At 40.3% G+C, this 144,179-nt stretch overlaps 4 protein-coding genes across 5 annotated transcripts in view; 3 read left to right on the top strand and 1 right to left on the bottom strand.

Moving 5' to 3' along the window:
• LOC311048356 (receptor-type tyrosine-protein phosphatase gamma-like) overlaps nucleotides 1-7,910 on the bottom strand; it is a 141,152-nt gene extending 133,242 nt beyond the window's left edge. For both annotated transcript variants that reach the window (XM_084061603.1, XM_084061604.1), the window contains exon 1: nucleotides 7,225-7,910. In XM_084061603.1, coding sequence (XP_083917729.1) covers nucleotides 7,225-7,315 — 91 coding nt within the window. In that variant the 5' untranslated portion in view covers nucleotides 7,316-7,910. The remainder of the gene's footprint in view (nucleotides 1-7,224) is intronic.
• Nucleotides 7,911-67,460: 59,550 nt separating this feature from the next.
• cfap20dc (CFAP20 domain containing) lies at nucleotides 67,461-100,429 on the top strand (the record flags this gene model as incomplete). The annotated part of the gene is made up of 16 exons (XM_084061831.1): nucleotides 67,461-67,481; nucleotides 67,643-67,732; nucleotides 68,845-68,938; nucleotides 69,041-69,113; nucleotides 70,556-70,670; nucleotides 71,282-71,435; nucleotides 72,333-72,476; nucleotides 79,689-79,775; nucleotides 79,879-80,013; nucleotides 82,050-82,402; nucleotides 88,321-88,609; nucleotides 89,611-89,903; nucleotides 91,250-91,501; nucleotides 93,524-93,585; nucleotides 99,206-99,300; nucleotides 100,311-100,429. The coding sequence occupies 16 exons, from the start codon at nucleotides 67,461-67,463 to the stop codon at nucleotides 100,427-100,429; spliced, it is 2,376 nt and encodes a 791-aa protein (XP_083917957.1).
• A 6,139-nt stretch (nucleotides 100,430-106,568) lies between these two features.
• asb14a (ankyrin repeat and SOCS box containing 14a) lies at nucleotides 106,569-118,677 on the top strand. Its single transcript, XM_084062579.1, has 12 exons — nucleotides 106,569-106,702; nucleotides 107,313-107,362; nucleotides 107,489-107,623; nucleotides 108,671-108,835; nucleotides 110,831-111,076; nucleotides 111,681-111,852; nucleotides 112,073-112,178; nucleotides 113,981-114,160; nucleotides 114,774-114,902; nucleotides 117,273-117,401; nucleotides 117,619-117,775; nucleotides 118,383-118,677. Exons 1-12 carry the CDS (start codon nucleotides 106,578-106,580, stop codon nucleotides 118,565-118,567), a joined length of 1,779 nt encoding a protein of 592 aa, XP_083918705.1. The 5' UTR covers nucleotides 106,569-106,577; the 3' UTR covers nucleotides 118,568-118,677.
• Nucleotides 118,678-119,991: 1,314 nt separating this feature from the next.
• On the top strand, nucleotides 119,992-141,010 carry appl1 (adaptor protein, phosphotyrosine interaction, PH domain and leucine zipper containing 1). The gene is made up of 22 exons (XM_084062363.1): nucleotides 119,992-120,170; nucleotides 124,981-125,079; nucleotides 125,695-125,754; nucleotides 126,410-126,481; nucleotides 126,615-126,702; nucleotides 129,150-129,191; nucleotides 129,483-129,541; nucleotides 129,865-130,011; nucleotides 130,283-130,365; nucleotides 130,993-131,154; nucleotides 131,512-131,700; nucleotides 132,164-132,206; nucleotides 132,407-132,463; nucleotides 133,158-133,249; nucleotides 133,418-133,588; nucleotides 134,623-134,675; nucleotides 134,946-135,132; nucleotides 135,227-135,263; nucleotides 135,624-135,764; nucleotides 136,175-136,225; nucleotides 136,462-136,551; nucleotides 136,931-141,010. The coding sequence occupies exons 1-22, from the start codon at nucleotides 120,117-120,119 to the stop codon at nucleotides 137,090-137,092; spliced, it is 2,139 nt and encodes a 712-aa protein (XP_083918489.1). The 5' UTR covers nucleotides 119,992-120,116; the 3' UTR covers nucleotides 137,093-141,010.
• Nucleotides 141,011-144,179: the final 3,169 nt, after the last annotated feature.

Here is a 144,179-nt window from a genome sequence, read left to right as displayed (position 1 = left end):
CTTTAGGCTGATGAGGAAGAGAGTTTCAAACCTCTGTCTTGAGATGGCTGTTTACTGCACGAACAGATGAGCTCTAGAAGCCCTAGATGATTAGTGGTTACCTGGGGAGAAGTGCTCTCAGCTGTGATAAACACTGGTGCTGTGAGGTTTAGACTCGCCATGACAACAACATACATCCTTTGCTGAAAGACATCAAGTCTAAACTAAAATCAGTACCAGGAAAATGCTTGGTGTTTACTGTATTTTGTATTCATCAGAGGCAACTTTTGATGTTACCGCCAGGCCATCCTTCTTTTTTTCCTCCGTTAAATACAATAGTTGTCTTTGTTGAGAATGCCTGAAACCATGTCATTCTGAAATATGAAAATGTCAAAAAGGAAAAGGCCATGGTATTCAGATCCCTAGTTAATTACGGTTCCACTAACAGGGGGGTTTGAATGTTTGCCTTGAAGAATGGAAACATTTGCATTACCCAAAGGGAAGCATGTCAACAGGATCGATAGGGCAGTCTGTAAGCCCCTGTGTTGCCTCCGAAACTATCTAACTCAGCACATCCCCCCCTTTGGATTTCTCAGAAATTAGCTGGGACAAATATGTTCACACAGTAGGAACTATTGCCATTTGTTATAAAGCCATAGATACGGTTGATTTAGTTTGGTCAAATGATTAAAATAAGGAAAAGTACGCTTTTTGATATACACAGAGCAAATGAAAGACCAGAGCCATAACGTTCCTAGTGTAGGCTATTCTTTATTCTATTTTTATGACAAAACATGCTCTGTGTATGTGTCTGCTGAATGCCTAAAATTCTAATGCTCTTCTATTGTTATGAGGAACAAGGTGTTCAAAATAATTCCACCATGTTTCAAGGCACACATTTATACAGGGGAATCAGTCAAAGGGTGTGAAAGTGACAGCGTCTCAAACTGGTTCTTCTAACTCCACAGAGGAAAGAGCTAAGGGACTGATCTCTCAGTGTTAACTTAGAAAAAAACAAACATCATCTCCGCAAGGGTTTAATGAGGAGTGTCTCCACTCGTGTTCAGACACCGGTGGACTGTTAGAATCACCTCACTGCTCTGTGCCAGGGAGAAGAGCGAACATCCACTCGGTGTTACTGCTTGCGGAGAATAATCCATTATCTAGGAAAGTTTATGAAGCTTCAAATCAGAGTTGGAAGTTTATTTCATTACAAACAGCTATCCTCGTTTAATTGAGCAAAAAGAACATTTTAATGCTAATAAGGCAATATCAAGACTGAAATGTTGAGGTTGGGTGCTCTCTTACAGTCTGCCATGATTAATTAGCGTTCTAAAAATAAGGACAATGATAGGACAAATTAAACCACTTCCTTCTTATTTAAATGAAAATTCTGCCATAATCTACTCATCCTCATGTAAACCGAAAGTTCTTTGTCCACGTGACAGACGGGGAGACTGCCAGGACAATTTGGTACTGTCACAGCCTTCACCAAAACAACTTGACCAGTAAATACGTTTCTTTTTAAAAGGCACATAATGCATTATAATGCTAATATAAGGCTTCATAACACTGGTTGTAAATGTTTATAATTATGCATAACAATTAGGGATGTTAACAATTAATCTATAATCGATTAATTACCATTAAGAATTTACTCAATTAAATGTATCGAGTTTCAATTAATTGGAAAGAAAATTGAATTGTAATGTTTTCTGGATTATTTCATTTTTTTAACTCTTTTTTTTTCCCCGACTAGTGAAGGTTACAGGTATGGGGGTGTGTGTGATATCAAATGTGAGCTTACCATAATCACGGTAATCCTTAAATCATATTCAAGGGCTTTTGGAGAGAAATGAGACAGACTCCATAGAGCACTGCAGAGGGGAGGCGTGTGTGTGTGTCTGTGTCCAGCTGATGCTCGTTGCCGCTCGTTATAAAGGCAATTATGTTAAGGCACTCATTTTCAGTTTCGGACACGATTTTTTTCTTTTGGTCCTAAAAAAACGCTGCTTATCAATTGATCGATCGATAAGGTTATCAACAATCAATTAATTAATTAATCGGTCATTTAATCTCTAATAACAACGTATGACAAATATACTTTATAACTGACTAAGTTATGGTAGTTATAATGTGCTGTTCCACAGCATTATGACAGCACTTATAATACGTTATAAACATTGTTATAAGTTGTCATACATGATTATAAACATTTTAATGAGTGTTACAATGGGTTATTATAAGCACATTATAATGTATGATGACGAGTGTGCTTATAATGCATTATAGACCCAACCTTAATGTAGTGTTACCAAAAATTCTAATTAGATTCTTTATAGTGGACTAAATTGATTCGTCTGATAAGCCACTCAACCCTGTACTATACTTTGTCACCTCATGGCACGTTATGAGCTTGTGGATCAGCTATAAAAGTTAAAAAAAAATGTTATTCTAATCGTTCATTATTCGAAATCGAGGCAAACGGTTCAAGTAATGGTGATATTGATTTGAAGCCATATTGCCTGGTAGTCTACATGAGTTATTTCATGTCTAAAAACATTCAAATAGAACTATGGGAAGTTGTACCCAAGGAAAAATAATGCGTCACCCTATAGTTTAACTATAATCTTCCATGTGTCTAATGTAGTTAAACTCTGAGAAATGGACTTGTTTAATTTATTGAATTTGTTTGTCTGCTTCTTGTGTTTGTATTTTCTGTTTATCTCCTACGTTTTTTATTTTTTTATTTTTTAGAACTTAATAAACATCGAGTCATAAATAAAAAGAATTTGGGCGTGGTGACTGATTGACCTCAAACTTGCCGTGTATCTCAGATGACCCGGGGGTGTGCAGTGCCGAGAGGCAATTCAGTCGGACCAATGATTTCTGTGAATCGAAAAAACACAATACCGCAATATCTGCTTTTTTTATTTCTTTACATTTTTATCCCACGATTTTGCAACCCCATTTTTTTCACCCAGTGCCAATTGTCTATGTAATCCTGGGCGCTACACTCCCTCTGCCAGCCTAGGGAAAGCCCAGAGCCGAGCTCATGCCTCCTTCAATGCATGAGCGCTAACAAGCCTTCTTATCACCTGACGGGGGGGTTTCACCGGTTGGACGTAACACGTTATTCCAACCAGTTCCTTTCCCCTCCATCAGGCGCCCCGGCTGACCAGGGGGAGGCAGTATAGAGACCAGGATTACTACATGTTTTTGTGAGGGTACCTACCCTAGAGGACACGGGAAGAACACACTCCACACAGAGAGGCCCTTTCACCAACCCCACCTAGGGTGCAATATCTGCTTCTGATCGACTGCGGAGGACGCAGAAAATCTCTGTGTGTCTGGGTGGGCACCAGCTCCCCTGATTGGCCAACCCGACCGCTTCATTGATTGCATGCATTCCCAACTTGCACTGTCCCCGATTTACATTGTTCCCGACTTGTGTGGTCCCCGAGTAGGCCGGTGCCACCAGTGTAGTTACATTAACATGCATAATTTTCTATGCAAATAATGATAATAATAAATGCATTATTATTAGCAGCAGCAGCAATGGGAGATGTAAAGAATGGGGGGGTGATTTAGAATCACAATTTATAAAATGTGCTGATGGCATACACCATACATAAATACTCATACATTACACTTACCTATGTACATTTGTGCAAGTAACATTCACTAATTCACTAAGGATTTGTGAAGAAAGGATTTGAAGTTAGAGAGACTACCCTGTCAGAGACATTTAAACCAATACTGAACCAGCAACAATAACATACAATATGCCATACAGTATGTAGGTAGCTTTATAAATGGCCATAAATATTTGAGTATTACAGTCCATGCCTTTTCAAGAAGGCTTAAAGCCTTAAGCCAGCACAAGCACAACAATAGGGACACAAAAATTCTGCCAGACAATTGTGTAGTCTGGGCTGGCCTGGGAATTCCAGACCAGCCCTTCCTTAACAGAATGGAGCATATGACCAACTAAACATTTTGTGAACGTAGCTGAAATAATAAGTGGAAAAGAGAACAATTAAGAAAGCAACACGTTGTAATGAATGTGCAATTGAAGTGAGAGACAATGTCACTGTCACTCACATATACAATACAGTCTGATCATTTGTAATGTCACCTACAGTACCACTTAAAAACCATGGCTATAATGTACCCCTTGAACTGTATATATTATCTACCTACAGCCAATGATGCATCTTGTTTGTGTTCAACATATGCCAAACAGAGAACCCCGTCTCTCTCAAGGTGATCTAACCACTCTTTTGAGCTTGCATGGTACTAAAGAGGACGTGTATGAATATCATGCTCCGTTTAATGTTTTCAATTCAAAATAAATAAACCAAACCATCTGCAAAATATACCAGATATACAACAAAAACAAAGTTACCAAGGAGTAACTTATATATACGAGCACTTCAATGTGTTTGCATTCTTCTTGAACTGCAGCCATTACAGTATTCAAATGGTGGTCATAAAGATTGCATACTTTACATCAGCATGGTGAGAAAGGCACACTTTCTGTAAATGCTGTATTCCCTAGATGGTGAATGACGGCATTTAGCAATCCTGACATAGCATCACACTTCAGAGCAAGCTTGTTTAAGGGAAAGGGGGGTGAGGTGATTGGAGGACAAGGACATATTGATATGGCCAAGTCCTTCAGTGCAGCAGTGTACGTCCTTCAGTGATAGTGCCTTATTTCCAGGACATAAATCACTATTGTCATGAAACACAGGAAAGTACAGCCATTTGTCCAGCAGCATTTCTCGTTTCCCTCTTTCTCTCCCTCCCTCCCTCTCTCTCTTTCTCTCTCTGAAAACAGGTCTGCCGGAAGCAAGCGTGTCTTTTTTTGGTTTGGATGCTGAGCTAGACAGAAGAAATGATGGTGTGGACTGAAGTTGCTGTGGGTAATTTTAAGCAATTATCATGCTACTGAGACCAGCTCAGAGTATCTTGGACCAAAAGGCAAATGATCCAAACCAAACAAAAACAGTAATGGTAATGTTATGATGAATGGACTTTAAGTAACACATCAATCACAATTCTTTGATTTGAACATGCATCATTGTTCTACAATCACTCCTGTTACAACAGTACACCACACACATGTAAACTAAAAAGATTTAACTAATGTTCATCTCTGCATTCCTGGGAGGACAAGATCAGTAGATCACCAATGCCAATTTTAGCTGATATATTAGGCCTACAGTTACAGGTGTAACACGCACGTGCCTGCCCGCCCGCCCACTCAAAAGACTAATTTGAGTATGTCGTATGGACCACATTAGTGGGTATACATTTTTGATTTTAAGATGTTACACCATATTTCTTATATTAGTGTGACCTCTTAAGTATGTTGCAAAGTTACAGGTGGAAATATCTACCACAATCTGTCTACAACCTGTATCTGCTCAACTTCATTTGAAGAATGACAAAACACCATATGGATACATGTATCAACAACAACACCAACAAAAGAAAAGGAAAAGCATCAACAGAGGGATCCCAACATCAAACACATATAATTGATTACCAGTGAGGGGGCCTCAAGAATATTCCAGGAAAAAAGTCCCACTCTCAATATCAATTGAAAACCAACATCAAAAAGGTGGGTTTTATTTTTCTTTACTGAAATGGATATGGAATGACAACACACAATATCAACTGTATATTATGCACCATAATGGGTTAAGGGGGGAAAAGATATTTGTGATGTTGCTCTTCAATAAGAGTTTGTAAAATGTGTGAAATCTTCTATAAAACAAAACAAGAAAATTGATCAGTAATTACAGCGTGCCAGCGTAAAAGGTCTAAAGCTCCTGCCTACAAATGTCACTGGGTCTGGTGAGACATGCCAGGAATAAACTGTATGCAGTCAGTAGCCTGGAGAGGAAGGGTCGGAAACGGGGGATTGAGGAGAATGTGACAATAATAGTCAGGGTATGTATGTGTGTGTGTGTGTGTGTGTGTGTGTGGGGTGGGGGGGGGCTTCTGTTCTTCCATCACGTCCACTGACTGTACATCAACGAACCAACAGCACTGACTATACCATAACCCAGTGGTTCTCAAACCTTTTTTTTTAACTTCAAGGACCCCCCAGTTTGATTGATATGCATCAGGCCACAGACCCCCATTTCATAACACGCGAACCAAATGGACCCATTAGGGTCCATTTGGTTCGCCCCCAAAAGACCCCAAAAGACCCCTGGGGGTCCACGGACCACACTTTGAGAACCACTGCCAATAACATACCTATACGGCCTTATGAATGTCATCCTCGATGTCAACCATGTGCACATGATGACTTGAAGACAATAAATTGCATTGTGCATTTAATGTGCAAATATGGTGAGTCATTTCTGAATTCTAACCAATACATTAAGTCTTAAGATGAAGTTTAAATTGGTGGTTTCAGTGGAAACCGCTGTGTGTACACTCTATGAATAATAACTGATCACAATAACGTTGACAATGTTAATACTTTAAAAGCCAGGACTATATAATAGGACTTGCCAGTGTCAGTCTTAATGTTAAAACACAATATTAATTGTGCCCTGTAGCACATTCATCTGGGGACAACAACACCCTACAACCAAACTCGTCTGTGTTGAAAGGGTCGCTGACTATGTTATTATGAGTATATAGCAGGCAGCACAGTTTAGAAATCAGGTCATAATGTCACACTGCAGCCCAGTGGTGGAAGAAGAAGTACTCAAGATATTTTACTTAAGTACAAGTAGCAATACCACAGTAATAAATAAAATACTCTGTTGCAAGTAAAAGGCCTGTGTTCAAAATGTTACTCGAGTAAAAGTACAAAAGCATTTGGCATCAAAATATACTTAAAGTACCAAAAGTAAAAGTACTAAAATGTTTGAAAATAGCCTATGTATAAAATAAGGCTATAGTGGTTATGTATGTTTTATAATGTATAATATATTAATGTATATCTGCAAAGTAACTAAAGTTTTCAAATAATTGTGTTGTAAAAAAATACCTCAAAATTGTACTTAAGTATAGTACATGAGTAAATGTACTTGGTTACCAGCACTGTCATAATGTCACACTGCAGCTGACATTACTCTTCATTTTAATTTGGATATAATCAACCCTCGGCTCGCCCTTATTATTTATGGATCAAAATCAAATGGCATATGATCGCTAAAATGTTGCATAGATAGATGTAAACAAAAATGCACATCAATGTATCATGAAACTACTCACCCGGGTGACAGTCTGTGTGTTGTTTGGGCAGCAAGGTTAAAAACATTAAGGATAAGATCCACCAGTAACTCGGTTCCCGTATTCTCCGCATGTTAGAACACTCATCGAGAGCAACAAGATTCAAAGAAGGCAAACGGGTGACAAAGTTTTGAGGTTTTAAAAAGAAAATCACATGCACTTTTAACGGCAGCTGAGGGTCAAGTTGACTTGACACAAAACGCTCGAATGCGAGGTAAAAAAAATAAAAATAAAAGGTGTTGTTAGTAGCGTTAAAAGCTACGACGACAGTCTCCGTTTGAATCCCAAATCAGTCGCCTCCTCCAACCCCGGCTGAGGAGGCTTCATCTAGACCCGTGCGAAAAGAGTTCACAGTCAGTTTGCTGCCTCGACCTTGCATCGGAGCGAAGCTTCTCTTACATAGCGAAATTCCTCCACAAAGTCAGTCAGTAAGTAGAGTCCATCGGCGATCGATCGCCCCTCTTTAACTGCGGGAAAAAAGTGGTCAAATAATATCGATTATTAGACGCGCGGAACGGGTCGTTATTCAGTGATTATCTCTGTCGTTCCCCCAGCAAGAAGAAGAAGGACAACGTGGAGTACACGAAGAAAGCTGTGTGGGAAACGTCCCATTCTTCCATCCAGGAAGTAGTCTCGCGGTCAGGCATGACAAGATTCCTGGCCACGGATGCTTTCTCTCCCTCTCTCTCTCTCTCTCTCTCTCTCTCTCTCTCTCTCTATCGGACAGAATGCATTGCAACGCAGGGACCCTGCATGGGGCGGGAGGGAGGAGCAGGAACGGGAGGGGGACCGGGCTCTTGATTTGCTGTATGCCCAGACCATGTGTTAGTTGGGACTGGGAGTGAGATGACTCTCAATGGATTAGCCCAGGGGTCTCTAACGTTTTTTAGAACAAGCCAAGGACCCCTTAGCCTGAGAGAGATGAAGCAGGGACCCCCACACCACACTACATAGCCTATTCATGTATAAAATTGTGTTTTTAAACTTATTCATAGATTTCATAGACTTGTTCGACATACATTATCTTCTCTATTAATATGTTGGGTTCACGTTAATGTGTATATTCAGACAGTTAACCTTTTAAACCCTCTATATTTAGTCAACTTGACCGTTGGCTCTGTACTTGGTCTGCTCTTTTTACCTCTACATACCAACTCAATTAGCTGATCTACAAGCAGGGCAAGGCCTTGTGACCCCCTGTAGTAACTCTGTGTAGTAACTCTAAGGACCCCCTGTTGAAGACCACTGGATTAGCCCATTTAGACCAGAGGCCAATTCCTTCTAACTATTAGTTGTTCTCACACTTTCAATATATGTTTTTTGAATGTTCAAAAATAGCAGATGTACAAGCTTGCAGCGTGGCACGAAGTGACGCGCTGTGAGCTTGTAGATCTGCTATTTTTGAATAGCCAACGGTTGAACGCAAACATCTAAAATGACAGATGCTTTTAATGGGTTAGACTATAGAGGCTGATATGGTACACCATTGTAGTCTGCAGTTATACGCACTCCTTAAATTCACGTCGGATCACAAATTGACCTGAGGGCTACGTATCAGAACATCTGTCAGCAAAATGTAGCATTCATTAGACATCATGAAACACAATTTGAATGACTACAGTGACACTTGCAGGTGAAATATGTGCAGACTAAACAAAATTTAATCCTATATATGCGGCTTTATTGCACACAAATCCAATAGCGATTCCTCCTGTGACTGTCGTCGGCATTGTTTTGCTGACTATCTTCCTTCCCAGTCTATCCTATCCTCTGTGGCCACCCAGTGTGGTGGTCCCCATGCCTCCAGCCAGCAGAGCTGTGAATGGAATAATTTAGCAGTAATCATCACCTTGAACATAATCACATGAGTGCGCTGAGAATTCCATGGTCACCAGTGACACAAACGTAATGAAGAGAAGTTGGGGATACGGGTTTTGGTCTGGGTTCTTGCATAACTATCCAGCTGGACATTTAATTTGAGGAATCTGATTAAATTTTCATCTAATTACCCTGTTCTCTGTGGGGCTGTTGAGGGCCATCACAAGGGCCCTCTCCTTTTAATGCGGGCCATCTGCTTCCTCTCAAAGCCTCCCTAGACCCTTGGGCATCCTGTCACGATCCTCAGGTTGTACTTCTTTCAATCATGCCACACCTTTCTACACTGGACCAGATTGTACCACGCCACACCAGAACAAAATGCTCAGTTATTATAGCCAATATTAGAGACTGCATAACAGTGTTGATTTTGACAGCAAATTTTGATTTAGTTTTAGTCATAGTCTTTTGAATAAAATTCCATTTAGTTTTAGTCATCTGAAATGTTTTACTTTTTGTCTAGTTTTAGTCGACTAAATATCATAAAGTTGTAGTCGACTGAATCCACAGTTGATTTAGTCGACTAAAATGTATTTTGGCGGACCTTGATGGCGTCGTAATGGCTGATTTTACACTTGGTTGCGTGCTGAAAATAGCCGATCTGCAAGCTCACAACGTTGTGAGCTTGTAGATCTGCTATTTTCAGAGCACAGCACCCGAGCGCAACCAAACATAAAATGACATGTCTTCTACTGGATCTCTTCTCCACTAGTCACTCCATAACACTTTTGTCTAGTTTTTATTTGTTGATGAAATTGACAATATATTTAGTCTTAGTTTTAGTCACCATAGCTTAGTTTTTATTTAGTTTTCATCAGTGAAAAAAGTTAATCGACGAACATTTTTCGTCATAGTTTTAGTCGACGAAATCAACACTGCTTCATAATAAGAAGAATCTCGCCCAAAATGTCATCCTAGCATTGCATTGTGTCCGACAGCTCACATAGTAACTGTAGTAGGCTACCTCAGACAGAAGAGCGTTTACAAATATATGATTCTGGTCCAGTGCTCTTCATTCCCCCTCTTTACCTTTAACCATTTCGAGAGTCATATTTTGTATTATTTAAGTGCATTTCTGTTGACAGTCAGTACATAATGTACGACTGAGTGCATCAATTATGTAATATAATTCAAGGGTGACCATATCTAATTTATTTGATTCTCTCAATAGCCTATCTTACATTATTTACTTGAAGGCTATTTTCTTACCATTATCACACTTTCCCCAAATAGTTTTATCTCTTGTCGGCCATGTCGTCTAGTCCCCCCGACTTAAGTGGCATGCTACTATACTGTGTGCATAGCCAAGGGCAGAGGCATGCAGAGTCTCTCAGGGACGGGGGCAAAAACCTACGAAGGGCACTTCACCATAACTGGTGAGGGGAATTGATAAAAAAAAGGGGGGAGGGGGGGTCCACAGGGCATACACTAGGACGATTTTTTTTTCTTCCCCCCTGCTTAACTGCTTTAAAAAAGCAATTTCCAAGAAGTACATTCCACTGCTTAAGGGTAGGGATTAACCTTTGGCTTCCGGGGTACTCACAGCCAGCTTCTTAATATTCAACACCAAATATAATTCAAATATAACATAAATCTATGTGCTTACAACTTTTAATATAAAAAAAAAATCATTTGAACCATATACAATTATAATATTTCATTTTGTTATGACCCTGAATCTCAGGACTTATAGTTGCTCTGGAAATAGACTTAGCAATGAACAATCAGGATACAAATTGTGCAGCCTTGGTTAAGATAGGTATAGGACCAGGCCACACTGTTGATGAATCTAACTAATTGCTGCTTACCGAAGTTCTGTTAATACAACACAGTATTGATATCATTATCTCCGCCAGGCCGGGAGGCTGAGACGTCCCTGTTTTTGTGTGTGCACGCGTGCGTGCATGTGCGCATGCAAGCGTTCATGTGTGTGCGCATGTGTGTGAGTCTGTCTGTGTTAGTGGGAGGGGCCTATTTCTTACCAAAAAAAAACGTGAACCGTGAACGCAGCATTCAATCAATGACAAATTGGATTTGCATGATGCTTCTACAGAATGCACCTCCAAAAGCACTTTCACTTCTGTGCCAAAAAGCGAAAAGTTGCTCTGTATGTCCTAGAAATGCTATTTCCCCCTGCAGCTTCCTCAAGTCCTGATGGCTGCAACCAATGACTTACACTGCCCTGGCTAGGCAACACAGCCTGGCGGAGATATGCACTCTGCTGAGCTCCCCTTTCTAGTTATAGCTTTATTAATAATACTGTCTGGAACCTAAGACATTTGTCTTGATAACAGTCAGTAATTTTATAAATCAAAAGTGGCCGTCTCTAGAGATGGTGTAGTTAGTAACACCCTCCATTTCTCACCCAGGATCCAGCTATCCAGAACCACATCTCTTCCTTCTCCCCTATACTCTGTATATTTTTCATCCTTATTATTGTTTCATAAACTAAATAATACTTACTCAGCAGAGTGCGCTGTGCTGCCTCTTTCCTCAGAAGATGCTAACAAAGAACAGCTATCTTAAGGTGTCTAGTGGGCATTATGCACAATTCCCATTCAATAAGAGACAAGATGATCTTGTGTGAATGTCTGTAATGCTGAATGTCAAGTGTCCAATCCTTCATGAGCCTGAGTGTATGATTTTTCTGATGGGTAAAACAACCAATGGCCATGAGACCTTTTTCCTCTCATGACTCTGGTTGGTCTTGTAACTGTATCTCCATGTAATTAAATATCACCCTGGTTGTGCATGCCATACCTCTAATCAAATAAGAATTGCATTGGCAATGAAACAGCTGAACAGTCAAAACAGCATTATTGAATAAATGTAGCGATATGGATTTTTATATGCATAATGACAAGTCCCTTGCACCACCCCTATTGATCACGTACACTGGCCTGTCATTGAAAGGTTTCTCTCACATCAAGAACACAAAATATTGCCCCTCTTCCAAGTCATCCATTGTGCTTTTAAATCAGACTCTGAAGGTTATCAGTAAAGTTTGGACGTTATTATAATACAGTAGTACACATGTGTGAACTGAAACAGTGCATTGTCACAGGTACAGACCATGACCAAGGTACATAAGCAATGCAATGCATTATGCCAACTCTCAGAAGCATTCTGGGAGTAGGGCGCTATGCTGAGATGTGCTGCAGTGCTCTTTCAGAACATGCCTTAGCACACTTAGGTCTGTTAGATTTTTGAGGATGATGATTAATCTTCTGTGATAATATAGGGATGTTATAGGACACATGTGTAGACATTATAGGACAAACATGATTATTATAGAAGAATCAGGTTGAAGGGGGGGGGGGGGGGCAAAGAGAGGACGTGAGACTGTACTACAGTACTATCTGAAGCCAGTAGAGGGTGTCCGGAAAAAAACACGTTACCATAAATCACTACAGTGGTTCCAGTCACCAAGGACCATCACTGAAGTACCTGGGGAGATTGTAAATTCATTAGTTGAAGAAAGGAACTGGACAGAGTCATTTCATAAAACAACAGGAGGAAATGTATTCTGAGGATGTAGCAACGTATAGCCTTGTTTGAAGCCCAGAATCCAAATATCTCCTTTGGCTGGGGGGGGGGGGGCAGAATTCCCTTTTGGATGAGCAGTAGGTGTATGTTTTCCCATGCGGGAATGTGAAACCAGGTGGTTATGCACAAATTGAATATTGTTCAAGGAAAAATAACTTTAGCTCACATAGGAGTTGGTGTCTATGTAGAGAAAGACAAAACTTCTCTTAATTAATATCCCTGCCAAATTATTGACTCACAGGGGAGCAGATCAGCTTCTGGATCAATTTTCATTTCACACAAAGCAGCTCATGTGTTGATTTGCAAGTCACCATGGACTGCTGCAAGATATCACAATTTAGCTACATTGGCATCCCTATTTTGGGCAAGTCCAAAAGTTTCAAAAATAGTGAAAATACCAGATCTACAAGCTCACAACACGTCACAATGCGATGCTTTGTGTGCCTGTAGATAGGCAATTTGTGCTGTGCATCACCATTGTATGACAAAGTATAAAACTAAAGTGGTTAACAATTGATTGATGCAAGCTTGCTGGAGCAAAACTAAGGAAATAAGTATTCCTTGAAGCTCTTTGGAAATGTTCACTGGACAGAGGGCTGCTTTTGGCATTTGGCATCTACATTTGATTTAATTGGGAATGCTTACTTGGAAATATACAGTAATACACTAAATGGTGACCACAAAATGCCTGCAGAGAAGCAGCATAATTTGAAGTCATCATCATGAATCTATACACTCACAAATAACAGAACCACTGTTTCAACTCAAACGTATTTGGTGTCCATATGCATAATTGTCCATATGTAATTCATCACTGTGGTCAGAAAGTAAGTATACATTAAAATACGTATAGCCCCTGGCACCCACATTATATTCAGCCCAGTATCCCTAATTTAAATGTTTACATCAAAAAGTGTCATCAGGCCTAGTAATAACATTTGATCTATTCCCTTGTCAAAAAGCCATTAAAACTGAGAAGAAACACATTTTCTTCAGTCATTTTGAAATGACTCCCTCTTGTTATCACACAGTAAAATGCTGTTCATTTGAAACTCTGAGACTGTACAAGTGTAACCAAATTGACCCTTACGGGTCCTTTGTTTACACTTGTACACTGTCAGAGTTAAATTAACATTGAGAATTTTACAGTGTTGTTGGTGTCGTTTTTGTCACTAGCTAGGGCTGGCAGATGTTGGGACACATGGACACCACAGCTGTGCACAATATGCTGTCAGACTAAGAAAGCTTGTTATAGGGGTGTCATCATTAATGATGCAACTATTTTGCATCAACCTATTTGTTCGCTTCGGTCCATATACAGATTATTTATGTTTTACCACCATAGTTTGTGGATTGTACTTCATGTTTAAACAGAGGTGAACTTGAGTTACTCCACAATGCTCAACATACTGCAGAAAGTGAAGTATAGAAACTGAAGTGAATATCAAGGTGTCACTTTTGTCATCATTTGTGTAAAACAAGAGTCCAAAACTGAGGTAAGTTATTACCAAATACCAATATATTTACAAGTATTTACAACATGGACCACCTACACACTTACAAAAATAAGCATTTCTGTCAGAAGTTCCATCCTAAACACGATTCACAGTACATAATGCAGCACAGCATTCTCTGTCACAAGATAGCAACCTAAAGGTGGAGTTATGGGGATATTTAGAGCAGCACTTGAGAAAGTGTCTTTCACCTTTCTTCACTATCAGAAAAATCTAATATATGAATATAGAGTTTATTTTGGGAAGAATTATGTCTGCACTTGAAGTCAAATTCCAGTTCTGACAGGACAACTCATGAATGTATAAAATATTTTCATTGAAGATAAAATGAGCAATATATTAATTTTGGTCTGGCGATGAATTGGATCTTCTTTTAGGTCCTCTGAGAAAGCACATTACATCTCCCTACCAATACGTACTCCGAATCGCCCGTACTTGAAAGTAGATCCAAAACGACAGGTGGTAGCTGGGGTGGTGGAGGGTGAGCAGCAAGTTTTAAAGCAGCAGCACAGATAGCAGTAAGCAGCAGCAAAAGGCAAGCAAGGAATGAGCAATGCAACTTCCCCATTTAAATAGGCTGCTCTAGAGCCGTATAAGAGAGTTATGACACTAGCGTTGACTCCCACTGTAAGAATGGAATGCAGAAGTGCACTGTCTATATCAATGAGATAGTTCCAATGTTTGGAACTATAGCCCATAGCAGCCCGCTTTGCGGCGAGATCAAAGTGTGACGTTACTCCCTCTTCTACACTCTGGGGTGCTCTATGAAGGGAGTATATGTGATTGGTTGAGAACAGAAGCATGGAGCTGAGACCGACCAATGGTCGGGCAGTAGCAGCTGCACTGAGTTCCCTGACAGAACTTGGTCTGCGCATGTTTGTTTTTATCCAAAGACACACTGAAAACCGATGTTAATGACACACCTACTGTACTGCAGCCTTTTGACCCTTCTGCTTAATGTACTGTAGCACTGTAGTAACATAACATGGATAGACGTGTCATACCATGTTTCTTTGAATTCTTTCACGCTTTGCTTTGACAATGTGAACTTATAAGCACCCTTGTGGAAGAATTTCCTAAATAAATTATGTCTTCGCAGTTTTGTAGATAATATCAGCTGATCCTGTCAAAGCTGTCAGCATCTGTGCACTGTAGTACAGTTAATCAGGCGGAACTAGCTAGTTCAGGCATTTACTCGAGTGGGTCATATGCACGCACACCATTATGTGGGGTTACAATATGTAACTGTGACATGTCGAGCAACTGACCAATTTGGCAACTTATTTAATCTCGCCTCATTTCACGGTTGCTCCTCTTGCCATCATCGTGACCGCATGTCGGTGCTTCTTTGCACCCACCGCCACCCCAACTCGGCTCTGTTTACTCTGTGGGTTTAGTTTTCCCCTGGGGATTTTGTTATCTCCCTCCCTGTTCTTAAATGGTTGTCTCAATTGTTGTACATATTGGAGGCTGAAGATCAAATATAATATTTAGACCTGTATTTACATATAAATAAATAAACCCGAGCATCCATTTTATAACAATTTCCACTTGCTCCAACTTAGTAGTCAAACTACACATGCATGCATGCATGCACATACACACTATTTAACTCCACTAATCCCACGGGATGAAGAACAAAGGACATGGTTTCCACTTACTTGCTTGCAAGTATAGTATTGAAAATGATGATAGAACATTTAGTCAATCAAAGAATGCAAATATATGCAAAACTATAGAGATAATGAGAAGAGATGGTACGAACTAAGAGATGAATATTTTACTAGCTCATATTTCTCTGGGCAACTGTAAAATTGCCAACACTAGCCATAATCCGAATACAGTCTGATAGAGATAATACAGAAAATGGGCTGCTGGGCAAGTGCCCAGTGTTCTATCCCCTGTGGTTTAGTAATGCAGTTATTAAATTGAAATTATGCAGAAGAACAAAAGGATAGTTATTGTGAAATATGTCATTGTCATCTCTCCTTGCCATGCAGAGTAAAAAGGAAATAAATAAATCAGTATAGTCTCCAGATGGATAAACACAGGATAATGGCGAATCCTTCAGCTCCACAGCTGTGTGCCATAGGCTTCACTCTGAGGTCTTTCATATCCCCCACATAATGTACTTGCAATCATTTAGAGCCAATGCATTTTCTGTGTCTAAAAATGGCTAGTAATGTTCATTGAGCAGGGGGTTCTGACGCAACTTCACCCACTAGCAAGGACCATGAAAAATGTCAGGGAAAACTGGCAGAATATATTTTCAGCAACACTGTAGTGTAGCAAACAACTTAATCTTTTATTAAACTGATGTGTTTCGGCACATGGCCTTCGTCTGGGTTATTAAAAGGACTTACATGTAAAACAAGTCTAAAGGCCCATCTGGTCGATGACTATGGCCGTTTCTAACAGCCCAGCTAATGAATGGAAAGTCATCCCCTGTGCTTCCAACAGGTGTGCTAAAACAACACTACTCTACGAAGAAACAAGTCAAGCAAAGGAGAACTAACCCCAGCTCTTTAAGATAGCTAGTTTTCCAGATTAGACCACACTAATATGCACACTAAATACATAATTACAAATTACGTTGACCTGCACAGTACCAAAATCAACAAATTACACCGATGAGCATTAGTTGTTGCTACATTACCGTATAACCAGACATCCCTTAGGAATAATAATCCCATCTAGATAGGGCTTTATACAATGACGTTAATTAGAATTGTAACATTAACTGAGACTGTTTGAAAATATCCATGAGAGAGAGAGAGAGAGAGAGAGAGAGAGAGAGAGAGAGATTAGTTTCAGCCCATACACAGTGGTTCCCATGTGTTTTTAAATCTTTTAACAAGAAAAGTGTGCTCCTCGACTGCAGATCCCCGCCAGGCCAGGTTGCCTATACCCAGGGCTGTGTTGTGACCTGTTTATAGCGCCACTGTGAGGCAGTGGCGCAGCCAGAACACTAGTATAGGCTGGGCCTAGATGGGAGCGAGTGGGCACGTATGCACGCGCGCACAGCACGCATGCACACGCGCGCAGGGTATCAAGAAGACTCACCCCAAAACCAACTCACCCCAGAGGTAGGAAAACTCACCCCGGAAGACTCACCCCAGAGGTAGGAAAACTCACCCCCAAGATTTTCGGGGGTAGGAACACTCACCCCAGGACCTGAGAAAACTCACCCCGGAAGCCTCACCCCAACTTTGTGGAAAACTCACCCCAATGGTTTTTAACTTTGAAAAATGGTTTAAAAAAAGGTAGATCTACCGGCTTGTGAGCTTTCCATTTTCACAGAATGCTTTCATAATGTGAGCTTTCCATTTTCACAGAATGCTTTCATAATGATGTTTAATCCATATCTGGATTAAATTCTTTCTTTGAAGGTATAGAATTACCAAATTATGTTGTTCAATTACATTTAGCTAATTAAAGTTCTTTAAATACAAGGTAGATTTCATCAGAAAAGTGAACAAGGAATGCAAATAGCAAATAGCATGGTCACCTTGCCCCATCCACCTATTAGATTTCAAACAATGAATCATTAAGTGGAATGGGATATTAGTGTTAAGTGGTCAACCCCCCTCCTCCCCTTCACTCCTGTGCCCCCCATCAAACAAATTTCAGTGCGTGTATGGCCAGGTAGGAACCCAGAGAAGTGAACATTCCAATGTCAAATTATGTTGTTAAATTACATTTAGCTAATTAAAGTGCTTTAAATACAAGGTAGATTTCATCAGAAAAGTGAACATTCCAAATGTGTATAATGCAAACAAATACTTACTTAACAAAGAAAAATGAAGAAAAACTCCAGTGAAGGTAAAACACAGGTATAATGTTTTGTTTTCTGTGTGAACACATTTGTGAGAAAAGCTTTTGGTAAGCATTATTGAACTTTAGTTACTATTAGATATACATTTCACTATTGTAAGCATTATTGAACTTTAGTTACTATTAGATATACATTTCACTATTGTAAAACATGCATTAAACACTTTTCCCTATTTTTACCTAGGACATTTAGTTACCTACTACTTTGCTGGTATAAATGATAACATTATAGAACATTGCATTGCACACATGCATTGTTTGAGAACTTTAGTTTTTAGAAATTGTAAAACATGCATTAAACACTTTTCCCTATTTTTACCTAGGATATTTAGTTACCTACTACTTTGCTGGTATAAATGATAACAGTATAACATTATGAAAGCATTCTGTGAAAAAGGAAAGCTCACAAGCCGGTAGATGTGCCTTTTTTAAACATACAGACTTGGTGTAGAGGGGAAAAGTTAAACCCACCCACAAAACAAAAACTCAATGTACTTTACACCATTGAGTTTTTCTGGGGTGAGTTTTCCTACCCCCGGGGTGAGTTTTCCTACCCCCGGGGTGAGTGTTCCGGGGTGAGTTTTCTCAGGTCCTGGGGTGAGTTTACCCACCCCCCGGGGTGAGTGTTCCTACCCCCGGGGTGAGTTTTCCTTTTTCAGTTGGGGTGAGTTCGTCTTGTGGTGAGTCTTCTTGTATTCGCGCGCAGTGTCCCCAGCCCGTGCGCGCGGGCTTTCGGTTTTAGGGTTAGGGTTAGGTTAGGGTTATGTTATTTAGTTCTTATTTTTGCCTGATGTTACCGATTTATTATCAAAAAATATATATACAAAAAAAAAAATATATATATCAATTTTTTTTTCGCAAAATCAATTGGGTGGGCCAGCTTTCTACCTTGGTGGGCCACAGCCCACCCAGGCTCACCCATAGCTGCGCCCCTGCCGTGAGGCCGATTTTAAATATTTGAGGTGGTAGATCTTCCCTGGCCTACTGGGAGTGTGCCTGCAAAGTTTCACGCCAATCGGACACTGCGTTCACGATTATTGTCATGTTGTGCAAAAGTTTGAAAGGCAATCGTAGCCAATGGGAATGGAATAAAACAAAAAACCTTGAGCTCGCCAATACTTTCTGCATCTGCAAGATTCTTTCCCTCGTACGTCCACATACGTAGGTTGGTGTGGGATGCCCCTCATGATCAATGTCAGTGCGTTGGCATCCACAGCACAAGTTTGCTGGCTGGGAGCTCCCGGTGTCTATGGCAATGACCTGCCAGCCGCTATCATCCTGGTTGATGTTTAGCATTCTAGTGCAGCAGCCATCCAGGGACGAACTGTAGTTCAGAGTGCTTGCTATCCAAACAATAGAAGATATAAGAACGGCTTTTTGTGACCTTTTGCACAAAACATCCACCCCAAAGTCCCCTTTGGTGGAGGAAAGGCAGATTGTACACACTAAAATCAATAAAAAGTCTTAATTTATCCATTTGTAACTCAGAAGGTGTACACTTGTAACCAAATGGACCAGTAATTTGTACACTCTCAGAATTGCAATTATTAAATGAAATCCCTCTGACATTGCATATCTGCTTTTCATTTCTTGTGATCCTTCATCTAATATTTACATAAGCCACAATGACAAGATTATGGTATTGATGGGAAATATTCTTGCTTGCTGATGGTAAATCAGGCTTACGTAACAGGGATCTGTTTTCCTCCGTTAAAAACTATTCAGACGCATATCTCTGCTTGTTTTGCAATGAGACCTCAGGGGACAATCCGTTCTCAGACGACCCTCAGTTGAATGATTGCTGGGTTAATTCTTGCAGGAGATGTTCTGAGCTGGATGCCTGCATAGTGGCAGGTGTCCAGCGCAGGCTTTGTTTTAAGGCCCAGCGGGAAGACGGTCCAAATCAAATTCAGAACAGAGGGATAGAAACATCCCTTACCTGGGTGCCAGGATTCTGATTTAAATCAGATTACGGTACATCATCATAATATGCATGGAGCATCTTCAAATAGATGTGTGTGTGTGTGTGTGTGTGTGTGTGTGTGTGTGTGTGTGTGTGTTACTAGCTCACAACTGATACCACATGCTGTTTAGTTATCCCCTTTTTACATTTAGTTCTTGCTCAGAGACATGGCTGGGGCGGGGTGTGTGCGTGTGCGCGTGTGTGTGTGTGTGTGTGTGTGTGTGTGTGTGTGTGTGTGTGTGTGTGTGTGTGTGTGTGTGTGTGTGTGTGTGTGTGTGCGTGCGCATGCGTGCGTGTTAGAGAGCATGGGATCTTCTGCTTCCTAGGCAGGTTCTCTACCATTCAACTATGGCCACCTTAAACATCTTAGCATTGTGTGTGTGTGTGTGTGTGTGTGTGTGTGTGTGTGTGTGTGTGTGTGTGTGTGTGTGTGTGTGTGTGTGTGTGTGTGTGTGTGTGTGTGTGTGTGTGTGTGTGTGTGTGTGTGTGTGCGTGCGTGCGTGCGTGCCTGCCTGCCTGCCTGCCTGCCTGCCTGCCTGCCTGCCTGCCTGCCTGCCTGCCTGCCTGCCTGCCTGCCTGCCTGCGTGCGTGCGTGCGTGCGTGCGTGCGTGCGTGCGTGCGTGTGAGAGAGAGAGAGCGTGGGCTATCCCATGGGACAACTGTCAGCCAAAAAGGAAACCCAAACTAAGGGAAACAAACTCAGGTGCTGTTGTCTTTAATAAATAAACCACATTTCTCATGTCTGTAGTCCCTGTAGGATATATGTTTTCCTGATGTCTTTGTTTTCAGGACGCAACACGATAACTTTAGTCAACTCAAGGGTTAGTAATGTGTATTTTACTAGACTGGCGACCTTCTGAAATGTTTAATCTTAGAGTTCTGGAAGCAGCAAGACTGAAATATTGATTTTAAGAACATCCTCATCCGAACCAAGGTTGCTTTCAAGTACACCCAGAAACATAGAAATACTAATAATAATATTAAATATCTCCAAAAATATTAGTGATGTGGAAAACAAACATGTTCAGATCAACCAAGCACATTGAAAGTATGTATGTATGTATGTACATTCATTCATTCATAGTTATGCTGTTCTTTAATTAAATGGCAGCACATACAGTATAATTCAAGACAAAACTCACAGTCCTCATAGTCCTCAAGCTGTGCGTTACATGTTTGTGACCTCAGTGTAGGATTCATCCTAGACTAAAAATGCATCAAATGCATTCCCATGTCCTCAGCAGAACAGCACTCAGGGGACAGCATTGTAGACCTTTATGAGAGCTAACGACCCGTGGCTTTTAGTGTCCCACAACCATCAGCATAATTAGGTTCAACGGCTGTGCCCAACCTTTCATTTATGTGTCCTTGAAACAAAACAAAAAAAGATTGATATTGACAAATGGAGTGGGTGGGTCATGCTAACACCTTTTGCAATACATTTTGAAACCACCGGCTTTGAAACAGGTGAAACCAGTCTAGGTATTATAGCACAACTTAGCTTGGGAGCTTCTTTTTTTGTAAAAGGAAAGGTTGCAGTATTAGTTGTTATATTACATCATTTTCCAAAAAATAAAATGAATGAAAATTAAATTAAAACAAATTGTTAGTTTCATCAACGGTTGTTGTATTATTGTGGTCAAACCTATTCACACTGTATTCACCTATATTTTATGTTAATGCACCGTTTGTTATTTGAATAAAGCCATGAAGGTATACAGTATTTATGCTGCACTTTCTCAACTAAAATTATAAATTAGGTGGAATGATGAATAATGGATGTTCTCCTGTGTGACTGGTTTTATCCCCACAAGAAGAAGCAAAAGATAACAACAATTAGCACCTTGCACTAATCTGGGAGGTACAACGCTGTGGGAGATGCAACAATTTACCCAATGCATATTTTCCAGTTTGTTTGACAAACTGAGATAAAATGCTCTTTGAATTTATTTAAGCCTTTGTCTTTTCCTAGACAACCATGAATTAGTGAAACAAAAGGTAGAGCAACATTTGAATAAGAAGGTAAAACAGAGGGCTGGTTAGTATTCATGCCTTTTGAGACTGTATAGCGGAGAGTTATGCCTAATTTATGCTCCATCCATTGTACAACGGTGTCATGCCGTGAAAATAGCAGATCTACAAGAGTATAGCTTGTAGATCAGTTATTTGCAGCACACGACACTGTCGTACAACAAAGTATAGTATACAATAAATTATGTTTTCTGTGAAGATGGTAAAGATAAAGGAGCTGACCTGCAATGTGCTACATTTAAACATACATATGATATCTCACAGTGGATGGAATTGATACCCCTGAAATATGGTGTTTCTGTATTACTCCAACTTCATACAATCTGTACTGTGACAATGTGACGTTATCCCTAAGATAATTATAATATGCTGTTGACTAAGAACATTATTTTTATGTACATTTATATATTAATAATGTATTCATTTATTGAGAAAATACAAAGAAAGATTGCTTGAATTAATAATTTGCGTGCATATGCATAATTCCTTAATGTATTGTGTTCCAAACTTCTCCTTGTTAGTGTATCCTGAGGCTGAATATCTGTTTGTATTGGTGTTTATGCTCAGCTCCCCTCCATTCAATGCTGTCAAATTAATTCACTCCAATTGTGGGTCGAAATAACATTTCCAGTTAGTGGTTGGTGAGCTCAAAGCTGCAATTCATGCTGACAGGCCGTCACTGTAATGGCATTCTTAATGAAAAGACATCAAACTATAATGAAACTGTAAAAGACATCAAACTGTAATGAGAAAAATGTTCAATTTCCCTTGAGTTAAAAACATGAAAAAATATGATTACCCAGTTTCTACGTAGAGCCAAAACCACACTTACATTCTAATATTTTTTAAGATTTGTTTTCTGTCTCGCAGGAGGATCTGCTAAGATTTGTGATGGCCTTCTGATATTGATGGTGACTGTGACATCACTATCAGAGATCATTCTGTCATGGGAACAGATATTGTTGAATTGAATACAATTTGCTGGAGGTTGGACAGAAATGATGAGATCTTGTCTGTCTATCAATGGGGGTCAACAGTTGCCTGAGTAACCGGGGCACTTTGAAATTACAAAAAAAAAAATCACACACAAATCTTTCTTCTTCTGTAGGTGTGGCGCTATACAGTAGGAACATGGGGGTCATGGGGTCACCAAAATAAGTAGGGGTCCTCCTGCAATCTGCCCATTAGGTTATGGGATATATCCTGTGTGAAAGGTTGACATTTTGGCCTGAGAATGCATGGTGTGAAAGGGTTCATGCTCCAGTTAGTATTAATGCGCGCAACATGTTTCTGGGCAATCCGGCCATTCTCTTTTTGATATTGTAGTAGGATTCATCCTCCGGGGAGGAGGAAGGCAAATTCCATGGCAATTCAGCTACAGTAGTAACCTTTGAAATATCTGGTTTGCAACCAAAAGGTTAGATGGACAAACACACCAACTGACCAGCTAGCTGGGGTGATAACACAATCACAAGAAATCTTCAATAAAAGCAACAAATTAAAAAAGTATGAGACTTTTATTTTGGACAGTATAAACAGAAAATATTTGGATGCAAATATAGCCTAGATTCATTTACAAAGTGAGAAAAAGTGACAGTCGGCATAATAAACTTTTGTCTTGAAAACACTTCATAGCTATAAATGCAGTATTTATGAGTTAACATTGATTTGTTCTGGACCTGGGGGACCAGTCAGAATCAGCTGTTTCTGCGTGAAACTTTACGCAGAAACTTTTCTTACTTTACAAATCCTGTTTGATTAGTGGCTTTTTCGAGTCTATCATGATGTCTCTCTGAAGCTGTGTGCGATCCTGATACAAAAGCTGTTCATTTACTTTACTTTCATCTTTCATGATATGATATGATATGATATGATATGATATGATATGATATGATCACACCATGCCATACGGTGAGGTAATATAAGTAGTTTCATAGGTTTCTGTGTAATTAGCATGGCCTATTAGAACTAAAAAGCTTATTTTTTTATTTAGCTACTTTCTAATGTTTGCTGTTACTGATTGAGGGGCTGGAGGATGAAGCTTATATATGTTTGTGGGAAAGCTTTTACAAATGGACAAGCCCTCAAAAGGAGCACAGCTGTGATTTATTCTGTTCCCCACCACTGGATCCAATGATTATGTCACTTTGCTGGCACTAGGCCTTGTAGCACCTGATCCAACAGCACCATTTTGATCCTGGAACTCAGACTAGCTTGCCATAAACGTATCACCCTTTCCGCGTATTTATGTCAAGATTATGAACACTTTGAAAACTTTTCGGAAAACTTTTCCATTAAATCGTAAGCCTGCAGCATCTGATGTTCTCTGTCCGTGGTAAGTGAAGTTGCTAAGCCAAGGAGATGGCGAGATGATGGGGAGATGGGGATTGTGAACATCTTTAAATTTGAAAACCAAAACCCCCCCAAAACTAAAGCCTTGATATATGGCTTCATTCTGTATGCTCTTCCACTTTATAAACTGTCTATGTACTCCATATCCTATATTAAAATTGGCTTAAGGCCGGCGGACCACATCCACGTCACTCTAACTCAGACATAACCATAAACAAACCCCATACGGCCATATAAAGGCATGTCACTATGACTCAGACATAACCATAAACAAACCCGATATGCCCATATAGGCATATATGGAGATCCAGTTCTCCAGAGCCACAGACCCGACTGCTATGCACATATATGATGTGCTCTTACTCATATCTATGAGTAAATGTCTTCATGTTAAAGCCTCAGTGTCCCATCTATATTACAGTACGTATCTAACTGCAAGGTGTAACAGATTATTTTAAATAGGTGCATGTAAACCTTTTGAATTGACATATTCTATTAAATGACACCGCTGTGGTCCTCTTATCCACAGCAGGAGCTCACAGCAGTCAGACACAGTAAATCATCAATGAGCTTCATTGATCATGTGTAGTGTACTGAATCCCCTCTGAAGGTGAACCTCAGTGTTCTGAGCCAGTGGTTCTCAAACGTTTTCATGTCAAGGACCCCCAAAATTATATGTATTTGGCCACGGACCCCCATCTAAAAATGTTGTTCCAGGGACCCCCAGAAGCAAAAATTTGAGTTAGAAATGTTTGCTTAAAATATATATATTCAAAGGTTTGCACAAATCTTCCATGATTTTTCAAAAATAGCAGATCTACAAGCTCATAGCGCGAATCGTGGAAGATTTGTGCAAACAAATGTGCAAATGTGCAAACAAAAACAAGCTCATAGCGCTATGAGCTTGTATATTTGCTATTTTTGAATAACCAAAGTATAAAAGGTCATAATTATTCTGATGCTATATTTACACATTTTGCTGGGTACCCCCTGGAACCCCCTCAAGTACCCCTGGGGATCCCCAGACCCCACTTTGAGAACCAATGTTCTAAGCTGTTATTCTCACGAATACAAGAACACTTGCCCTAAAACACAAAATGTGAACAAATGTGGAGCAAATTTACTCAAAACTATAGCTCTAAATCCAATTTAAGAGAGCTGCAGTGCTGTGACATTTAGTGTTGACTATCCTCCAGCGAGAGCTACTGTACTGTAGAGCAGCAGTGAAATGGGCAGAGATCACAGCACAGTTCCATTAGATTGATGATTGTTGTGCCGTACATCTTTCATCTCCCTGTTGTTCACTGCCTGACAGCCACGCTACACTTCTCAATGTAATTTCCCCATGTATGAGTAAAGTTTTGCAAGTCTAATGTATGCCCTTCCAATGAATTACACACCATGGATATATAACCATACTGTACAGTATATCTGCATCTGGAGCATTTAATATTTCACCGCCAAGGGTTGTTAATCATGTATCCGTTTAATAGGAAACGTGGCGCGGGGAAGCTGTGGGAGGGCTTCAATAGGGAGATATAAATCACTAGGGTAATATCTTTGCATTAATTACAGTACAGTATCCCATTTTTTATATAATCAACAAAACAAAACAAATGCAAAACTGCTATTTGATACATCTGCAAATTCTGCACTTTGCAGTGCAAAAGTATAAAAGAAAAGGCACAAGATGAATAAGAACATTTTTAATTTGCCATCTTGTTCATCTCTCCGAGCTCTTCTCTCACATAATGCTGGGAAGACAACAAAAACAGCATCTTTGCTACGGGCCACTTTAGCCAGCTTATTTAGCACCATAGCACCCGCAGCTTAATTAGCTCTGTCAGCACCATCTCTGACTCAGAATGTTTTCACAGCTTCTCTCTGATGCTTGTGTAAAACACACATTTTCCTCATAATTTACTTGGCTACTTGTCTAACGATTGTCGGATCTGTTCTTTCACGTCAGATGCCAGTGAACTCAACTGATTACTGACATTAGCGCCTGTGCCATGATGACACAAACTGCAAAAGACTTTCCGTGGCAAAGATTGTGACAATGATTTACGGGCACAATCTAATTGTTTCTTTCTCATTTAGCCTTATCAAGTGTCTGGTCGTCTAAGGATGGCCCTAATTCTTTCTGTCGTCGTGCTGCCAGCTGATGAAGAAATTGTATTAATGCCCTGCTCTCCCAGTCCCTAATCATTATATTTATTTTTAGTTCAATGCTGTTGATGCTGATGATGACTCAATGTTTTCTCGTGACAGCATCTATAATTGTTTATTTTTGTTGTAGTATTGGAATATATTAACTTGTTTGTTTTTGATGAGACTCATCGACTATACTGTATGTTGCATGTAGGGTAAATGCTTTGCGCATGGGAAGTGAAATGGCTCATGAATATTTAAAGTGGGCCTATAGCTGTTCTAATTATATTCTAAGAAAAAAAAACATTGAAACAAAAGAAAAACGGTACATGACATCCAGCCATGCTATTGTATTATTATTTTTTAGTTTAACCACTTCACCACTGAGCCACTTAACTACTAACCACAAAAATAAAATAGAAATTATTTAAAGATTTGCTGATCTACAAGCTCACAACACATTGCATCACGTTGTGAGCTCAAAAATGAGCTTGAAAAATGATCAAAATTGTTCAATTATGTATTTTCTTTTGTGTGCCTATGACACTCCCAAAATTGGGATGCCAGGGTTAAAGTGCTAAAGTATTTTATGTATTTATCATTAAAGTTGTTTAATTGTTTGGCAGACAGTCTTTTATTTGCATTAATTGTATTTTTTTCAGGACATGATTTAAAGTCAACTCTACCAACCATAAAATTACGGAGTTAATTACAACAGAAGGTCACTGGCTCCCTCTGCTCAGCAGCCACTACACTGTCAAATCCTGAGTGTTACAGGTCAATTTATATGCTCACAGACTTAAATTAACACTCCAGATTTGACTGTGTAATACAGTATGTCCATCTCTATTGAGGTGTCTTTAAATTGAGCCACAACTCCTGGGAGAACAACCACTAATGGATGACTCTGTACACCTGCCCTTTCAGTGAAAGGCGTACATGTGAACATGCAAAGAAACCAATTCCTAATCACACAAAACCCACATTCTCTAAGAAGAGAATTCCAAGCTTGTCTTGCCGTATAAGCTGTCCCTTTTGTTTAATTAGGAAAGCTATGGTAATGCCCGAGAAGCACATGTGCCTATCTTTCGAGTTGATGTGCCTAAGGTAAATCCTTGATAATCTTTCCAGTTCTGTCACTGCCTCATTGTTCCTTTGTAACTGCATTGAGGGATTTGTATGAGTATTTATTTGTTATATGCTAATATTGTCTTATATTGTCTCTGCATTTGATTATACAAACATGAAATGTCCCCAGGCTCATTAGCTAGTGGAGATAAATCTTCCAGACCATATTATGGTATTACTAATGCTATGTCCAAATGCTTTATCTCACTACATCAAAGCCAAGGGATTGGCACAATAATAAAGGTTTCTTCAAAGAAACATTGTCTTTCTTTGACTTTCAAAGATGTATCTCTCTGGAAATTTTAATATAAGGAGGGGGCTTGGTTTGGGGCTTGGGCTAAGGATTTGAATGCAACAAATATGTGTGTAAAGCAGTCTTGACATACTGTAAGTAAGTTGAGGGCAAAATTATTTTAGATCACAATCAAAATTTAACTTACTGTAAGTAGTGTTGTTGTTGTTCTTAGTTTGTCATGTGTCTCATTCCAAAAACAAGCCCCATAAGAATACGTTAGCTGACTTTGCTCTGCTACACCGTCAGTATAGACATACACCGACAAATACGCTTTAGATCAAGATTCTATCCTTGGCCCCCTTATTCTTTTCCCTCTACACCAAATCTCTTTGCTAAAAAATAGCCAATCTACACGCTCACAACACATTCCAATGTGACATGTTGTGAGCTTGTAGATCTATTTTCACCAAATATTCACCCAATGCCCAGAATAGGGACGCTAGGGTTCAAGTCGTTAAATCCCTTTGAAAATAATCACTGTCCTGCTCTGAAAACGAAGGCGGTATGATTTGGTTGGATGTGGTATGGTTTAGTGTAGAGCGTTTTTAGTGTGGTGAGATGTCTCTGTCAGGGTTTGTGCCAGCAGGTTTGCAAGGACACAGGGGGAAGGACCCAAATACAGACGCTGGAGGCAGCGCAGGTACAATTCAATAAGATTTTATAAATTACACAAAGGGTACAAGGCTTATGGATTGGATAGTGAGGCAGTCAGAGGTCAGACATACAAGAACAGTCCAACTCAGGCAAAGCATGCAAGCAGCTAGCAGCCAGAAAGTCCAGTCTGTTTCGTAAGTCCAGTACAAAAGCGATGGTCAACAAGCCAGAGTCTAATAACGGATGGAATGGCTTCTGTGTGCAATTGAAAAGGCTTTCAGACACTTTTCATGCCCTATTGAGAAGCCTGATGTACAAATATCGACTGAATGCGTCTCAGAATTCAATTATTATGCTGCTGTCTAACCCCAGCCTCAGTGTTACAAGATGTCGGTCTACTTGGTCTAACTGATGTTTTTTATGGGGTGTTCGTTCTGTATGTATAGTGTTTTAATGGACCCCTGAGTCTACACAAATAAAGTTGATAGATTAATTGATTAGCAGGTATCTGGCTATCTGCTGGCTTGACCCGTCTGGAGCTCCCGCCAGATCACAGCTCTGCTACAGTATTAACTAGAAAAAGTGCTCCTCGGAGCACAGGTCTCCGCCAGGTCAGGTACGTTATTGTGGCCTCCTAGTGGCGCTATAATAGGCCAATAGGAAAAGGGTGTCATTTCTTCTTAGGCCTTTCACGGCAATCGGACACTGCATTCATGATTTGAGGCATTTTGTTCCAAAAATGTGTTTTGCTAAATTTGACCTGCTGGTGGCGCTATAACAGGCCAATGTGAAAAGGGTGCCATTTCTTCCTCGGCCTAGTGGGAATGTGCGTGTGACATTTCACGGAAATCGCAAGCTGCGTTCATGATTTGAGGCATTTTGTTCAAAACTGACCAATCCTGCAAACTTTGGAAGCCAACCTTAGCCAATGAGGATGGAATATGGAAAATCGGACAGATCCGTGTTGATCACATGACTATAAGAGATACTGTGTACCGATTTGCATGACGTTTGGATAAAATCTGTAGGAGTAAATGGGTTTTGCACAAATCGGCCTCCTGGTGGCCCATGTGAATAAATTGGGGCAGAGGTTCTGAATTGGCACCCAGGGAGTGTGTGTGCACAGTTTCGGAGCGACCGGGCCAACGGTGCCGGAGATTAGCTGCTCTCAGACAGATGGACACACGGAAGGACGGACGGACAGGGGGTAAAACATACTCTCGCCATGCCTTTCGGCCTGGCGGTGACAATGAATATACCTACAGTGTATACATAATAGGTCTGCCTAAGAAAATACAAACATAATATGTGAATATCGCAAAGATGATGTAATTATAAGATATAGAGAGAGGTTACAGTTGGTCATTGTATGTCAAATGCACAAGGGGGTGAAAACATGACAGGAAAAGTCACTAAATCCACAATATAGTTTGTCAGCGCAAATCGTCGGTTTTGTTTATTCATACTGTGGGTGCATTGCAACCTTAGGGAAATGTGTATGAGAGTCCTTTGTCTTCTGTACACTGTCAATTCCTGCTTATATTAAAGGGTGTAGGATAATAGGAAAATGTTTGTGATTAGAATGTTTGTGGAGTGATGGAAAGATAGATAGATACAGTAAAAGATAGACAGACAGACAGACAGACAGACAGACAGACAGACAGACAGACAGACAGACAGACAGACAGACAGACAGACAGAGCTGTGTAAATTTCATAATTGAGGGTGCCAGTGAAGCAAACCTGTATGCTCTTTGTAGATTGTTGCTGCACATGGTAATGATGTTAAATAAGTTCTTGAGCTGTGCAATCTATCCTCATTAACTAGGCTATCACTCTATGATAATGGCTTAAATGTTCCTTTTTTTCATGCCATGGGAATAAGAAGAAAGTAGAAAGTTTGTAATGAACCATAAAAGCCTTGTAAGGACAATATTCTTTGTAAAGATCACTTAAAAGCCATGCTTTCACTGTCACTGTCACACGATCAGAAGAGCAGTGCAGCAAACGTCCTTGGTGAATCTAAGCCCATAACATTAAGTAGAAGCAGTCGTTAGATATTATAGAATTGTGATAGGTGCCAAGATGAGGCTAAGTCTATCGAACAGCACCAGATGCATGACTGAGATGTGTTGAGCTGAGAACAGCTTGCGTTTGACCATCCCCACTGAAGCAGATGGGAAGCAGCCCTCCCTCACGGTGCTGGGTTACATATGAGCATGGTTATGCTTACACACGAGTGTAGCAGAGGTACAACAAATTACTGTCTCCTGAAAATACATCGTTTTTAACCCCATTTATATAACAAAGGCAGGATTTCTCTGGTGGTTTGAACATTATAAAATGGTCGCACATAGAATGAGTCACAGAGGAAATGCGGTGCAGGTATCTGGGCTGCTTTAAATTATTATTATTTAAGTTATGGCATCATGCAATAAAGCTAATGGCATCATTATGGGCTATTAGTGTAAATGCAGATTTTGCCTATGTAACATTACGTAACCTACTCGTAAATTGCAACGCAAGAAAGTAGTTAATTTTCTTCCACATTCTTTCGCATATAAAGTTTATTCAACCGCATCCTTATTGAATATTTTCTGCGAAAGTGACATGGTACCTGAGCTCTGTGACCACTCGTCCGTTAAATATCCCTGCTCCCAATTTTCTAGTGGATGACTTGCTGCAGCTTTGTAAGTTATTAATAATTACTATAATTGTTCAGATTAAGCCTACTGATTGTGTCAACTAGATGAGGAGTCCAGGTTAGACAAACTTAATGAGCTTGAGAAATCACATTTACTGCCTTGACTTGGTTCAAAGCCTCATGTTTCGTTTTTTTGCACCGTGGGATTCATTAGGACAAGTCATGCTTTCCACTGCAACCTAATCACCGGGAAAACAAGCTGGGTGACACTACATGTCTCAACTAAAGGACCACACAGCAGGGCATTTATATTAGCAAAACCACAACCAATATGAGAAGTGACCTACCTCTAAAGTAGTGTTCTGCTTGACTGATTGGATAGTCCAGGCCCACATAACTATCTGATTTAAATGCAAACTAGTATCCTCATCTTCACATTAGCTGTAATTAATCGCAACAGTAATGACTCTGACCTTCACCGTTTCCACTTATCAGCAGTGAGCTTTTCTTTAAGTGCTGTGTACCTTCCCTGTCATGAGACTGACTGACAGAATCAGGACCCCCCCAGGGTTTGTACATTAGATTCTGTGGGGTCACTGTGTGTGTGTGTGTGTGTGTGTGTGTGTGTGTGTGTGTGTGTGTGTGTGTGTGTGTGTGTGTGTGTGTGTGTGTGTGTGTGTGTGTGTGTGTGCATGCGTGCGCACACGCACGTGTTTGTGTGTGTGTAATTGTGTGTATGTGGATTTTTGTTTTGTTTTTGTTGCATAGTCACAATGGTGAGTAGTGATTGCAATGTTTCAAAGGACATACCTTAGCATTGATTCACAATGTATGCTTGTTACAGTGGGAGAGTATACTACTGCATAACGCCCTTACAATCATTTGGTTAATTGGTTTGTTGTATAGTTGGCTCTGAATAAAATTTAAAAAGTCTAAAAGCCTTGCTAGCACCAACTAGAGGCAATGTTACTCCTCACATTCAACCAGACCAATCAAGCCAGTGGCTCAAACCAATCAACGTTGGCATCCTTGCAATAAAATAATGGTGTCGCTTGAATCACAGGAGCATGCAGCTGTTGCTTGTCCTTTTGTGAATTGGGTCGTGGCAGCATCAGCATGTGTACAGTATGTTGTACGTTTGTTTGTTAAGCATGGTAAAACAAAGCGAGCACAACGTAGCCAATGGTTACCAGAGACAGACAATTCTCTCTCGCTCTCAATAGTCCATTGTTGTACCGTCGTTATATCTCATGAAATCCACACAGCAACAAACTACTTCTCCAACTGGATCCTGCATCGGCTGCTTCTCTGTTTGTTTCAGCAAAAATAGCTTGAGCTTAACAGTCACTGGATATTTTTTTGTCACAGAAGCATGATCTAGTGGAGCTAAAAAGGGGGGAACTAGGTCATTAAAATGACTATTAGTGGGGTACTGTGGCAGAATTGTGTGCATGTGTGTGTGTGTGCAAGTGGGGGGGGGGGGGGTGTACATGCGGTCACCAAAATCAGTAGGGCTCATCGTTGGGACCCATAAATGGGCTCAGCAACATTCATGGCAATCCGCTCATTAGATTTTGAGACCTTTAATGGGCAAGTGAACATTTTTCAGCTAAGGGTCCCTCTGGAGGAAAGGCCATGAGCTTACCAAAGTATATTTACTGAAGGAGGCACTATAGCAAAGCCACAGAGTCACCAAAATCATTAGGTTTCCGGGGAGCATGAAGGTGCACATCAAATGCCAGTCCAACCAATCATTGTTAAGATATGTTGTTTGGTACAAAATGTTGGCGGGTCTAAGAACGGCCATCCTTAGAGCCCTGCTGATAGCACAGCTTTTAAAAGTGGAGCACATAATTTCAAGCATAACTGAACAGAATCGTGTGCTTCATGTGGGCTGTATGGAAGCTCATATGTATATTGTATGAGGCTTTATACACAGATGACTCTTTCATGAATAATATGAAATTTCTGTGAAAAATTGCTTATTCACCAAATCATCACATAAAATGCTCTGCCTTATACAGTTTGCATGTACATGTGGCAATACCAGCTTGCTACTCATCTTTGCAGCTTTGGCTGAATTAGAAATCCTCTTACAGCTAGGCATGTGAAACTGAACATAACTATGTCACGGAGCATAGAGACGAGATGCCATCAGTGTTTGTAGGGGCGTGCATGGTGACTGGAATAGTGTGTCTGTGTGTCTCCTTCAGGAGACAACAATCATTAGCCGTCACATCCGAAGCGTATCCCTGCCTCCGCCAACATCTGTCAGAAAAGCAGCCTTTTCAAGATGTTAGTGATCAGCATTGTGTGGCTTCCTCTCTAAGGACTACTCACGCAGAGCCTACAGTAAAGCCAACGGCACCACTCATCTTCAGTGGTGGAAAAAGTACTCAAATGTTTTACTGTAAAAAGTATCAATACTCCAATGTAGAAGTACTCTATACAAGTAAAAGTCCGGAATTCAAAATATACTTGAGTAAAAGTACAAAAGTATTGGTATCAAAATGTACTTAAAGTACCAAAAGTAAAAGTAATAAAATGTTTGTAAATAGCCGATCTACAAGCTCACAACGCGTGGCGATGCGACGCGTTGTGAGCTTGTAGATCGGCTATTTTCAAATAGCCTAGGTATAAAACAGGGATACAGTGGTACATGTATGTTTTATAAAGTAATAATTTATATCTGCAAAGTAACTAGTAACTAAAGTTTTCAAATAATTGCAGTGGAGTAAAAAGTACAATATTTGCCTCTGAGATATAGTGGAGTAGAAGTAAAAGTATAGACAATTGGAAATACTCCAGGAAAGTACCTCAAAATTGAACTTAAGTACAGTACTTGAGTAAATAGCCTTAGTTACTTTACACTGCTCATCTTACACTAATTAGCATTCTAACCACACACGGCCAGGTCAGAGGTGGCAGGCGGCGAGGCAGGCAGTGAAGCAGGCAGGCTGGCTGACAGCAGCCAACGCACACCAATGGCCGCACAGATGTCCCACTTTTCTGATGATGACCACACACATGCCCCTTCACCCATCCTCAGAGTGGTAGCGTAGTCTCAGCCACGGATGCCCATAGCCTGCTGCTGACTCACCCGCTGGCTATACAATGCACGCAAACAGCCTGTGATAAACGATGTGCATGCGGGCTGTTAGGATTCTTTCTATCTTTTCCATTTGAGTTATTTCCTCTGCAGATCTCACGGAACGGGAGAGATACAGCTAGAGAGGGAGGGAGACAGATTAGTCTAATACAAAGTCTAAAAAAAGTTACGTTCCATTACTGCAACCGCCCTCTGAGACGGCAGTAAATGAATACATTTGTTTTGGAGAAAAGAAAAATAATGGACCCTATAATAATAATAATAATAATACAGAATTTCAATTAGTTATGGTCAAGACGTATGCGAAGTATAATTTGAGCTTAACAATCAGAGGCTTCAAGGTCGTCTCTTCGATTATCTGATTTAGAGGCTATCTGCCAGAGGCCACCTCTTCTCAGCAGACCAGGGAGCAGCTGTTTGGTGTGCACAGCAGTGCGATTGGGTATTTTCACATCCCAAAATGAACCGACCTATAGGTGAAAGCACCAACATTTGAGTCAACCACATCAAACAAGGCAGGTGTGAAAGCACCTTGAGATGTCTGAACTCTGAGGATATTCCTTTGAAGCAATGACCGGCATCCATGTTCTAGCATTTAACTACATAAACCCGCTATACTTGTAGCCTACTATACACCAAATCTCTTTGACAAAAATGCCCGAACTACAAGCTCAACAAGCTTGTTGATCTGCTATTTTTGGTGAATGTTCCCTCAGAATAGGGGGTGCTGGGGTTCAAGTGGTTGCGGGTGCTTCTTCACATTCTCTCATACAGGATGTCTCGAAATAGCAGTTTCACTTTTTCATTTCAGTTTGTTGTTGTAATGGCATTCAAATAATGAAAACAACAACATGTAAACGATAAATTAGAGACAGCAAATTAGACTACAAATGGCAAGATTGTTTGAACAGTATGTATGTTGGGATTCAAACATTATGCATTTCATAACCATTTGTATGGTCCATGCACATACTGTATATTGTCCAATCAATTTACAATAGGAAAACTGCATCAAGTAATTGTTTTAACTAAAGACCACAATCGTATTATTGATTCCCATTATGTTGATCAGAATAAGACCTACAGTAGGATACAGAATAAGACCTATCTGTACAGTAAAACCAAACTGAGCTGAAGTTAAAGCTACAATCCATGAGTTGTATGTGGGTTGTCTCACACTTCTGACAAAGAGTGGTAAGCACAACGATATCCAAACTACAAAATAGATGGTGGCTCTAGTGTCCAATCCAGAGCGTCATCTGCTTCAAATAATTCTGATTTAAACATTGTCAACCATACAGTATAGGTGTCCTACGTGACACCAGGGTCTAAATCTTTCAATAGAAGAGTATGGAGACCAACTCCAACCACTGCACGTGTTAGTTATATTGTATTAAAATAACACCATACAGATTGATTAGAAAGTATTCTATCAAACAAGTCCTGGATAGTAGCTTTAACAAGAAAAAAGTAACGTTGGTCATGATCCAACAACAATCCTTTTTGTCCTATTTTTTCCCCCCTTTATGGGTTCGTGGGAACATTTCACCCCATAACTCTGTCATCGTACATGGAGCTCATGCTGGTGAGATATGCTATTCAACAGGGGAATTCAGCCTTAATCTTCCTCCTCTTTTGCCTTTGGGCTGTGAAAGAAAAAGTTGCAAAGTCTCAGGGGAAATGCATAAGGAGCTGAGAGTGTAATATAGTGTATGTAATTCATTAAATTCCAAACTGAATGCTGATTATCAGATAAATTATGAGGTGGTGGGCGTAACACAGCTCTAAATGAAAATGTGTGTGTTCTACTTCAGCGTTAACTTTGATCTTTAATTGCAAAGTACTTTTAAACAATTAATTCATTTCTTAAGGGACAATATCTACCCATTTGATATGCAATGTTTTCTTTGTTTGTCAAATGCTCATTAAAACCTGGCCTCCAGGAATAGATATACAGGTACATACAGTAGAACAACAGATCTAGTGCTCTCTGTCTCTGTGTAAAGAATCAACACGGAGTAATTCACAACGTTTCCGTGAATCCCTATCAATTAAAAGAAAATAATAAATTTGTTTTGCAAAGCTCTTCAGGAAGGTGAGTCACGTCTCAGGGTTCTTATTACAAAAGCATGATCAACCCTGGATTTTACCTTTACTTTGTAATGTCCGACAAAACCATGACTGAGGATCTCAGATTTTATTGCAGCATAGTTTGGATTAAAAAACGACTAATGTAGTCAGGACAGGAGGTAGATCCAGCCATGCTTTAAAAGTAATCAGTAAAATCCCCAAGAGACTGAATGGTTAGCCCATTACACTCAGTAATGAAAAGGATCTGCTATAGAAACCAGTGCTGGCGCGAGCATCACAGTGTCTCAGATGATAAAGATACCCGGCTCCGCTATTCATTTGAAGGACACAATCGTGTTTTGGGGCTCTGGGAGTTGTCAGAGCTTTGTTTAAATCCCTTCTTTAATCGTTTTTCCCGCATGGAACTGGCAATGGTTCCATGAGCGATCACACCAGGGTCATGAACAGACCTGTTTTAATGAGACATGTTGTCTACAACTCCACAGGGGTCCGACAAGTGACTTTCTTTTCGTGGCAAATACCCTCTGAGAAACTTCAGCAAACGAAAGCATAGTAAGATATCATAACTCAGTTCTATGACTAACTTTACCTGATTTGCAAATGTATTCTGCCTCATGCAAGAATAATGAAGATAATATTTCTATTTCCAAGCTGCCAAAATAGGGACTTCAAAAACGGCCAAAAACACTTTCACGCCACACATAATTATATCTCATACAGAAAATCTAAAAGTATATTTAAGTTCATGAATTGCATCCACTAATTGCTAGGCTTTGTTCATACTTACATGGAGACTGTAGAAGCCTCGTGGCACTGCAGACTATACTGTAGTTACACACTGATCATCTTACAAATCAGCTTTTTTCTTTTTTTTCCTTTAAAAAAAAAACTTTTTTGAGTTTCTAACTGATAGCACACCATTGCATTGTTTGATATTTGAATGTCAAATAAATATCTATGTATTTTTTCATCATTATTTCATCACTATTTGCAAATGCTTTCATTATTGCGCTATGCACTCTCTAATGCAACAATGAATAACAAACATATTTTGTCCACTTAGATGTGCCTTGTTTCATCCCCGATTCCCTACTTCCAGTTTCTAGCATCAGTTTTTGCAATTTGACCTAAGCCCTTTAAGTGACAATCTGAGAAAGTTGTATCTCTTGTGAGGCCTTAGAGCATTATAAACTTTGAAGATAAGATGACCTAAACAAATTAAGGGAGAGTGGGGACATGATATGCTGACAGCTTGGGGGAAAAAAAGATTCAAAATGCTAATTTCCTTATAATTGTGTGTGTGTGTGTGTGTGTGTGTGTGTGTGTGTGTGTGTGTGTGTGTGTGTGTGTGTGTGTGTGTGTGTGTGTGTGTGTGTGTGTGTGTGTGTGTGTGTGTGTGTGTGTGTGTGTGTGTGTGTGTGTGTGTGTGTGTGTGTGTGTGTGTGTGTGTGTGTGTGTGCAGGTCTACATACCCATCCCTCACTCCTTGTTTTTACATGATTTAATGTAAAACCACTTGTGACAAAACTGGTCTTCACAAATATATGACTTTATATAACTTTTTTTTAATTTTTTATATATATATAAGTTCTTCATCAATGCCATGCTGTCTTCTTAAGATGTCTCCTGCTGTTGTCAAAATATTGGTGCCTTATAATCAGTCTGGTGTGCGATACTGTATTATGATAGTATTAGTACTACTGTATATGCAGATTTATTCGAGTGAATGTGTAAAATAGACCACTGTATGTATTACTTTTAAGTTGACTACCAAAATGTCATTTGAAGCTCAAGGTTGAACTGAAAGTTTCAATAAGTTGCTTTGCTCCTGACGAAATCCAAGGACAAAGCACACCATGGGAAATTCTTTATGTACTGTACATGCGTATATGTGTAAAAGAGTGTCTCACAACCTCAGCCTGAAAGTCTAATATCTCCCCCAAGTTATAGGGAATTCCCTTTGCATAGTGGTTAAGATGTTGGCTTTCCATGAGGGAGACCCAGGTTCGAATCCCGGGCGCTATGGGTATATTGTGTATGTATGTATATATATATGTATATATGTATATGTATATTCAAATCTTGACTGAATAAGAAGTTAAAAGACTTAGTAAAAGCTATTGTGCTGTCATCTGTTTGTTGTTAAAGAAGCCAGCATAACTCATCGTGTTCAGGGAAATACCATTTTTAAGTGTGAAACAATGCATTTCAAGACCTCAGAGGTGGATACAGCTGTTCAATACATTTGACATCCACCATGTAATTTCCATCATCTTTCTTTGTAATTGGAAGTCCCTGTTTCTCATCTATGTATCTGCACCCGCGAGGCAGCAGCAGCAGGGTGAGGCTAATTTGTTCGATGCTAATGTGATGGAAAAAAGATGAGGTCAGCAAGGTATGGGATTCACTAGGGTGGGATTGATTCCAGATCAGATCTCACTTACGTGAGAAACATGGGTTTAAACGTATTGATTGTGAGTGCTCAGAGAGAAGTCCTCAATCCCTTTCGCTAGATTAAAAGCAGAATGCAGTAAGCAGCCTATACCAGTCTCCTCTGGCCTTGTCCTTCTCGGGGCGACATCACCACTTCAGTAGATGTGCTGCTGTCAGCTCTCCCCAGCGCTGGCATCGCACAATTGGCCATGGCTCAGGTCAGCTTTGTTTGAAATCAGGGGAATCTCAACGTGTTTAATTAATAGCTGCATGCTTTATCTGCAGACCCATTCACCTTGGCATCAAAATATCAAAGCTGTGCGATAAAAAATAAAAACAAACACAGCACACATTACTGTTGACACTGCACTGCGCTGAAATCACTTGATCTCTTAAACTTGAAATGATCACTTGAATTGCTTTTTCTTAAAAATATAAACAAATTGCCATAACTTGCCCTCAGGTCTTTCTCATCTTGCTGATCTTCACACGTATTACCTTTGCATGGAAGGCAGACATTACTGTGTGTCTGTCCGCAGCTAATCTCGCACACTACTGGGCTGATCAGCGTGATATTTCCTGACCTCAAGACCTCAAATATTTTCATAATCGTCGACAACTGTCATTTATGGGCATAATAGGGAGACAGGCAGACAGACAGACAGATACAGAGATATACCATACATGGGCATAAAAGGGACACAGACAGACAGACAGACGGGTACAACCATAGACATATAAAGGTAGACTCCTCTGGCTATGAGGCGTCTGTATCTCGGGTGCCATTTTGGAGAAGGCAAGCTTCAAATGCAAAAGTTGAACTGTACAGTATGTTGTAGAAACGCCATTTCCCTCTGCAGCTTCCTCGGAGATACAGTATGCACTCCACGAATTTCGAGTTTGTATTACTTTCATACTGACTGATCAGCTGGTTGACACGCTTTGGCTGCATGCTCATTTTGGATAGATATGGGGGCCGTCATTTAAATTCCCAGCCTGATTTGTTTTCCCAGTCCACCCCCGTACAGGCATAAGTGACACAAGTCATTTCCAAACCGCTTCTTTTATCATAGCGCTCCCCCGCATTGCCCTGTGATTTTCATACACACGCACAACCCCAAAACACTGTCTTCACATGCACCACACACTCTGAAAGATGGAGGGAGGTAGGGTATGACTCCTGGCGGAGATGTGTGCACTACTAAGCGCACTTTTCTAGTGTTCTTTATTCATTCGATTGAATGGAACTAGTACAGAGCAGGAGCGCTGGAATGGAAAATGAGGTGGGGGGACACATCGGGGGACGCATGCACGCGCGCGCACATTTTTTTCCGGGTGGTTTTGTTATTTTTTGGGGGGTTTTGTTACTTTATTTCGGTTAATTCGGTTAAAATGTACTCCATGAAGTGTAGATGTCAGAGATTTTTTCTTTTTTCTTCATCCCAAAAGTCAGCTGTAACCAAATGGACTCCTCTGTTTAATTAACTATACAATATTATAGTCTCCCCCCCACGGGGGACTGGACTGATTTTTTATTTTTTTTCCAAAAATGTTTTTGTTTAAAAAAATGTTTTGACTGGACTGAATTGTGGGGGGACACAGTGTCTTTTAATTAAACAGGCGCCGGTGCCACTGCTACAGAGTATAGGCAATAAGAGACGGAATAGCTGTTGATGGACAGAGCATCTTCTTACAATCAGGGGAAACCAATCTAAAACTCACCATCAAAAGTCTATATAATAATCCACACTTACATACATCACTGATTATGCCCGCTGAAGGAAAAGCCCACAGGGAAACCTATCACGCCACTGAATGAAGAGAGAGGAACACGAAACAAACAAGATTAATAATAGCCTGTGGAACTCATCCCTGGGGCCACGCAGCTAACAACTCTTGACAAAACACGGTTTTGAACAGCAGATGAATTGTCTGCAGAAATGAAGGGATTGTGGGATGTAATGAAGAGAGAGAGAGTGCTGGGTGCAGACCTGTCCCACCGTTCCCTTGAGGGATGTTTGAGCAATTAAAGCAAACTGTGACAGTTCTTCTCATCCATGGCTTTCACCTGGGGAAGCCGACACACAGTGACCATGGCTTCTTTGAGTAGGACGTGATAATCCTTTAGTTTGTTTTCTTTGAAAAGGACATTCAAAGCACTGCTGGCTGAAGAGTGATGGTAGGAAGACAGATAAGGAAGGTAGGGTTCAGCAACCTGTTCATGTGATTATGTGATTATTATTGACTGATGCTGCAGTCTTCAGTGCTCATCACAGAAGCTGTTCGAGACCTTTAAATCTAAACTTTTAAAATCAAATCCTTAGGATTTGCATTCTGGCACAATTCTGGATTTCTCTTTGTACATTTTTTATGACAACGATAGTTTGAGGCATAAACATTTTTACCCAAGCATGCTGGCTGGGTCCCCAGTGCTGGGAGTAAGGGCAGAGTAGGCGCAGATCCACACATGTGCATCTTACGTAAACTAGGAACTATTTAATAGGTAACTCAGTTTAGTACAGTTACTTTTTGAGAAATGTAATTACTAATTTTAACGCTTTGTGATATAATAATTGTCAAAACTGGGTCTCCCAAAGACAATTACGTGACGTTAATCTAAAGGCATATTAATGCTGATAATCTGGCCATGTTCAAGGGAGCACGAACTAGAGATCAAATTCACTGGCTTTCAAGAGCCTACATCCACCCAAACTCACTGGGGAGCTGGCATCACTGTGAGATGCCGACTACAACCTGACACATTTAATCAAGTGAGTGGGTCTACATTTACACAGCCATGGTCCACGTGGAACTGTTCCCAAGAGAAGAAGGTCATCACATCAGAAAGAAGATAAGCAAAGGAGAAATACGCACAGATCCACAGCACGTGTGGCGAAAATGGTGCATAATGAAGTTATGGCTTTTGTTTGTTTGTTTGTTTTTTCATGTAACAGGTTTAAGGTTGGTCATAAGAAGTAGGTGGTATTGGTATTGTCACATAGCCTATGTGTACACTATATATACTGTATGCCCACGTACAGCATTTGGCTATTTTTGGCAAAGAGGGTAGACGGAAAAAAGCGGTCCAATACAGTTGCACTTCAAGTCTGTTGCACTGAGGCTAGAGCGTTTAAGTGGATATTGGTTCAATTTCCTGCCAGATGCGACATGGTGGCTAACATTATCTGCCGTTAGTTTGCAAGGCAGTGCGATACCAGATATTCATATACAGCAGCACAAAGTCTGCACAGACAGGAGGTGACACAGCTGTTGTCCTGGTGCAGTCACAACAACCCGGAGAGATTGACATTCTCAAGGCGGTGGAGATTATTGTGACTCGCTGTATATCATTTTTCAACGTGCCTGAGAGCAATAAATCAGGTCAAATTTCTTATGTGTGACCGTACTTGGCAAATGATTCTGATTCTGAGTAGCAAGATGATCCCTGCAAATTGATGACCTATTTTGATGTTGTATGATTTTTTTTCAACATTATGTTATTCAAAAGCCTTCATGCAACACTTTAATAATTGATAAAACAGGGACAACATATGGATGGCCCTATATGCAGAAATTCAGTAAGAAAACATAAACAGCCTGTGCAGTTCAATAGGCCTATGAACAGATTCTCCTGGTTAAACAGTGAAACCTGCCGTGTGTACACAGTCTATAATTGCATGCAGACATACTTTCAAACTCCATTGATTTACAAATTGTTAAACAAACATCCACGCCTGCCTGCCTGCCTGCTCGACCTGAATTTGCCATCTCAATGACTCTGGCTGTGCCTTGGAATAAAGGGACCAAACACCCTGTATTTGGATTGATTCTTTCAATGAACGTTTTCCTAATATGGTGTAAGGGAGTATGAATGCACACAGCAAGTATCATGTCAATGTGCCAATTCGATTTTGAGATCATTTGTATGCAACTGGAAGGTTTGGCCTGAGGGTGGTGCTATAGAGGAAAGGCCATTGGGTCACCAAAATCAGTAGGGTACATCCTCTGGGGAACACGCTCAGCAAATTTCCAGGCAATCTGCCTGTAGATTTTGCATAAAAAATATATTTTGTGCATTGGGAAATATTGGCCCAATGGTGGCACAAACGGAATGTACTGAACGGATTGACCATCGGACGGCCATTTCGCTGGCTAAAATAACAACTAAGACTGCTTGAATGTTCCTTTAACTATCTCCATAGTAGTGTTAACTGCATGCAGCCATCGTATTCATTTCGGGATTGCAGAACGATTTATATATGTTTCATTTTTATGCAATAAGACAATATAGTGAATCTTTTGTAGCCCTGAAAGAAATGTAAAAGGTAAGTATCTAAATCATTCCATTCTCTATGTGTCAGCCTCAGCAGATTTTAATACAAAAAAATGTCTTTCTCTTTTTTGCCCTCCTCCGTAATGCAGGTATACAGTATGTTTTGTGGGGGCATCAGTACTCCTCTAATGGCACTGCGGCTGTTGTAATGAAGCATTGACAACATTCACCAGTGACGGGGTGTTTCATCACTCAAGTGAGTGCGTAATGTTTGAACTCATTTAGCTGAACATATGGAGAGTGCTATATCCAGGTCCCCTCTGTGCTTCAGATAGACACACATCTCATCCACCAATCTGAATTTAAGCTCAAGAGGAGAATCAAGCCATGGGAGTCAGCAATAAAAGTTTTACCTTCCTTTTAACACACTGCACACTGCACTGACAAGTCGCTCATGTTGTCACGTTGTGATTGCCGTTTGATGTTTGCATTGCAATGAGACAAAAGGATGGATTCAGCAAAGAAAACGTGTGTCTGTTGTTGTGTCTGATGTTCATCTTAATTGCAAAAGAGTGCTTGCGAACCAAGGAAAGGTTTATTCTCATTGAAACACAAATCTATCATATATAATTATTACTTCAATGCCAATTCTGCAGCCAGTCTAGGATGATAACTTCAACAGTATATTCAAAGGTCCACAAGGAGGGAGGCAACTTAATGCCTAATACATATATACTGGGTTGCGTGAGGTGTCACACACCCAAAATTGCAGATCTACAAGCGCACAACATGTAACACCGCAAAGTATAGTATAAATCATGCACATTGGGTCACATTGACACTTCCAGAGTCACCATCATAAATTCCTGCAGAGACGAATGACCCTGGTTCACTCTGATAATGACAAAACTTCAAACGTCAGCCTCCTGACAGTCTCCTAAATGAAGCTTGACAATCATCATATGAAGCTTGATTCAGCCTTTTGATCCTGTCAAATACAGCCTTATCACTTGTTGTTGCATGGGTTTTCACATACCGTATACTGCAAACATCTGAGTGACATGTTTGTTTGTAACCTTCTGGAATGAACTTTGGAAAGATTGTGGCATTCATACAGTATAGTACAGTACCTGTAATTAACTCCTTTATACGATCCCTATGGTTTGCGTATTTATCTCCACCAGGCCAAAGAATCCGGAGCTAATCTTGCAAATCGCTGGACCGATTGGTGTCAAACTATTATTTTTCAAATTGTTTTTTTGCACGTAGCCAGTAGGTCAAGGAAGACACTCAAACTAAATTTTGCAAACCAGCCTCATGGTGGTGCATTACCAGCCCGATTTTCGTTTTGGCCGTACCTCTTGAACCATAGGTCACATAATCAAATGTATTTTCTCTAGATTCCTCGGATCATAACGCAATTCCTCATGTAGGCTATGATTTCCGCCTATATTTTCGTCCATTTAGCATTTTATTCAAAACATACATTTTGCCAATATTCCTACACATTTTGTCAAAAACTCCCTCCCTACACAAATCGGTACACATCTTCTCTATAGTTATGTGATGCCTCTCTAGAGACTAGACAACACAGAGCTAAAAGAAATGTATCTTCCACCACAAATGTCATTGTTTGTTGTAGATACATGATTGATCTTGTGAGTCATGTGACACTGACCATCAAACAGGGTTTTGATATTCTATACTGTTTGATCCTCTAATTCATTGCACTCAAACTGAATATAGCACTCTCAAACACATACTGACATCATTGGCAGCTACAGGATGTGCCAAATGTAAATGTGTAATAAATATTACACTGCAGTTTGTGTTTCGGCACGTGCCACATTACTGGGAGAGAAATGTGCTCATGTATCTTACTCTACTCTTGTATAAGAGACAGTGGGATCACTTAAAATAGGGTGTGAGTGCACAGTAAATCGATTGTCTGTAGGAAGGAGGTAAACCACTGACCTTAACTTCCTTTACAAAAGATCCCTGGGGTATAATAATATGGGGGCTCATGAGCCCCCATTGGCTCATGAGCCAGCTCCATCCCCAAGGCAGATGTTGGCACAGCCTTGGAAGTAGGAGTGTCAGAGTCTCTGCAAGCTTATGAGTCTATCTCAGTGGTTCTCAACCTTTTCTGGATCATAGCCCACTTGAAAATTTCAAAAGCTTTTGTGGCCCACCCATCTGATTACCTAACACGGCTGCCGTGTTAAGTGTTAACTTCAGATGTGTGGGCTGCGTGCATTTTCAGATCAATCAATCGATTGTGTTCTGGCTTGGACCAATGGAACTAATGTAGTATACTTTAAGCTCCTATATTGTTATCACAATGAAAATAAAAATGTCAAGGTTTTAAAGGAACAAATACCATGATTCTTTTTTTGTCTCCGCCAGGCCGTAAGGCCTGGCGAGAGAGTATGTTTTGCACCCTGTCCGTACGTCCGTCCGTCCGTCCGTCCGTCCGTCTGTCAGTCCGTCTGTCCGTCCGTCTGTGACCAGCTAATCTCTGGCTCCGTTAGCTTGATCGCAGTGAAACTGTGCACACACACTCCCTGGATGCCAATTCAGAACCTCTGCCCCAAATTTTTCACATGGGCCTATTATAGCGCCACCAGGAGGCCGCTTTGTGCAAAACACTTTTTTTTTTATACCACTCCTACAGATTTTATCCAAACCTCACGCAAATCGATACACAGTATCTCTATGTGATCAACACGGATCTGTCCGATTTCCCATATTCCATTGTTGGCTTCCAAAGTTTGCAGGATTGGTCCGTTTTGAACAAAATGCCTAAACTATGCACGCAACTTGCGATTTCCGTGAAATTTCACACGCACAGTCCCATTTGGCCGAGGAAGAAATGCCACCCTTTTCACAGTGGTCTGTTATAGCGCCACCAGCATGTCTAATTTAGCAAAACACATTTTTGGAACAAAATGCCTCAAATCATGAATTCAGTGTCCGATTGCCGTGAAAGGCCTAAGAATAAATGGCACCCTCTTCACATTGGCCTACTATAGCGCCACAAGGAGGCCACAATAACGTACCTGACCTGGCGGAGACCTGTGCTCCGAGGAGCACTTTTTCTAGTTTGTAGTGTTTCTTTCTTTCTTTTCTGTTGTGCCTGTAATTGTTGGATATTGGATTGTGCCTGCCCCTTTGGACTGTTTGTTCATTTAACTGATTAAATTCAGATATGCTCTGCCTCCAGGTGTTTGCATTTTGTCTCTCAACAGTTAAGTTACAATGACTTGATAGATATGTTTAATAAAAATCTATTTTATATATGACAAACAATAGTGTTTCACTCTTGAGGATGCATGCTCAGTGTCATTACTTCTAGAAGGAATCGGATCTTTTACAATACAAAATCCCCATGGCTAATCCTTCAGTATTATGTCTTACAGCATGAGCTGTCATTTTCAAATTCCTACTTATTAAATAAGACATTTCCATTGTTGTGCCCAAAATTACCAGTATGTAGGAATAATTACCTTAAAATCCAATTAAACGTATCATATGGCTGTTATGATAGATGATAGATTTGATAGACAGACAGACAGACAGAGTCAGTGATATCTGAATTAACACTTTCCACTGTCATCTGAGCAATGCTTCTATGTACAGTAAAACTTCCAACTATAAGACCTTGGCATATATATTATATATATATATATATATATATATATATATATATATATATATATATATATATATATATATATATATATATATATATGCAAGATAGGCATGAGACACATTTATATGATTCTGGAATTTTAATTATATACAACTAACTATAAAATGTAAAACGTGGCCTGAGGTGAATTATAGCCTGGATAAGCCTTGCTGTAGTGTAAATGAGAGAATGTTTGTGTTCACTGTGACTACTCTCCATTGCAAATTCAAGCTATTAAGTTATTTATATTTGCATCTAATTCTCCCACTCTGAAACAATTTGCATAGCATAACCTATGTATGGCCCGTACTGCACAGGCACATACTGGATGTACATAAAGTTATTTTATTTTTTCATTTACTGTGCAACATTATTTTTCTCCTTACTCTGAAGGAGTACATGATCATGATCAAGCTTTTAGTGGATTGAGGCTTTTGGGGTTCTCTATATTGCAGTACTCAATTTGGTCTCTTCAACCTTGATAGGCAGCAAGTGCACTCTCTATACTCACAGGGATTACTATCACGGATACAGCTGTATATTCTGCCTTAGTTTTTGTTAAAAATGCCATCTACTATAGTAGAAAGACTATTACTTCAGCTTGTACGGTTTAGGAAATACAGACTCAGAGCTCTATACATTAAGATCATCTGAGAATAACATATTCAGTGATTTTCCGCCTTCTGTCTGTTACTACTTTATCTTGAGAAGTCTGCACAGAGGAAACCTTTATTAGTTCAAATAATACAACGCACTACACCTCATCTGAGCAGAGGATATGCACTTGTGAAAACAAAGTTCACTTTTATTGCTACTAAACTAATGACTATGAAATGCTATTGTCCTTAGAGTAGCTTTGTCATTGAAGAGTGCTTGCTGCATTTATTTGTGATTTACTTATATTCTCCCAAAGGACCGGGTATAATGTAAGCATGTCTTAAGGGTACAACTTCAGAAAGCCACCTTCACACTGAAGTAAATCAAATTTATATGACCTTTAGGGATTGCAGAGAGTAGCACAAGCCAAATTAAGTCATTTGTGTTTCTGGTACTCCAAGGACACGGTATGTGTCGCTTTTTGATTAATTATTTTTTTACACTCTGTAAGGCAGATATTATAGATAAATAATTGCAATTGTTTTACAGATAAACTGACTATATTTTATCAAGCATGGGTTAATATCTTATTCAAGAACTACTGTAGGCATGGGTGTGTCATTAAAGGGGTATACTGTTGCAATGGTTGCATGAATTATTAAAAATGACTGGTTCTGCAACTCTGCCAGATGAGGATGGATGGAAACGGTGGTCCTTTTAACCATGACTCTAAAAAATTACAAATATTGAGGGGGAAAAATTTAACACTTTCTAAAGTGCAGTAATACTGAAACCTTAACGACAATGAATATCAGAAATAGCAATTTAAATGTGAATCTGTAATCCTGTTACATTTTATATCAGTTTTTTTCTTTTTTATTCAAAAGTATGGCCTGAGGATAGAAACTGTCCCTGAGCATGATGGATCGAGACTCGTCGCTATGGTGTCATTTCCCAGACGGTGGCAGAGTGAAAAGTCCATTGTTGCAGTGACTAGTGTCATTGATGATCCTCTCACAGGAACTCCTGTGGGTGTAGCGGCCCTGCATGCCTGATCTGTTGAGGTACAATCACAGCTGAACTCACCTGGGTGTCATCTCCCCTCTCTGCACTTAGTTTCCTGTCTCTCCATGTTCTCTTGACTAAAAACCATGACCATGAACATTATGCCAAAATGTGAATGCCTGTAATTATAGGACCACCTGCCAACATAATGTTCTACGCAGTGGTGGTAAGTACGGTACTTAAGTACAATTTTGAGGTATTTGTACTTTACTTGAGTATTTCCAATTTGCAATACTTTTACTTCTACTCCACTACATCTCAGAGGCAAACATTGTACTTTTACTCCACTACAATTATTTGAAAACTTTAGTTACTAGTTACTTTTCAGATATAAATTACATTATGAAACATACATTAACCACTTTAGCCCTATTTTATAAGGCTATTTGAAAATAGCCGATCTACAAGCTCACAACGCGTCGCATCGCGACGCGTTGTGATATTGTAGATCTGCTATTTTCAAATATTTTAGTCATTTTACTTTTGGTACTTTAAGTACATTTTGATGCCAATACTTCTGTACTTTTACTCAAGTAAATTTTGAATTATGGACTTTTACTTGTAACATAGTATTTTTATATTGCAGTATTGATACTTTTACTTAAGTAAAGAAGTTGAGTACTTTTTCCACCACTGGTTCTACGACAAACATTTTCTACTCAGTCCACTAAGAATTGAATGAATTCACTGCATTCTGAATACAGTTGCAACTCTAGCTGACTGTCCATATAACGCTAAATTCATGTCCTACTTACTCTAATTAGACCTTGAAATTACGCTGTATGTCGAGGGGAACAGTTTAGAATTTTATTTTAAGAATTCATTGACACAACTGTCAACATGCACAAAACACAGTTGTTTGATGCAGTGTTGCCACAGCGTGGAAAAGGAAGAGGAATCAATGGGGTAATAATGCAGGGAGTGGAATTAGTTTTGTGAAATAATCTTTAAGGAGTGACCAGTGGATTATTAGGTCACACAAATGGCTGACATTCAAGACATTTTGTTTTCATGTAGGAGTAAGTTTGGAATTGCAAATTTACCAAAACAAAGATTGGATTTTGGACCTGCAGCCCTTGAAATTGAAGGACCTCTCTGCAGGATAACTTGAGTGCTTGAGTGACTATAATGCTACATGTGTTCCTTTTTCTTGTTGAAATATAGTGTAGTGTTAAAACAAAGTATTAAACTGGGGGATTGGGTGGATGATTTAGGGTTGCAAAGTAGTCATCGTTCCGTTCTGCCGCTGGGCTGCATTGACCTGCAGCAGGGCGTTTCAGTTATCTTCACAGAGATGAGAAAGGCAATATATTTTCATCATGCACTTTGTGGTCTTAGCCAATTCAAAGATTACCACCTTAGCCTCTAATCACCCTGCTTACTTCTCACAGACAAACTCATCAATCTCCTCTCCTTGCCCCTGATCCTTGTCTCAGAGTAAACATGCCGACAGGCCACATAAAATTATTTCTATAAAAGGCATAAACAATGTCACAGCATCAACCCCTGACATGCCCCGATGCTCTTAGAAATTTGAATTTAGTGCTGAGAATTTTGTGATGTTACAGATTGTTTCCAAGGTCATAATGAACATGTCACCCTTCTCTTTACAGTGGGACTGATGGGAATATTGGAGTCGTGATTGTTGAGGTGCTTCTACTGCTGGAGTTTTTCTGTCTTTTGAAATGCACTCTGATTGAACTGCTCCCCGAGTCCCTGTACCTGCAGAGAGGGCCCTCAAAATGATGGCAAATTCCATTCTCAGATGACACATTCCACAAGAAATGAAATCACAATCTGTCTGTTCAGTTTAAGTCAAGACAATTGAAGCAGTTAGAATTATCTGAGCGGTAGTTTATTTTTGTATCCACATTGCAGGGAACAAATCTTAATTTGGAGGCATCAATAATTTGCCTTCCTCCAACAAATTTTACTCACAAGCTATCTTCATTCTCCAGTTTCATCCTCAAGTAAGTAGTTTGACTGCATCATCACAGCAGTATATGTAATACAAAAATAGTTCTAAAATAGCAGCAGACGGGCCCAGTGGATCACTGAGTTTCTCACAGATGACCAGTGATGGAAGAAGTACTCTGCAATGTAGATATACTCACTTACAAGTAGAAGTATTCAAAATGTACTTGAGTAAAAGTACAAAAGTATCGGTGTCAAAATATACATTTTGACACTCATTGTGCAGAATGTCCCATTTCACAAGTTCAACGTATAAAAGTCTGTTGAAAATAGCCGATCTACAAGTTCACAATGTGTCGCATCGCGACCATAGACTGTATAAAAGAGATGGACAAAGTCAGTCACACCCCCAGACTCTACAATGAAATAAATGAAGCCTATTTTTCAACTATTTAAAATCCACCATCTTTAGTATATACAAAAAAGAAACCGGAAATCAATTGCTAAATGAATGCTATTGGTTAGCTGTCAATCAAGAGCAGGGGCGGGGAATGAATGCTATTGGTTGCGTAGCTTGTCAATCAAATCATCCCGCCCCTCCTAGAGCATAACCTACTTTGTCGTCAATTTTAAAATAAATGGGACCATAATTTACCAAAACGCATATCATGATGATTGATTTTCAAATGGCCGAAATAATAATCCAAATCTACAAAGTAACTAGGAACTTAAGTTTTCATATAATTGTAGTGGAGTAAAAGTACAATATTTTCCTCTGTGATGTAGTGTGGTAGAAGTAAAAGTATTAAAAATTGACAATACTGAAGAAAGTGAAAAATACCTCAAAATTGTACTTCAGTAGGCTACAGTACTTGAGTAACTAAGTACATGCATGTACTTAGTTACTTTACACCACTGCAGCTGACCTCAGTTTGAATCCGACCAGAGGCACTTTGCTCCTTGTCAGCCCCCTCTCTCTCAGGGAGGATGACGCAGATGAAAGGAGAAATTATTTCTAGGCTGGCTCATTTAAATTTAAACCACAAAGCCTACATTTTGCTGTGGCTCATTTTTATCAATCAAGTTGATTAAGTACCATACTTGGGTGTAAGAGAGATCGAGGATCGCAGCCACCGAAAAAAAAAAAAAAATCACTATGGGGCTATTCTGGTGAAAGCTGTGTTATTTCACCGGGTGAAAGAAGGAAGGAAGTTATAAAAACTATTTGAGAAAAAAATAGAAAAAGTGCTCCTCGGAGCACAAGTCTCCACCAGGTCAGGTAGGTTATTATGGCCTCTTGGTGGCGCTATAATAGGCCAATGTGAAAAGGGTGCCATTTCTTCTTAGGCCTTGCACGGCAATCGGACACTGCATTCATGATTTGAGGCATTTTGTTCCAAAAATGTGGTTTTCTAAATCAGACCAGCTGGTGGCGCTATAACAGGCCAATGTGAAAAGGGTGGCATTTCTTCCTCGGCCTAGTGGGAATGTGTGTTAAAAATTTCACGGAAATCGCACACTGCGTTCATGATTTGAGGATTTTTGTTCAAAACGGACCTATCCTGCAAACTTTAGAAGCCAATGTTAGCCAAGTAGGATAGAATCTGAAATATCGGACACATCCATTTTGATCACATGACTATAGAGATACTGTGTACCGATTTGCGTGTTTTTTGGAGAAAATTTGTAGGAGTAATATCAAAAAATGTGTTTTGCAAAAGTCGGCCTCATGGTGGCGCTATGACAGGCTGATCTGAAAAATGTGGGTCAGAGGTTCTGCTGTGGCATCCAGAGAGTGTGTGTGCGCAGTTTCACAGTGACCGGGCCAACGGTGGTGGAGATTAGCTGCTCGCAGACAGAAGGACGGACAGACGGACGGACGGACGGATGGACACACAGAAGGAAGGACGGACGGACGGACGGACAGGGGGCAAAACATACTCTCTCGCCATGCCTTTCGGCCTGACGGAGACAATAAAAAATGTGGTGCATGCATGGTAAAGATACAGGTATGTGGCTTTTTTCAAAGTGCTTTAATGCAGAGGAGAACTTTAGCCAAAAATAGCAGATCTACAAGCTTACGATGCCTCACGCTGCGAGGCGTTGTGAGCTTGTAGATCAGCTATTTTCGGCAAAGAGGTTTGGTGTAGAGGGAGAAAAAATAGCAGACCAAGTATACTAAGTATATTGATTACGGTTTAAGTGGTTAAATGTCAGAAAATCCACGCTACACAAGTCTATGAAGCTATCTATGAAATCTATGATTTCTTCATCTGCAACATGATTTTATAATATATGTAGTGGGGGTCCCTGCTTCATCTCTCTCTCAGCTATGGGGTCCTTGGGCTGAAAAACGTTGAAGACCCCTGCTTTAATGTATGAGTTCCTTTTATCTGTTATGCTGCGTTCACACTAGCAGCTACAAAGATACAGACTACCATTCATTTTCAACAGAAGCGAGTGACATGAAGGTACAACGATACATCCAACGTTTGTAGCTGCTACAAAAGCTACAACAGCTACAAAGCTACAAAAAAAGGTTGAGCTGGGTGTTCAGTGTCTTTGCACAAGGACACTTTGAAATGATGCCAGGAGAAGTAAAGATCGAATCATCTGATTTCCGGACTTTCACAGGCTTTAACTCCTGAGCCATTGCCGCCTTAGAAATGATATGAGAACATGTGATGAATCAACTCTTTTTAACCCATTCGATCCGGGAATACACACACACACACACACACACACACACACACACACACACACACACACACACACACACACACACACACACACACACACACACACACACACACACACACACACACACACACATGGTTTTTCAAAATAGCAGATATACAAGCTCATAGCGAATCTATATATTTTTTATCTTTAAGCGAATATTTTTAACTCAAATCTTTGCATCCGAGGGGTCCCTGTAAGAAAATGTTTGGAGATGGGGCTCCGTGGCCAAATACATATAATTTTGGGGGTCCTTGACATGGAAAAGTTTGAGAACTGATATACACTGATATAGCAACAATTCAGAAGTTCAGAAAACTGTCATAGGATTTAGAAGGCCTTGGGCCTTAATGGGTTAAGCAACTGTTAATGGTTTCCTTAGCTTGAGAGACACAGAAATAATAATTCATGATATATCCACGTCGAATATTCCCTCGAGTGTTACAGCAGTGACCCAGATGTGTCTTCAGATATAAAAGAAGAATCCGGCTTCAAGGTGATAGCTTATTAGTCCAGAGGCTGAGCCTTTTCATTCATGCTTGGAAAGCAATGCTAAATCACTCGCTAAAGAATCTGACTGTGCAGTCATTTTGATTAAATGTAATGCATTATACAGTTTGTAAAATGAAGAGAAATGTGAATCACAAACACGTTTTTTAAAGCAAAAAGGGCGAATAATTTATTTGAGACATAAAACTGGTGCTGGTAGAAGGTCAGGGACTTTGCACTGTATTCAAATATTAAATACGTTAGGGCATGTGGGCGTTAACACTTTGTACAGTGGTGGGCTGCAATGAGATGCATGTTTTATGCTTAATGCAAACAGGTTTTTTTATTTATTTGAAGTCAGTGGGATATTAGAAAGAGGTCATAATGTTTTGACGCCCATCTAACTCACCAGTTGCTAAATGAGGATGAAGCGCAGCTTTCTAAACACTTTTATTGCAATGTGTGGGCATGACCCTCTCAACCTGCACCTCACCATGGCAACTTTTCCTTTCTGAACTCATGAAAAATGATGACTGCAACCCAAATTGAACCCTTGTAAGTGTTGTTTTTCTCAGCATGATTGAGCCCTTTTTCGTTTCTATAATGTACAATTAATTCACAACATTACCTCTCGTCGCCTTGAAATGAAAAGAAAAAATGTATTTGACATTTTATTGCAAAACCTGTTTGTGTCCCATGTTATTTATCTTTAGCTATACAGTATGCCGGTGCATACTTTTCAGCTTTGCTTTTTCTTGGTTTCCCCAAACCAACACAACTTTGAACAGGTTTATAGAAAACAATAATTAACAGATGTTACCAGATATGATTTTGAAAGTCACATTTGTTTAATATTTAATAATTAATGGACATGTAGATGATGTAATGTGTTTTATGGCTTCTCCATCTTTAGAACCCACTCAACCACCAGGATGAAAAATAGTGACTGCAACTATGATACTGTAGGTTACCATGATATCTACGGGATTAATTCTGGTTGACACTGAGTGAAACAACAATGTTCTTGATGTCTTCATTTCATTTTAAACTGTTTCTCAGATTATAATAAAATAATAATAAACTGTATTTATATAGCACCTTTCAAAACTGTGCAACAAAGAATTAATAAAAAACACAAATTAATTAATAAGAACAATGCAGATGAATAAAAACAATGCAGATGAGTAAACTGCAGCATAATACACAAGTAGAAAACCATGCAGTGCAAATAGCCTGGATTAAAATCAGGTGAGTTTTAAGGAGGGATTTAAAACAAGGGACAAACTCAGCGAGCCTGATCTCCAAGGGCAGAGCTCTCCAAAGAGTTGCGGCTCTGATTGCAAAAGCCTGGTGTCCTTTTGTTTTTAACCTACACTTTGGCGTGTCCAGCAATGCTTTGTCCGAGGATGTCTACGTGTTGGCACATAGGGGGTCAGTAGGTCCGAGATATACGATGGAGATTCTAGTACTGGTCCCTAGCTAACCATAAGTTATTTTACGTGTCCTACTTTGCAGACAGAGATATGGATGCAAGACAGAATCATAGTCCCAATAATTAATTCTGAAAAAAGCTTCCACTCCTGTCAAATGACAATGCAAATCTTAACTTCTGCAGCAGTTACTCAATAGGATATGTGGTGGAATCTCGCAAGGCACCCCAAGCAAGGATAACAGACCAGTCTGCATGTTCACGATTTATTCAGCACAAAGTATACATGACAACATCTGAGGTTTAATCTAGCACGAGCAGGCAGCAGGAAGGACTTAAGCAGGAATCATCCTGCAGCAGAAGAAGCAGGCAGCATCAGCCGAAGCCGCGGCAGAAGAAGCACAATCAGCTCCCATGAGTTCCTGGGTGCTGGCTTATATACCAGCTCTTATCACTCCCTTTCCCTATCAGGCAGACAGAATCAAGCTATTCTTACCTACCGCTCACAAGGTGTTTCAATATTAGCTTCCTGCATCCATCCTCACAATTCCTGTTACAGTCCTAAAACAGTATGTCCAGTCTGTTCTCTCATCTCTATTTGAATGACAGACCTTTAGACACAAGGGTCATTGGCTGGTCATTGTGACATGTCCAGATATCCTATGTGTCATCATGTTTCATTACTCTTAATATAGTTCAGGCAAGCAGACATGAAGCAATCTCCTAGTCTGTGTCCAGCTGTCTACTAAACATGCGTATTTACTCAAATACATACACACTGTACAATATGTATATATATCTTGCATATCACCATATAGCATAGAAATTCCATAACAGATACTTCTTTCCAATGAAATGGTGCAAAAATCCAAGAAATATGAACTATTCAACGCAATTTATTAGGGATACACAATATTTCGGTGATGATATCGGTATTGGAAGAGAATGACTTAAAAACGTGTTAACATACGATATAAAAAGTATGTGTCACGCTGATATGATGATGCGTTAATTATTATGTGCTAACCTGATGCACTGATGTGTTGGTGCAAAAACAGCTCATGTAAACCCATGTCTGCAGTGTGGAATTAGAATGTTTTTTAACATTATTAACAACTTAATAACCTGAAGATCCGACATAAAATATAGCGTACAGAGAGAATTATTGCAAATTATTGCAAAAGCATATATTGCGTTATCATTATTCATTATATTATATTATATTATATCATTATATTATCATTATCTGAGATAGCAGACTTCTATATCACAGCTCCTTTAAATCTGGCCCTTGGAAACAGAATAGGCCAGCATACAGTTACAGTACATCATGGTTTACAGTAAACCCTACTGGTAGAATTCTGTTTTTATCGACCATTGAAATAACCAGTTATTGGATATTGGTCAAAATTCTGACAACAAAATGGTAAAGATGTCTGTGATCTATCATAATAGTACACCAGAATAATCATATCTCAGAGCAATAGCACGATGAGTAATGCTATCACTGAATGGCCACTGAAAATATGTAATCATAAATTAAATAAAAGGTGCATACATACCAGTTACAGTAGCAAGCATTGACAAATACCATTGACTGTTGTCAAAGCATGCTCTTTGGTACAGGCAAATCAAACATACCTAATATAAATGTTAATTGCTTGCAGACTATCTTTAGCCTGTTATGACGCATCTGTGAAGAGGGTGAATTGATCCCGTTCACACAGTGGCAGTCTTCCTCTTATGTCATTCTTTGGTCAGTAAAGGAAGGTACTGAAGCTTTATTGCAGTGGGCCTCTTTACTGAGAACATCTTTTTCCTCTCAGAAAATGTGAGGGCAATCAGAGCAATGCCAAGTACTGAAACTCTCTGAACACACTGAAAGAAAATGACCTCCCTAGCTGTTAAAGCCTCATATACTGTAATATGTTTTTTACTAGGTAGGCTGTATGTATAATTTCAGTATTTGTAAAATGAATGCTGTACTATAGACTTTATATAGCACTGATATACTTGTATCTAGTCTACTACTTTGTTATTATACATCAAATCGCAAAAATAGCCGATCTACAAGCTCACAACGCATGCATCAGTGCAATGTATGTCTGCTATTTTCACAAAATGTTGCCTATTTTTTTTTATATAGGAAACCATACCTATGGCCTGTATAGACTATGATGTCGAGGATGTACAGATATGGTTTAGAACTGAATGTGGTGATCAATGTGATTGCAACTTTGTGTAAGTAACTAATAGGAAAAGTGATTAGGATCATTAATACAGTGCTTTGATTCATGCAGATGATTAAGATCATTCGCAGTAAGAGATGACACATGTCAAGACAAGTTGAAATAATATAAGATGAAGACCAAACTTCATCCTACAGCACTGTTATATCTGATGAGCGGATTAATACGCTCAAACCCTGAGTGTTAATTTAACTCTGAGAGTTAATACGCTCAAATCCTGAGTGTTCCTTTAACTCTGAGAGTTAAATGCACAATGTATTTGTACAATTGAGTTAAATGAACTGAGGATTTTAACACGTATGTTCAGAACTCATCATCAGCTCTGCAGCATCTTGGGTCCTAACAAGATGCCTTCAAAAATAATGAGTGAATAACTGATGATTATGAAGTGTGTGATCAAGCCGTGGTTTATTAACTGAACTCTCCATACAGGTTTGCTCAGTGTCAAATGCATGCCAGGCTTTATTTTAATGATGCTGCCTGTCCCAATCAGTGTCAATTCCCTTGCAATAGAGAAGAAAGTCAATTATGAGCCTTTCACTTCACCATGCTCTGCTGACTCTGTTTCCGTCTAGTGCAAATCCTCTTTCTTAGCACCATAAAATATAACAAATCTGCCCCTGCGGTTCTTAAAAATACAATTTAATAAATTCACTATTCCACAGCGCTTTATACTGTAAAAAAAAGAAAATCACTGAACTGAGCCTAGCTTTGGGGACAAAGGGTTTTATCAATTGTCAGGCACCTATCCATATCCATGAATGTTCCCTGGCAAGGGAGTTATTCTAATGTCCAGGAATTTACAAAAGGCTGAGTCTGCCAGTTATCACTGACTTATTCAAAGACATGAGTGAATTCAGAGAAAAAAGAAACACGTGCATCAAGATTTATGGAATGCAAGAATGTACAAAGCGTATTCCTTGCACTGCAGAGACTTAAAACGAGTAGATTTTGTGAATTTGTCATGAGCCCTCAGCCTATTCTTAGCCATGACCACGTCCTAGTGATAGATTCTATTTTTATGAAGAAGAAAAAATAATCAACAAAACTCCAACCCAGTCCTAGTTTGTTTGGGAGGCATGTTTCCTGTTGGTGAATGTATTTTCTAACAAGAGAGAAGTACTAAAATATGGAAACTAAATATCTATATGATGATGAATAGCAACAATGACTTTACTCTTGAACGGGCAGATTCCTGACTTCCATGTGGTCGGTTTTATTCCATATCCTCAAATAACTGAGACCACCTCATGTTTTAATCAAATGCTTGTAAACATGTTAATAAGCAGTAAGCCGCACAGTCCTACTTCCGGATGTGTTCTCCCTTAGTAGCTAATTAGGAAGACATCTTTTTGATCTCATAATAGACCTGCTGCCAGGGTAAACAAACGGCGTGACAATGACACAATAATGCATTTTTGCATTTCAAAAGAAGATAAAACTTTAATGTCACTATTTTTAACTGTTTTGTTCAGTAGCTTGGGTGGAATGTGTGCAATCTTAGTTGCCTTTGGTAGAATGAGAAACTAAACAAAAACAACTTCATGCATTTAACATTTAAACAAATGCACTTGGGGGTGCAAACACTACACCAACCCCTCTTGTTGGTCATATTTCAGTCATATTTTGATTGTGACCATTTACATTTGACCTTTTCTCCCCCAAGCTTAATTATCTCTCTTAATTATCTCTTCAGTACAGAACTTCCTCCAAGATTCATGAAAATCTGCCCATCCGTTCTCATGTTATCTTGTTAACAGAGAGACAAAAACAAACAAACAGATCATTACTGCTAGCAGGGTAGAAAAAAAGTAAATAAAAATTAATCAAGCCAAACAATTCCACACAGGACTGTTTGTAAAATAGCTAATGCAAACAGGGATTTGTTGCTGTCCGGCAGAAACCAGCTAAGTCCATTTTTCCGCTTTTGCATTTTTTCCCCCCATAAATCAGTGCTATTGAACCCCCTTTATGTCTGTGTGTTGATTAAAAAAATATTGAACCAATGAAAAGTATTAAAAAGCGCTTCTGACAAAACCAGCTAACTCCATAGAGACACACGGGCGGAAACGGAAGGCCTACAAATTCACGCCCACTTTTGAGACAGTGCCGCTACTCGGGGTCCGTTAGAAGGATGAACTGCAGCTCTCAATGCATTCCCTATGAGAGGACATGAGAGTTAGCCTACTTTTTAAATATTCCTAAATTAACTGGAGACGATATTGATTTAAATAAAAATATGTTTCCAAATGTATGGAGTGTCTTTGTCAACATATCTTCTTGTTTTCTCAATAGATGGTGTGTTTCACATTTAATTTGCCAGTCGGATGGGTTACCCATAATGTTAACAGAGTGGAGAGGAGCTGACAGACAGATAACCTGTCGCTCTTCCGTGACGTGTCTGTCGTTAATCATTACAAGCGGCGCCGGTTTTGAATAGACGATTCTCCGTGTATGTGGTGAATGATGTGAACATGGCTTGTTATATGAATGCTCTACCTGCCGCAGAGCTCCGACGGTGCAAAGAGAAATTACAACTAGTAGGTTTAGCGTGTTGCCTAAAAGTAGCTGGGGAAATCGGCGAAAACTTCTGGGAACTCAGATTACTGGGGAAATGACCCAACTAAATGGCCAGACGTGACATATCCCGACATCGTCAATTATCTAGTGGATTCTCCAGGTTTGTATTAATAGCCTATTGGAAGACTGCCATAGATAAAATATAAAGCGCTCACCTTGCCACGGATGTTCACTCACCATTCGGAACATGTGTGCACTGTATTGGTCCGTATTTCTCAACGAATAAGTGTTTTAATCCAGTCTGTGCCTGAACCCCGTTCAATTTCCTCTTATGCATTGAGTGTAATACCAGCTTTCACCTGATGCGCTCCGCCAGTACACTCATTACGGAATACAGGGAACTTCCGACACAGACGGGATTAAAACACATATTTATTGAGAAATACTGATTAATGCAGTGCACACAGGTTCCGAATGGTGAGTGAACATCCGTGGCTACAAGGTTGGAACTTTATATTTTGCATTTGTCCATGTGCGGAGAAGTACAGGCTTTAGAGGAGGATTTTCAGTGACTATAACGACATTGCGATCAAGACTGTCATGTGAAGAATGTATTTTAGAAAAAAGATACATACTAGGCACTGTGCGTGTATATTCACATATCATGCCTAGGAATTCATCTATTTTATTGCAGTTTTCATACAATGTATTTATTTCAATTTAGGGAGCTGCATCAATAGGAATAATATAATAAATGACTGATTGCAGTGTAATCCTATGTAATCCTGTGCTCCTCAGATGATTGTGTCTGACTTCTTGATATTGTAAATCTAAACTGCCATAAATCCAGTTGTAGTGTTTCCTTTAACATTTGAATACTTTTTCCACTTGTGGAGTTCCCAAACCTCTTCTGAATGGTTTCAGGGGTCTATACAACCCACACAATGAAGAACCATCGATCCCTGGATGCTCATATCTTCTTCACAAGTGGATGGGTGCAGCCAATACTTCATTTGGAACCAGAGGGATTGAATCACATCATTCTTAAAGGCATTGTAGGGAACATTAAGCCTAAATTTAAAAAATATGTATATATATTTTTTTTTGCATTTTCTCCCCTCTATCAGCCACTATATAATGATGCTGGGGTGTTTTCCTTCATTGAAACACAGTCCTCTGTCTGAAATCCGTATTTTCCCTTCTGTTTATGTTCATGTTGTTTATGTCCGGGTCGTAAATTAACGCACGCATGTGCGTGTCCGTGCGCGTCCGTGCCCGTATCAACTTTTTACTTTCGGTTTTAAAACGCTCTCAAACTTCTTTTTTGAGGCACATAATTTACTTTTAAAAAATCGTTTGGATAGAATTTAGTTGTTTAGCTTCATATATGTGGTCAATTTATCATGAAAGAGCCTATTTAAAAATATAAATTCAGAGAACCGTAGGGTCGGGCATTTCCGCGAATTGTATCCGCATAAGGCAACCTATTTTGGGCATGACTCATTTAAAAAGTCCCCCCTGCGTCACCCCCTGGTGGTCGGGGAAAAGAACTGCTGGAGGGGCGGTGTTTGACAACAGTTTTTTTCTTTGATTATGTCTGAACTCCCTACAATGCCTTTAAGGCCAAGGTTAAGCCTTCCTGGAAGGTAACCGAGGCATATCATAATGCCTGGGTTGCTGTCAGCATGGATGGGAGCATAATTGTTGCTCATTGCATCACAGCATGACCGTTGTCAGCTTGTAGATCGGCTATTTTCAGTGAATGTTCTCCCCGGATGGTGGCTAAAGACGTGGCTAGCCTGCGGACTGAGACCGGCTAATTTGCATATCCTCGTGAATATAAATTGGCCATGCGGTCTTCTGCGGACGGACAATGGGGGTATTTTGTTATACTTTATTGGAGTATTTTCAGTACTTTTACTTCTACTCCACTACATCTCAGAGGCAAATATTATACTTTTACTCCACTACAATTATTTGAAAACTTTAGTTAAAATGACAAGTTACTTTATAGATTTGGATTATTATTATAGAACACACATTAACCACTTCAGCAGTAGTAGATGAATGGAGCAGTAAAGGAGAAAGGTGCCAGTCTGTGTTACTCAGTTCACACCATACACTGTTATTACACTGGGCGCTCGTCCTAGTCGCTCAAGCCGTCGCTGCGAATGTCGCATCTTTCGGAATATATTGGGATGAATGTGTGACGTATTATAATGCGACAGAAAAAAATCAAGATCTCTGATGCTAGCGGTTTTGATACACTGATGGAGTATATTATAGTATATTGTGGGTAGTATATCGAGATGACAGATATGGGACATTAAAAAGGACAAATTAAACAAATGGGACAGTTTATTAGAACACAAAAAAAATCGCTACAGCTTCAGTAGTTAACCAGTGAAATGACGGTATTTTACAATGCCTCTCATAGAGATTGCATTGAGAGCTGCAGTTCATTGTTCTAACGGACCCCGAGTAGCGGCACTGTCTCAAAAGTGGGTGTGAATTTGTAGGCCTTCCGTTTCCGCCCGTGTGTCTCTATTGGATCCTCAAACTTTCTGCTAAACCTGCTAAGTCCACCAGAGGGGGGTGGAGTTAGCAGGTTTTGCTGACTCCAGGCTCCACCCCCTTTTGACCCCCAACCTCATTGTGACTGCTTGGAGGTCCATTTAGTTGTTCTTATCAATGATGAACAAAACCGCCTAACTCCACTTTTTGTTTTGTTTTTGTCATGTCCTGAAAAATTAACATTTTGGAGTTAGCTGGTTTCTGCCGGACAACTGAGCGTCACAAGTGTGAAACTAGAAGTCTCAGTTAAGCGCAGACCTCCGCCAAGGAGGCAACTCGTCCATAAAGCGGTGCTATACACAGTGCCACATCCCCTTGGGAAAAGCTTCAATTTAAAAATGTTACATTAAAACATGATTTGTGTGTGTTTTACCCTAAACCCAGACTGGAACTCTTCCCATAGATTATTGATGGACAAATCACCTGGAGCTGTCTGGCTATGGTTCACTCAAGGAGTTTGGCAAGAAATGGGAGATATGAGACCAGACCGGCCAGTAGTTCTTACAGTCTACTCTATAGTCTAGTGAGACTGTATATATATATATGTTTTTGTAGAACTGGGGTAAAGGCAGCCCTTTTAAAACTGGTGTGAATAAAGCCAGACAGAAGAGATGCATTCATCATTTATGTCAGCCGGAGGTATAGAGCATGGGCACACATGGCTTTGAATCAGAGGAGTGGGCATGGGGTCAAGAAGCCACTTGGTAGTCCTTGAGATTGTGACAACATCAGTTACAAACTGCTCATCAACAGGAGAGAAATCTGAAAAGCTGAACACAACAGCCGAAGGACACATTGAGGGATTTTAGAGGGGCAAGATGATTCATTAGCTGAGGAGCACATTACACATAGAGACCAGATCATCTGTTGATGAGTTGTTGTACTCATAAGTGAGCTCAGTCTCCATCCAATATGTCTTTAGAGAAGGTATACTAATGCTCTTGAGGTTCCTGTACAGTATGTGATAGTGTGAGAGGGACAAGGTCAACGTAAGGGGTCAGGGATTCTAACATTGAAAGCCATATGATCTGATACTGTTAAATCCATGTCATATAGGTTGGAGGGAGAAATACCAGAGGAGCAGACAAGGTCCCGTATACTGTATGACCTTAGTGGGAAGATAACATGCTGAGAAAAGTGAGCGGAGCAGGTTTATGAACTCATTAGATAATGAACATTGTTTAGAGCCCACATCAATGTTCAGGTCACCAGCTAACAAGATGGAAACAGAGGATCTTCTGGGAAGACGATAAATAATCAAAAGTAACCCAGGCTGTGAAACAGTAAATATCAGAGCATGACATAGAGATGTAGCTTGTTGTACAGGCACAGTTATGACATTCTATACTGAGCGATGGAGCACTGCAAGTCTGCGACCACCCCCCACCCAGATGTGTGTGGGTGGGAGGCTGTTAGAAACAGGTGCTCTTGTTCACATGTGAGCTTGTTGATCTTCCACAAGGGTGAGATAGTGACAGCAGAGGGTGCATGGTGGTTTAATTGGACAGAGAAGAGAGAGAAGAGATCGAGGGTGTGATGTAAGTAGTCAATCACATGTGGGACGACACTACAGTATGTTCGCTGCAAGCATGTGACTCAAAATCACATGCTTGACAGACTGAAACCAGGTGTGAAGTCTGAGGATTAAATCATACAACTCCACGGCCAGGGACGGATTCAATTCCCCAGGAGCCCTTGTCAGGGCCTCAAACAGAGCAAGAATCACTGCTGTAAATACAGAGGAGGGGCCCACACATTTGATATTTGATTAACCTATACATTTCATTTTAGAAAATTGTCGATGGCTGCGCGGCCCAGTTCCCCCGATGGGCCCCTGGGCCACGGCCCTGGCAGCCCAATGGCTAATAAAGCCCTGTCCACGGCCCAGCGTTGGGTTCAGGCTGGAGAGGAAAGCATATACTTTACCACTACTTTACACACTGTTGAGCTGGACAAAGATGCAGATAAAAGTTGGATTTCTTCTGCTCGGATTGCTGATAATAAGTGATGTAATTGGTGCCAATTAGTTGTCACGAGTGAAACTATAGTTTGTAGATTTTCAAGTATGTCGAGGATAATGGGAATGGCAACAGTCCATGTTGCACATCACCCTTGGCGCCCCAGCCCTCGGCGCTGTTAAACGACAGAAGGGTGGCACAGAGAGGGAACTGCTGTTCAAACGGTCTTCCCCTTCAATTGAACACTGGCTGCAGTTGGATAGGCCTAGGGCTATACTTAAACTGTGACCTGAATGAATGGCGTTCGGTGCCATGGTTCAACCAGGAAACCAGGCCAGCACCGACCACTCCCTGTCCTCATTTAGGTCACCAACAATTAAACAAATTTGAACTGTGACCAGGGAACGGGCCGCAATGAGAGGAAAGGATAGTAGTGGCCGGTAGGGGCCTGCACCATGAGTTCTGGCTGACTAACATCCAAGATGCATGCATCATAGACCTGCTAGCTAGATCACTGGGGACTCAGTGGGGAGCCATTGTGCCGTGATGTACCCAGGCAGGGACCACCTCCATCTAGGCTCTGAGACCATAGCCCTCCAGCTTTGCTGGGGATAAGAGCTAACCGTGCCAGCAGCCCAGAACGCTACAACAGGGGGTGTCTGGACAGCCGGGCTCCACTCCACTGAGGACCATCCAGCCACCAGTACCCATGCCATCAGCTCAGAGCCCATCAGAGGAGACCCAAACCAGATTCCTACATCAAGTAGTTGTCATGTCGCTTCCTGAGAATCTTCCCACCAGTCATTACAAAATGAATCAGATACAGTACATAGTATGTAATATCCTGTACTATGACGGACATCATGTTAATGTACAAGTTTTGCGATTACATTAATCACAGGACACATTAGAAAATGAGATATTAGATATTTGTTAAATACAAAGAATAAAAAATATGTTAGATCCAATATACAGTTATGGTAAGCTGCCATGAATGTTGCGCCACACCACCACGTTTGCACTTTGTATGATGCCATGTAGCACAGAATGTGTTGACAGCTGAAGGTAAAAGTGTGCCTTTTGCTTTGAATTCTTGTGAAGAAGCACTCAACCTCATTAATTCAGCCACTCCACCCACAATGACCCATATTAACTCCCAGTATTTTGTCCCAAAACTGACACTTCAAGACACAATGCATACTTAAAAACTAGGTCACATTTTCTCATTAGTAGCAGTGGTGGAAAAAGTACTCACATTTTTCACTTGAGTAAAAGTATCAATACCACAATGTAGAAATACTCTGTTACAAGTAAAAGTCTGGGTTTTTACTTTGGTAAAAGCACAAAAGTATATACAAAAAGTAGGATACTCATTTAGTCCTAGGATGGCTGTGATCTTACATACATTTCATGTATTCCAAATACACAGCCATAGATCGGTCCTATCCCCCCACCTGGTTAGCAGACTGATCTCCGCGGCATAAATCTTCTTCGCGCTGAGTGTGTACTACTCTCACCTAATTATTAATTACTATGTCTTGGAGTCAGATATTATCTTCTGGTTTCATATCCATTTGAACGTTCTGGCAGAAAACATGTGTTTAGTTAGATATCTCCAGTTTTCCACGAGCTACACGCGGACAACATTCTCTCCGGGGCGAGGGGCCCAGAATGAGTGCAGGACTGAACATGAGAGCCTGAATGTTTGGGGCACACAATTGGCAGGTGGTGTGATTAATTACCCCACACCAATCGCAATGCACCTGTCAATTGTGTGGCCCATACATTTGTGCTTCCCAAACATCTATTTTCCCAAAGGAAGTTTTCATATGTTCACTTCCAGCACTAATTTCGTGTCCGGCCCCGTCGCTGACAGAAAATGTTGTCTGTGTGAAATCACGTGGAAAAGTGGAGATATTTTACTATTAAAACACACGTTTTCTGCCAGAACTTTCAAATGGATATGAAACTAGAGGACAATATCTGACTCCAAGTCTTAGGAATTAATTATTAGGCGAGTACACAGCGTGGAGAAGATTTATGCAGCGGAGATCAGTCTGCTAACCGGGCGGGGATAGGACCGAGCTATGGCTGTGTATTTGGAATACATGAAATGTATATGTAAGATCACAGCCATTCTAGGGCTATAGCTACTCATTATGCAGAATGTCCCATTTCAAGTTTTCAAGATGTATTCAAATCTTTTGAAAATAGCAGATCTACAAGCTCGCAACATGTTGTGAGCTTGCTATTTTCAAAAAGCCAAATATAGAGCTTAAGTGGTACTGGTTAATAAATGTACGCTTTGTAATAATCGAAATCTAAAAAGTAACTGAAGTTTTCAAATAATTGTAGTGGAGCAATAGTACAACATTTTTCCCAGAAATGTAGTGGAGTAGAAGTAAAAGTATTGTAAATTGGAAATACTCCACTAAAGTAAAAACCTCAAAATTGTAGCCTACTTAAGTAGCCTACAGTACTTCATTACATGTACTTAGTTACTTATTTACACTGTAAGTTATATATAAATATTTACACTGTAAGTGTAATATATATATACACATATACACACACACACACATATATATATATATATATATATATATATATATATATATATATATATATATATATATATATATATATATATATATATATATACACACACACACACACACACACACACACACACACACACACACACACACACACACACACAATGATAAAAATATGCAATAATGTGTAAATGTTTACTGTACTGTTCCAAAGTCAGTCTATCAACAAAGCACTGCAAAATGCAACAGACAGACAGACACCTCCTCACCTCGCGTCACCAGGCGTTCTGTAGAACTGAAGAACTGAAGAGAAAGAGTGCTGGCTGATGTGTAGCGTCCCGTAACCATGGAGACGCCTCTGGGCTCTGGCTTGAGTTATAATATATCGGTTCAGTAGGCTCACGTCCCGGATCTCAGTCGTGCAATGTCGTCTTTGGGATTCTTCTTCAAGTCAGATTGCTAGTGATCTACTGAAAGTCATTGGGGGAATGACTGAACGCAAAACAGCCAGTTAAAGTAAACGTTTGTGTAGGGGTTGTTAGAATGGCGGAAGCCAGGTGAATTTGACCTGTGACTGATCAGCTGACTACTGTAACGTTAGCTAACATGTTCAAGAACATTTATCAGGTAAGATAAGGCTTCCACTACGTTTAAGTAGCCTAGAGTCTTCAGTATAGGCCCTAGACTGAACACATTTGTAAAGATTGACGAGTTTGCTAATGTCAACACTGGCCATGAAAACAAACGTCACCTGCAAGTACTTGACATAATTATGTTTACCCCCACAGGGTGGCGCTGTCGTTGAGATCTTCAGTGCTCAAGGAAATCACCCTGTTGCAAAATGGAAACTTTATGGAGGCCCTTCATCCATATGTAAAGTTGAGTATTTCTGTTGCTTAAACATAGCATAGGCAGACAGTGGTGGAAGGTAACTAAATACATTTACTCAAGTACTGTACTTAAGTACAATTTTGAGGTAGCTTACTTTTACTGTACTGGAGTATTTCCAATTGTCAATGCTTTTACTCCACTACAATTATTTGAAAACTTTAGTTTCTAGTTACTTTGTAGATTTGAATTATTACAAAGCATACATTAACCATTTCAGCCCTATTTAAAGTCTGGCTATTTGAAAATAGCCGATCTACAAGCTCACAATACTTGAATACTCATGATACTTTTACTTCAGTAAAGCAATTTAGTACTTTTTCCACCACTGAGCATAGGATATGCTAAATGTGGAAACTTCCACCTTTTAGATTTTGATTCTCGAAGGCATTGTATTTGTTCTTTAAAACCTTGAAAATTTTGTTTTCATTGTGATAGCCTACATATAAATATGAACTAAGTAATCAAGTATAGCCAGTTCTATGTTAGTTCCATTGATTGAATGATCATTAAAATATACATGCTCTGACATGCTTAACAAAGTGGCCGTTAGGCTGCCGTGTTAAGTGGCGGTCAGATACAGTAGGTGGGCCGCAAACGCTCTTGAAATTTTCAAGTAGGCCCTGATCCAGAAAATGTTGGGAACCGCTGCACTGATGTCTACCTGCACACAGATCAGCAGCAAAGATCATCATCTTTGCGCTATGAGCTTGTGGATCTGCTATTTTTGAAAAATCTTGAACATTTGTGCAAATCTTTGAATATTTATTTTTTAAAGCGAACTTTTCCAGGGACATCCAGAAGCAAAGATTTGAGTTCAAATGTTCGCTTTTAAAATATATATATATTCAAAGATTTGCACAAAATGTTTAAGATTTTTCAAAAATAGGCACTCTCTGTGCTATTGTAGATCTGCTATTTTTGAATAGCCAAAGTATTACATAATGGTTACAGTGGTTAAAATCTAAAATGACAGATGCTTCTCCCGGTCTTAATGGGTTAAACAACTGAATGGGGACATACAGTATCTTGAGGTCAGTCACATACTGTACTCCCATGACATACTTAGCAAAATGTTGCCTATTTTTTTTTATTTCTTCAGGTGTTTGATAAAGAAGTCAAAGGATATGTGTACTGTCTAGAGGGTAGCTGCCCCAATGTGAAAATGCAAATGCCAGATGATAGTAAAATGTCTCGTAAGTTTGGACCGTGCAATTTGTAGATTATATTATTCAATTTATTGTATTTAATGTGCTGGCTGTTGCAGTAAATTACATTTTTATATTTCCTTTTCTCAGTTGGGCTTATTCAAAGATTCTTGGTCCTTCAGGTGAATGTCACTCAATGCAAGGACTTTTCCATAGAGCTTGTGTAAGTACTCTTTAGAAGTCGTACAGGTAGAATGTGCAAATCTCCTCAAAGTTCTTGTGATATAGTCAAGTGAACAACTCAGTTGAAAACGCAGTTTACCCTGAATCAAGGCTCTTAGGAATAGCAAGGAATCTTAATTGTGTCCTGGTCAGTGCTTGCCCTGAAGAAAATTCTATTTGTTATAGGCAGCAACCGTCACATCAATTATGGTAGATAGATGCTGTCGATAATGAATTAAGATACTGATACGGTAAGGGATGAGGTGCGGCTAGGGAAAAGTAGCCTGACATTCATACTACAGTACATGCTTTTTCTAATCAGTAATAACTCATTTCTCATTGGTTTCTCATTAATTCAATTGTAGTATTTTGATAGGCCAGTGCTTGTGCTGGGATAACAAAAGGTGCCGACACTTTAGCCCAGTAGTTCTCAACCAGTGGTCCGGGGACCACCAGTGGTCCTTGAGGGGGTTTCAGGTGGTCCCCAGCTAAATTATGAAGAGCTGGTAACCAAATGAGAAATTAGATCTTTAACTCTTGAGAGCGTAAAATGAAACCAAATGGCATTTGGTTTCATTTTACGCTCTCAAGAATTGAATTATTGTTAAACATCTGCATTACTTAATTTACAAGAAGTCTACTCAATTAGAGAATGTAGAATAGTCGTTATTTTGATCAACGTTTGCCTGTTATCTCTCCTATGGTACCAACATCAATACAGCATGGAATTGTGGACAAAATCTTATACAACGATAACAAAATATTCTTAAGTTTTGGGTCTGAGAGGCTAAAACTCATCAAATGGTGGTCCGTGGCTCAAATGCCGAATAAATAATGGACCTTGATATGAAGACGGTTGAAAACCAATGCTTTAGCCCATGTGACTGTAAACTGTATACATATACATGCTGGTGCTGCTGTTCCTTCTCACCATCTCTCACTGCACCCACATATTTGCCAGATTGTCAGTGTCTCTTGGTCATTGAATATATTTTCTTGCTATTTTGCTCAGGAACGATGACTGATGATGACTGTCTTTTGCATGATATTAGTCCCTGGCTTGGGTGGGCTGGGGGGGGGGGGATGAATGGCATTACCAAAGCTATCATAGTGAGGATAGTGAGAGACTGGCTTCCTAGCATCACAAGCCACAGCGGGAAAGCCATTTTTTTTTTTATTATTATAATTATTTTTGTTATGACAGAGGGAATTATCACAGCACATCTCATCTGTAAAAGTCTAATTTTCCTGTACAGTACTTGGGGATGTGAGGTGCTAGACTCTGATGTTGTGAAAGTACACAGGCATGTGCTGACTCAACTGCATCAGTGATAATTATGCTGATCATTCTTCTGTAAAAATGCAGTATAATATATCTTGGCCTTGACAAGTTTGTGCAACATTTCCACCACTTTTTCCTCCGTTCCTTTTGTTTGTTAACAGAATAACGGATGCTGGGCATCTGAAAAGAAGATTATACCTATCAACAGTACATAAAGAATTCTCTGCAACACCGCTGCATGCAAGGATACCTTTTGTTGGATTGAAACGAAATGTTGTGAGTATTTGACTCAACCGTGACAGGTTCATTGGCTGTTTCCTTTTAGCTCTACCCGCTATCTGACTAATGCCTCTAACTGTTAAAAGTATTGCACATTCTATTTCTGTTCAACATTCCTAAGAGCAAGCTAATTGTCACCTTGCTAAACTAATGGCCTAAGTCATTTTTTGAGGAAAATTATATTTTTGCCTAAGTCAGCTCCTCATGACACTGGCCACCTCTGGTAAAATCGCCCATCTCCTAATTGAAAAGGATCATGCTGTTCCCTCCCCTTTTAGTATAATGGCCTAACCCTAACTCCTTTGGCCTAAGTCACATGGTTTTGTGACTTACGCCAAATTATTTACTGATTTAGGCCATTTAAAAAAAAATGTTTTGGCCTAAGTCAGATTTATTTAAACCTATTTAAATCTCTTATGTTACATAACTGACAGACAGTGTTATTTCTATTTAAATAGTCATAATTTGTTATAAACATTTTGGGTGAAATGATTAAGAAATATCATATAGTTTTGTTTTGGATCAGTTTTTTATTTTTCCTGAAAAAAAAAAGTGACATAGGCCATTAGTTTAGCAAGGCGACGTAATATTTCCTTCCATTTTGTCAGTGGTCGAGCCTGTGCATCGACCTTGTTTCATTTATTGGAGGTCTGTTCACGAGCACTGCCTTCCTGACACTGGACGGCATCACGGTTTCTGCCGGCTGCAAACTTCGAAGAATCTTCACCATGAAGACGGGGCCTGAAGGAGCATCAGATGCCGGTAACACAATTGGCCACGGTCACACAAACAATATTAAAGCACAGCTTTGTCTGCACTTTGTTAGAGTTGGTTGTTGACATCTTTGTGAACACTGCATGCAACAACATACACACTCATACTGTACATCAAAAAGATAAAACACAAAAAAGCCTGAACTCTATTTCCATCGAGGTCCTTCGATGTGTGTGCGTGTGTGCGCGTGTGTGTGCATTGTGCGTGAGTGTGTGTGCAAAGGGAATTAATTACAGGCAGGCAGGTAATTTGCATATAACAAAAATAAAAGAGGACCTAGAATGCTCCCTTGAGGGACCCCACATGTTAGTGTTTGTGGTGAGGAGGACATGGACATGAGCACCATGTTGTCCCAAGGGCCACTCACGCAAAGCAAAGTCTGCTTGTTTGGATTAATGTATTTATTAATGCCTTTTGCCGCTGTGCCCTTCAAGATCTTGATTTGTCTTTGAGTTTAGAGACAGAGACAGATGCAGTACTGATGCTGTAGAGACCACACAGGCTTTCTATAGGCTACTCTTCACGTCCAGAAATTAAGTTGTCTGTTGTGATTCTTGGTTTGATTGAATTTAGAAATCAGTTTGAAATAAATTATCTGTAGGCACATGTTTTTTTGTGTGTGCGATGTGAAGATGGGCAGCGGGATAGGGTTGAGTGTGTGGGGGTTTTAGGTTGAAAACACTGTTTTTCCTGAGAGTATTATGGTGATTTTGCCTAGCTGTGCTATTTAGCAGTCTAACTGCTGCAGATTGCTGGTCACCTTTCTGTTCGTCTCTTACCTTCTCTCCTCTTAAAAACTCGATTAGTCACAGTAATAGTTTTGTGAGAAAGTTTAGTTTTGTTCAATATAAGGATTCAATATTTGTGTCTCTTCTTTTCACCCAGACCTGTTTTTCACTGGAACAGGTATCGTAGACTTAATCCCTCGTAGCTGCCAGTTCCTACCTGGTGTCCAACATGTAATCCTGGTATTGAACATGCAGAGGGCACAGCAGGCTGATGTGAAGACTGGCCTTGTAGACTCTTCTGGTGAGTATGAACAAATCAAACAGGAGCACAGAATGTATCTCGAGACTCGTCCGACCGACCGACTTCAAACTCGGCACGTGTCACAGACGACCCGAGGGAGTGCCGTGACGGTCGGTTACAACAGGTATTGCATAACCGGAGGCGCATGCATTCCCAACTTACTTACTTACTTCTAGTAATAATAATAATAATAATAATAATAATAATCATTTCTTCTATAGAATGTCTCATGGTATAAAAGATACTTGACATCAGGCCACACAGCATGAAATAAAAAATAACCTAAAAATCACAGCAGCCTTTTGTCTGCTTCTGCTGACTTCAGCTGGTTTTATTTTCTAAGTTAGATATGATTATCGATTATGCATTATACATTTGACACAATCCATACCCATGAATCAGGGGGTGTACAAATCTAAGCAGCAAAGCATCCTGATACAGTGCGTGGAACGTAGAACATTTTTTCAATGAAGAGATTGTGCTGCGTATGGATTTGTACTTCTGGCATGAAATTCATGTAGCTCTTTTTATTTTTTTAATTTGCACCTTACCCCGCACCCAGAGAAATGCAATTATCTCCTTGTATAAAAAGAGATATGCACCAGTAATTTGGTTTCGCTGTTCCCCACCGCCTCTGTGGCCTTTTTATCAGCACAAATTTATTTGTTCTGACAGCTGTCTAAGTCATGTTGAGTCACCCTGCAGTGCCCATAGAAATGAACGGTAATCACGCACGAGGAATGAGCTCTCATAATTAGTGGTTCTTATTAGCATAACATGCCTAATAATAATTAAATGGATTGGTACTGTATGAAAGTGGCCATCCAATCTAATTGTGTAAAAACCATGCTTGTTGATTACTGATGCTTCAGTACATTTTCAAAGGTGTGAAAAAAACAAAAAACAAAACACTTTACCTCCATGTGGAGAACAAATTAACCCCTTTTCCACCGCTGAGATTCACATGGAACCATCACAAAGCACTGCAGTAGAAAATCACTTCTGCTGTGACATCAGTCAAACTTCAAGCCCCGTACTGTTTGCTGTTTACGGTTTTATACCAAAGAGAAGAGACTCATGCTTGTCTGATTATAAGTGGCTGAGTGGGAGTTTAACTTGAAAAATACATGGTTTATGCCTTGCCTATCATGTTTCTTGACAATGTCTCCTTACAATACAACTGTACCGTCAATAATAATATTTTCTATAATATTAATATTGTTTATATAGCAGCTTTCATACATAAAATGCATCTCAATGTGCTTTAGACCCCAAAAAAACACAATTAAAATATAGTGTATATTGTCTATCCTGTGTATCCTGAATGAAAGTGTCTGCTCTGATGAAGATCAGATCGAAAGTGTCAATCCCTGTTAGTGTCAGAGGCGATGGCCTAACGAGGTCTGGCACAGATGAAAAGCAGTAGAGCCAGCATGTAGCCCTACCAGTAGACACCCTGTGCTGTCTGATAGCAGACATTCTGCAGTTAAAGAAAACATCAACAAAAAAATGACAGAAAGCTAAAAACATTTCTTTTTTCTTTTTCTTTTTATTATCATTATAATTCTCTCTTTTTTATTATAATTTCTCTACCTTTTCTCTAGATTTGTATTAGCTTTTCTGCAGAGAAATCTTTACAGTCATCTTTTTTATCAAATCAAAACAAACAACAAAGGAGAAAAAACTAAGAAAATAATAATAATAATAAAAAACAGGACAATTCGGCAGACATATTAAACAACGGATTAAAATAATTTCTGTACTTTTTCAATCCCATCAAGAGTCATGCATGTACAATTCAAAGTTGTGCTTACCGTCCTACAGCTCAAAGGATTCTTTCAGTTTGTAACTGCCAATGTGAAGCCAAAATATGTGAGCATTGGTGAATAGCTTTAAAGCAGGGATCTTCAACGTTTTTCATCCAAAGGAGAAACGACCCCATAGCTGAGAGAGAGATGAAGCAGGAACCCCCACTAGGCCACTACATGTTGTAAAACATTGTGTTGCAGAACCTTTTCACAGATTTCATAGATAGCTTCATAGACTTGTTTGACAGCACTGTCATCAGTGTATGTTGGACTCATTTTAATGTGTATTTTCAGACATTTAACCACTTAACCCTCAGCAGTAAACTTAACCTTTCACTCTGTGTACTTGGTCTTCTCTTTTTTCCCTCTACACCAAACCTCTTTGCCGAAAATAGAAGCTCACAACGCCTCGCAGTGTGAACTTGTAGATATGATATTGTTGGCTAAAGTTCTCCTCAGAATAGGGATTCTAGGGTTCAATTGGTTTATGTAAAATAATATATCCTATCACACAAAGATTTGGCGCCCCCCCCTGTAGTAACTGTGAGGACCCCCTAGGGCTCCCGGACCCCCTGTTGAAGACCCCTGCTTTAGAGAGTAGCTAACGGACTGACCTTTTGATACTTTTGTGTGACGCTGTAGGATGATCATGTAGGGCATTAATTCACAAAAAAACACAAATATGGAGATAAGAGGATTTTGCCCTACAGCAACTATATATCTACAGGGGTTGCGGGTGGTCTCCCTACTCTTCCATTGAGACATTTATAGACCCTGGTGTCAGTTACTGTAGGACACCTGCGCAATATCTCCCCTGGCCCAGCAGAGATTGCCTCATGGATGAGTGGGAGATGGTTTGAAACCTGGGTAGGACATAAAAGTTACCAGTTGCAGCTTTAATGTATCCCTTGACATGGACATATACAGTATATGGAGTTATTCCAAACGGACAGAACAGCCCCTCAGCTAAATCTGAACCTTAAGTGGGTTACTGTACCCACTTAAGGGTTACTCTAAAACTAAGCATTTAACATCCACAATTTAAATAATCTAAAACATCTGTGGTATACAAAATATCTACCTGGTCGCATGTGCTGTTCTCCAAAACTCTCCATCTTTTGTTTCCCCTCGATACCCAATGTTATTTCCTAATAAGGAGACACGGGAAAAACATAGCAACTCCACGTCACCATTGTGCTTTCAAAAGAACAAATTAAGAACACTAGAAAATAAAGGAAAATTTAAATTTCAGCTGTCCCAATAAGTTAAAATGTGTTCTAATCTAAAGCTTCCTCACTGAGTACAGGTTCAGTTGGCTGTATGTAATCTGCGAATAATGAGTAATTGGTTACAGAATCTTGTAATGCTTGAATGAGTCCAGTGGGTTTATTTAAACTGCACAAAAGTCTGTTTCAAAGCTGTTAAAGATATCTTTCCCAGTGGGCTATCCAGTAGCATTCTAAAAGATCCTTATTCTGATTGGTTTAGGTTAACCGGTCTTTGGTGCAATTGAATTATATTCCCAATTTTCAAATGACTTTTGGCCGTAGCTTTCATTCCACAGGTGTGAACAGTTGAGTAGGAACTTTACACAAAAAAAATGTGTTTCCGCTATCCTGTGATATGTAGTGTAGGATTTGTTCAAAATGAGGTTTCCTTTTATAAGCATTGGTAGGTGTTTTCTTTTTCTTTTTTTACAGCTGCTTCTTTGTGTTGTTGTATTTCCCATATGAACCCAGCACCAGATCAGACAGCCAGTGGCAGGTCAGCTCGTTCACGCAGACTCAAGATCCAGGATTCCTCCCACATAGCCTTTGGCTCCAGAGTTTCAGGACCTCCTCCGCAAACCGGGAGGAAGAATGGTGGACCATCAGATGGAGTGGATGAAGGGACGACAGGCCATTCCCAATGCACAGTAAATATTTGCCGAGTAACACTTGGGTGTTTATTTTATTTTATTTATAAGATGCTATGTTGTTGGTTCTATTATCTTCTGCAGAAACATGAGTTGGAAACAGACTTAGAAATATACTGAAAAGTCATTGGCTCTGATTGGTTCTTCCATTTTTGGTAAATAATCCAAACCTTTTTCATACTAAAATTCCAAAATAACTTTTTTTTATCCTAGTGTCTTGCACTGTTGTGGCACTGTAACAGAAAAGAGGAAGAAATTATCTAAATTAAATTTATAGCAGGTACTCACACAGCTGTCTATAAAGGTGAACCCATTGCTCATTATCTGGTCCCCAAGTTGGGCTGGCTTGAAATGGACATCATTTTTCTCCTTTTTCAAAAGTAAACCATGTAACTAACCCCATCCCTTTCCTGGGCTAACAATGGATAGAGGCGCATGTGCGTGTGTGCGAGACACACACACACACACACACACACACACACACACACACACACACACACACACACACACACACACACACACACACACACACACAGGTTTCCGAAGGCGTCCTCGTTTTCAGTTAAAATGACAATTGCCACAGGGACTTTTAGTTTTACCTAGTTACTTCTCAGACTGAAATGAAATGGATATTACATAAATGCAAACTATGACAAAAAGGCCTGGAATCAGGTACATGTGCCAAATGTCTATTAGGAAGCTGTTCAGGTGTTTAATTTATTATGAACTGAATTTCATATCAGGGACTATTTTCTACACTAAATGAATTAAGAATTTCATCTCTAGATTCATTGTAGTAGTCTATATTTGTACCTCTGTGAAATATCACTGCTTAATACTCACTACCAGTTATCGTCAAGAAGAAAGTAGAAAATTATTCTTTACAAGTCTCCTATAAATATTTAAGGATCACTCCGGCTTGGCTGGGGAGCTCCAGCAATTGGCCGTGTTCGCGGGTGGGAAGCTGGTCGGGGAGAGCGATCTCTGGAAGGGATCGTTTTTCCACACACATTATGCACTCCTGGTGAAACTCCTCTCCATCAGGAGAAAAGAAGCACGTGTATCTGAGGAGACTAGTGTTTGTCTCACTATAGGGCTGCAACAGTTAATCAAACTAATCGATTAGAAAACATAGTCGATAATTTTATAAAATAATTGATTAATAATATATCCCTGTTTTGGACGTGTCTTGATATGGAATAATTTTCAAAAAATATTAGAAAAATATTAAGATTGCTGATCTACAAGAGAGAAAATGCCTTTATCAAAAGCGATTTACAATGTGCATTACATTCACAGCGGAGGAAACCATGCAAGCAGCGCCGTAGGAAGCCATTCCCAGTTGGGGGGGGTATATTTGTACCGGCCCACATGCACGAACGCCACACATGCATGTGTGACCAGTGCGCGCCGCGCGCATTTTTTGTTGCGTTTTTTCGCGGTTATTCCCCTTTTATTTCGCGGTTATTCCCCTTTTATTTCCGTTTTCTATTACTTTAATTCGGTTAATTCGGTACCAAAAAATGTAGAGGGGGGGGTGGGGCCGCTCTTCCATCTTCAAGCAGCTCACACAGCTCATTTGAGGCTTTTTTTTCCTCCTCTTTTTCCCCGTGGCCTCGCGGCCCAAATACCGGTTCGCGGCCCACGGGGGACGAATCCCCCCCGTCCCCTCCCCGTTCCTACGGCCCTGCATGCAAGGCACCAACCTGCTCATTGGGAGCATCTCGGGCGCATTGCGTTCTCTATCGTATCGAGACTATCTCTCCACCCAACATATTAATTACATATGTATGGGGAATGACCCCACACATATGAAATATGTTGGGTGGAGAGATAGTCTCTTCAATTAGAGAACAAAGGTTACAGCGTAACCGAACGTTATGAGCTTGTAGATCAGCTATTTTCACCAGTTTTGTAATTGCAATCGATTTGTTGATATATCATTTTTTTGTATTAAAAAACACGCTTGAAAAGTAACTGATAGATAGGAGCTCGGCCCTGGCCTCCCTAGGTTGGCAGAGGGAAGGTAGTGCCCAGGATTACATAGACAATTGGCACTGGGCGTTAAAAATAGGGTTACAAAATCGTGGGATAAAAATTTAAGTAAAAAAAGCAACAACAAAAAAGAAAAGTAACTGATAGAATAATCACTAAGAAAATAATTGAAAGTTGCAGGGCAGGCCTAACTCTCACCAGACCAAGCTGTAGGGGCTGGCAGAATGTGTGTGCAAAAGAATAAGAATAAGAGCCAACTTAAGCCGCTCTCCTTCTTTTGCTATGCCTCACACACAGTGCCCCACCTCTAGCGCTGGAACAGACTCAACATGCTCTACAGACACACCGAGTGGAAACCGGAGTGAGAAATGTTCTCTTGGAGAGCCTTGTCAAGCTCTCCATGGGAATGGAACTGAATTTGAACATATAGGTAAGAATATTCCTGCTTTAGTTTTAGATCCGCTCTGAGCATTGCTGTTCGTTCCTCCCAACACTTTCCATTGTACAGTAGCTCCCAAACAAGATACCTTGAAAACGGGTCGTCTCTGATAGTGATCCTATGGCCCTTTGTCTAGTAGTGCCACTATTAAGCCAGTTTTTACTCTTGCACACAAAATACCTAAAAATCTACTGGTCGGATATTCATGAAACATGGCTTTTCCTCTCAGGACACCCTTAAGCCAGAAAGCACTTTCTAGCTTATTTTTCTTAATTATGGTACTTATTGCATTTCATTTCAGAAAGCCTCCGATGTTGTTTACAATAATATTGTATGTGTTGATCCTTCAGTGAATATACAATACCCCAACTCTACAAAAAAAAGTGTTTTTTTCTTTTTTTTGTTATCCCACTAGTGAGAGTGCGAGGCTGTAATGATGGCAATGTTGTTCGCTTTCGAAACACTTTGGTCCAGTTGGGTGTAGCTAGTAGGGCTGTTAGACTCTAATTGTCTTGTTAAATAGAAGAAGCATGCCCTCCTAGTGCCACCAAACATGCCCTCATCATCCAATAGTCACAAGCTCAGAGGTTTAGACACTGATACCTCAGGGTTGTATTTGTTTATGTACTTGTATAAGTATTGAATTCATTGTACATATAGTATGATATTGCAAATCATGTATTTGAATTTCATATACTATAGTCGATCCAACTAAACCAAAAGAACTTTGGGGGCTTGTTCATGTCATTATAACCAAGTTAGTAATATAATATACACATTTATACTAGACTTTGTAACAGAGTCAAATAGAATTTGAGCATGATGGAATGGCCAAAAGGATGATTAAAATGTCTTAACACCGGTAACAAGGTTTGCTCTGTTCTGCACTGATGGGCAGTGAAGAGCTTGGTGACTGAAATGATGGGAGTTTTCATTAATGGGAATTTCCATGTTACTTAATGAGACCACTGATGCTCTTCTGGCAAGAATTCAAAACCTTGTCATTTGACCGTTTTTGGTTTTGAAAGCTTTCTAATGTTGAATGCTGTTTATAGTAAGACTACAGCCCCACCCCCCAAAAGACAGACAGGGATCTAAGAAGAAGATCCACACTGCAGGCCGAGAGAGGCTTGCATCCTCAGGTGGGTCATATGCTTAAAATTAAAATGTCTCCATCTCTGTTTGGTTGTGTTGTATAGCGCACTGAATTGATGGTTATGTTCATAATGTATTCTGGTGCAACAGCGCCACGTTCTCCAGATGCTGTGGCTGGTGGCCATAGAGACCGGAGTGAGGCCAGGGAGACAACACCACTGTGCAGAGGAGAGAGCAGCCGACGACCTTTGACCCTGACAGAGATGGCAGGAGCTCAAACATCAGGTCAGGCTCGTCTGCCATAAATAGAGATATGCCGGCGAGAGACGGTGGCAAGAACACAAGCACATGCTCAGACTCTGATAGCAATGATTAGGAAAGAGAAAGCGACAGACAGTCGAGGGCATGCATGCTGAATGATATTCTTTTTGTTATTGATATTCTTTACTGTTAATGTATGGCCTGTATCACTTGCACAACATGCAACGTTAGCCTAATTTTATACACTATACACAGTTCAGTTTTATATATAAGACATCAGGTGGGATTTACATTTTGAGCACCCCCCCACTGCCCTCACAAAATGAGCCCGACACGAGCGCTGAAGCTCGTTTATATGCAGTTCCCCATGGCAATGACGACCCCTTTGCAGTGGCCCTGCCCACTGACTGAAAGCGGTAAGTTCATTAATGGTAATGTGGCAGATTAAATAAAAGTCAGAGGGACATCTCCCGGGCCCACGGTTCAAACAGTGGGCAATTAAAGAAAGTGATTACACTGTCCAGATCTTCAAAGGTGCGCTGTGTTTTCACTCATTGAGATGGAGAGATGTGTCCATGTTTGATCTCAGGCCTGTTATCGAATATAAGGGTTGAATATTGAGCTGTGCACTTTAAATTCCAGTTTGACACTCTGGAGGGGATTATTTGTTAAGTTGCAAACTTTTAAATGCTTTTCACTGAGGAAATACACAGTAGTACTGCTTTTATTAAAATGACTATTAGCCATTTGTGCTACAAGTTTGCTACAGACTTGGTGGTCAAGCTGCCATGAGGCAGTTCATACCTGTGGTTTATTTTGTCAACTTGGAAGCAGCACTGATGAAAACTAAATAAAAACTGAATAAAAACCAAACCAAAGACAATTTTGTCAACAAGTAAAACTAGACTAAAATGTTAGAGAGGGACTAGTGGAGAAGAGATTCAGTAGAACTAAAAGACAAGTCATTTTATGTTTGGTTGTGCTCGGGTGTTGCGCTCTGAAAATAGCAGATCTACAAGATCTCACAACGCGTCGCGCTGCTATTTTCAGCATGCAACCAAGTGTAAAATCAGCCATTACGACGCCATCAAGGCACCCCCAAAATACATTTTAGTCGACTGAATCAACTGTAGATTTAGTCGCGTATAATTTTATGATATTTAGTCGACTAAAACTAGACTAACAGCAAAACATTTCAGATGACAAAAATATAAAAAACTGAATCAAAATTTGCTGTCAAAATCAACACTACTTGGAAGGACATGAAAGTGTGTCTGTGAACTGTGATGCATAGTCAGAGTGAGCCCAGCTTTGCCAAGGGAACAGCTCTCTCTGTACACTGGAGTTGGTGCATTACTATTGTTTTCAGCACTCTAGCTCCTCTTATGCATATTTCAAATTTTCATTAAGGCATTAGCATTGCACTGCCATTAACAAAGCAGCCAAAAATACATCTCTGCAGTAGAAATTAATGCGCTGGCTCTTGTAGCCCTCATGGAATTCATTTCAAGTCCTCCATATTGTGATTAGGAAATTATTTGCATATATTGAAAATGAACTGAGAGTAACAAGAGCCCTGTGATGAAGAAATGAATAAGGATTTATTACTTGCTGTAATTAGATTTCTATCATTATTCTCTATTCCGTCCCTTTGTCACAGGAGGAGCACAAGAGGCGTGTTGCTCGTGCATTTTGATTTGGAGTGCTTGCTTACTAATTCATTTCATTGTGTGTAGACTTCAAACCACTAATTCTTTGTTTTCTGTTTCAAAGTAATACTTTATTAATGCTTAGGTCAAACCCATTAACCCATTAAAACCGGGAAAGCTCCTGTGTCATTTTAGACTTTTTTTGCATTGGATATTAAAAAATAGCAGATATACAAGCTCGTAGCACGTCACTTCGTGCCGTGCTGCGAGCTTGTACATCTGCTATTTTTTGAAAAATCTTCAAAGTGTGTCTGCTGATTCAGAAGGCATTTGTAGAATCGGCCTCAGGTCTTAATGGGTTAAGAATGATAAATGAACAAATTAATTTGTTATTTTCCACATTTTACTTAGATGAGTTGCTGAACCACACGTATGATACTGAACACGCCAGATCCTGGACCAACCTTGTGGAATCCTTATCCTCCCGCCGGTCCAGTCCAGCATTCTATTCAGGCACACGAGTCCAGACCAGCGTTTGTGAAAGTGATGAGTCGACACCTGAGCCTGAACTCACACTGGAGGAGGAGGAGGATGAGGAAGTTTTCACTTTCTCTTCACAGCCTCACTCAGCCAGGCGGGTGCAGGGGCATGGTGGTGATGAGCAAGAGAGGATAGAGACCAGTCATTATGACGTTCAGATGAAAACAAGGAGGTGCAATGGAGCCCAGCCTGAAGACGACTTTGTGGCTAGTGAAAGTGATGAGGTATGTCTGCTGTGAACAAAACACTGGCGCTCAAGCGCACACGCACGCGCACGCGCACGCGCACACGCACACGCACACGCACACACACACACACACACACACACACACACACACACACACACACACACACACACACACACACACACACACACACACACACACACACACACACACACACACTCTCTCTCTTTCTCGAGCTTAATACACTGTCTGGGATATGACCATAAGATATGCTGCTCAGGCATTGAGAGTAATGAGCTTACTATAACTACACCTCATGTCTCCCTGGGGGCACAATACATGTGTACATAATCACATTTATCATCCTTGGCAAATAACAAAATCCAAAGATGTATGATCCCACAATGCAGTATATGATTTTTTTCCCACAAAATGTGTTACATCTAATGATGGATTCAATTATTCAGAATTAGGATCTTATAAAGAGTCAAATTGATCATTATAAATCTATTCTAAATTTAGCAAACGTTTATGCGTCTTGTCTTGGTGTTAATGCCATGCATAGCATGCTGTGCAAAGGCCAATCTCGCTTACCAACGTTTTCGTGAGGTTTGTAAATCATTGCATGTAAGCACTGTATGACTTTTTCTCTCTCTCTCTCTCTCTCTCTCTCTCTCTCTCTCTCTCTCTCTCTCTCTCTCTCTCTCTCTCTCTCTCTCTCTCTCTCTCTCTCTCTTGCCTTTCTGTCAACAGCCTTGAGGCAGTCTCTTTTTCTGTCTCTCGCTCTCTGCCATATTCTCTGTCATGGATAAATAATGTGTAAAATGGTCGTATATGAGATTACTGTTTCTGTTTTTACTACAGCCACCTGTGAAAGACCCCAATTGTTGTCAGCAACATTTGATTACAGTTATTCTATTCCCACTGTGAAATAGCACTGCTTCATGCTGTAAATACGCTTTTCATGGTCCATCTAGGCCAGTATTTCATTGGTTTTTAGGGCCATTTTCAGTGGCTGCAAATGTTGTTTAGTAGCCTACACTGTGAGGGGGACAGCATAGAGGTCATTCCGTTTATATTAATACTGAAGTGAAGACACATTCCATGTGTAGAATATAAAATAAAAAACAGAGTTTGTGCTTGAATTATCCTTTGGTCATATCCTAGATAATAGACGTATTAATTATATCTAAGCCATTAATTATCAGTGGCACTGATTAATTAATATTAGTACTGTATATTAGTGTTACGTTATTGTGGCTATTTTTTTTACTTCACTATAGCATCATGTGTGCACATACATGTGGATGAAATCAACAGCAACAAAAACATGTTATTTAGTTGTTGGTCTATCCCACTCCTGAGGGAAATCATTTAATCTTGAAGCCATATAAGCTGTGCTCCAGTTAAATAGGCTAGTGTGATTGATGTTCCTGACACTACGTTTCAGTCTCAGCCCAAACTACACTGTGACAATAACACATTCTGTTACCCTGTTTCACTTTCCCTTTTTGTTTGTTTACCCCACTTAATGACTTTTGGCACCATTTTAATGTACAATGGAAGACTATACAACAGCCTGCAGCAAAGGAATGACACTATCACATATCTTTTGTCCATAGGATCTCATTTGATTAAACGCCCCAGGAATGCAGATTGTATTAGAAAATGAAAAGTCCATCACCAACATGTATTGAAATATAGCTTTACTCTCAAATTAAGTAAAACAAAGTTTCCCCCTGTATTAACCACTTTCACCCTACAGTAGTTTCACATAGGCAGACGATTGGTATCTGCGAGATTACTCTCACTCTGGCATCCCTGTTTTGGGGATGTCATTGTAGTCAAAAGAAATTTGAAAATCTTTGAAAATCTTTCAAAAATAGCCGGTCTACCTAGACTGTAAATTGGCTCATTTCCACAAGCAGTTTGACATGTATTGAAAAAGTCTGAAAAATTATAGACACATTTTGAATATTTTTGGGTGCAGTGTGGCGGTCCAGGCACTCTAGGCTGCAGTGTCAGCCTGACAACGTGTCGCGGGTTCGAGTCCCGATCCCAACGACCTTTGCTGCGGGTCATTCCCCATCTCTCTCCCCATTTCCTGTCTGTCTACTGTCCTATAAATAAAGTCATAAAAGCCCCCCAAAAAAAAAAATCTTTAAAAGAAAAAGAAAAGGGGCCTTAAGTGGTTAGCTGTATTTTGCAGTAATGTGTGGGCACAGTACAGTGGCAGGGACATGGGGAACAGAAAGTGAGGATGAGTACATAGCATGTGGTGTACCAGTTACCAGAAATACAGATACACACACACACACACACACACACACACACACACACACACACACACACACACACACACACACACACACACACACACACACACACACACACACACACACACACACACACACACACACACACACACACACACACACACACACACATGCATGCCGGAATGGGAATAATGTTGGTTGCAGCCTTTATTTTATTTTATTTTTTCTCGCTCATTAAATCTACTGTTATCGCTCCATTCTACTGAAGAATGTGTTCAGCTATTAATCTGGAGCCCAATTGAAGCTCTGTTGAAGAAGTTGTCAGAAAGAGACATGTACATATAAATAGAATAGAACATTTTAGATGTGGTCTGAAAGGGAATCCCATATGCCCTTTTCACAAGGGTGTCCTCATTAAGATTAATATACTGTATACTCGGTTGTACCAAAACACTCAGATTTCAAGCCGTATCTGCAACAAATACGGATAAGGTTGAAATTAATTCCCAGTGCCATGTCATTTGGGATACACCAGCCCTGGGCTAATTGATATTTCATACTTTTTAATAATCAAGAATTAAGAGGAATTAATTTGTCATATAGGTACAAGCAGCAAAATGTTTTATTCCATTTATTTGCGACAGTTTGCTCAACTCGCAGCCTTATCTTCTTTCTAGGACTTGCATCAGTCCCTTGTAGTTCTTGTCTTTCATTAAACATAGAGAAATATTTATGGCAAAAACCAGCTCATGACATTTCTCTGTATATTTTGAGTTGTGTAAGTCACGATACATTGTAAGGCGAGTAAAACTTTATTCTACTTTCAGCAAATTTGTGTTGATTCAACGTAGTAAAAAAGACAGATGAAGTCATTGATCCACGATCAATATGTATGTTATGTTAATACTGTACATACAATAACCTGGCCACTGATGCACAGACACACGCATCCAGTAAGACATAACATGTGCTCTACATACACTCCAGCACTTAACCACTTACCACTTTCAACCTGGTAACCTGGTGTCCCTATTTTGGCCATATGTCATTATAGGAAATATATTTTACTAAAATAGCAGATTTGTCGTGCCACGATGTGATGCGTTGTGAGCTTATAATAAATCTGCTATTGTCACTATTTTTTTTTGTATGATGCCATTATACCACAAAGTATAAAATAAGGCTTGAGTGGTTAATGTGTGTTTTGAAGAAAACACAAAATGGCGGAAATTTTTGATTTTACAACCAGAGTTCAAGAGTTATAGGGCAAAACGTGAATTGCCCTGTTATAGCGCCACCATAGACAGACAGACAGACAGACAGACAGACAGAAAGACTCACAGGGGCGAAAACATAATCCTCACCTTCGGCCGTTCCGGCCACTTGGTGGGGATAATAAAACCCTAAGCAGCACATCTCACCACACAAAAATCAAGACCAAACAAAAAAATGCAACTGAATAGAATCTAAATGACTGTAAAACTCAACAAAGAGAACATTTGTATGGTATGATAAAAGAAACAAATAAGGAAATAAAATTGTACTAATATATACATAATATACAATCAAAGTAGTAGTGAGGGGATGATCAAAAGAACTTGGGTGTTTTGTTGCAAGAGAAATGAATGGCCAGAGAAAGAGAGAGAAAGGATATGTGTCATGTTACTGGGGAGAAGTCAGACAGGTCAGACATCAGGCACATCCAAAATCAATATTTGAAATTGCTGAGAGATGCTGATTCGTTGACATTCACTCTTGATGTAATTATGCCACTTTCTAGAGCCTCTTTAATGGACAACTGAGGGCAAATGGTGCGTGATCTCTGGATAGGTTCTGGCTATTAGACTGGCATTAGGCTGGCATTCTAAGAGGGAGGTTGTAAATTCAGTCAAAAGTGGGCCAAGGGATGGTTCATATTTTGTATTTCTAAAATAAATGTATAAAAATATCACAATATTACTAAATCAAATGTCACTAATCAAATATCTCAATATTGATATTGTGATGATATGGTATTGTGACAATAATGTCTATTTTCTTTTAAAATTTTCAAAAATGTACAGAAATAACAGATCTAGAAGCTCACGCCACATTGCGACATGTTGTGAGCTTATACATCTGCTATCTATCTTTGACCATATTTATATAAAATAAGGCTTAAAACCAGGAAAAGACCACACTTATGCCATTATTACAAAATCGCAGATCATATCTAGTCTCATAATGATATCGATATATTTCCAAGCCGTATTCATACTTGATAGCCTACATATTTATACAGCTAGATAATCCTAACAAGTCTGAACACAATGTGCAAAAGAACAAACAAAAAAACTAAACATGAGTCAATTAGGGCTGTACATCAGGTACATTGATTGCTGAGAGAACAAATGATTTCCTATGCCTTGTAACTTTGATTTTGCGCTGCAGGGTTCTGCCCCTTGGTTGACTACATAGTTGAATTTTAAAGTTGATGAGGATCTGATTAGCCTTATTCAGAATAAGGTCAGTGTGACGCTAAGCTACTGGCATCCAATCAATCTCAAAGATTCCTACTCGCCATCTTGACCATGCACTGAGCTTTGGTTTTGTCTAGGGTGCATATTCTCCAAAGCACACGTCAGATCGAAGGATGGAATACTGCAAGATACGGTGTGGTGCTAGAAAAGTTGCAAAAGGCATCTGTCAACATTTTAGTTGACATAACATTCTCTGTTATAGACCCGATGCTTGTTTTTCCTAATGGGAGAACCGGTGGGTCATGGGCTTTAGGCAGAGAAGTAGTCGTATCAGTTTTTTTTGGGAGGTCTGAAGCTTTTAGGGACATTGACATGTTGGAGAACCAAGAAGTGCAAGCATAATCAAAATCACATTGAATGAGGGCTCCATCTAGAGACTTGAGAGCACTTTTGTTGACAAAAGAGGAAATCCTGACGAAAAATCCTGTTCTTTGATTGACTTTCTCGATCACTTTTGATGCCATTTTTTCACCCGTCAGTTTGTTGTCAAGAATACAGCCCAAATAGGTAACCTCTTTGCTTGAGATTACTACTGTATTTGAATAACTCTGACCTTGAAATCATTTGCATTGCTAAGGGTATGTTTTGACCCAAAGAGAATGGATTCTGTTTAACCAAGGTGTTATGACAAGTGCAAGTGCAAGTACGGAGTTCAGAACTGAGGGTTTCCACAACTTGCATTTTGTCATCGCCCGAGACCAGGAGTGCTGAGTCATCAGTGAACAAGAACAAATTGCAGTTGCTGGCTGCTTTCATGTCGTTAATGTATGGGCATAAAAAGGACAAAGACTGACAGATACTGTACAGATATCTCCATATCATAGCCATAAAAGGGGCACAGGTAGACAGACAGATACAGAGATCTCCATATAATGGGCATAAAAGGGACACGGGTAGACAGACAGATACAGAGATCTCAATATAATGGGCATAAAAGGGACACAGGTAGACAGACAGATACAGAAATCTCCATATATGGGCACAAAAGGGACACAGACAGATGGGTAGAACAGGTACTCTGACAAGGCCCGGCACTATGACTCAGACATATCGGTCGGATGGGCTGTACGACATAGGTGTGGGGGCCGCGTGGCGGCCCACACCTCTAGTATACTATAATAATACCTATGTTATATGCAGACTTTATTTCTATTTATTTCAGGATGAGATTTACACCAAGTTCTTCCATCAGAGGGCCAGCGTTGGCTCCAGCCCGACCACTGTCAGATCTCCTGATACAGCTGGGCATCTCCAACCTGGGTGTCATGGCACTGACCAAACATTGCCAGAAGAACTCCGCCCAACCACCGCCAGCATCCTCGATCAGTCCAGTAGAAGAGCTGAGCCAACTGGGATGGTCCCAACCCGCTGTCTGTCGCCTAACGGCAGCGCACAGATCCTAAGGGACTGCTCTGCTGGACCACAGTTAGCAAGTACCGCCCTGCACCAGAGTAAGCGTACATCACTTTGTAGGAGATTCCTACAAGAGGTTTCCCTGGAAGAAGGCAGATTACACAAGGTACCGCTTGAGTTTAGTGTTCAGCTAATCATTGTGCTTCCTCCACACAGCTCCACAGCCTTGTGGGGTGGGGGAACATAATTTTCAACTTTCTATTTCTGTCATTTTCATTTTCGTTTCATTTTGTTGTATAATGTTAACAGCCATCACTCCAAATTACCTTCACTGTGGGATGCCTGATGAGTTTGACTGAGCAACCACGTCTGTTGGCAGAATGCAGTTGCATGTGTCGATGTAGTTTTTTTTTCTTTATTCATTTTGTTCCCTTCTTTTTATTGATAGCTCACTCTCAAGAAATTCAGAAAAGATTAAATGGATGAAAGAGACATTTCTCTGCCAGTCCATTCCATTAAATCTTTTGAAACTGTGACCAGAAACATGCCAATATTTAGACAGGTCAAGGAAAACGATTGGCCGCTTGCGGCACATTTATGCTTACCGCGAATCAAAGCAAATGTTATCAAGCTTTGATTAAAACAACTAAATGTTTAAAATATGAATAAAAATAAAATAAAAAAAGGATTCTGCTGGAAACTGTGGCTGAAAAAGGACCCTGTGCTGACAGAATGGATGGCACTTGGCAGTAAGTGCATGTCGGACAGTGGGTGGTCTGGTCTCTAATCTTCATGGTTAAATCTGTGAAAGGTGCAGAAAGAGTTTGTGTGTGTGCGTTTGCGTGTGCAAGTGTGCGTGTGTGTGTGGGGGGGAGGGCGGGGTACTTGTTAAATGCTCAACCTTGTTTTCAGCCTCTGATGGCATGACATGTCATGTCTAGCTGCCTCTCCCCTGCCCAGCCACATTCAACTGGGCTGTGTGCATGCTGCTGTAAGTATCCAAAAAGGATTTGCAAGCGGATCTGTCACACTGTGCTAAGGAGGATTTCAGAGCTAGGTCTGTCTCTCCTTGAGGGGGGCCCCCTGCTCCTGTTGAAAGGATCCAAGATCAGAGGACAGTCAAGTGGAGAGATCACAGTACCACAGGGTGGTCTGTCACCGTGCCACCGCATCCCACGCTCACCTCCTCCCCGCCGTGACATAACCCAGCGTTCCCTGGTAGTCAAAGGGGCTCCAGCCCGCCGACCTGGCAGGCAGCATACAGTGAAAGCTGTGATTGAAAGGCTGTCAGAGAAAGATGACACGGTGTTTGTTTCCTTCCCTGGAGCTCTGTCCCATCGACCGCCATTGATTCTCAACACTGGGCTTTTCCTGCGCCTCTTGTCAGACAAAGCAAGTTGCCATAGGATTCTGGGAAATCAATAGCTGTACTATTAAAAGACATTTCCTCAGAGATTCAGGGCAATGGCCTATGTTCAACCTTGTGTCAAGCTCTGAACGAATCCACAGTCCACTGCTATTAGTACTTAAAGGAGTAGTTCACCCAAAAAATGGCTTATTTTCTATCCATCAAGGCAGCTTTCTTTTTTTACAAGCGACCAGGTCTATGAAAACAAGCCCTAAAGAAGCGACCAGTTTCACCACTTGAGCCCTTTTATGTCAGCTATTTTCAAAAAAATCACACCCAGTGTGAAGTGGGCGGTGTGTGGTCATCACAACATGACTCACTTAAAAAAAATGCTAAAGTAACTTTTTTTTAAGTCCATACTGCTATTCATAGGGCTGCACATGTGTCATGTGTTTCGCTAGCCAATCACAGTCCTGAATTTGCAAAGTCAGCCGATCACATTACAGTTAGTGGTGATGACACTAGCTGTAATGTGATTGGCTGACTTTGCAAAAGTATCGATTTGCATTAACAAAGGAAGGGTTAGGGGTGTAGACTGCGTTGTAGACTATTGGCCAATCACGGTGCAGGATTGGTCAGTGTCCAAAACTTACTTATAGGGGGCGGTTACACCGCCCCAATAATCTTGAAAGCCAGTCCAAATAAGCAACTACACTTCAGAAACAAGCCCAAACAAAAGCAACCAGCAACTATGAATATTTACAAGCGACTTTACAGGAAAACAAGCCCAAAGTCGCTTATAATAAGCAGACCAGGCAACACTGGCAGCCCAGCCTGCCAGCTATAACGCATTAGCACAACAATGGGCACATCGGCCGACAGTTTGTGTTGGAACGAAATGCCAACTTTTTTCCAACAGATTACCAGTCTGTTGCAGTCTACTCTGTTGTAGTCTGAAGTAGTCTGTTTGGTGTAGAGTTACCTTTCACACCCCATGAAGCCTTGAATTCATGGAGATTTTTTAGTTTTTGTCGCATTCCTACGCCAATAATTTGATGACCGGCGGAAAGATGCTAATGTCTCCGGTAAGAGACTCAAAGAGTCTCCATTAAGTCTCCTTCCGGAGAGTCCGCCAGGTCATCAAATTATTGGCGTAGGAATGCGACAAAAAGAAAGAAATCTCCACGAATTCAAGGCTTCATGGGTTGTGAAATTGATAGAAAATAAATATTTTTTTGGGGTGAACTACTCCTTTACTCCTAATCAGCTTCTTTAGCTGCACAAAATAGAACTCATAAGACTTCTTAATTTTGACAATACATCATGGTGCATCCAAAATGTGCTTGTCAGATGACGAAACGTATATTGTTTGTGCTGTTCTTCTTAAAAGGAAGCCGGAGACACTACTAGTCGGGTTCCTTTCATGTCCGGCAGCAGCTGCCAGCTCAACCCCCTTAGCAGTCTGCCAGTGAGGCAGGGCAGCGATGAAGACGAGGAGCTGCGAATGCTGGCCAGCCTGCAGCGGGAACAGCAGGAAGATGAAGGCGGGGCCTGTGGCCTCAGTGCGTCTCAGATCCGCCAGTGTAATGTCAGCATTAGTATGAGCAGCGATGACACGTCTACCTGGACCCACATCTCCATGGTTAGTGCACGTACATGCAGTGTTGTAAAGTAACTAAGTACATGTACTCAAGTACTGTACTTAAGTAACATTTTGAGGTATTTATTTATACTTTTCCGATTTACAATAATTTTACTTCTACTACACTACATCTCAGAGGCAAATATTGTACTTTTACCCCACTGCAGTTATTTGAACATTTTAGTTACTAGTTACTTTGCAGATATAAATTGTTATATTATAAAACATACATCAACCACTACAGAGCCCTATTTTATACCTAGGCTATTAAAAAATAGTCGATCTACAATGTAGATCTGCTATTTTCAAACATTTTAGTACTTTTAGTAAGTATATTTTGATGCCAATACTTTTGTACTTTTACTCAAGTAACATTGAACACAAGCCTTTTAGTTGTAACAGAGTATTTTTATATTGTGGTATTACTACTTTTACTTAAGTAAAATATCTGAGTACAGTACTTCTCCCACCACTGAGTACTCGTACATAACATATACACACTCTGGTGACTAAAGCCTTTATTGTTGTTCTTCAGGGGCGTCACACACGATGAAAATGTCTTTCTATTATCTGCTTCCATTGTGGTGTGTCCTTTCTCTCTCTGTCTCTCTCCACTCTCTGACCATTTTGCGTGACCCCGGCTGACCCCTCGTTCCATCTATTTTCCATCTCCATCGTTGCAACGTGCTGCACGCAGTGGTTAATGCGCAGTTCTCTGGTGTATTCTCAGAACGAGAAAGACACTGAAGCAAGATAAAACTACATTAATTGGCCTCTACCATTTTTAGAAGTAAGCCAGTGCTATATTCCCCTGTGACTCAAAATTATTTTATGTCGCTTAAAATGATCCCCAGAGGCCTTTTCTTCTTTCTTTTTTTTTTTTAATACAAAGATAACGCAGTTTGCTTCTGGCCATCAAAGGACATTTAAGATTTACGCACCATTAGAATAAGTGCATTGCAGTTATGGAGATCGAACAATGGCCAGCGTTGCTTTCATGGCTCTCAGTATGGTCTCAAGTGAGTGTCATTACAGCTCCTTCTGCTACAGTACATGACGATTACCGATTACCGATTACATGACTGTTCATAGGAGTAATCTGCTAATACAAACGCATAAAACAGGTCCATTTCTTATGATATAACAGTTCAAATATTATCCCGGATTTGACTGTGTATGTGCAGTTTTCCATAAAGATAAAGTCTAAATGGGACTTAACTGACGTTAACTGACAGAAATGAAGGCATAAAAGCCCCCAAAAAATATCCCCAGGGGACGTAACTAGCCTGTGTAGAACCTACTTACTGCTGCACTTTACAATTATAAACACGTGACAACAGCACCACCATCAGCTTATTGAGTAATAAGAGAGCTCTCTCCATGTTATGAAGCAATGTTTCTGCATGGAGCTGACAAACACTTGACAAAAAGAGAGGATTTTCTAGGGATATGGGCGCATTATCTGGTTTGTAATATAACTGTACACATTGTGCTGAGATTTTGAAACGTAATATATTTACCTTTTATTGCCAAATCTTTGCTGCTATTGTTTCTTAACCCATTCAATCCGGGGACGCATCTGTGTCAAGTCGTGAAAATGTGTGCAAATCTTTGAATATATATATATATATATTATTTTTTTAAAGCCAACATTTTTTACTCAAAGTTTTGCTTCTGGGGTCCCTGGAACAACATATGTTGAGATGGGGGTCCGCGGCCAAATACATATCATTTTGGGGGTCCTTGACATGAAAAAAGTTTGAGGACCACTAATATTATAGCAACAAAAACTTTTAGGATTTAGACATTTGTAGAATCCCCAGAAGCAAAGATTTGAGCTGAAGTGTCAAAAAATATATATATTCAAAGATTTGCATAAATGTTCACGATTTTTCAAAAAATGTTTTGAATAGCCAAAGAAATTTAAAATGACAGAGTTATGCGTTCCCGGATAGAATGGGTTAATCTATTCGTGGCTGCTGTAATCACCCAATGTTCCCTCGCCAATTATTTCCTATACAGCCAGCTAATCAGGGTCAGCACTATCAGAAAGAAATGAATCCCTTGCTGCACTCAAACCCAAGGTAAGCAAGCATGTGCCTCATCCACACACCTCACTACTGTAACCCCAGGCTTTTGGAAACTCATTCGTACTGTAAATGCATCACAATTAAACACATATTTGGCCATGAGTAGAAGACAAATACATAGCCTACTATACGATACGTAGTGGTACCAACCAGACAATATTGTGCCATGAACAAAAACTCCCTCAAAAAGAAGGACCACAGTTTAAATAAGATGATGAATGGCGTTTTTGGCCAGTAGCAATAATAATAGTTTGGAAAATTGCAGTCCTCTTGGTTATATTTTCTGACAGAAACCAATATCATGCTTTAGCCCTTAGTTTTTTTTATTTCACCTTCTGTCTGTGAAAGCTGCCCTCAAACTCATTGTGAGATCGTTATCAGAGATGGGAGGAAATATCAGCATTTTTAATAAAATGTCAGCTGCCTGTGTAACTGCATGGACCATGCCACATCGCTGTCTCATAAGCTATAAATAAATAAATGATGTGTATGTGCCAGCTAGGTGTGTTTTTTGGACCATTATTTTTGCCATTTTCCAGGTTTATTGTGCGATAGAAAACATTCAGCCGTTTGTTTTACTGAACCTCGAAGCAGGGATAACTGTAGGAGAAGAGTTGGGGGCTCTTGGCCCAAGAACACAACAAACTGTTTTATGCCCCCCCATGAAGCTCCTAGTTTTAAATGTGTCTACTTATATTGAATTGTAGTATTGTTTCATAAAAAGCCTGTGTTAGGTACATCTAGCCTGAATCAGTCATAATCTGTAGTATATCATTTCTAGTGGTAATTTGTGATGCAAGCCTAGTTATTATTAATGCCGAAGACACCCACAGGTTATTGATAATCATTGTGTTTACCTGCTGTAGACTCAGAATCCTGGTCAGCTGTGAACAGAACCCGCCCCCCGCCCCCCCCAGCACATCTCTGCATCTCATAGACAGCCATGTAGCGTGTTACAATGCAAGACAAAAAGATTGCATCATAGTTCCACCAATTTATTTATGCATTTGATTTATTTATGAAAAGCAAGGCAGCCTGGTGTGAACATGTGTAGATTTTCATGTCCTTTAAATTATTTTCTAAGTGCAAATGAGCCAATTAACAGCATGGCAATCAGCATGGAATGGAATCCATCTCCAAACCTACAAACAAAAGCATTTTTTCCAGTAGTTTTTTTTCTTCACATTTCACTTCTGTACGTTTGCCGTCAAGTATTCAACAAGGTTTTGACTGTGGCTCCTCTATCTATATAAATTAATATTCACAGATGGTGTTCCATCACCTACTCTGTATCACATAGCGCTACAGCTCACAGCTGTACAAATGAAATTACAGTAAAAAAGCAACACTTGATTTACATATTTAAGAGCGGCTCCACTCGAGCTGTGCTTGCTTTGTGTATTTTCTTCAGACCAAGCGTTCTGAGAGACAGGCTTAAAGTGGCCCTTCTTGTGGTGCTCTTGAAACGTCCTAGCAGCGCTGCAAAGCACAGTTGTTTGGAGTGCTACAGCCTTCTTGATCACCAAAATGGTCCTCTAGTTGTGCTTCAGGGTGCCGTGCTATTCCAGCACACTAATGTCTCTTCCAGCACACTAATGTCTCTTCCTATATTTATGTCAGCCTCTGGCTGGCATACATGTTTCAAATCTCCTAAGTGCGCTGCCAAATAGAGAGAGTGAGTGGCATTTCTACAATTTATGCGCAACTAATTTATTTTTGAAAGAGTCTATTCGGGAACACATCTACCAGTATAACAAGAAATGAAATGCCAAGAGTTGCCTGGCCATGGCACCATTTTGACAGATATTTTTGGAGCTCAGCTCTGAGATACAGTAATTCACCACTGTATACCCCCTGGCTGGGAGTCAAATGAGATCAATTTAATTTGTTCTTCATCATTCTAAAATGACCTAAAATGTGTTTAACATTTCAAGCGTCTCAACCTGAGTCACTTGTCTGCACAATCTGCTGTCCCTGGAGATACTGTGGAGAAAGTTGTCCTTGAAAAGAACCATTTAGATTTATATTTTTGCCTGGGTAAGAATAGCCTATCCATTTTTACATGAACAACTTGAAAAGTTCCGACAAATTAGTTTGTTGACTGTACAGGGTTATGCATGTTAGTTAGGCAGATTCAGGCTGTTTTCATTGTTTTCAGTATTGAGTATTATTACAGGTTCTCATGAATTCAAAGTGGTCTAAGAAGCTTTTAAGTTATATGCTATGTTTATGATCTACTGTACCCTCACCTAGAAAGTGGCAATGCCCCCTATTTCACATGGTTTCACATGATTTTAAGACAACTGTAGTGCCTGTACAAATATCTCCTCTTTCATGTTTCCATCTTGTGCAGAACTTTCAACTGAGACTAGGGCCTTATTTCTTGAATTGATTTTATGCAGCGTTTTTACCAGCTTGCAAAGCACGCTGGTCTAAGAAGAGACTGAGTCTAGTCAACACTTTCTCAACACTTTCTCAACACTTTTTCATCATTGGCTGTCATTTAAGCCAATGGGGATACTCGGGCGGTCTCGTTCTCCCAAGCTATGGTACTAGACACGCCTCTTGCCTCTATGGCAGTGTTGCCAGATTCTGCAAGAGAAATAAGCAACAGGTCTGAGCCAAGGGGGAGCCACTAGCAGTGTTGCCAGATTCTGCGAGACAAATCAGAGAAAACAAAGCAAGCTGGTATACATGACTGAGTCATGTCTTGTTTTTCTACAGTTTGCTGTGTCTCAGACCTTCCAATCACTTCTGAACTATAAGTCAGCCGTGTGTGTGTGTGTGTGTGTGTGTGTGTGTGTGTGTGTGTGTGTGTGTGTGTGTGTGTGTGTGTGTGTGTGTGTGTGTGTGTGTGTGTGTGTGTGTGTGTGAATTGGGCTTTGAAACCCAATAACCACCATAATATTTTCTTCCCTCCCCTCATGGTTTAAGGTTAGTATACTGTTAGTGCATCCAATGGTTTTCAGACAGAGAGACAGAATTTCCATCATTTGGTTTGAGTTGCGTTTTGGAATGTAGATGATTGTTGTTGGCCAATTAACAACCAAAATTGAGGCCACAGGCACTGAATGTCTGTAGGTCTACTGAAGGGAATTCGCCACAGGCGATTTGATATTAGCCTATTTAGTGATGTAAATACTAACACTCTGTTGAGAGAGAGTGAGAGAGAGAGAGAGAGAGAGAGATTAAAAGTTTATAAATTGCGTACATTTGTACATTTAGGATTTAGACATGGTTAGTGAGTGTGTTATTACACGTTTTATAAACACTTATTTATACTCAAACTTGTGATTTATTAAGGTAGTTACTAGTCGTTAGTTAAGTATTTAATTAAAAAAATGTCAATACAATCATTAAGCACATTAAAGATTAGGTTATTACGGTAATCAGAGAGACAATGTTTATAACTGTGTTTACTAATGCTTAGTAAGTTGTATGAATAATGTTATACAAATGATGAATTAAGTATTTACTAATGCTTAATAGTGTGTAGTTATTATGTGCTACCGTATCTATTTACATTTTTACTGGTTTCTGAATCAAAGTACCCCCTTTACCCGATGATAAAACTGCAAGAGAAAACCATATATATCAACAATAACTTATTTTTTATTGGAAATAGTTTCACAGTACGAGTTCAATTTGGTTTAACATTTTACAGATGAATCCAAAGTTTGTTAATGTTTTATCATTAAGCATACCAGTAAAATATTTTTTTCCACGTACCTCATGTAGCCTACATGTACTTCTGCGTATACCCCTAGAGGTACGCTGTATAGACAGCTTGCGCCTGTTTGGCTAGTTGTGCTCCATAGCCTAGTGGGACATATATTCCATAGCCTGGAGGGATGGTGGATCTGAGGTTATCAATTCACAAAAATAACATTGTTGCCATTGACAAATGTGAAAAATATTTGAGAATTGAGAGTTCCTTAATGCATGCAGCCAGCTGATGTCAGTCATCTTGTTAAGACTGTCAGTTACCTTGTCAGGGTGTAGTAGTAGTAGTCAGGAAAGAGAGAGGCGAGTGATTGGAGGGTTTGTGTGTGTGTGTGTGTGTGTGTGTGTGTGTGTGTGTGTGTGTGTGTGTGTGTGTATGTGTGTGTGTGCGTGTGCGTGTGCGGGCGTGCACTCTTAATAGTCCAGACAAAATAGCATTTCACAACAAAGTAATTGTATTAGAATTCTTTTCACCATACATAATTTCTATGAGGTGTCCAGAACACCATACTAAAGTCCTAAGAAATCCTAGTTGCGGAAATATGTTTAATTGACATTGACTCTTGACTCATTTAATATGGCTTTTTGACAATAATTGGCGGCCATTTTGGATTGATGCCAATTAAACATTTCTGTAACTAGGATTGTTTAGGACTTTTAGTATGTTGTTCTGGTGACTTAATAGAAATGGTCTGTGAAGAAAATAATTCTGTTACAATTACTTTGATTTTGAGGTCCAAAATGAGTTAGTTTGCCTGGACTATAAGTTATTGTGGGAGTGTCACAGTGCCCTTCACTGTAGTGCTGGTTAGAGGCCTGATACAGTATATAACGTAGAAAAACAGTGCATGGTTTCAGAGAGAGGGGGCCTAGGTTGGAAGTCACCACCGCTGTTGAACCCCTCTGTTACCTGTGATACCTGTAAGACCTGTGTTTATTGTCTACCAGCCTGAGACCTGCTTTATTGCATGGTGAACGTTTTTGTAACTATTTTTGGGTCACTAGTAAAAACACAGCTCTGCAAACATCTGTTCTTGGCTCCTCGTTTACTACCATGCTTTACACCTCAATCCTACTGCTTCCACAATCCCTATTTGTAAGGGACTCACTAATACCTCGGTCTGTTCGGTTTGCTAGAATAGCTGCAGACCTCCAGCAGGCCAAGATTAATGAAAGATATTCATTTGGCTCCTCGTTAGCATTCACTAAAGGATTGTTTGTGTCCAGAGGAAGAGTACGTAAATTGAGGATAATTTGGGACAACGAAAATGAATTAATTTCACAAAATTCACAAATGTTTCTCATTGCGGTGCTCCAGCCTCCCAACACAACAAATGTTTTTTCAGTTCTCCAAATCTATCCCTCCGTATTCAGATAGGATTGTTTCAAATGAAACCTGGTGCACTGGAGGAAGAGAGATGCACAGCGGGAGCCTGCGGTAGCTCTCTGCAGGCAGGGAATATAAACTCATTTAGAGGGAGACGAGCTCCTGTGGAGGAAAGATGCAGTATCATTACACAGTGTTACGGAACCCTGAACCTACGCACTCTCACAGCCATGGGCAAGGTTGTGCCCCCTCCTACCCTGGGCCAGAATGTGGACACTTGGAAATCACAGCTTGTGTCAGAGTCTAATAAATGATCCTCCAGCCAGGCCTGCGAGGCTGAAGCACAGAGAGAGTGTGGGAGACAGACTGGCTCAAGGGCAGAGGAGGAGCGGGAGGGCTTTGCTTTTTTATGCTTTTTTTTTTAAGAGTTGGAGGTGATAGGGGAGTTTCCTGTGTAAATGACATGTACAAATGATTTCATAATGCTGCCTATAGTGGTTAGGATGGTCAGTTTAATTGTGATGTGTTGCAAAGTACTGTTTTCTTCTGTGGTATCGTCCCCAGGGAATGGATGGATGTGCTTAGCCCTCCTATTATCCCTCCAAGCCAGCAGAGGAGGTCAGACAACACGTGGCACCATCACAAAGACCTTATCAGAGGTACCGTCTCATTTTGCTCGCATCACATTGTTCTAACCAAAACATTTACCAGTGTCAAAGGTTGCCCAAGCCGAGAAATGGTACGTTTCCTATAAAGATTGAACGGAGCTTGGGGTGTACGCCTGTAAAACTGTATCCAATTAAGGATAAAACCCCCGTGAGATTGTGGCTTTCTGTCCGCCACACTACTCCATAGGTGAACAAAGACGGGCTCATTACAGAGCCACACTGCTGAGACACACCTACAAGGTTAATTGATGGAACCTTTTCAGTTTACAACATCATTTTAAAACCCTCTTAGAAATGGTATCTTATAATTAGTTTTCATTATCATTTTTGGCGTTCTGATTAGATAAAAAATATTCCTCTTGGTGCATGGTGCATTCCATAACCTTTTTAGCAGTTAACTGCCAGTCAGTTTAACAGGTACTGTGAATTCATGTGCTTTAAGGTATAGCGAGATTACCACAGCGAGAAGCTTTTTACAGCTTTATATAAGGCTCTCGCCTGGGTGTGTTAAGCTTCTACGCCTTGATTGATTAGAGGAAAAAAGGGAAATGGCAGAAAACTTTAAAATCCACCTGGGTCTTAAGGTCACCACTCACCACACCTTCAGTGATTCATAGGAGACATTTCATTCCACTAATAATAACCAATAGCTTCATTGCCATGCTTTAGATGGGTGGTGTTATCATTTGACCATATGAACCCTAGCATCCCTATTCTTGGGCAAATATCAGACTAAAATAGCCGATCTACAAGCTCACAACGCAATATGTATTTTCGATGCAGAGATTTGGTTTAGAGGTAAATAGAGGTAAATAGTGGAGAGGTAAATAGAGCCCTGGGAGACCATGGTCAACTAAGTATTTAGGGTTTAGGTAATTAAAAAAATAACTTATGTATGTTTAGATGTTTAAAATGTTACACCTGTTTAAAGTAGTTTGTCTATGCACCATGTGTGCAATTTCTTTTGCTTGAGTTTGAAATATGTTCCTATTATGTTACAGACGGGGATGATGTGTGGAATGAAGGGGATAATGAAGAGGAATATTTGAATTTGCTCTTTGATCCCTGCCTGAACTGCTACTTTGATCCACAGACTGGGAAGTACTATGAACTAGCCTGAATAATGAGGATCAAAGTGCATAGATTAGAGGCCATTGACTTTGAAAGATGGATTTTTTCAATGTTACAGCAAAATGCTGCTTGTATTACTATATGTTTCCAGTATTTTGTAATTTTCATATTTCCCAATATTGAGTTGTTCTAACTGTATGACATATTGTTGAGTAAAATGTATGCCATTCATATCTGCAAGATAATGAAAGATGTAGCATCTAGACATGTGTAGACTATACAATATGCTTCATGTAACTATTCCTTATTCCTTATTTTTGTAAATATTTTAAAGTTATAAAACTACTCCAATCCTCGCTGGTCAATGTGCTTGACTTTGGTCCATGTTTTACAAGAAGCACTTTTTAAACTCAAACTTGTTTTAAATGCAGAGAAAACAAAGTGCATGTTTTTCACCAGAGCAAAGTTGATCTATTTTATAAATCTCAAAATTAGCACTTTATCTGGTACTGCTATTAAAAGAGTCCAACAATATAAATATTTTGGCTTATCGGTCAAATTCAAAATTCAAATTCTTTCAAGTACCATATAGAGATCTTGTAAAATAAATAAAAAAAGATAACAAATTGCATGTCTTTCATGTTGCAATCTTAGTGGTAGAGAAAAAAGTATCAAGCAGTACAAGACAAGCTCATACCTGAAAGAGTGATTGCAGCAGAGATTGAAATAAGCATAAAAAGGGATCATGGATGTCCTCCAAATACTGTAGAGAAGCCAAGCACTAAGAAATATTATGTAAGAATTAAAGTGACACTGATATCAAAAAACAATGTTTGATTGACTATAAGGTTGTGAGAGATAGAGCCTGAAAGTAGAGGATGGAAAGGCACAGGTTCTTTAACTGAACAAAATGTCACTATAGGCGAAGATTTTCAAAAATGTTTTTAAAAAAATAGTGAAAATCGAATAAGCTCACAATGAGTTGTAACGCGTTGTGAGCTTTTAGAAAAATCGCCTGTTTTTTCTAGCATATAGGGCTTAAGTGGTTACGTGTGAATCCTGACATCGGAGTTGAAATGCAGCAGATTGTATTGGACTTGGTGTCAGGTAATGTTAACCGACAACAGAGTGACAATAGCAGATGCCAGTGCAGTACCTGTTTTCCAACTTTAGATGTCAGGCTTCATACAGATTTGGAATACAGCAGAACTTCATAATATATAACTTGGTGTCGTGTGTGACTGTGCCTTTTTAAATTGTTTATTAATTTGACTAATGTGTGTCTCTATACATTGACGAGAGAAGAACCAATGCAATGCAATGCTAGACCCGGAATATGTGGGGATAGTTTACACTTACAGTCTGATGATGATATACTGCAGTCTGATGGTCTAATTGTTTTATAGGCAGTGAGAAGTTCAGATATGTATTCAGGAGCTATTTACCATTAAGGCTTTGTAAACAATAAGTAGTACTTATAAATCAATTCTGTATTTAATTAGGAGCCAATGAAGTGATCTAAGTATGAGTAATATGTTCAGCGTTTGCTGTCCCAGTTAGTACTCTGGAATGGATGCATCATTTTGAATGAACTGGGGTAACTCTGGGTCCAACAGGAGTCCAGCAAAAAAAGGCATTACTGTAATCGAACCTGTTGGAGACAACTGGACCTGTTTTTCAGAAACGGACAGACACATGAAGCTTTTTACTTCACAGGTGTTTTTTTTTAAATGATACAAAGCTGTGTTAGTAATTACGATCTGCATCCAGTTTTTAGATTTTAGAATAAACATTCAGTGACATACAATTATTTGTGGTATTATGTGTATACTGTAGCTTACTGGATCCAACTACAGTAGAGCAAGATTCAGATCAGATGTCAGAATGCTATGCTGAATGATTGCTGTTTCCGTCTTTACAGTACAGGTTGTGGTGACGTCTTGGGCTTCCTTAAAGGTGCTGGTGCTTTCTGTATAATCACATCTTCAATAGACACATCGTGTCACCCATCTACTCTGAGCCTCAACCCTCTAATAACTGGGTTTCAGAGATAAGGTTTGGCCAGGTGTCTTTGGTACAAGCTTAGGCTCTCGACACATGTTGCTGGATGTTATCTTCTGTTGGGAGTAGAGTTCCTGCTGATGACTTGGTTGTATGTGCTAGGAGGGCTATAGAACAGTGGGTTTTCAACCCTTTTCATATCAAAGTCCATTATTTATTCGGCCTTTGACCCACGGACCACCGTTTGATGAGATATAGACTCTCAGATCCAAGACATAGAATATTTTGTTGTCGTTGGATGAGATTTTGTCCACAGTTCCATGCTGTATTGATGTGGTACCAATAGGAGAGATTACAGGCAAACGTTGATCAAAATAATAATTCTTTAATTAAGTAATGCAGATGTTTAACAATAGTTTAACTCTTGAGAGCCTAAAATGAAACCAAATGGACCCGTAAGGGTCCATTTGGTTTCATGTTACGCTCTCAAGAGTTAAAGTTTTACAAGGGTCCATTTGCTTACCAACTAGCTGGGGACCATCTGGAACCCCCTCAAGGACCACTGGTGGTCCCCGGACCACTGGTGGAGAACCACTGCTATAGAAGGCTACAGGAGGAGGATATAGGCTACTGTAAGATTCCCCTTCAGACCACAGACACAGACACAGACAACTTTCACCGAGGGAGGACAGTACAGCTACGCTATTTGTGTTTTAGTGTGTGCATGTATTTGGTAACCTGGGTCAGGCTGCTGCATATAGAAACAGAGTTGATATAAATAGTACCAGCGTAAACAGACGCCCCTGCACACACAACCAGAGCCCTCGTTTTACATAGTTATAACAGTCAGCTACGTTTGTATGGGTGTGTATTTGATTATTTGTCACCTGTTTTTTTTACACTTGGACAGAAAAAACTATGGATTTAAATAGGCATTCATGTAGCCTGGAGTGACTGTTCAATATTCTACAAACATTACAATATTACTTGTGACTGACAGGTATTGATCCTGCAGCTGTTCTGAAAATGGTAAAGGATGCATTCATACAGTAGCCTATAGCAGTGGTTCTTAAACTTTTTCATGTCAAGGACCCCCAAAATGATATATATTTGGCTGCGCACCTTTTTGCTTTACAATGCAGGGCACATTACATTTGCCCATTCACACACCGACAGCGTAGGAGACCATGCAAGACAACGTGCTCGTCGGGAGCAGTTGGGGTTTCAGTTTATTGCTCAAGGACACTAACCCAGGGGGAGCCGGGGATTGAAACGAAAACCTTCTGATTCCCAAGTGGCTGCTCTACCTCCTGAGCCACTGCCCCCACCCTGTCACTCTGAAGCACTGTGACTGATTGTTCTGTGTTATTCTGAAGCAGTGTGAATGAGGGTTATTGAGGGTTAGGTTGTTGAACGTGCAACCCATTCAGTGCAACAGTTCTGGCTTTGGCCAACATGTCACATGACCCACCTGCCCCTTTAAGACCACAGCAGACACCACACTACAGATGCCTTTAAAATCCTGAGACTATATGCAGCTTGACCGTCTGAAGACTAAACACAAGGTAAACAAAACAAAGACAGAATGAAAGAAATCGTGTTTCGCAACACTTAAACATTAGGACTAGACTTGATTCAAATGAATATTTTCATTTTTATTCTTTTTAAGATTTCTTTTTTTTTGTTCAGTCTTATTCACATATGAGAGAGACAGGAAACTGAGGGCAGAGAGAGAGGGGAGACACAGGAGTTCAAACTCTGGTCCTCACATCTCACTAGGGAGCATGTGGTCAGTGCACTAACTGGTTGAATAAGGTTCAACATTGAATAATTTATTACCATTTCAGTGAATGGAATTTGGATAGGTGTGTGTGGGGGGGGGGGGGGGGGTCTGGTGCATTAAAAAAAATGTCCTGAACTGATGATGAGGAGTTAAGGGCCCTCGTGTTATGGTGTGTGATATGAAATCTTATCATAAACACATGACATGTACACATGTCTTTAAATACACATGCAAAATGGACTATGAAGTCCAATAAGGCTGCAACAGACTGATCATCTTAGACAACTAAAAGAAAGCAATTACAATTTGTTGATGATAGAAAAAATATATATATTATGTTGCAATGATAGCAAATAGTATTGCTTAGGCCTATATGTTTTTATTGTGCATAGAACAAGTGAATTCCTTTCAACCCATTCTTTTATCCATTAAAGGTCTTGTTACAGCATCCTCGTGTCTCTGAACTATAGGACCAGGTACATGCACAGTAGTGTCATCATTTTCTTTGAGTATCTTGTATTTTAGGTCAAAACTAGGCCTTTTTTCTTGTTGTTTTTTTCTCTTCTGTGTGTACCCTTTTAGTAATGTTGATATGTGCTCTGTTGATATGATGCTTGTTTTCTGTATGGGGACTACAGATGGAAATTAACATTCTTGCTAAATCCGGTGCATTTCCACAGCATTTTATGTGTGGTGTTCATTGATATGCACTGTCCCGTCCAAATAAACATAAAAATACATTTTTAAAAATCAGCCAAAAATTATTTGAGAACAGATTGGTGCATATGAAATATGATTCATGCATATTAAATAGAAGAGAGGCCTGAGACAACTCCCTTGAGGCAAAATATGAAAAGAAAAGGAACCCCTTATTTAAACAGATTGCGTTCAGTCAGGCATGTAAGACTGCACCCAGTCAAGAGCAGATAATGAAAGAGCTTCTTCAGCAAAATGCTATGATCTACCAAGTTGAAAGCTGCACTAAAACCTAAAAATAATATACTAACTATAGTCCCTTATCAATTTGTTCTAGCCATTGATCTGTCATTACCTGGGGCTGTGGAATGGTCCCTGTTATATGCAAGTTGGCTGTTTAATCCCTATTACTCCGGGTGGTATTTGGGGGATTATGGTTCATAAATGCAATATTGTGGCCTGACCGCTAACAGCAATTACACCAGCACTTGAACACAGTTTTTGGTATATATGTAAAGAATAGATCACTGTTTGTCTTGATATGTACACCATTGCATATCTTTTGCATTATTCAACATCTGTTTCAAATCATGTTGCTGTAAATCTAATAATAAGAAGAAGAACGTGTTCTGTTATTATGCTATCATGCCAATTAATATGAATTGCTTTATCTAGCACATGTAAAAGTCATGTCAAGTCATGTAAATAGTTAACATTTGAGTTGGGAGGTTGGTATGAATATCCAATTATAATAGGTGTTTGTTTGGGTATCCATTCCAAGTCTAAATTTAGTTTAATTCAAACATACATACAACTCTGTCCCCTCCTCAGGGGCTGTTGTGTTGCCAAGCTGTGGTGGAAGACGTGCAGCATCTCCTCCCCATTCACACCAAACTTTTTAAACTGACGCAGGAAGTGAATTAGCCTCTGGTGGATCTACTTAATTATATGTGGCATGCAGTGGTGCCAAGGAATTTAAAAGGATCAACCCTTTCGTACCTCAGCCTGCGGGGGCACTATAGCTTGAAACCTTATCACCCTCTCTGTACTTTCAACACTGCTTCATCCAGGGCAAATAAAGCCTGGGTATGTGATAAATATAGATTATCTGGGCATTTGTCAATGCAATGACAAAGCTGAAACTGTTTTTTTTTTATGTGTTGTGTGTTTATTAAAAATAAAAGATCACATTTAAATAAGTACTCAGCTTCAAGTCTTCTGGAGAATGATCCTACAAGCTTGGCACGCCTTTTTTTTTGACGTTTCTCCCATTGTTCTTGGCAGAATCAACCAGGTTGGCTGGGCCGCATCGATGCACATTTTAAGGACTCTCCAGAGATGCTGTATTGCAGTGTTTCTCAACCTTTTTAATTTAAAGGACCCCAGTTTGATTTGATTAAATGTTTTATCTCTGGGAGTGGGATCTACACCATAAAACCCTGTGCTAATTTCACTTGAGAGTGAACAAATAGACCTGTAAGGGTCCATTTGGTCCATTGGTGCTCTCAAAATTACAGACCCGTAAAGGTCCATATGGTGGTCCCAACATTGAGAACTAGTGCTCTCTTGGGTTCAGGTCCAGACAGACTCTGGCTGGGCCACGGCAGGACTTTCACAGAGTTTTCCCGAAGCTCACTTTCACTGCTCTACATTTATCTGTCTTAATCTTTACCTCTATCCTATACTATAGTGAACCAGAGGCCTCTGTGTGAACAGCATGGAGCACTTTGGACCGGAGTACCAGGACAATGAGGATGATGATGCTGCTATTCAGCACATGATAGAAGAGAGTCTGAAAGAGAGCAACAAACAGGAGAGAGAGAAAGAGGGACATGACAGCAGGTATGTTCACCTATGTAAGTAAGTATATAGTTTAATCAATGTAGATATATTATTCAGATACAAAAAGGTGGTAAATTAGAAAGATTTTGATGCTGTCCACCTATCAAAACACTAAATGATGAGGGAATATCTTTTGGAAGAATGGCGTTCCATCATTCCTTAAACGTTTCGATTATCACCTCAAAAATGTGTTGCACAGGATTATCAAACCGAGGACTGGCATAACAAATGCAGCCGAGCCTGAGGATGGATAATGAGGGCATCAACAAATGGTGGGTAATAATTTGTTTATCACATGCCCATAGACAATCACAAAGACAATCCGAAAATTACCTTTGATCAACACTTTAAATGACTAAGTCAACAAGGAACTCCCCCGGTGAATGAAATGGTATAGTCCCGGTATTATCACCTGACATGCATCATTACCCTCATATCCAACCATCACTGTAGCTGCACCAAAGGAAGGACGTGCCTGCCCTGGGTTAGATAAGCTCAGGCAACAATGAACGCCAGGATGATACTAATATACTGTATCTGTAACTGTATCTGCATAGTGTGTATGTATAAGATGTGATGTGATTTGATGAAATAAGGTTTCTGTTTACAGCCATGGTTGCACTGATGGCAGTACAGAGATATTTACTGCAATAAGACAAGGTAACACTTGTACTATTGTGAGATTTCTATTGGTGTTCAAAATGTGTTGATTGTATTATTTATTAATGGTATCTATCTTCTGTATGTTATGTATATAACTGTCTGTTTATGCTGTATATATCTTAGGTAATGAAAGGGCGGTGAGACGACTCAGTGTGGAAAAGAAAGACAGATTCAGAGAGACAGACAGTCAAGGCTGGACTCCTCTCCATCAGGCTGCGGCCCAAGTCAACCAAACTATACTGGAGCTGACATTCAGAGGTAAGAATCAGGCCCTGAAGACGTGCCCCTCCCTCAATACCTACTGGAGACGAATATTTGAAGTATTCTCTCATATGTGTGGAAAAGCAATAACTCCCTCTTTCCACACGGCCATTTTTGGCATAACTCCCCCTGACTGTACAGTCACATCTCCACAAGCAAACGCTTTGGCATTTGCCTCCTTATTAGCTCGTAGACTGATTCTCTTAAATTGGAAGTCCGACAAAGCACCCTCTTTCTCGCAATGGCTAAAAGAAGTCTTGTCTTTCCTACCTCTTGAGAAACTCAGGTATAGAGTGCATAGAGCCCGCAACAACTTTATTTTAGCTTGGAGTCCCTTTGTTGATTTTGTTGAAGAATTTTCCTTTAACTAAAACTGTTCAGTTAATTGTTATTATTATTTTTGTACATATTTATCTATGTCCGACTTGTGATGTGAAGAACTGTCCCTGTTATATAGTATATATAGTATATAGAATAAGGAGAGGTGTCTCTGTCTAGAACTGTGAGAATTGTGTTTTGATTGTAATCTTGTCCCACTGCTTTGTTTTTTTTGTTTTTTGTTTTTTCTTTGGAGCCTAAGGGGGGAGGGGGGAGGGGGGGGGGTTGTATGTGTGTCTATATAGTCTTGTATGTTATATCAACGCGATCTCTTTTTTTGTATAAAATGCTATACATTTATACGTGTATATTCGTGTATGTAACATAAAAACTGTAAAATAAAGTTGTAAAAAAAAAAAAAAAAAGAATCAGGCCCTGAAAAGGTCCAGTGAATGGACCCTTGTTCACATAAACGCATGTGCATGCTCTCTATCCTACATGAACACACATCTAAACTCAAACACGCACGTGTGCGCGCACACACAAACAAACACACACACACACGCACGCACGCACGCACGCACGCACGCACGCACACACACACACACACACACACACACACACACACACACACACACACACACACACACACTAAACTACTGTAGATAGACTACATTAAACGTCATCATAAACGTGATTAAACTAAATTATCATGTCATCATGCAGCCACAGGTAACGCGGCGATAGAGAGCTCTTCTCTGACTGGTCAGACTCCTCTGTGTGTTGCCGTGGAACATGGCCTATTGGAGAACGCCTCATTTCTCCTCCAACAAGGCGCCAACCCTGACAGCCAGAACCACGAGCTGGAGTCAGACACACCACTGGTTACAGGTATGATGATTGTCTTCTGAACTATTGACCTGTGCATGTGGACACGCTTGCTGCTCGCACACTGTCTGCAACTGTTGATAGACTACATGATGCAGTATAGTTATTCATTCAGATACTCTTTAGACCAGAGGTCTTCAACAGGGGGTCCAGGACCCCTAGGGGGTTCTCAGAGATACTGCAGGGGGGCCGTCAAATCTTTGTGTGATTGGGACATTCTTTTTTTTAATTACATTACATTAACCACTTGAACCCTTGCATCCCTATTCTGGGGGGAACGTTAGCCGAAAATAGCAGATCTACTAGCTCACAGTGTGTCGCAGACGCGTTGTGAGCTTGTAGATCTGCTGTTTTCAGCAAAGAGGTTTGGTGTACAGGAAAAAAAGAGCAAAGTACAGAGCCAAAGGTCAAGTTTACAAACTATTGATGGTTTTAAGTCGTTAAATGTCTTAAAGTACACATTAACATGAATCCAATATGTAGTGGGGCCCGTGGTCCCTGCTTCATCTCTCTCTCAGTTAAGGGGTCCTTGGCCTGAAAAACTTTGAAGACCCCTGCATTAGACTATGCATACAGTATATTCTATATATTCATGGTTGACAGACAATTACATTTTAATATATTGATTATTGATAGACTTGCGCATATATTCATTCATACAGTCATTGTTGATATAGATGCAGATTCTCAGCTTAACTATTTTATTATCTCTGCCAGGAGATCATTGTGTTCGGCTCAGTGTGTCTGTCGAATTATTATAGTGTGTGTTGTTGTAATATTCAACTTTTTTAACACATTTTCTAATGGAAATCAATGGGGCTCTGAGCGTGCTGAAGCCATACTCAAATCTGCAAATCTATCTCTAGGAGATTGTTTTTTCCTACAACACAATAATGCCTCGTTACAAATGGAATCATGCAAAGTGAACAAAAATAGAGGCAGAGAGAACAACAAAAGGCTGTCATGACAGAGACACTAGAAGCAGCAGACCTCCAGCAACAGTTAATCAGACAAGCTATGCAGGAGCACAAGGCACAACATTTATATTAATATGACGTTATTTGACACCGACTTGTTATTTAGTTTTTCAGTTTGATTCTGTTTAGTTTTAATTTTGTTTTTTGATTGAAAGTAGTTTTGGTTTCAGGAATTGACTCCTTTTAATTTTAGTTTTAGTATTAGTTTTTTAGGTAGAATGCAGGAAAGCCTTGATTTATAGAAGCAGAAAAGGGTAGGATGAACAAATGCATGACATCAGATATGAATTACAAAATGTGTTATAATTGACTGAAGGTCCCATGTTGAGCAAAAGCCATTTTAATCTTGTAGCCTTTACACCATGAGGGGAGGATGAATGGGGTCATTTGTGAGGGAGACAGCTAAGAAGATGCTGGACTAACACATGCACGCACACACCCTGTTATGGCTTAAAGCAATTTTCGTTTGTGTGCATACTGCACAATCACATCAAATCATATTGTTGTTCTTCTTTGGACTTTATGGCAGCCAGCATCTACCATGTTGCATTGCTGCCACCTTCTGGAACGATTCTGTTAGTGTTCATCGGGGTCTTTCTTAAAGCCAGTCAGTTCCACCAGGTGTAGCGACCAAAGTGGGGGAAACTAAAACTATGGATGCAATTCTTCTTAGTTAGCTATGTTAGCTTTGCATTGTTCATTTTATTTTATTTTTATTCATTTAGCAGATGCTCTTAATCCAGAGCGATTTAAGCAAGGAAAACACAAGGTAATACTTGTTGTATTATTATGCATAGAAACGGTAATCTAGGATCATAGGTAAACCAAGAACCTATCATCAGTCTAAACAGTATAATATAAAAAAAGATCAATAATCTGTACATTGAAACTATACACACTATAGGATGCCAGGTCTACAAATGACCTGGCATCTGTCCAATTAACATGCTATCTAAATCACATTTAGTCTTTGCATAAGTGACTGTGGCATAACTGACTAAGTAGTCTGTTCTTCCCGCAGCCATCCGCTCCAACCGCAAAGACCTGTTCGATCTGTTGCTGCAGCATGGCTCCCGTGCGAACCAGAGGGGGGTCCACAACCGCTGTCCCCTCCACGAGGCGTCCCAGCTGGGCAGCATAGAGATGGTAGAGGCCCTTCTCAAGGCCAAGGCCGACCCAGACCCCCGCAGCGCCTATGGTCTCACTCCTCTGGCCCTCGCCGCACAGAAAGGACACCTACAGGTGGTAGACACACTGCTGAGGAGAGGTGAGACAGATGGACAGACAGACAGACAGACAGATGGGCAGATAGTTTGATCATGCGTGTGCTATTATACAGTGGTGTAAAGTAACTAAGTACATTTACTCAAGTACTATACTTAAGCACAATTTGAGGTATTTTTTACTTTACTGGAATATTTTAAATTTTAAATACTTTTACTTCTACCCCACTACATTTCAGAGACAAATATTGCCTCTTTCAATTATTTGAAAACTTTAGTTACTAGTTACTTTGCAGATATGAATTATTATAGTATAAAACATGAATTAACCACTTTAGCCTCATTTTATATGTAGGCTATTGGAAAATAGCCGATCTACAAGCTCACAACGCGCTACATCGCGACGCGCTGTGAGCTTGTAGATCTGCTATTTTCAAACACTTTGTACTTTTACTTTCGGTGGTATATTTTAATTTCAATACCTTTGTACTTTTACTCAAGTAACATTTTGAACACAGGCCTTTTACTTGTAACAGAGTATTTTTATGTTGAGGTATTGCTACTTTTATTCAAGAAAAATGAGTACTTCTTCCACCACTGGTCCTATAAAGTATCGTGTACTGTATTACCGTATTCTCTGTGTTGTAGGGGCCGATGTACTATCCCAGGCACAAGATGAGGCATCCGTTTTGTTTGAGGCGGCGGCCACATGCGATCCTGATGTCATCTCTCTGCTGTTGTCATATGGAGCGGACGCCAACATCCCCAAAGTCACTGGACACCTACCCATACTAAGAGCTGCACACAGAGGGCACTTGGAGTAAGATACACACATGCACACAGTCACACACTAACACATACACATACACATACACTGACACACACACACGCACGCACGCACGCACGCACACACGCACACACGCTTGGCAATCTCAAGTGTCATAAGTCGTGTGTGTGTGTGTGTGTGTGTGTGTGTGTGTGTGTGTGTGTGTGTGTGTGTGTGTGTGTGTGTGTGTGTGTGTGTGTGTGTGTTATTTCAGAGCTTTACAGTTGCTGATTCCCGTAACTTCCGATGAGGCTGTGGATGACAGTGGTATGAGTCCTCTACACTCAGCTGCTGCAGGTGGACACCCACTCTGCATACAGGTGTGTGCGCGTGCGTGCGTGCCTGCGCGTGCGTGTCTGTGTGTGTGTGTGCGTGCATACATGTGTGCAATGTGTAGGTTTGTGTATCTATCTCCTTCATAAGGACAGAGAGATGAGGACTAGTTACTGGTTCTTATTTTTCAATAGGCTGGTCTAGGGTTAAGGCCAGGGTTATAGATATCATTCCAGTTAGTTGATCCCTGAGGTGAAATTCACGGAGGTAAGGGTTAAGGTCAGGCACCTGTTCTGTTTTCAGAATCGGTGTGGTCAAATAGTGCTGGCATCATGCCTTTGGGGCTGCTTGGAGTTGACATAGCCAATTTCATGCACACAACACTAACCTTGTCTGAGAAAGGGGGGCGGGACGGGATTGGACGGGACATTTCCTGGCAAGTACATTGCCGTATAAAGCCAACCTCTTTTAAGTGGGGTCAAATAGTGCTGGCATTATGCCTTTGAGGTTGTTTGGAGTCGACATAGCCAATTTCATGCATGCAACACTCACCTGGTCTGAGAAGGGGGGAGCATTTCCTGGCAGAATAAAGCCCCCCCCCCCCCCCCCCCCAAAAAAAAAGTCATATTTGAACTGGGGACCCCCCACCCTGACAAGCACTTGTGAGGGTGCACATTAAGCTAATTATCTGGGGGTCCCGACCCCCAGTTTGGGAACCACTGCCCTAGATCATCAAAACATGGGCACCAAAATTACTTTTGTAATTATAATGAAGGAGTCTTTTAAGGAACTGTCTTCTTGTCATCTTGAAAATTAGACTTTTCTAGTGCTCAGATTTTGGTAGACTTTTGATGTTATTAATACTATAATAATAATAATACAATAATAATATAATAATATCATTGAGGATATTTTTTTTAGGGTCAAACAATATTTGCAGCCGACTAGAGGGAAGATATGCCGTCTTGTCAATATTCATCTGATCAGGCATTTTTGAGTGTTGTTCCCTGCACTTGTGTGTCTCCATAACTGTGTGGGAGCTGTATGGGACGCCACCTCGTCCCTTACAGTTACAGCTCCATTTTTCTTTTTGCCGTGCACATTCATGCTCCCAAGAGGAAGTAACCTTTTGATTTCGGTCAGCGCCCATAACATTTATTTGAGCATCGGACTAAACTTTCAAAGAGCAATCTGTGGAACGATCTTCCACCCCATGTTAGAGAGTCTCAAACCTTGCCTGTGTTTAAATCACGTTTGAAAACTCACTTGTAGGCCTACTCCTTGGCTTTCGATGATTCAGACTGAGAGTTGCTGTTTCCGTTAGGCCAGCGGTTCTCAAACTTATGTATTTGGCTGCAGACCTCCCATCTCAACCTGTTTTATGCCAGGGATTTTTCTAAAATAGCAGGTTCTATGAGCTTGTAGATCTGCAATTTTTGAATAGCCAAAGTATAAAATAGGGTTCAAGTGGTTAAAATGATTGTGACGCTATATTAACACATTTTGTGGACCCCCTGGTACCACCCCAAGGACCCCTGGGGGTCCCCGGACACCACTTGCAATAACCAATGCGTTAGGCGATGTGTCTGTGTGTTGCACCCTCTGTGTGTTTTTTCCCCCCTGTCTATTGTTTATTGTTTTAGTCTTAGTATTTTATATTTGTTTACTGAGTGCACTTTGGTTCAACGCTGTTGTTTTAAATGTGCTCTATAAATAAAGTGGATTGGATTGGAATCTGGGGAGACATTTAGGTCTTGGCAGATAGGTCTGCATTGGTGTTGTTTGATGTATTGTTGTGTTCTGAACTGCAGCAGATTTACAAATATCCCCTCTCCTATATACCCCTCAGGCCTTGCTGGAGGCGGGCTATGACCCCAACGATGTGCTACACCCCTGTGTCCGCCGTAACTATGACGACGAGCGTCGGTCAGTGCTGTACTTTGCCGTCGCTAATAACGATGTGGCGTCTGCCAGAGTGCTGCTGGAGGCTGGAGCCATGCCCAACGTAGACCCTATCAAGTGTCTGCAGGTGTGTGTGTGTGTGTGTGTGTGTGTGTGTGTGTGTGTGTGTGTGTGTGTGTGTGTGTGTGTGTGTGTGTGTGTGTGTGTGTGTGTGTGTGGGACCAAATGTCCCCACAAGTATAGCATAATCTGAGAAATAGACATTGGACCATTTTCCTGGAACTCATGAGAGACTTGTTGTATTATCGAAAAAGAAAAAAAAGATTTTTAGATATAGGTTTACATTGGGAAAAGGTTGGGGTTAGGATTAGACATTTAGTGGTTAGGTTTAGAGTTTTCCGTATTTTATACTTGTGCAGCAATGTCACACATGCGGATCTACAAGCTTACAACGTGTCGCAGCGTGGCACGTTGTGAGCTTGTAGATCCGCTATTTTTCCGGATTAGGTTTATGGTAAAAGAAAATGAAATTTTTAATTCACAAGTATAGTAATACAAACGTGTGTGTGTGTGTGTGTGTGTGTGTGTGTGTGTGTGTGTGTGTGTGTGTGTGTGTGTGTGTGTGTGTGTGTGTGTGTGTGTGTGTGTGTGTGTGTGTGTGTGTGTGTGTGCGTGCGTGTGTGTGTGTTAATCCATTCAACATGTTAACTCATGCAGTGACCATGTTGTCTTCCCTGTAGGTGGCGCTGAATCATGGTAATTATGAGCTCATCAACCTGTTGTTGAGGTATGGAGCCAATGTCAACTACTACTGTAAAGTCAACACAACTCACTTCCCGTCTGCCCTCCAGCACGCCCTCAAAGACGAGGTTTGTGATTCAGGTTTAACAACTCTCTGTGTTAAAGGTTTGAAATTCTCGGTACCTCCTGCTCATTAGAAGTGTAGTGATTGTCTTTTACATCTATCCACAACTTTTATTGACAAGTCCTGGCTGGCCCACAAGGGTGCTGTGTCTTGTTGATAAACTGGTTAACTGGTTACCTTGTAAACAGTTACTTGCTAACATGTCACCTTACATCTTGGTTACTAATACTCTACTATACTATTAAAGAAAGTAGACTTCTCATCATCATAATTGAGCAGCAGTATTTAGCCTACATTATAAAAGCCAAGACAGAAAACCCCAAACTGCCCCAAATGCATTATTTAAAGCTACAATCTGGGACTTATTTAACTGAGTAATTAAGTATTATTTAACCAATCTGTATGGTAGAGTGTGTTAATACATAACTAGCACATCTGCAGTGGTTGGAGGTTGTCTCCCTATCTTCCACTGAGACATTTCTACCCTCGTGTCAGGTAGGACACGACTGGTTGACAATGTCAGTACAGTTAATTGAAGCAGATGGTACACAGGATTGGAGACAAGATCAGTTTTAAACCACAACTGTCTGATGTTTCAGAAGGAGGTGACAGTGTGTCTGTACATTAAACATGTATTATGTTATTTATTATAACTGTGTGTCTGTACATTGATAATGACGTTATTTATTATATCTGTCTCTCCCTCTTTCAAGTCATCATTCGTCAAATAAGACAACTAACTTGGTTCTGTCTGGATTCCTTTTTTTAAAGTCAACTTTTCGGGGTCTTGCTCATTCCTGCCATTTTGACCTTTAGAGAATACTGGGTATAGCTTTATGTTAAAGATATGAGTTTGACAATATGTGCATATTTATATATGAGTGACTTATGTTTTGGTTTGACAGCTCCTTTAGTGTTTGTCTGATCGTCTGTTATCGCTCCTCGCCAGAGCTGGCGAAAACTTCTGGGAACTCAGATTATCGTTAGCCTGCTTCTGCCAGCCTGTTTATGTAGCCTGTTGTTCTGATAATTATTCTTTTAATCCTGCCTGTACCTGTCCCTATGTGTCCTGTTCCTGTACTCTGTTGTCTAGTAAACTTCTTTTGCCCCACAACTCCTCCAAAACCAACAAAAAAAAACTCCCTGCCTGCTCATTCCTGCACTTGGATCTAGCTTCTGAACCCTGACAGAACAATTGTGACAACATTGAACCCAGCAGGAAGAGTTTTAGTTTTGTTTTGTCCTTTTTTCAGATGCTTTGGAGCAAGTGACACATCACAGCGAACACCTTTGGAACGCACTGCACTGCATCACCACCCACCAGTGCCTTGCCCACCCATGGTGGAGCTAGTCAGTCCTGTGACTCCTTTCTCACCCAGCGTTGGGTGGGTTTCGAGGGTCAGACCTCCTTTCTCCACAGAACTTTCCCACCTGGCTTACATGAGGTACAGGGGTGCTGCTCCAGTTACGAGCAGCTCACGGCAGAGTGAGTTGAGGAGGGTCGGCTTTCCCTGCTGACTGCTGTCTGACCTTGAACTGCCTGAACTGCAGTCGGCCATCCCTACCGAAGACCAACCTGATCTCCCAGACAGACCCCTGTCTCCATGTCCCATAGCCGAGCGCTTCACAGCACGATTCATTCTACAGCGAGTGTTTGAGCAGAACAAAACTGATTCTGAAGGACAATTATCACCCCAGCAATGGACTGTTTGTGCCTATACGGACTGCAGGCAACAACGCCTGAGGTGTCTTGACTCTGAAGGGCACCTTGAGGCCCTGAGGCAAGGAAAAAATAAACACACTTTTTGGGACAAAGCCCCCGGCACATATTTAACTTTGCACATCATTATTGTACTTGCAATAAGTACAAAACATATTTTTTTACTGCATAATCTGTATATCTGGCTGCTAAAATGTTATCCCTCCATAATATTCTGTACACTTCCCATTGCTGCTAAAAACAAAAAAGTTGTACTTTTACTTATCTTTTGTACTTGTGTGATTGAGTGACTAATAAACTCAATCTTGAATCCTGCCAGCCCATAACCTTTCTCCCCTTGTGTCAACCCTGCTGTTTCCCCAGTCGCTTTAGTTTCCCTGGAATTCTAGGTCTCACAGTTCCCCTCAGTTCTGCTCTGGAACACCTTTGGCGAGGGGGTCAGTTACTTTGTCTGCCAACTGTATCTGTCCTGTTTAGCCCAGTTTAGACTAGTCCTGTTCTGTCCAGTGTCCCGGTCCTGCTCTGATCCCCTGAGTCATCCAGCCTGACAACAACAAAATACGTTCCAAATAAAAGGAATTCCTAATATGCTAACGGCACTGAATAATTTCATTAACTGCTGTCACCGTTGACATTCTGTTGCCTACATTGCAGGTGATTCTGAGGATGCTGTGTAACTATGGCTATGATGTGGAGCGCTGTTTCGACTGTCCCTATGGTGATGGCTCACATATCCCTGATGACTTCGAAGGATGGTCCAACACTGTCATTAAAGACAACATGGTAACCATGGTAACATGGATGAATGGATGGATAGATAGATAGATAGATATCACAATCTATTATGGAGTTTTTTTTCTTACTGTGTGTTACCTGTCTCTCACTGCTGTCTCCCATTTATTTCCCTCTCTTTATGTACTCTTCCCCCCTGTCTGTCTGTCTGTCTGTCTGTCTGTCTGTCTGTCTGCCTGTCTGTCTGCCTGTGTCTCTCTCCATGTAGTTCTGTGAGGTGATATCAGTGAGTTTTTTGCGTGACTATGCAGGTCCTCTGGTTCGTATCATGTTGGATTATGTTAGCCACCATGTCACTTTTTGCTCCATGCTCAAACCTATTCTGGTGGAGAGTGAACAATGGCCAGACATCTGCATTATGCAAGGTACCTCTCTATCTGTCTGTCATCTATCTTCCCCTTTGCCCCCCCGCCCCCTTCTTCTTCTTACCTTTCTTTTTTTTATGGAAATAACAAAAACTAATTTCACCCACTGTTTTACACCTGTAAATCTGTGATGTGCTTGTGCATGACAATAAAGTTCTGATTCTGTCTCTCTGCACTCCTAGACAAGCTCCAACACAGAAAGACACTTAAAAAACAAAACAAATATTATTATTAATATGGGCTGTATATTAGCATTTGAAATAAATAAATGAAATAATTAGTAGAAGATAAATAGACCCCTAGGTTGGGTTGGTGAAAGGGCCTTTCTGTGTGGAGTTTGCAAAATTGTGGGATAAAAAAAATGTTTTAAGAAAAAAAGAAAGAAGAGAAATAGGCAAATGATGCACACTCAAAAGGCATGTGGAATGACAGTGCTTCTTGTTTAACGGCTGAGATTGTTGACTGGGACTTTATTATGTTGTCCCAGAGGCAAGAGCTCAAATGACCTATGAAGGATCTGGTTTGTGTTCCTTTCACTTTGATAGAGATCTTCTGATAGATATGTAATAATGAAAAGAGCTTTTACATTCTCTGTCTCGTTCTGCAGATAATGTTCGTTGTTTGCAGCATCTCTGTCGTTTAAGGATTCGTGGCTGTCTTGGGCGCCTGCGTCTCCGTGCGCCTGTCTTCATGAGCTTCCTGCCGTTGCCTCCGCGACTCAAGGACTACATCCTGTACAGAGAGTATGACCTGTATGGCCAGCAGAGCAGCGTCCGTCTAGACTGCCAGTGACCTCTGACCTCAGACTATCTACAGCAGTGCTTCTGAAACTTTTTTATGTCAATATAATAATGTTAATATAATGTATTTGTCTGCGGATCTGAAAATATTTTGTGGCAGGCACCCCCATACAACATTTGTTTTTAAAATATTCCAAATGTTTCCCTTTTTTTTTTACCAAGATTTAAAACAAAATAGATCTACAAGCTCACAACGAGTCGCATCGTGACATGTTGTGAGCTGATGTGTATAGGGTTTAAGTGGTTAAACATTTTTTGATGCTATTTTAACTCATTTTGCTGAGGGCCCCCCTGGAACCCCCCTCCAGGAACTCTAGGCCAAGGGGATCCCCTCTAGTGTACTAAATTTGGCGTATTTCATCTAATCTGTTTGTATAGCATTATAAAAGCCCAAAGGTTCATACCAGTGGCATGTTTAGCACACTGACTGTGGCTGACAGAGTTTACTTTACATTAGTTCTTGCCATCCAAAGCATACTGTACCTGCAGTACCATGGTTGGTTTGTTTGATTTTTGAGGAAGCAATTGGATTCCATTCATGTATGTATGAAAATCAACTTGCAGAGATATTAACATGCTTGAGAATTGAATATTTTACTGTGCAGTTATAATGTTCAATTATTTAGAATTTTGTTGCATTTTCAAGAATGTATAGGTTGTGAACATTTGTAAGTGTTTTTATATAAATAAAGTTAAAAGAAAAATAACAACAACGACAACTGATGAGTTTCCTAAAATGTCCATATAAATTAATGTATATTAAAGAACTGAGGGAGGGCCCAGTCATCTGCATTTATTTGTTTAATTAGTTGCTTACGCAAATAAATGAACTACGACTCATCTGTCGCCATTGTGGCTCTTATCTGTATCAAAGTGCAATGAAAGGGCGAGCCTTCAGCTGAGCCAAAATGTCTTCTGTTGCACTTTAATCCAAGAAGCCAATCGAATTCACCGAAGACGTTCACCTCCGCCAATCACAATCTTCCTGGGGCTGGAACATACGGAAGTGGAATTGGTGTTGCCATGGCCGCTTATTATAAGCGACTTTGGGCTTGTTTGTCTGGTAAATTGCTTGTAAATATTGGTTGTTGGATTGCGTTTACTTTGGGCTTGTTTCTTAAGTGCAGCTGCTTAAGTTATTTGAGCTTGTTTAAACCAGTGGTTATAAAACATTTTCATGTCATGGACCCCTAAATGAATGTATTAATGGAGCCTATTTATCCCTAAACCCCCATCTGAAAATGTTTTGTGCCAGGGAGCATGACATTATGACATTGTGTTGTCAAAATTCTTCCACATTTTATTTCAAATAGCCAACGTATATGGGTTTAAAGTTGCTTCTTTTGGGCTTGTTTTCATAGACCACCTAGTTGCTTTCTCTCACACAATCTGGCAACACTGGTCAGTGTTCGGGGTGTTGTTGTGGTGGGTTGATCATCTGAATACACTGGGCTGGGAGTTGACGTTAAACCCGCATCAATCGTCCTTTTTCTGAAACGACTTTATCCACCTGTTATTGATAGGATATTGCAGCAGCCATCATGCCGGGGATAGAGACGCTGCCGATAGAGGAGACACTAGATGACAGCCCTCAGGTGAGAACGGAACCCGGTTGGGAGGCTGTGTTATCTGACTGGCTAGAAAGCTATCAACTGTTACACCGTCATTGGTGACCTGTACAATTACGTTGTATTTATTTTTTGTTGTAGGTTTTGTGCATGCAGCCTTACTGCAGGGAGTGAGCATCACACAGCATGCATACATAGCATGGCATAGAGTTTATATATTGTTGTATGAAAAGTGCTAGATTTTTTTTTTTTCATGTTTTCATTGAAAATGTCTACTTTATGTCTATGGCAGTGGTTCTCAACCTGATGATTTTTTGAGGGGGTGCCCACATGACAGTGAAGTGACAATTTAAGGATTTTTTAGACCTTTTTAATAACTCTTTAAAAAGAAAAAAATGCAACTGGTCAAACAACTTTGGCCAAATTGTCAAATAATATAAGAAAGAGGCGAAAAATGTGAAAATAGCCGATCTACAAGTTCACAACGCCTTGCGAGCTTGCAGATCTGCTATTTTCACAATATTTATCAGTGGAACCGAGTCAAACAAAATTGAATGCCTCAACTCCTACTATTCAAAGTGCTTGTCAGGGTTGGGGGTCCACAGTTCAAAAATGATCATTTTGGGGGGTCGCTGCCTAAAAAGGTTGAGAGCCACTGGTCTAGGGAATACAATAATATTAATTTAGTGCCTTTTCAGGGGTTTGAACCTGAGACCTCAACTGAGTAACGTGTACCTCTAGTTACTATGACTTGACTGCACACAGGTAGAACCTCAAACGGGTCTTATGCCATCCCTGTCACTTTTGTACAAGAGTCAGTAAGTGGCTGATTTAGATAGGTCACTACTGTCGGTGTAGCACACGTTAGCTAGCCCTGCTAAATCAGCCTTCACTTCAGTGTTTGCCAACAAGGGAAAGTGATGCCAAATGCTAATGATCTGCCGACAGACAGACGGAGTATCTGAAGATGACAAAGTGTCAGTAGTACAGTGTGAACACAGTCGACAAGACATGTTTATTAACCAATTGGTTGTCATTCGCTGGGGGTCTTCATTGGTCACCTGCCGACAGATCACACTCAGGGTTTTTAGTGTAATTTGTTCATTTTTTTTGCCATGGACCTTGGTGTTTTTGCACAAAAAGAACTCCTGCAGCAGGGTCTCTCTATCTATCTCGGTTTATTTCCTTAGCTTTGGACGGCTAGTCGCTCCGCTCTGTTCTTCCTTGTCTTTTCAAAGTTCAAACTGCTAGGCTATCCAGTTCAGTACATGATCTGGAACTGGACGGGTCCATTTAAACCAGTGCTGAGACGTCATGGGATACAGGATAGGTGGGCACTAGGGACATCTGGGCACCTCGAAGTAAAATTGGCTATTTTGTCCAAAATGTATTTTTTTAATACATTTAAATTAAATTAAATTAAAATGGAATTACTTTCTTAAGTAATGTAATGTAAAGTATACATGATGTGAACATGCACGGTACGTCATTATCAGACTTAATTTTATCCTTGTTTATGTTGCATGTTTAAGCATGTTCTAATCATGTATACTTTACTTAAAAACATCTTCCAAATATTACATTTTTTAATATTTTGGAAAAAAATGGCAATTTAACACAGACGTGACCACTCTTCCTTGGTGCCCACCTGTCCTGTTACCAAGTCATGTACCATAGACACATTACGACAAGGTTTTTATTCCAAGCTAATCTCTCAAGACAGATTCAGCAGCCAGCAGCTGCAAATTCGAAGGATTTTTTTTGTTTTTTTCTAAATTTGCAGATGGGTTCCCAGATTGAATTCCAAGCAAACACACCAACGGATGTGGTCAGGATTCAGGCCAATCTCCTGAGATTGTCTCATTACAATCAGATTACCCAGGATGTATATGTCAATGCCTGAATGCCAGGTGGACAGGTGGCCTTTCTGTATCATAATTGTGACTTGAACTTGTATTGCAGCAGAAGTTTGGTTCCATTCCCTGTATAGCTGAAAGGGTGGAGGAAAGCACCAATACTTGCAGGATTAGGGGATCAATTCTCTGTGTAACTGTTATCTTGAAAAGAGTGTCCTTCTAGTGAAGTCCTTTAAGAGTAGTAGGCCTACACATTCCACGTATTGTAAAGTTATACCGGGTTTGGCTTGGTGTAGCTGTAAAAAATTCCATGGTGCAACACAGACATACAGATGTAAAGATTCCGCACCCAGTTTAGTTTAGCTCTGGTGTTAGGCCCAGCGTGATCTAATATGAGAGTGACGACACTAGCATAGACTCCCATGGTAAGAATGGAATGCGGAAATGCTCGATCTCAATGAGGAAGTTCCAATGTTTGGAATTATAGCCCATAGCGGCCCGATTTGAGGAGAGATCAAAGTGTGTCGTAACTCTCTCCCTCTATGGGTCTGGTTAGGCCTAAATCTAGCTCAGTGGAAAAACTACCAGTCTCTAAAGCCTCACTGAGCCCGGTGATGTGAACATTTTTACAAATTGGAATTAGTTCTATTGCTTGGAACAAAGGGACGAAGCGCTGCATGGATCATATGGCTCTCTAGACGGGTGCACTTTGGTGGAACAGATAGATAACTTAGGTATAAATATAAATAGAAAGTCCAAGGGGTGCTGCTTTGTTTCCCAAATTGCATAAACTGCAGACCAACAAGGAAACAAATCCAAGGCACTTCAAGTGAAAAAAAGATTTTAATTTAATTGAGCAATGCAACTGAAATGATGACCCAACCCGTTTCAACACTAGGTATTCAACAGGATGTCGGTTAGATTTATTGCTTGTATGTATGAACACACACAAGGAAGTTGTCTAGGTGAGGCATTAAACAGTATTTACAACTATTTACTGAAAATATGAAGATAAGCGATCATGACTGAAGAGGCTTGACACTATGTATATATGATAGGCAGTATACAATGTACACTATAGGCTGTAGAAGCTGGTATAGCACCGTAGGTACAGTAGATAAGATAAATAATGAGATATTAATTACTGCACTTGTTGAAAGTGTACTCTCACTCACAGAGGGTATTGGCATAATACATTCCACAATGCCCTTGTATGAATGAATACATCAATACATGAATAATTGATTAAACATATTATATCACACAGAGGGAAGCAGTATAAATTCAAATAGCATTATGCCGTATGTATTCACCACCTGGTGTGGAGGGTGGTTCCAGTCCCAGACAGCTGACAGTTGGGACAGCAGGCTTGCTTGTGAGCCTCACTGCCATGGGGAACAACCGTTAAAGGAGCATGAGGAAGTGGTCCTGAAAGACTGGGGCCTTTGGCCAAAAGTTAGCTTTTGGAAGAGGTGGTGCCCAGGAGGTGCATGTCCTCTGGAGAGAGACAACAGGTTGCCACTCATGACCCTCTCAGGTGACCCCAATGATCTACAGCAGTCTGCACCTGTCCTTATCAGTATAGAGACGGCGAACCAGATGATGAGGATGCAATGAGGATGGACTCCATGGTGGCCATATAGTACTGGACCATCATTTTCCGCAGCAGGTTGAATTGCTTCAGCTGCCACAAGAAGAACATCCTCTCATCTCTGGGTCCTCTTTGTGATGGACTTTTTCCACTTGTGGACATTATTTTCTCCAGGAATGGGGAAAAAGAGACACCTCAAGGGAGATAGGTGGAAAGCACAGCTCTTACATAAACAGTTTTCCTTGAATGGTTCTCATCTTTGCTTCAAGCCAGGTTCACAGTGATCATGTACAAACTAGAGTGGAAAATTCTTTCTGTTTGGTTCATCGGAAATTGGAGCAGCACAAAAAGTAATGTTTATGTACAATATAGTGTGTGTGTGTGTGTGTGTGTGTGTGTTGCCAGTAGAGGGCAATGTGACTCCACATACTAATACTATATTAGTATATATATTAGCGTTTCTCAAGCGTTACTTTGGCTAGCTCAGTGTCTGATTGTCCGGGGGAAAACTCTTTTAGCAATCTACTGCCAGAAGGCCTTGTGACTGCAGAGCCGCTTTCCACGTGGCACAATCTGAAACAGTCTGTGATTCAGGAATGTGTCTCTCACTCACATGAGGATCAATATCTGTAACGTTTTTCATCAGCGGGAGTCGAAAGGATTTTCCACTGCTACTGTTAGTGGTAAAATGCTGCTGAGTCCATCACTGTGTTGGGTCACAGGGGGTAAAATGTTGCTACTACGTCCTGAAGGCACTTTGTGTCCAGACGTTTTTTCTTTTTTTTCCCCAAGGACATCTCTCGCCTCCATTTCTGTTCATTCAGAAGCCAAACAAAATCTGAGAAGTACATAGCCTGCAGCATTCCAACACCAAAATGGTTTTCCGTGGTCAAGTCATAGGTATGCCATTGTAGTTTGTAAGCAGGTTGTTGCATCAAGAGCAAGGTTCCACACACCACAACATTCACTACATTTACGACCTAATTTAAGACGGGTGTGTACCTATCTGCTGAATGATGAGTTATGGACAAGGGACTCTAATGACTCGCATCAAACCACTATAGACACACACACTCACTCTCTCTCTGTCTCTGTCTCTGTCTCTGTCTCTGTCTCTGTCTCTGTCTCTGTCTCTGTCTCTGTCTCTGTCTCTGTCTCTCTCTCTCTCTGTCTCTCTCTCTCTCGACACAATCATGTCACATTCTCTCTCAATGATTCACATTGTGACACTGTTGGAACAGATACCACTTCAGTTTGATATTATAAAAGTACTACTGACCACAAGCACAGAACGCTTTTCCATTTGGTTCTTTTTGTACTGACCTCAGATAGATAACCACAACGTATCTTATTTTCTTATTTGTGTGTATGTGTGTGGGTGTGTGTGCAGACTCGTTCTCTGTTGGGTGTGTTTGAGGAGGACACTGCAGCCATCTCTAACTACTGTACACAGCTGTATGAGGCCATGCAGAGGATCTACCACGCACAGGTACATTTTTATTAAAACATTTGGTTAAAACACTCAACTTAAAGGCCTATTGAGGGTTTGTCCCAAGGGTGTCCAAGCGAACTCGATCCATCAGCTATAATGGGACCATAAATGATAGATAAATGTTTATAATCATGTATGAAAACTTATAACAATGTTTATAACGTATTATAAGTGCTGGTCATAATGCATTATAAGCTCATTGGAACAGCACATCATAACTACCTTAACTTAGCTAGTTATACAGTGTCTTTGTTATAAGTTGTTAGGCATAATTGTAAAAAAAAATAGCGAGTGTTAAGAACCATTATAATTGCATTATAATGCATTATAGACCTGACCTTTAAGTAACAGGTTACCTGGTAGTTATAATGTGCTCTTCCATTGAGTTTATAATGCATTATGACCAGCACTTATAAATTATGTTATTATAAATTATAATACTTCGTATGCACGCACGCGCACACACACACACACACACACACACACACACACACACACACACACACACACACACACACACACACACACACCCCTATGTGTAATGATACACATAGGTGAATGTGTTTTCGGTTCCAGCTGATGATGTTTTGTTTTGTTTTTGTGATTTCTCAGAATGAGCTGAGTGCTGCCACCCATCTGACCTCCAAACTCCTGAAAGAATATGACAAACAGGTACAGACTCTAAGGCAACTGTAATCCAGTCAGTGTCAAGTTATCTGTATAAAGACTTTATTTAAACCTCAACCTTTCTTTTATATATGTTTTATTTTTATTTTTACTCGTATATATGATGTTTTGCATATTATTGTACATTGTTGTCTTTTAAATGTATCAATGAATTGAATACACAGGACCTCAATGAAAATAAGCCCTGGGCTTTTAGCATCCTTTTGTATAAATCTGTACCACTGTACCTTTTTTGCAAACTGTTAATAAAGTATTCAATCAATAAAAAAAAACGTAACACAGCTGAAATGGAATAGATTGGATCAGGATAGAATAAGATAGAGCAGAATAAAGTGCTACACCCTCCCCAAGACCAACCAGTGGAGGAATTGGCATAATGCCTAAATTGGGATAAAATGGGGAAAAACACATCCATAAAGTGTATAATAAGCCATTTTAGCCATTATGGAATAACCCCGGCTCATCCACCCACCCTTTATACCGCCTTGTGACCCCCCTCTCGGTCCCCATCTGGGGACTATTCCCACCCAGCTGGACATTGTTTGTTGTGGAACACACTGAAGGTATTGATTGGGTCTGTACAGTAGAGTATACAGTAGAAATGCACAGACTCATAGTTGCCTGTCTGGTGTTGTTGCAGCGCTTTCCTCTGGGGGGCGATGATGAGGTAATGAGCTCCACCCTGCAGCAGTTTGCCAAAGTCATTGACGAGGTGAGGCCCCACACGCACGCACACACACACACACACACACACACACACACACACTTTTGGGCATTCACATGATATACTGACTCATAATTCATCTTTATGACATGGTACTCAGTCTCTTTCTCTCTCTTTCTAGTTAAGTTCCTGTCATGCTGTGTTGTCCACCCAGTTGGCTGATGCTATGATGTTTCCAATCACCCAGTTCATAGAGAGAGACGTGAAAGGTAGTGAAACACACACACACGCACACGCACACACTCCATCTGTAAATTAAAGAATAAGGCTGGCGTAATTTTTCCTAAGATGACATTTTCATGCCTGGTGTGGTCTTTTTTCTACATCCAACCGCATGCATGCGCATTGCTTTGTTTACATTCTGAAATAATTTGCTGACACTTCCACAAAGTTGTGGGCAAATGTAGTCTTCCCCTATGTTTTGATGGTCAAGGATTACAATGATACCATCTACAACATCTTAAACTGTTCAGGTGCATAGTTAATGGTGAATTCAAGCAATCAGCTTTGGACCATACAGTTCTGGGTTTGATCCCAGGAACCACCGACTTTGCATATGAGTAGCATGGCTTGGGTAACTAAGACTTACATTAAGTCCTGGGAAATGATGGTAGGTGTTGCACTCCACCTCAGCAATCCATGGTCTAGGGCATTAAATACTGTCGATACAGGCGATATATCACTCTGACGTACTTTCTTACTTACTGACGCTGAGAAAAGGAAATCACAGTATCTGAGAACAAGGTTCATTCCTATATTCCGCAGCTACATATTCTGTTAAAAGGATCCCTGGCTAATAAATGGTTGTATAGGTACAGTAGATAAGTCTAGAAGTTCCCTCTTTTTGAATGAATGGAGGGCAATTTCTGAGAATCTTTCTCTCCATTGATGTGGAATGTGGACATGTTACCACAATAGCCCATGTCATATGAGAGCTGGGGAACATATTTCTCATGTGCGATATAGAGCTGGGCATAGGACCCATGGAACATGGGACCTTGGAAACAAGCGAAGGCATTCATGTTTTCAACATTCACTACCAAATTGTCCCGGTTTTCACCTCGGTTAAAAACACTTGTTTTGAGTGCTTTCATAGATGTTTATCATGTTCTGTTCTGTTGAAAGGTATAGTCACTAGGTGTGCTAAGTGCTAAAACAATTGTCCCCCGCCCTGATGAAAACACCAGGTGAAAAGAAAAGTTGACTGGTAGCAAAAAATCTACACGCTCAATGCGACCCGTTGTGAACTTGTAAATCACAACTTTTTCTATCTTTTGTGATTTTGGCTTTAGCTTATTATTTTATCCTACAGTATTGTGTTGTTTTTATCTCATATGATGATCATGCTGCTTTTGATCTTACTCTGTATTCTGTATTGCTATTTGTAACCAGGTTTAGAAAAGCTGTATACAAATGAATTAATTATCTTTACATCAACGGCATTGCTGTGAAGAGGGTCAGTGATTTAGGACCTGCAGGTAACATAGGACCCTACTGTAGGAGAGCACACATGTAGAGCTGGAAAATATAGGAGCCAGGGAACATAGGACCCTTTGTTATTTTCCCATTATGTACTATATAAAGCTGGGGAACGTAGGACCCTGCGAACATACTGTAGCATCCAATGAATATCCCTTGACCCCATTACTATATATAGTGTGATTTCCTTCCTTCAACATCACTGAATTCACCATTAACTATTTATCTCAACACATTGTTTTATTCCAGGACCTCATTTTATGGGAGAAATGTGTTGGTGACCCCACCCACATTTGATTTATAGTGGAATTTAAAAGTTTGAATAAATCATATTTAAAAAATATAGCATACATGACTTGAATAGGACTGTGTAATAGAAATTACAGTATATTTACAATGCTGTGACCCCTGCTGATTGTGTCTTAACATAGTGTAAAAGCGACAGAAAAGTGTTTATGTACATATTTGTGAATAAGCATACAGTACAGTATATAGCCTATATCTGTTGCAACTTGCCAGAACCTTAATAAAAAATGTATTCACATAATGTTTTGCAAAGTTTTTTTTACTTTATTTTCCCACCGTCACCTTCCCACGACTCCATTTGGGGTCATACTCATAATCCATAGCTTGAGAACCTCTGTTTGATATGGTATCACTGTAATCCTTGACCATCAAAACGTAGGTGTAGACCCGTCACATATTCTGTATTATCATGTTTGGTTTAGGAGATATGATGCAAAATACATGATTTGTTTATGGTGGAAAGTAAAATGGCCAGCATTTCAATGGTGTTTTTGTGATGGCTCCATATCTGAAAATGTTCAAGGCCCCAAAATGTACAAGTGTACCAAGTTTCATACTTTTTTGAAAAAGTGAATGATTTTCGGACAAAACCACCAGACTAAACCAACGTTTTCAAGCTATGTTGTTTGGGACCAACATGGTGAATGAACTGACTGACATCCTTAGAGTAAACGTACGGTACATTACACCAGCCATGTCCATTAAGCTCTGAAGCACAAAATTACCTAACTGCTTGTGAATATTAGAGGTTAAAGAAGAGAGAGGATTTTTAAAGGTTGAAACAAAGGAGGCAACGTGGTTGATGAATTGTCCTGACTATGAAATTCATAATGTTTCCCCCATCTGTCTCTGTTTCTCACTACCTCTCCAGAGATTTTGACTTTAAAGGAAGTATTCCAGATAGCCAGCGATGGTGAGTTACCAACTAAACACACACGCACGCACGCACGCACGCACGCACGCACGCACGCACGCACGCACGCACGCACGCACGCACGCACGCACGCACGCACGCACGCACGCACGCACACACACACACACACACACACACACACACACACACACACACACACACACACACACACACACACTGTACACACCATATCACTGCATATGCTGTAAAAGTTCTGTGTTTACGTTGAATTACAACTTCAGATTTCTCAGTGTATCTACCTGTTCTGTCTCTCCTTCTGTCTGTCTGTAGATCATGACATGGCCATCAACAGATACAGCCGGCTGTCCAAAAAGAGAGACAATGACAAGGTAAGAAATAGATTGTGTCTGTGTGTGCGTGCGTTGTGGGGATATAGAGCCTAGGCCCTAGATAAAGTCTTTCTAACTTAAAGTTGCAACATCTCATAGCTGGGGCATGGATGTTGGCTACTGGGGCCATATGTATTAAAGTTTGGGCAGCATCCACACTTAATGGATGCGTTGTGAGCGTGTACATCTGCTATTTTTGGTATTAAAAGTGAATGATGATGAAAAGTTACAGTTTACGCGCCCATTTGCTACTTATAATTATTGTATTAACATATTCTACCATGCAGAATTGTTAAAATAATATGTTATGTGTGTTTGTGTAGGTCAAGGCTGAGGTGATAGAGGATGTGTACACGTCTCGTAAGAAGCAGCATCAGACCATGATGCATTACTGCTGCTCCCTCAACACACTGCAGTACAAGAAGAAGATATGTCTGCTAGAACCTCTTCTGGGATACATGCAGGCTCAGGTACACGCACACACACGCACGCGCACACACACACACACACACACACACACACACACACACACACACACACACACACACACACACACACACACACACACACACACACACACACACACACACACACACACACATACACACATACATCCCCAGGTACACAAGAACATACACATATTTTGATGTGGTTTCCGTGGAAATCATTTTCTCTTTCTCTCTCCATCCGTCTTCCCTCCACCCCTCCCTCTTTCTCTTGATCTGTCTTTTTCTGTCTCAGATCAGTTTTTTTAAGTTGGGTTCAGAGAATCTGACTCAGCAGTGGGAGGACTTCCTGGGAACAATAGGAACGAGTGTTCAAAAGTAAGTAAAACCTTCAGCATGCATCTTCAGAACAGCTGGTTGGAAGGCAGGATATTGTCTGAAACCCATTTGAGGGCAAACAAATCAGGGAGTTGCGTCAGGAAAATTATGTAAAATTTGAAATACAAAAATACGTTAACTCAAGTAAAATTGTATTGCCGTGTTGCAGACAGTCAAATAATTTTACTCAAGCTTTCCTCAACAGTATGAACTCACTAGATACTGTAGCTTCAATTTTATCTTCAACTTCAATTGAGTTCTACACTGCTGTGGCACAGCTTCAATTCTGTTAACGTTGTTTCTGGGCAGCTTAACAATGATTGGTCAGCCCGTATCGATGTGGAAAAACATAGTAAGAAATATCCCATATTCACAGTGTTTAATCAGCCCCCTCCCTGAGTACAAAAAGCAATGAAAAACACAGACAATTTGCATTTTGATCATATGAGACCTATAAGGTTTTAAGGTTTCAGTCAAGAATGGTTGTTACCATCGTCAACCTTTACACAACCCTAACACAGCGGTTGGTAGAGCTGAGTAATCGGCTAGGAATGAATGGAGCCAATAACTAGAAAGTTATCCATCTGTTCTCTATTGACATCAACTTGTCGTGTGTGTTTTGTGTAGTGTGCGTAGAGAGATGGAGTCTGAGGTGAGCTCCATGCACCAGACCATCCAGGACCTGGAGAGGTCATGTGACCCGCTCTACGTACCATGTGACCCTGACCCTGCCCACTCCCCCGCCTCACGCAACCTAACCAGGAAGCAAGGATATCTTTATACACGCAAGTAATAACCACACACCATACATGCACACATAGGACCACAATGGAAACAAGTCCCCAGGACCTTTTTTGTGTTATCCTTTTAGCCTAAATGTCTGACTGTACCTCGTGCTGTTTACATTTCTGTCTAATAAAGTATTCAATCAATCAATCAATCAATCAATCACACACACAATTTTATTCCATTCTATTCTTCAATTCTTCCTATGACTGTTTTTTGTCTGTCTGTCTGACTACCTCTGCCTTTCAATCTGTCTTTCTGTCGGACTGTGCCAATCTAACTACTTATCTTTCTCTCCAACTGCACCCCCCCCCCCCCTCTCTTTCTCTCTCTCTCTCCCTCCTTTCTTACGTGTGCCAGTAAGACCGGCCTGGTGTCGTCCTCATGGGAGCGTCAGTACTTCTTCACCCAGGGTGGTAACCTGATGAGTCAGGGGAGGGGGGAGGTGGCGGGGGGCTTGGTTATGGACATCGATAACTCTTCCGTCATGGCGGTGGACTCCGATGACCGGCGCTTCTGCTTCCAGATCACTTCCTTCGACGGCAAAAAGTAAAACGGCTTTTATAGTCATATACTGTAATGAGTACAGTATGTATAGTGTGTGTATATAATATTGTTTACCAATCTGTTTAACATTAACATTAACTCTTAACATTTTCATGTCAAGAGACAAGACTAACCCTAACCCAAATTGAGATATTTATAATACATTTGGATAATGTACCCCCATCTGAAAATGTCTAATAGGAACCTCCATGAGAGAAGGTTTGTGTTCAAAAACCTTAGTTCTAAAATATGATATAATGTGTACCTACAGTAATACACCACAGTAGTGTTTAACACGATTCCATGATCATGTAGTACATTGGTTTTCAAAGTGGGGTCCGGGGCGGGAACCCCCAGGTGTTCAGATGATGGTCCGCGGCCAAATGTATATCAATTTGGGGGTCCTTGGCACGAAAAGGATTTGAGAACCAGTGATGTAGTAAACGGTGTGTTGTTGTGTTTCCAGAGTGGTCACGCTGCAGGCAGAGAGCAGGAGAGACTGTGAGGAGGTGACCATCACTAATAATACATTATACACATTATTACATACGTAACATACTGTGCATGACACATTTTGTTTGAGTATAGTGTGAGTATAACAAACCATTTAATGTAACAAACTAGCCGATCTGCTTAATTTAGAAGGAATAATAACGGATGATATTTTTTTCTGCTGTTATTTGATTGTGTGTGTTTGCATGTGTTCCAGTGGATCGCCACCATCAACAACATCTCCAAAAGAATCTACCTGAGTGAAAATGCTGAGGTCTGTACGGTTTTAACAGTGTTTCACAAACACCTGGTCGGGACCCATTTTGGGGTTGCGAACCCCTTTTTTATGGGTCGCGACTAAATATCCTTTCTTTCTTTTTGCATTTCCTACAATTCTTTTTTTCCCTTTTTATTAAAAAAATTCTATAGATTTTCCAAAAATATAAACCGAGAACCGAGTCTTTCCCCGTTTTTAATTTTGTACATGACCAGAAGGAATGAAGATAATCTGAATCCAATTAGTAGGTGAAGAGCCTATTTTCACTGTAATGTGGGGTTTTCTAAAATATCTATATCCACTTATCCACAGAAACATTTGTCCACTATCCTTCCAGTTAAATGATTCCATTTATATCTGTAGATACCTTTATGAAATATGTGATATTCTATTTTAAACACAAATATTCTTTTAAACAATTCTCATTGTTTAATATCTTTATTCTCTATGTACTATATTCAGCTGTTTAACTGCAATCAAATAGGAGAGCCTAATTGAAATAGCCATTTATCTATCAAATCGATAATCGAAATTTGATGAACTGAAGAATCAATTTGAAATCGAACTGTGATCCCCCAAAAAAATAATTCAATGTATTTAGTTTGTCTGTAACACGAGGTCAGTTTAAATGAAATAAGTTAAAAATGGGCTTATATGATTTTCATCCAGTGAATGACGTTTCAATTGTCAGGAGCTAGCAGCCAGGGTGAACCAATCAGCTTTGGAGGCTGTGACACCATCACCATCCTTCCAACAGAGACACGAGAGCATGAGACCTGCTAGGTACGTACTCTGTGTGTGTGTGTGTGTGTGTGTGTGTGTGTGTGTGTGTGTGTGTGTGTGTGTTTTCTATATTAATGTTATATATCAAATCTTAGTGTTTTTTCCAATTATTAGGGGGCCCACTTGCAATATCCCAACAATAATTAGTCTCTAATATTTCTCTCTCAGTAAAGGGCGATCCGGCCGCACTAGCAGTGTGAGTTCTGGCTCGGAGCCATCTCCTGCCCTCTCTGCTCTCTCATTGGAGGCTCTGGTTGACCCGGACACGCCCATTCAGTTTGACATCATCTCCCCTGTCAGTGAAGAGCTCACACACAGCAAGAATACCAACACACAGAGGTATGCACTGCAGTACTGCGCGCACACACACACACACACACACACACACACACACACACACACACACACACACACACACACACACACACACACACACAGCAATAACACAAACACACAGAGGTATAGTACACAAATACACATACACGTACACACACACACACTCAACTCCACTTTAAATGAGACTTTTTAAATGGGATAATTTGACTTTGTGTTTTTAGCCCTGCTAGCGGTGGGGCTCTGAGGAGGGCTATGTTAGTCGGTCGGTATGTTCACTACTTTGGTCCAAAATAATATATCGTCGCTAACAATAAAGTAATACATAAGAATCTAATAATAAACTAATAAAAAAGTAAACCAAGAACCTATCATCAGCTTGTACATTGAAACACACACTATAGGATGCCAGGTCAACAATGACCTGGCATCTGTCTACATAACATGCTATCTAAGTCAGTGGTTCTCAAACTTTTTCATGCCAAGGACCCCCAAATTGATACACATTAGCCCGTGGACCCTCATTTGAAAAGATATGCCAGGGACCCATAAGAGAAGATTTCAAGGACCCTCAGTTTGATAAGCATGAGGCCATGGACCCCCATTTGATGGCATTTTTTATCTGTGGAAGCCCAATCTACACTGTAAAATCAGTTATTAATGAATTAATCTGTTAATTTAACTCTGCGAGTTATGGGTCCATTTAGTTCTATTTGTAGTACACACTCTGAGTTAGAGACACATAAGGGTCCATTTGGTTCCTAACTATCTATCATTTAGCTGGGGACCCCCTGGAACCCGCTCAAGGACCCCGAACCCCACTTTTGAGAACCACTGATCTACATTCTAGCCTTTTGCACAAGCCTGTATAACCCCATACGTATGTAAGATAGGGAATCTTACATACCAAGCGCCCGCTTGGATTCCTCCTACTTACTGGGAGGTGAGACGTACCTGACGATAGTCCTTATATTAATTATTTGATGTGCTATTATGTTCTATTCTTTTGTATTCCATTCTATTCGAATCTGTTTTATCAGGAGGAGTAATCCATTTGGAGAGTCTGGTGATACACCTCCAGAAGACAATGAAGGTACCTATCTGTCTGTTAGTCTGTCTGTCTACCCGTCTGTTGGTCCTTTTAACTACCACAAGCCCTAGAATGTATATACATTGTCTTATGATGAATTGCAAAAATTGCTGATCCACAAGCTCATAACGCATTGCATCACAATGCTTTGTGAGCCTGTAGATCTTCTGTTTTCGCGGTTCTTAAAAATAAAAAAATATGTAATTTATTTTGACAATTTCTCAAGATGTTCGACTATAATGACATCATCATCTCTACTGTCCTCTCCTCCAGACTCTATCCTTCACCAGTTGTTCATCGTTCGTTTCCTGGGTTCTGTGGAGGTGAAGAGGTCTGCTGATTGGCCGGAAGAGCCGTCAATCATCTATGAGACGATGCGACAGATCCTGGCGGCCAGGGCCATTCACAATGTCTTCAAGATGACAGAGTCCCACCTGCTGGTCACCTGCGACTGTCTGAAGTCAGTGTGTGGTGTGTGTTGTGATGTTTAACAGTGGTGTCTATTATATGTCTAATGACGTATTCATAATATTTATATGTTTTGTGTCTTTCAGACTTATTGATCCTCAGACACAAGTTACCAGACTCAGGGTATGTGTGTCTCTCTTTTTCTCGCTCTCGCCTACTCTCTTGCTCTTTATTTCTCCCTCTCAATTTCTCAACCTATCCTTCTCTCTCACTCTTTCTCTCTCTCTCTCTCTCCATCTCTCTCCCTTTTTGTCTGCCTGACACACGCACACACACACACACACACACACACACACACACACACACACACACACACACACACACACACACACACACACACACACACACACACACACACACTGCTAATACAGACACTGTCTTTGTACTTCCTGACACATACTGTACTGTACATGTAGTCACATAACGTAACTATATGCACACATCTAGTCATCCTCACTGTTTAATCTCTCTCTCTCTTTGCAGTTCCCTCTCTCCAGTGTGGTTCTCTGTGCGTCCCATCAGGAGAATAAGCGTTTGTTTGGTTTCGTGCTGCAGCCCTCAGGTGGGCGGGGCGACCAGAGGGCCATCTGCTATGTCTTTGAGTCCAACAACGATGGAGAGAAGGTAGGATAAGTTGGGTGGTTCACTGCACACGGACATACATATCTGCAAACACGCATGTGATGTTTATTACATTATGGCCGATTAAATTAACATTTGGCTGAATAAATAGAATCTTACCAGTCATGGTGGCTGGCCAAACAATGCTTAGCGGTAACCTTGGTCATGTTTACATCAGCTCATAATAAGCAACGAAAATACATTTGACAATGATTTTTATTACCGTTTCTTATTTTTATATGGCCTAATTTTATTTCTGGAACTACTGTATATTAATGATTTGCGAGATGATTAAATCACTGTGATGTCAATATTATAAAAAGCCTTTTGTTTACCTAGCAATGACAGACACACTTTCAACGTATAGCATTTTATGTTGTCAGTATTTATTTAACTTGTTTGTTTTGTGTCAGATCTGTGACAGTGTGGGGTTGGCCAAACAGATAGCCTTCCACTCTGAGATGGTAAGACACTGTTATTCTTATCAAATCCAATATATATTAAATATATATAATTTACTGATGTACACTAAGAACTGGATAATCTGTGTGCGCGTGTGTGTGTGTGTGTGTGTGTGTGTGTGTGTGTGTGTGTGTGTGTGTGTGTGTGTGTGTGTGTGTGTGTGTGTGTGTGTGTGTGTGTGTGTGTGTGTGTGTGTGTGTGTGTGTGTGTGTGTGTGTGTGTGTACGCGTGCGTGTAGGATCGTAAGTCTGTGGAAAAGAGAAAAGAGGAGGATCTAGCCATGGAGAGACAGCAGGAGGAACTCAGCAAACAGAAACAGATAGAGAAGGTGACATTTTGACCTTCAAATTAACCCTAATCCCATTCCAGGACCCGCTGTTGTTGATTCAAAATGTGATGCTAAGTAAACTGAGCATTTATCCTGTGTTGTATGGTAAAGGCTCAGTGTAAATTAGACTGTGTTTAGAGTAAGTCTTCTTTTAGGGTTTGAATGTTTGGTGGAATCTTCGAACAACAAATATACATGTACATGCACACAGACCTTTTCTGTATCCTCTCTAAAACGGATGGGTAGAAAGTACCCATGCGCTAGTAGTCATGCGATGCGCTAGACAATAAATAAATAAGTGAACGTCCAAACTTTTCAATTAACATCCGAACGTCAATGTAAGTTGAGTGTTTGTTTTATTTTGTGTTTTATGTTAAAGGACCTGGAGGAACAGAGTCGTCTGATTGCTGCCTCCAGCTCCAGCCGAACACCTGCCAACCCCACCACCAACGATGGACAGTTCTTGGTGCTCAGCAATAGCCAATCGGAGGACAGCGACCCCGGAGAGGAAGGAAAGAAGAAGGGCGAGTCAGAGGCTTAATGAAGAGATGCATGCTCGTTAGCTTATGACCACCCAGCTGGGTGGAGTTTTATTTCGTTTTATTTTTCTATGCCTTACTGTCAAGAGAGTAGCAAAAAAAAAGTCACGAGAAAAAGAAGCACTCTCTCTGTAAAGGACTCTTGATGGGGAGACAGATGTGCCAGCAAGTTGGATCCCTATGACCTGAAAATGTAGGAAATGACAAACGCACCTCCCTTGAAAATGGAGGAAGGGAGACACATGAACGGTTAAAACATTATTTCAACTTCCCCTGAAGGATCTGTTCTCTCGCTGCCTTTGCTGTACATTCTGTATTTTATTACTGACTCATGTCCTGCAGAAACAAACAGCATTCTCTGTCCTACAGTGACAAACACGAAGGTCAAACATTTATCATTTATTAACATACATTGTTGAATTACTGTAGATATCAAAGCTAACCCCAAGTCATGACCAGTGACCTTACACAGATTCTTTAAATAGTTCTTGCTATTTGTCTTTGTAGGACAGCAATAAGGAATTATTGAACAGTATAGGCATAGCATTACACAGATTCAGATATATTGGGACACTGAGATATACTGGGACACTTTGTGAGTAATTATATAATATTAGGCTTACACATGGAGGACATTGTTGGTTATTGGATATGAAGCGATAGTGTGTAGGTGGTACACACGCATCTGGGAAATGTCTGATGCTTGTACTCTTATTTTCAATATTAGCGTCAGTAAACGGACAGGACAGAAGGGAGCGGACAGATGATGGAGATAATTTTAGTGAGGTAGGGGAAGAGAGAGTTTACAATATTGGCATCAGTGAATGCACAGGATAGTGGAGAGAAGGGCCAGGCAGATAGACAGTCATGGAGGCAACATTAGTGACGGGAGGAAGACATGAAAACAACATCCATCCATCCATTACTTCATGAATCACAGTTACGGTTATGCTCGCTATGTTACACATTATATTCACCAGTTAGCTGCAGCTACTAGCGCTCTCTGTTCATTCACCGGTAAACAATAAGTCATTATCATTAGCCCAGATTACAACCGGAAAAAGATTTTATTAGATCTGTTACATTGTCGAAGAAATAGCTTACAAGCTCCCCCCCGAGAGCTCAGCAGGACAACCTGGGTCCCCTTTCTCATTCCAGACCCCTACCGTTACGTCCACACCTCAGCTTCTGACCCCTCACACACCCCCCCCCCCCCCCCCTCTGCTAGACAGACAGACTGACAGACAGAAGACAGGTTGCAGTAATCCAAAAGTATTCAGATTAGATCAAAAAAATATATATATTGTAATCTAAGGGATTTTTTTTTTATTACAAAAATTGCCATGTAATTTGTAAAGTTAAAGTTTTGTAATGTAGACTGACTACATTTCAAAGTAGTCTGACTGAAACCTGCTGCTAGCACTCTGTTCATTCCACATTCGCAAGTTAGCTGTAGCTGTTAGTGCTCTGTTCATTTACCGGCTAACTGTAGTGCTGTTATGTACCAACAATACTTTTGGTGATTCACTACTCAGACACGTTGTGCTGTTTATGTCTATAGGACAGTCAGTTAGTTAGCATTATGTTTAGTAACATTTATATTTTGTTGAGATTAAATCTAGACCATAGCCATGACCGCTGACCTTTAAAACAAATGGGAAAGCCATTTCTCTTGTTTGTCTTTTGGAGGACATGCAGATCCTAGCTCAGTTTCAGAGTGTTGCCACTAATATTTAAAGTTTGTAAGTAGGGCAGGATAACTGTTATCCTTTCAGTTCTTCCAGAGCAGTCGGTGATTATTGTTACTTACCAGGCTTTTTGATTAACTAGACTCGAGCTAACTGTAATACATTTTTCATTGTTTATTCACTTCATAATTTCTGTACTTCATGGTGATTATTCTGATATTTAATCCCAGGTTAATGTTACATGAAAGGAACAAAAATATGCCGTGTGTAATTGTCTATACTTTTAAAAGCAGCAAGTGAAAAGTTCAACTTGATTTACTTCTAATTTAAACTTTGGATTTGTCTGAAAACATCCGTTAATCACATCATCTTCCTCCACCTTTACACAACAAGTCCCCAGAGAGACTAGAAGGAAAAACAGGCATTTAGAGTTTCTGAGAAAGATGTGATTGTTGTGAGCAGCAGCGGCAGGGTGTCACATCTGTAGATCCACTGGATCGGTTGGGGGGCTGAGCGCCTCGTTTACCCCCTGATGAGATGCCCTTGAGCAACAACTTATACTCAGCAAGCTGCTCTGTGGCCAATAGTAGATGTTTGTGGTTGGTTGTACTGGCCAGCTCCCAATAATAGCCAACGGTAAAGAATTTGGGTTGTACTGGGCCATTCCCAGTAGCAAACCGTATCGGTTTGTGGTTGTACTGGGCAGCTCCCAGTAGCAAACGAAAAGAATGGTAACTGGTCTGCATTTCACCTTTTATCCAAAATGCTTTAAAATGTGTGTTACGTTCACAAATTCCCGCTCACCACTGATGGTAGAGACAAACCATGCGAGGTGCCAATCTGCTCATCAGGAGCAGTCGGGGGTTCAGTGTCTTGCTCATGGACACATCAACATGGAGCTCCCAGTGGCAAACAGTAGAAGACTGTGGTTGTACTGGGCTGCTCATGGTGGCCAACTGTACTGTAAAACTGCAATTGTGTGAATGAGTTAAGTTGCCCCAGTGACCAAAATGATATATTCCCCGACAGTGTGGGGAGGTAGGTGGTTGAAGACAACTGCTGCTGGCTTCCTCCATCACCGTTACGCGGCCATTCTGTGAACCATAAAACTGCGAAGTGCCCCTTTCTAGTATACATGAAGTCTCCTGAAGTGAAGTAACAACAATGCTGCTAAAACTGATATAAACTATGTTCCAGTTGATGGCAATGTATATTTCCCAAAGTGTTGATCAAATGCCATTTATACTGTTAGTGAATATGTAAGGCTTTGGGTAGTGTGATAAACAAATTACCACCCAACATTTAGCAGTGCCCTCTTTATCCAGCCGAGGGCAGACTGCTCTGTTTCTGTGTGAAAGTGACTGCATGTGTGTGATATTGTGCTTTGTAAACTAAAGTCTGAACTGTATGAAGCCACTGTCCATTTGAACATATCTGGTATTGCTGCACACTTCCCAGTAACAAAGTCCCAGGTTCAGTTCCCACTTGCACGAGTCATGCTAAAATGTCCACGAGCAAGGCACTGAAATGCTACCTGCTCACTCATTGCAAGTCATCCTGGAGAAGTCTGTTACAGGTTCCTTTAAAATGTTACTGTCATTTTGAAATGAGTTTGATGGTTCATTTTTGATGTCTTCTGTCAACATGTGCCACTCACTGAGGTCTCACCAATCACTTGCTAGCACTCTATGTCCCGCCTTATTGCTGCAACACCATTGGTGCTACTAGAGACAAACTCCCACTGAGACAAACAATATTTAATGGTATAGTCATTTGTGTGACCATTAAACACTAGTCATGTGGCCTGTGACCTTAAAAATACACATCAAAGTAGTTACTGTTTGTCTTTTGTTTGGCAGCAGTGTTTCTGTGAGTATATACTGTGTTTACATTAAATAGATCACCTCTTATTAACTATCAGCTGAGAAGTGTACCTGGTCAGAGTCAAAATCAAGATAGCAGAAGATTATATAGTCTTTAATTTATCTAATATTTTTGTTGATCGTTGAGGTGAAGGGGTACATTGGCTGGGTGATAGTAATTTAATGAGGGGAAGAGGTGATTTGATTTTGGTTGATGGTGATGTAATGAGTTGCAGGGGTGAGCTGCAGCAGGTGACGGGTAAACATGAATAATTATGTTAAGTTGTAAATATTTGCCAGTGGTTCTCATTATAGTGTCATGAATAAAAAAAGGAAAAACCTGCTTTTCAATTATCAATAAAACGCATAACACAAAAGGGTGTCCATGGGTCTTTCTTTATTAATTTATGAGGTAGTGATGCTGCTAGTAGTAATAATAAATAATGCACCTTTAATAGAAGGAAAACCCCCATGAGATGCATCATCTTGTTTTCGAGGGGGGCCATAACACAAATACACAAATTCATGCATTAAACAGAACCATACAACACAAACACATCCATCCATGCATGCATACATTGAGGTGTAGCATTATTAGTACAGTACTGTTATGTTAGGCTTGAGAGAGGAAGTTTTGTAAGTACTCACCTCAACTCCATCAACATTCCATCCATCCCTCCATCCTTTTCAGAGCTGAATAAACAAGTGTGCTGTTGGTTTTAAGCCCTCTATAGACCTTAAATTGGGTGTTAATCTGGTTTTAATGGGAACAAACTGTCCCCTGCCGTTCTACCATTGTACCCCATCATGTGGCTCCAACCACTGGGCCTCCATTCCCTTCCTAGCTTTTGTTTTCCCCGCAACACAATCCACTGGACCTCCATATGCATGACAACCGTCAGTCAACTGGGGAAATTGGGAGATTAGCATAATAGTATTAGCCTACAGGATTTGACTGGATTATCGCAATTATTATTATTATTATAGGTTGTGAATGAGCAGAGGTAAATATCTAATTATCTGACTGACTGGCCTCATACAAATGTTTTTTTTCCCTCATTTATCTTGTAATACACAAAACAAAAACTGCCCATAAATAAATCTATGTATTTATTTTCTCCCTTATATTTCTTCTTTTTGCCATCTATATCAAAACATATTTCTTTCCTGGCTGCCTGACTAGTTGACTGACTGATTGACTGGTTGTTGAAGTGTAACTTTAACATAACATGTTTGGTTGGACCTGTTTTTTTTTGTTTGTATGCTCTTAGTTTGGATTAAGAGAGCCGTCGTGTAGCTGTGAGATATGGTTTTAAATTCACACACACACACACACACACACACACACACACACACACACACACACACACACACACACACACACACACACACACACACACACCCTCTCAGAGGTTTAGTCTATTATTTGTGTTAATTGACTCCTACCTGTTCTATTTTGTGTTTCACCATGGGGAGTGTTCCTCCATTCAGATGGAAACTCTACTTCTCTCTCCTCTGGTCCTTATTTAAGAGACAGCCCAGAAAGACAGAGTACAGAGACAGAGAAAGAGAAGGCGACGGAAGGACAGAGAAGAAACACGTCACGTTAAAAATGTCATGTCATTTTTTGAGATATGATGTTTTAGACCTATCTGATATGTAGTTAGACATTCATGTTTTTAAATGTTCTCTCTTTTTTATATGTTTGCTGCTTCAGGAACAAGACATTTTTATCTCAATTGGAGACTACAAGTAGAAATAACTGATCTCAGATCTGTCAGTCTTTGTCAGTGTTAGTGGACGGTGGACTAGACAGAATGAGTACAACTGTTTTTTCCATTGAGAGAATTCTCAGGTTGGATTTGGACAAACCCAGAGATTCCGTGACCCTCTATCGACCATGGACAGGTAAATAAACACTTCACAATTGAATTTTCATTTAAAATGTACTTCTAGTTCTATCGTGTCACTAATGAGGAAGACTAAACCCTGAGGAAGACTGTATTGTCGAAACATTGGTTTCCTGTACCTTTTGATAAATGTTTGCATCGTGGCTGAGAGTTGTGCGGCCTCATCCTTCTCAAAGTTAATGAGGAAGTGAAATATTCACATTCAACAACATAATATATCTAAAATATATTTGAATATTGCAATTTACCAGGACACCTCATAAAGGAATGTAATATAACTCGTCAAGAGTTATTTATTAGCTTAGATTGTTTTTTCTAGTTGGTGTTTTGTATAAACAGAGAGAAATCAATTATGAATGAACCAATAAATTATTGTGACACATTTGGCATAAACCCAATGCTACATCATAGATGTGAAAAAATACTTCATTTAAATTCATATATTATACGTTTATTATTGTTTTATGTTTTTCCAAGTAATATTTTACTTGGAAAAACATTCCTTAACACTCTCCGGTGAATACATACATTTCATGTATTTGTTATGAATGTTCTATTTGATTTATCATCTGTTTTATTATCATGGAGATGGGGCCTGGGTCTCAGTGTGTCTATATGACTTGTCTTTCAGAGGACAGACCTACATGGCTGCCATGTCCTGCTTCTGAGAGGACAGAGGAGAATGACACCCTCTGCTGTAAACAACAGCAGCAACTCAAAGAGTCGTACAGGCCCATGTTAAACTGGTACATCGGACGCAGACCGAGGACTGCCTTCACCAGCACACAGGTACAGTGGTTCTCAAACCTTTCAGGCTGCGAGTCTGCGACCCCCCCAGAATAATCTTATTTGAACTGGGGACCCCCACAAATAATCATATGTGTGTGTGTGTGCGTGCGTGCGTGCGTGCGTGTGTGTGTGGGTGCGTGTATACTCCAGGTAGATGTACTAGAGTGTGTTTTTCAAGAGGACTCATATCCCGGTATCCAGCTGAGAGAGGAACTGTCCTCTAGACTCCGTCTGGATGAGGACAGGATCCAGGTGAGCTCATGTCCACTGTGTCCACTTTGCTCTGTTTATTTTGACTTTATATCTCTGTCTGTCTGTCAGTCTGTCATTCTGTCTGTTTGCTCTTAGTGAAAGATCATTCTTATGGCCTGATTACTCAGAAAACAAACTCTTTCTGTTGGTCATAGCCTTGCTCAAAATATATCTTTAATATGTTTTAATCAAAGACGGAGTTGTGCCTTGGATTTATTTTCTTTGCAAGTCTGCAGTCCTCACCACTTGGGAGTTAAATAAATGTGGTCATATGTTCTTATATCTGTGTCACCAAAGAGCACCTGTCTATAGAACCATTGATCCCTGCAGCGCTTCTTTTTCTCTTTTTAAACTAACCCTTTCTATCTGCTCCCTCCCTCTCTCTCTCTGTCTGTTTCTCTCACCCTCTGTAGATCTGGTTTCAGAACCGCAGGGCTAAGCGGAAGCGTTCAGACAGAGAGTCCAGGCTGCACCTGTTCCAGACAGCCCTAGCGGACCTGGTAGGAGGGGTCACTGTCACCCCCAGGACCACCAGAGGTCAACCGTGGTTCGACCAGGAAGTCGAAACAGATCTCAGAACTGAGGGGA

The sequence above is a fragment of the Gymnoscopelus microlampas genome (genome assembly GCF_963454915.1).
Source record: "Gymnoscopelus microlampas genome assembly, chromosome: 7".
Taxonomy (NCBI): domain Eukaryota; kingdom Metazoa; phylum Chordata; class Actinopteri; order Myctophiformes; family Myctophidae; genus Gymnoscopelus; species Gymnoscopelus microlampas.
This window is presented reverse-complemented; position numbering and strand designations above follow the sequence as displayed.

Coding starts and splice junctions, on each gene's coding strand:
- asb14a (XM_084062579.1), top strand. CDS start 106,578: ATGGAGCACTTTGGACCGGAGTACCAGGACAATGAGGATGATGATGCT. Junction 111,077..111,680: donor AGACACACTGCTGAGGAGAG/GTGAGACAGATG, acceptor TCTGTGTTGTAG/GGGCCGATGTACTATCCCAG. Junction 112,179..113,980: donor GACACCCACTCTGCATACAG/GTGTGTGCGCGT, acceptor TATACCCCTCAG/GCCTTGCTGGAGGCGGGCTA.
- appl1 (XM_084062363.1), top strand. CDS start 120,117: ATGCCGGGGATAGAGACGCTGCCGATAGAGGAGACACTAGATGACAGC. Junction 132,207..132,406: donor GCAGGAGAGACTGTGAGGAG/GTGACCATCACT, acceptor CATGTGTTCCAG/TGGATCGCCACCATCAACAA. Junction 136,226..136,461: donor TAGCCTTCCACTCTGAGATG/GTAAGACACTGT, acceptor GCGTGCGTGTAG/GATCGTAAGTCTGTGGAAAA.